The sequence below is a fragment of the Stenella coeruleoalba genome (genome assembly GCF_951394435.1).
Source record: "Stenella coeruleoalba genome assembly, chromosome: 5".
NCBI classification, from domain to species: domain Eukaryota; kingdom Metazoa; phylum Chordata; class Mammalia; order Artiodactyla; family Delphinidae; genus Stenella; species Stenella coeruleoalba.
Window position 1 is genome coordinate 58,560,638 of NC_137150.1, and position 144,179 is coordinate 58,704,816.

General features: G+C 36.2%; 2 protein-coding genes, 2 long non-coding RNA genes and 1 pseudogene across 7 annotated transcripts; 2 read left to right on the top strand and 3 right to left on the bottom strand.

The window, feature by feature from the left end:
* Positions 1–20,203: 20,203 nt before the first annotated feature.
* On the bottom strand, positions 20,204–41,535 carry LOC307186896. The gene is made up of 3 exons (XR_013828500.1): positions 41,490–41,535; positions 39,958–40,071; positions 20,204–20,922 (listed from the first exon to the last, which is right to left on the bottom strand). It is a non-coding gene; the product is annotated as an uncharacterized lncRNA (long non-coding RNA).
* A 21-nt stretch (positions 41,536–41,556) lies between these two features.
* TTC14 (tetratricopeptide repeat domain 14) lies at positions 41,557–54,834 on the top strand. Of its 2 annotated transcripts, none has more exons than XM_079922507.1 (12): positions 41,557–41,953; positions 42,431–42,555; positions 42,655–42,854; positions 44,006–44,090; positions 44,189–44,318; positions 44,638–44,793; positions 45,162–45,233; positions 45,639–45,758; positions 45,863–45,985; positions 48,354–48,471; positions 49,400–49,509; positions 50,329–54,830. In XM_079922507.1, the coding sequence occupies exons 1-12, from the start codon at positions 41,793–41,795 to the stop codon at positions 51,245–51,247; spliced, it is 2,319 nt and encodes a 772-aa protein (XP_079778633.1). In that variant the 5' UTR covers positions 41,557–41,792; the 3' UTR covers positions 51,248–54,830. The 2 variants fall into 2 exon arrangements, with proteins under 2 accessions (XP_079778633.1, XP_079778634.1); XM_079922508.1 differs by lacking the exon at positions 41,557–41,953 and adding an exon at positions 42,317–42,394 and having other exon boundaries at positions 42,502–42,555; positions 50,329–54,834.
* Positions 54,835–54,845: 11 nt separating this feature from the next.
* CCDC39 (coiled-coil domain 39 molecular ruler complex subunit) lies at positions 54,846–100,997 on the bottom strand. The gene is made up of 20 exons (XM_079922510.1): positions 100,907–100,997; positions 94,688–94,807; positions 92,872–93,018; positions 91,163–91,321; positions 90,294–90,386; positions 89,891–90,019; positions 86,905–87,096; positions 84,211–84,314; positions 83,754–83,886; positions 80,322–80,516; positions 79,069–79,233; positions 76,397–76,534; positions 74,358–74,566; positions 62,375–62,498; positions 58,009–58,168; positions 57,481–57,587; positions 56,659–56,799; positions 56,333–56,512; positions 56,110–56,195; positions 54,846–55,013 (listed from the first exon to the last, which is right to left on the bottom strand). The coding sequence occupies exons 1-20, from the start codon at positions 100,994–100,996 to the stop codon at positions 54,860–54,862; spliced, it is 2,826 nt and encodes a 941-aa protein (XP_079778636.1). The 5' UTR covers position 100,997; the 3' UTR covers positions 54,846–54,859.
* Positions 100,998–101,231: 234 nt separating this feature from the next.
* LOC307186895 lies at positions 101,232–117,096 on the top strand. Of its 2 annotated transcripts, none has more exons than XR_013828498.1 (4): positions 101,232–101,281; positions 103,771–103,945; positions 105,877–105,976; positions 116,918–117,096. It is a non-coding gene; the product is annotated as an uncharacterized lncRNA (long non-coding RNA). The 2 variants fall into 2 exon arrangements; XR_013828499.1 differs by lacking the exon at positions 101,232–101,281 and adding an exon at positions 102,084–102,203.
* A 21,257-nt stretch (positions 117,097–138,353) lies between these two features.
* Positions 138,354–139,134, bottom strand: LOC307187211 (coiled-coil domain-containing protein 90B, mitochondrial-like; annotated as a pseudogene). The gene has a single exon. The product of its transcript is annotated as a coiled-coil domain-containing protein 90B, mitochondrial-like (transcript).
* Positions 139,135–144,179: the final 5,045 nt, after the last annotated feature.

Genomic DNA, 144,179 nt, shown 5'->3' on the forward strand with positions numbered 1-144,179 from the left:
AACAAATGAAGAGGAAATAGGCAGTCTACCTGAAAAAGAATTCAGAGTGATGATAGTAAAGATGATCCAAAATCTTGGAAATAGAATGGAAAAATACAAGAAATGTTTAACAAGGACCTAGAAGAACTAAAGAGCAAACAAACAATGATGAACAACACAATAAATGAAATTAAAATCTCTAGAAGGAATCAATACCAGAATAACTGAGGCAGAAGAACTGATAAGTGACCTGGAAGATTAAATAGTGTAAATAACTACCACAGAGCAGAATAAAAAAAAAAGAATGAAAAGAATTGAGGACACTCTCAGAGACCTCTGGGACAACATTAAATGCAACAACATTCAAATTATAGGGGTTCCAGAAGAAGAAGAGAAAAAGAAAGGGACTGAGAAAATATTTGAAGAGATTATAGTTGAAAACTTCCCTAATATGGGAAAGGAAATAGTCAATCAAATCCAGGAAGCACAGAGAGTCCCAACAGGATAAATCCAAGGAAAAACACACCAAGACACATATTAATCAAACTATCAAAAATTAAATATAAAGAAAAAATTTTAAAAGCAGCACGGGAAAAGAAACAAATAACACACTAGGGAATCCCTATAAGGTTAACAAATGATCTTTCAGCATAAACTCTGCAAGCCAGAAGGGAGTGGCAGGACATATTTAAAGTGATGAAAGGGAAAAACCTACCACCAAGATTACTCTACCCAGCAAGGATCTCATTCGGATTCGACGGAGTCATTAAAACCTTTACAGACAAGCAAAAGCTAAGAGAATTCAGCACCACCAAACCAGCTTTACAACAAATGCTAAAGGAACTTTTCTAGGCAGGAAACACAAGAGAAGGAAAAGACCTATAAAAAAAACCACAAAACACTTAAGAAAATGTTAATAGGAACATACATATCGATAACTGCCTTAAATGTAAATGGATTAAATGCTCCAACCAAACGACATAGACTGCCTGAATGGAGACAAAAGCAAGACCTGTATATATGCTGTCTACAAGAGACCCACTTCAGACCTAGGGACACATACAGACTGAAAGTGAGGAGATGGAAAAAGATATTCCATGCAAATGGAAATCAAAAGAAACCTGGAGTAGCAATTCTCATATCAGACAAAATAGACTTTAAAATAAAAACTATTACAAGAGACAAAGAAGGACCTTACATAATGATCAAGGGATTAATCCAAGAATATAAAACAATTGTAAATATTTATGCACCCAACATAGGAACACCTCAATATATAAGGCAAATGTTAACAGCCATAAAAGAGGAAATCAACAGTAACACAATCATAGTAGGGGACTTTAACACCCCACTTTCACCAATGGATAGATCATCCAAAATGAAAGTAAATAAGGAAACACAAGCTTTAAATGATACATTCAACAGGATGGACTTAATTGATATTTATAGGACATTCCATCCAAAAACAACAGAATACACTTTCTTCTCAAGTGCTCATGGAACATTCTCCAGGATAGACCATACCTTGGGTCACAAATCAAACCTTGCTTGGTAAATTTAAGAAAAATGAAATTGTACCAAGTATGTGTCAATTGTATCAAGTATCAATAGTATCAAGTATCAAACAAGTGACAATGAAAACATGACAACCCAAAACCTATGGGATGCAGCAAAAGCAGTTCTAAGAGGGAAGTTTACAGCAATACAATCCTACCTCAAGAAACAAGAAACATCTCAAAGAAACAACCTAACCTTACACCAAAAGCAATTAGGGACAGAAGAACAAAAAAAAACCAAAGTTAGCAGAAGGAAAGAAATCATAAAGATCAGATCAGAAATAAATGAAAAAGAAACAAAGGAAATGATAGCAAAGATCAATAAAACTAAAAGCTAGTTCTTGGAGAAGATAAACAAAATTGATAAACCATTAGGCAGACTCATCAAGGAAAAAAGGGAGAAGACTCAAATCAATAGAATTAGACATGAAACAGGGGAAGTAACAACTGACACTGCAGAAATACAAAGGATCATGAGAGATTACCACAAGCAACTATATGCCAATAAAGTGGACAACCTGGAAGAAATGGACAAATTCTTAGAAAAGCACAACCTTCCAAGACTGAACCAGGAAGAAATAGAAAATATAAACAGACCAAGCACAAGAACTGAAATTGAGACTGTGATTAAAACTCTTCCAACAAACAAAAGCCCAGGACCAGATGGCTTCACAGGCGAATTTTATTAAACATTTAAAGAAGAGCTAACACCTGTCCTTCTCAAACTCTTCCAAAATATAGCAGAGGGAGGAACACTCCCAAACTCATTCTACAAGGCCACCATCACCCTGATACCAAAACCAAAGATGTCACAAAGAAAGAAAACTACAGGCCAATATCACTGATGAACATAGATGCAAAAATCCTCAACAAACTACTAGCAAACAGAATCCAACAGCATATTAAAAGGATCATACACCATGATCAAGTGGGGTTTACCCCAGGAATGCAAGGATTCTTCAATATACGCAAATCAATCAATGTGATACACCACATTAACAAATTGAAGGAGAAAAACCATATGATCATCTCAATAGATGCAGAAAAAGCTTTTGACAAAATTCAACACCTACTGATGATAAAAACCCTGCAGAAAGTAGGCATAGAGGGAACTTACCTCAACATAATAAATGCCATATATGACAAACCCACAGTCAACATTGTCCTCAATGGTGAAAAACTGAAACCATTTCCTCTAAGATCAGGAACAAGACAAGGTTGCCCACTCTCACCACTTTTATTCAACATAGTTTTGGAAGTTTTAGCCACAGTGATCAGAGAAGAAAAAGAAATAAAAGGAATCCAAATCAGAAAAGAGGAAGTAAAACTGTCACTGTTTGCAGATGACATGATATTATACATAGAGAATCCTAAAGTTGTTACCAGGAAACTACTAGGACTAATCAATGAATTTGGTAAAGTAGAAGGATACAAAATTAATGCACAGAAATCTTTTGCATTCCTATACACTAATGATGAAAAATCTGAAAGAGAAATTAAGGAAACACTCCCATGTACCACTGCAACAAGAAGAATAAAATACCTAGGAATAAACCTACCTAAGGAGACAAAAGTCTTATATGCAGATAACTATAAGACACTGATGAAAGAAATTAAAGATGATACAAACAGATGCAGAGATATACCATGTTCTTGGATTGCAAGAATCAACATTGTGAAAATGACTATACTATCCAAAGCAATCTACAAATTCAATGCAATCCCTATCAAACTACCAATGGCATTTTTCACAGAACTAGAACAAAAAAATTCACAATTTGGTTAGAAACATAAAAGACCCGAATAGCCAAAGCAATCTTGAGAAAGAAAAATGGACCTGGAGGAATCAGGCTCCCGGACTTCAGAGACACTATGATCCTGGCACAAAACCAGAAATATAGATCAATGGAACAGGATAGAAAGCCGAGAGGTAAACTCATGCACATATGGTCATCTTATCTTTGATAAAAGAGTCAAAAATATACAATGGAGAAAAGACAGCCTCTTCGGTAAGTGGTGCTGGGATACCTGGAGAGCTACATGTAAGAGAATGAAATTAGAACACTTCCTAACACCATACACAAAAATAAACTCAAAATGGATTAAAGGCGTAAGTGTAAGGCCAGACACTATAAAATTCTTAGAGGAAAAGACAGGCAGACACTCTATGACATAAATCATAGCAAGATCCTTTTTGACCCACCTCCTAGAGAAATGGAAATAAAAACAAAAGTAAACAAATGGGACCTAAAGAAACCTAAAAGCTTTTGCACAGCAAAGGAAACCATAAACAAGATGAAAAGACAACCCTCAGAATGGGAGAAAATATTTGCAAACGAAGCAACTGACAAAGGATTAATCTCCAAAATATACAAGCAGCTCATGCAGCTCCATATCAAAAAAACAAACAACCCAATCCAAAAATGGGCAGAAGACCTAAACAGACATTTCTCCAAAGAAGATATACAGCTTGCCAACAAACACATGAAAGGATGCTCAATATCACTAATCATTAGAGAAATGCAAATCAAAACTACAATGAGGTATCGCCTCACACCTGTCAGAATGGCCATCATCAAAAAATCTAGAAACAATAAATGCTGGAGAGGGTGTGGAGAAAATGGAACCCTCTTTCACTGTTGGTGGGAATGTAAATTGATACAGCCACTATAGAGAACTGTATAGAGGTTCCTTAAAAAACTGAAAATAGAACTACCATATGACCCAGCAATCCCACTACTGGGCATATACCCTGAGAAAACCATAATTCAAGAAGAGTCATGTACCACAATGTTCATTGCAGCTCTATTTACAATAGCCAGGACATGGAAGCAACCTAAGTGTCCATCAACAGGTGAATGGATAAAGAAGATGTGGCACATATACAATGGAATATTACTCAGCCATAAAAAGAAACGAAATTGAGTTATTTGTAGTGAGGTGGATGGACCTAGAGACTCATACAGTGTGAAGTAAGTCAGAAAGAGAAAAACAAATTCTATATGCTAACACATATATATGGAATCTAAAAAAAAAAAAAATGGTTCTGAAGAACCTAGCGGCAGGACAGGAATCAAGACGCAGATGTAGAGAATGGACTTGAGGACACGTGGATGGAGAAGGGTAAGCTGGGATGAAGTGAAAGAGTGGCATGGACATATATACACTACCAAATATAAAACAGCTAGTGGGAAGCAGCTGCATATCACAGGGAGATCAGCTTGGTACTTTGTGTCCACCTAGAGGGGTGGTATAGGGAGGGATGGAGAGAGATGCAAGAGCGAGGAGATATGGGAATACATGTATAAGTACAGCTGATTCACTTCGTTATAAAGAAGAAAATAACACACCATTATAAAGCAATTATACTCCAATAAAGATGTTAAAAAAAGATAATAATAATTGATAAAATAAATATTAGAGCAACAGGAAAAGAGAGATTTGGTCATAAAATGAGGTTAGCTAATATTTAATAAGGTGTGCCAGGCTCTTTATGAAAGTTATTAGATTTAATAAAGGTGTTAAAACTATGGAAAATATATATATATAGTAGCTGAAATCTAAAAAAAGAAAAATACTAGATGCATATTAAATATTTTTTAATAAACAAATGAATGGAGAAGTTAGTTTGATTTTAAAATGTTACATAACATACAAGGTCAATTACTGTCTACTCACAATAAAGGAGAAAGTTGTGCAAGTAGAAAAAGAAAACGATAAAAATAGATAATATTTACTGAGTTCTTACTATGAGATAATCACTGTGTTACAAATACTATCTTATTTAATTTTCCTAAAACCCTATGCGGTAAGCACTATTTTCACTGTCCTCATTTTGTAGATGAGGGAACAAAGGCTTAGAGTAAATTGCTAAATTTGAGAACTAGTAAGTGGTAGACCAGACTTTTAAGCCAGGCTTATCAAATACCAGAGACCAAATTAATCTCCATACATTTGGTTTCCCCATGTTTAATCCATGTGACATATGCCCCTTTCCTTTGGGGTGAATGAACCAGCAAGTATTGTACTTCTGTGCTTCTGTACTGGATTGGATTAAGTATGCGTAAGAACCAAAGTAATGCACTGTAAGAGAGACAACTTGACAAGAAAAACTGCCACAGACTTATTCTGGTATCTATTTGATGAGCAGATGGTGTACTTCTGAGAAATATCAGGATATATGAAAGAAAACATTTAGGCAACTGATGTTTATGTGGGTGCAATTTTCTGGCTACAGCAGATGCCTATTGCTTCCTGACATCTGCCCTATTCCACTCTGAGTACAAAAAAGTATAGCTGACAAAGTTGAATAGACTGTGGCTTTGTATATCAGTAAATTGTACTTACTGGTCCTATAAGGCATCATTTAACCAAGAATTCAGAAGTTGAAATTGATCTCTCAGGTACTATGGCACAGTAGAAAGAACATAGACTGTGAAAACAAACAAGCCTGAGCTCATAATTCTGCGCCTGTCATTTACATGCTGTATAACCTTGACCAATGTTTTTAACTTCACATAGCTTACGTTTCATTATCAGTAAAATAATACAGTATTGCATAACCTGCTAGTTGCTGCATGATTCAAACAGGAATAAAGTGTCTGACAAACAGTAGGCACTTAACAAATGCTAGCTATATATCCAAATTAAACCAAAGTCTGGCATAGTTAATATAAAGGTTAATTTAATGTAGCAACTTGGAGGGTGTTTTTGAATGAGATTAACTTTTAAATCAATTAATTTTGAGTAAACAGATTACTTATGTGGGTGGGTGAGCATCATCCAATCAGTTGAAGGCCTGGATAGAACAAAAAGATTGGCCTCCCCAAGCAAAAGGGAATTATCTAGCAGACTGCCTTCTGACTTCATCTGTACCACTGGCTCTCCTGGGTCTCCAGCCTGCCAGCCCTTCAGATTTTGGACTCACTAGCCTAAATAATCATATGAGCCACTTTCTTGTCTCTCTGTCTCTCTGTCTCTCTGTCTCTCTGTCTCTCTCTGTCTCTCTGTCTCTGTCTCTCTCTCTCTCCCTCTCTCTCTCTCTCTCTCTCTCTCTCTCTCTCTATATATATATATATATATATATATATATATATATATATCCAGCCAAGTTGACACAAAATTAACCATCACAAACACTTTGGGTCATTATTCTGGGGATCATATTTCTAAGACCTTTTAAGAAAACTTGTAAATTTGAAGACTGGTGATGCTGCTAATAGAGGGTCATGTAAACTGTTATAGTCTAGGCCAGGAAACTTTTTCTGTAAAGGGCCAGATAGTAATATTTTAGGCTTTCCAGGTCATAAGGTCTCTGTCACAACTATTCAGATAATACATAATGAAAAAGCATGGCTGAGTCCCAATTAATCTTTATTTATGGACACTGAAATTTGAACTTCACATAATTTTCACATATCACAAAAGATTTTTCATTTTCTTTTATTTTATTTTTCAACCATTTAAAATGTAAAATCTGAGACTTCCCTCATGGTCCAATGGTTAAGAATCCGCCTTCCAATGCAGGGGACACAGGTTCAATCCCTGGTGAGGGAACTAAGATCCCACATGCCATGGGGCAACTAAGCCCACATGCTCTAGAGTCCGCACGTACCACAACTAGAGAGAAGCCTGTGTACCACAATAAAGAGCCTGCAAGCTGCAACTAAGACCCGATGCAGCCAAATAAATTAATTAATTAATATTTTTTAAAATAATTAAATAAAATGTAAAATCTACCCTTAGCTCCTGGGCCATACAGAAACAGGTTGCAATTTGCTAACCCTTGGTCTAGGCTGATAATTCTTAAACAGTTGTCTTTGGTACCTTGGGAGTTGCAAACTTCTTCCTGATGGTATGTGATTCAAAATTGTGAGTTCCTTCTTTGGTTGCTATAGGCTGAATAAATGACATGAAATGCTGCAGACTTACTGTTATGTATGTGTGAGCCTACTTACTAGTAGCCTACTAATAACTTATTAAACATTATTTATATTTAGTTATAAAAAACTAAAACGGATCCAATACTAGAATTTTCACCACCTCTTAGTCTTTTTACCTTTTACAAGGATTATATGTTATATCACCCAAATTACCTCACAGACATTGTACAACATAACCATAACACGCTGTACTTTTACTCCATATCACTTACCATAATTGTAATTAATTTAATTAAAGTATGTCACTCCCACTACACTATTAGCTCTGTAAGATCAGTGGTCATGTCTATTTTTTTCACCACTATGTACCCAGTCCATAGCATAACTGGAAAATTGTAGGTGTTCGGTATATATTTGTGGGCTGAATGAATGAAATGAATTGCTTCTGGTCGTTAACTGTTTCAATTCTTAGTTTTTAATTATAAAGAACTTTTCATTTAGCTTTAACATTATCAATCCAGTTTGTTAATGGTTGTTTACCCTACTGCTCCTAATGATGTTATGCTTATACTAACAGTATTTTGGGTCTATAATTTTGAACTGACAGGTCTTAAGACAAGAATGAAATGTGGTTCTAATATAAGTCATTCACACTTGTACTGTTAAACAGTTATATGAAATTCACTCCTGAGGGGATGGGGTGAAGGATAGAAGAGGGTAAGTTTAACAAGGACACTTTATTATTAGCTACAAGTTCTTATTCCAATGGAAAATGGTCAAAAGGTTTGAAAGCCTTTGTATTTGCAAGAAATGTGCTTTGTGGATGATCTCTTTTAGTCTACACCCTTTGGTTCAGGGACATTTAACTTCTAGATATTCTTGCTTCTTATCTACCTCAAGGCTAGACTTTCAGAATGTTTCTGCTAAGCCTCACCTCAGCTCCACTTGGGGTAATGCAACTTTTACTAGCTTGTTTCCAAGACAAGATGTGAGAAGGAAGGAGCTCTCCCAGCTCATGATAATGCTTCAAGGTCATTAGCCCTCTGTGTGCTTTGTTTTTACAAACATGCAGGTGCCAAATGGAACCCCAGGGATGATGGTGCCAACCTCCAGGTCTTAAAATACAGGCCTAATGTGAGACATAAGAAAGACTTCCTTGGAAAACAGGACCATTGATCTGTACTCAACAGCTTTAGATACAGTTTTGGTCTATTTAACCTCAATATTTCTAGCATTTAAGCAAGAAAGATCCAATTCCAACGACTCTTATTTTAAACTATTTCACTAAAGGCAGCATTAAGGCAATTTAGGTAAAAACAAAATGTAAACAAAACAAGGAAAAAGAATGTTAATTACTTTAGGGAAATGTGTAAACTTCCTCTTCATTGAATGTTCAATGGTTATTTGTTCTAATTGCTCTTTGGTGAGTATTTATTGGGCACACTGGCAAGCTGCTCATTAGAACTGCTGATTCAAAGATAAGAGGAAAACTGCAAAACTACCAAAAAGTTCACCAGATCCTGTAATCCTTTATGCCCTTAACTCCTTTGGCAACCTCTGCACAGTTGTCAAGGAATCTAAAGACTCAGTACTGCCAACCGCCAACCTGATACTCTGATATGTACTCAGAATTTAACCTGCAAGTTCTACACAGGTTGACCCAATTTGCAAAGTTGAAAAAGGTGGCTAAATTGTTTCTGACACTATAACAAGTCCTTGAAAAGAGATAATCTTGTCAAGCTGTGACGTCTAGTTATGTCAAAAAGAAAACAAAGGGCTTCCCTGGTGGCGCAGTGGTTAAGAGTCCACCTGCCGATGCAGGGTACACGGGTTCGTGCCCCAGTCCGGGAAGATCCCACATGCCATGGAGTGGCTGGGCCCGTGAGCCATGGCCGCTGAGCCTGCGCGTCCAGAGCCTGTGCTCCGCAATGGGAGAGGCCACAACAGTGAGAGGCCCGCGTACCGCAAAAAAAAAAAAAAAAAAAAAAAAAAAAACAGAAGAAAACAAAACAAAAACTTGGAAAGGAAGCTTTTTTTGTATGTGTGGAAGTGTTTGTAAAGGAGAGAGCTTTAGCTTCCAGAGAACTGCTTAGATTTAAAGTGTCTCTTTCTTTTTAATTTTTTTTGAGAAAAAACAGTCTAGTACTGGCAAAAAAAATGTTTTGCCTTCCATCTTTGGCCTAACTTACACAAGTTAACATCTCTCAGAGAGCCCCTTTCCACCTATCCAGATCCTACCTGTTCTTCCAATTCCAGCTGAAGTCCTTCCCCTTGCAAATTCTGCCTGAGTCAGTTTCCAAATGCATCAGCCCATATCGATTCCCTTTTTCTCTAAAGCATCATTGTCTCCACCACTTATTATATCTTTTGTTTCTTGGTTGCTTTACTTTTATTGAACTGTTCCTCTTCTCCATAATCAAAGAATTAACTCCAGGAAAGCTAGAAGAGTGCTTTATCTCCATTCAAACTATGAGAGGGATGTTATGAGGAGCTACTGGTAGGGTGTTGTGACAGCACTAACACAGACTGGGGGGTTTGGAAAGACTACCCAGAGGAGATACCACAAAGCAACATTCTCTCATTCCTAGGGCTCTGCTTAACCCAATGATCCAGCCAAAGCTTTGGCTCTCTTTATCTTCCTTCTGACTATATTTACCTCTCTTTTTGAAAGCACATCCACTTTATACTCAATCCTTTTGGTTCTGCTTCAACTGTAAGTCTTTCTTCATTTCTTTCTCATAAGGGCAGAAAGGGCTGAGCTAGAAACAAATCTGCTTCCAATTTAATGGGTACTCTGATGTATTTTTATTTTTCTCTTATACCTCTGTATTATGTATGCTGTGGTGCTACTGCATATGGATTGGTTCCAGGTCACTGGTTGGCAAACCTGTACTCTAGCTCCAGAGTGGTATTTCACTTTCAGACTTCACTGTCTGTTGAGCAAGTATGTTATTTGTGTCAGGACAGAAGATAAATAAATAATATTGCAGCAGACATTCACCCAGGGATTATTGTGTTCTGCAAGGTAGTGGTAGTATTATATGCACTCTATGAGTAGGTGGCTAAGGATAAAGAAACTTTATATATCTAAAAAGCATAGAAATAAACTTACAGGGTTCTTTTTCTAAATTAGAAAAGGGGCTTTCTCCTTCAAACTTTCTCCTTCAAACCAATGTTCATAGCAGCATTATTTACAAGAGTCAAAAGGTGGATGCAACCCAAGTGTCCATCAACAGATGAATAAACAAAATGTGGCATACACACACAATGAAATACTATTCAGCCTTAAAAAGAAAAGAAATTCTGGCACATGCTACAACATAGACGAATCTTCAAGATATTATGCTAAGTGAAATAAGCCATTCACTAAAGGACAAATATTGTACAATTCCACTATATGAAGGACCTAGAGTAGTCAAATTCAGAGACAGAAAGTAGAATGGTGGTTGCCAGGGGCTGGAAGGGAAGCAGGAATGGGGAGTTAGTGTTTAATGGGTATATAGTTTCAGTTGGGGAAGATGAAAAAGTTCTGGATGTGTAAGGTAGTAGTGACTGCAAAACAATGTGAATGTACCTAATGCCACAGAACTTTACATGTAAAAATGGTTAAAATGGTAAATTTTATGTTATGCATATTTTACGAAAATAAAAAGGGGGGACTTTCTCAATAATACTTCTCTCTTCCTCAAAAGTAACAAAAAGATGAAAGAGAAACTAAAGATGGATTCTGCCCATCTCTTCACTTGGCTAACCCCAGCCTAGCTGTTCCAATAATGAGTTATACAAATAAGACTTACCTGATTGTTTTCTTTTTAAGGTGTTAAAAAAAAAAAGATATCTAGAGGAAATACACATTTTAATATCATTTTAAAACTTTTCTTTAAATCACTTAACCTTCACATACCAGGTAGATTTTTACTTATTCTGCCCCTAGATGTTTCCCATACCTTTTGATATCTGAAATTCCATGTATAGGGACATAAAAATTGTATTCTACAATAGAAAATAGGAATTAATATGCACAGACAACTTAGGAAAGGGAACACATTTTCTTCAATTAACTAAGCCAGAGTTGCTGACAGTATGATCTTATAGCGTCTTGCATTACAACAACTAGAGAACCTATTAACATTCTTATCCTAAGCATACTGAATCAGCATCTTTGGGCTGATGACTTGTAACCTGCATTTTAAATTAGCTCCTCTAAATTAAATTAATGTACACTGAAGTTTGAGAACCACTAAACTAACACAAAAGTAAATAATACCAGTTATATCTCCTTAGACAAACAGGAAAAGATGACAGACAGGTGGGAATCTGATCAGAGGGCAGAAACATGAGACTGTATAAACTGAAATCAAAATTACAATGTCTTGGCCTGTACTCACTGATTCTTTAACTAAGATAGACAACATCGGGATGATGCCACAGATTTAAATACCAGAACAACAAAGACGAAAAAAGTTTCATGGGGAGGTACACTGAAAGGAACAATTTGTCTTTGTGAAGTGTTTTGTAGAACTTGAAGGAAAAGTATAGTGTGTCATGTGTGTAAAAATTAATAAAACAGAAACCTCAACTAAAATAGAGTCAGAAGGCCAGACAATAGCAGAGCACAACAGGAAGAAGAAAGACTTCCTCTTCTTGCCAGGCAAGAAGTCAGCCAATGAATGACTGTCACAACTCAGCCAATGAACAGCCACTATACTTTGAGCCCTCAATTCCTCCGATGTACTCATTGTTTACTACAGCCCTCCCAACTTCCGTTTCCCACTGTTTGAAAGCATTCTCTCCTTGCTGTGTGGAGATTTGCACCGTGGTTCCCCACGACTGTAGACCCTGAATTGCAATTCTTTGTTGATCCCAAATAAACCCGTTTTTGCTGAAGAAATATCTGGCAGTCTATTTGTTTTAGGTCAACATGTTTCAATGGTAGGAACAGGAACAGGGCACAGTCCCTTGGCATTTTCGTCTTTGACCAGCCAGTCCAAACTCAGATAGAACTTTGCATTATTATATAGTGTTTACATTTTATTTGAATTCTTATGTAACTTCTATCCAGGGCCACCCAAAGATCTTTATGCTTTGCTTCCTTGAAGTTTTCTGTCTCACATCTTTGAGAATTGTTGAGTGTCTTCCTGGGGCCAAAATATACCATATATGTAGAAAGTGTCAAAGGAATTGAAAGAATGCATGAAATGGTTTTTGTCTTTCTAGGAACAATATTTCTGTTAAACAAAAAAAAGAGAGGGGGAAGGAGGGCTTAAAATCCAAAGCAACAAAATATTAAATAGTTTAAAATACTGTCAGTAATGCAAAAGCCTTAGTATTCAGTCTTTTTCACAGTCCCAATATGTATCCTATAAAGAGGATTTCAGAACATTGAGACTGCAATATGTTTCATAGTCAATGTGGTTTGAGTGATAAGGCTCATTTCTCTCCTTTTCAACTTTTCTAATGTCTATACTATGCCTTCATTCTGTCTTTTCTGCCTGTATGTCTACATTTAACTCTTTACCTCCAAATAAAGAATGCTGCCCCTGATTGTAACCATATAAGAACAGTTCCTTTCTTTAAATTGTAATTTCATTGATGAGATAAAATGATATCTGTTAGCATTTTTTTTTAAAGTACTGTGAATAAATCACTTCGGAGCAGTTATCTAGGAAATGGTCATCATTACTCCCCACCCAATCCCTTGGTGTTTCATACCCATGCCACATTCCCAGGTACTCTGGGTTCAGAAAGAAGCAGCTGCCTGAGCATCATGTGAGGACATCCATCTGTGGCACCAGAAGGAATGGATACATGGGAATCCATTAGGAAGAAAGAGCTTTCAGTTCTTTCTGGCTGAATTGATAGGAGAGGCTAGAGAGAGGGGAAAGAGTCCAACTTAATCAGAGGTTTCAAGCTGGGCAATAAAAAGAATCATGACACCACCAGCAGAAATAGAAAAGACAAGAACTGGTTTTGAGAGCAAAATGATGCATTTTCTTTGAGGTAGAATTTTAAAACTGATGACTGGATGTTCAAATAGAAATGTCTAGCAGATAACTGCAGATACAATATTGCAGCTAAAGAGAGGGGGCAGGCCCAGAGAGGGTGATTTGATCATTTTCATTTATGCAGTGGTTATGGCATTATGATGAATGAAACACCTCAAGAGAAGGAGCGAAGAAAGACAAGCAGAGCATATGGATGGACATTTAAGATATGAAGAAGAAGAGAAGCCAGTGAAAGGGACAAGAGAACAGAGATCAAAGAAACTGGATAAGAACTATACTGACTCAGAGTTATAGAGGTCAAGGGAGAAAGAAAATTAAGAAAGCAGGGATCCCCATTGCGTGAAACACAAGAAAAAAGACCAATGAGAATGGGAACCAAGAAAAAAAATTAGGTTTAGAAATTCAGAGGCTATTAATGAGCCAGATTTTAGGGTAATGAGGAAGTGGGCAAGACGGGTGATGGCACTGACCAATAGAAAGATGATATGCATCACATATATAATTTAAAATTTTGTAGTAGCCACATTTTTAAAAAGGTAAAAAGAAATAAATGAAATTAGTTTTAATAATATATCTTGTTTAACCCAATTTCAAAAATTAAATTGGAAAATTTCAATCTGTAGTTAATATAAAAATTATTGAGAATTTTATATTCTTTTATCTTTTGCCATCTTCAAAATTTAGTGTGTATTTTACACGTTGCATCACATCTCAATTTGGTTGCTATATTTCAAGTGCTTAATAGCCACATATGAATAGTGGCTTCCTTATTGGACAGCTCAGAGTCAGAGAATGTAAATATGCCCCATGTAACACAGTGAAGACAGGAATGGGTTATGGAAGCCAGTAACCAAAATTGCAAGTGGGGATAAGGTATCCTAAATGGATTATCTGAACCTCAGATGAGAAGTGGGATGACAGTGGCCAATAAAGGTCCTAGAAATGACATTTGGGAGCTAGAAGCCCACCTCCGTCATGTTCAATACACTAGGAGGAGAATGTGAAATGAGGATGAGTTCACTGTAAGGGGGTTAAGGGGAAGGTAGTCCTATCAGCAGAGAGTCATATCTGAGTTATGTTGAAGGGAATATTTGATTATGAGGAACAGCAGTGTGGAAATAAAGATCAGCCAAATTAAGACAAGCAAAGGCTATTATTCAGAGCTTGCTATAGAAAAGGAGTTAGCCACTGCTACTTGCATTTTGGCTGAGACTCAAAGCGGGCAAAGGAGTGGGGAAAGCTTTGTAGTAGAAAAAGGGGAAGGCTTCAGGTATGCCTTGAATGGAGGCTGTTGGCATGGGGAGGTTGTAGGCTGGCTAACTAGAAGTGGGGCATCCTATGTGATTCGTTAGAGGTACATATTTGGCTTTTTCTGGTTGGTCCTAAATTGGAATTAGGGGCAAAAATTAGGGAAGCTATCAATTATTAATCAAGTTCTGGGCATTCTGGGCAGATTGTAACAGGGGTTAGTGTTTGGTTGTGGTTTTTTTGTTTTTTTGCTTTTTACTAGTTACAGCCCCTGACTTCATACCAGTCTGATTTATAGCAAACTGGCTTCCTGGGCTGCTTACTATAGATAATGAGTCAGTTTCCTGGGCAGGTTGCTGCAAATTGTGGGTCAGAGATCTATTCATATATATGGTCTGGCCATCATCCATTTGTATATTCAGTCTCTCAGTAGCCTTGCTTCTGTTACTCATTGTAAGACTGTACTTTTGAATTTAGTGTAGCTCAGGAAAGTCACATGTTAGAAGTCAAAAGACCTGAGTCATAATCTCCATTCTTTCACAATTAGTAGTGTGACCCCAAACTCATCATTAACCTTTCTGTACCTCAAATTTTCTCATCCAAAACTGAAGAGAAATCAAAAGTTTTCAGCTGCAGAAAATACAAAAGGAAGGCAGAAAGCAAAAAGGAAGGAAGACGCCAACCACAGAGCAGAGAAAACTAACGATGCTTCAATATAAATTAAATATAATTAAACAAGAAATTGTAGATATAAAAAATATTAAAACTGAGTCTAGAAATGAACAAGGAACAGAGAAATGTGAAGTCATAGTTAGCCAAACAATGGGAAAAACTGGGGAAAAAAAAGTATGTCAACAATTAAAACTAAATTACAAGATGTCTATGCACCAACACAGGCAATAGGTGAGAATCAAAGAATGGCATCTGAAACTCATAAACAAAACAGAAGCTTAAGTAAGAAAAAGTGGTACTAAGAGCATTATATAAAGAAAATTATTAGAATTAGTATAAAGGTAACCACTGGAATAAAAATACAAACCTTCCTACGTACCAAAAGCAATATAGAGAAAGAACAAAGAAAACATAATATAATGTGAATGTCAGAGACCAAAATTATCAATGACATTAACAAATTCAAACTCATATATTAAAAGAAAAAGTTACATTAGCTTACAGGGTAAAAACCAATGCTATACCATATATAAGAGAAATCCCTAAAAGTTATTCAGAAAGTTTAAATATAAAGAGATGGGCAAAGGTACACACACACACACACACAAAAAGCAAACAAAAAGAAGGAAGGAGTTGTGATCTTAATATCTGACAAGCTAGAATTCAGTACCTTAAGCATTAAAAAAAGTGACAATAAAGGACATGTCATTATGTAAAAAAATATGAATATATAATAGTTTTGAATATTTACGCACCAAATTTCATAGCAATCACTTTATAAAGCAGAAACTACAAGAGCTGTAAGGAGAAATAGCCAGATGCACACAGTAATGCACAATTTTAATATATCACTCTTAGTCCAAGAGGAGTTGACAAAAAATAAAGATATAGAAGCCCTAAACAACATAAGCAATAAAGTATGTGAATATACATCAGACTTTGCATCCCAAATATTGATGCATTTTCTTTTCAAGAGCACATAAACATTCATGGAGATAGACAATATATTATGGTCCAAAGAAAATCTCAATGAGTTTAACAAAGTAGAATGATACAAAAATAATTCTCTCATATAAAAAATATAGAACTTAATAGCAAAATTAAAACATAAATAGGCCTTTCTATCTAAAGTTAAATAACTCTCTATTAGACAACTCTCAAGGCAAAGGGGAACTGAAATTTCAGAATTATTTGTAAAAATAATGGAAATGATGACACTATTTGTCAGTATTAATGAATGAAGATCAGAGAAAAAAATCATAGCCTAGAACAAACGTATGGACACCAAGGGGGGAAAGTGGAGGGGGTGGTGGTGGTGGGATGACTTGGGAGATTGGGATTAACGTATATACACTAATATGTATAAAATAGATAAGAATAAGAACCTTCTGTATAAAAAATAAATTCAATAAAATTCAAAATTTCAAAATAAATAAAATGTCCTTTTACATTAAAAAAAAATCATGGCCTTAAATGGTTATACAGAAAAAAATAAAAGGATGACAATAAATAAATAACCACTTGAATTAACAGAACAACATTCCTTGTTCTTAAATAGGACTTATTTAATATCACAAAGATGTCAATTCTTCACAAATATATAAAAATTTTACTGGGGAGCAGTCAAAAATAAATAGAAAAAGTAGGGATATTAAAAATAATGGCAAAAAGGGACTTCCCTGGTGGTCCAGTGGTTAAGACTTCACCTTCCAAGGCAGGGAGTGCCGGTTCAATCCCTGGTCGGGGAGCTAAGATCCCACATGCCTCGTGGCCAAAAAACCAAAACATAAAACAGAAGCAATATTGTAACAAATTCAATAAAGACTTTAAAAATGGTCCACCTCAAAAAAAATCTTTAAAAAACAAGGCAAAAATAATGAGTTATAAACAGAAAAAAAGATTTAATTAAGAAGTTAAAATGTTGGTTTTTTGGAAATATTAGCAAAATACAGAATCCACTAGCTAATTAATCAAGCAAAAAAGAAACACAAATATACAAAATAAGAAATGACAAGTAAACAACCATAAAAACAGGATTTTTTTTTAAAAATCATGAGAGTTTACATGGTACAACTCTGCTAATAAATTGTAACACCTAGATGAAATATATACATTCAGAATATTAACCCTGGTGTATATAAAATGTCAAACAAACTAATTTTCATAAAAGAAATAGAGACAGTTTTTCAAAACACTAGCCCACCAAAAGCACAAGGCCAAAATGGTTTCACGAGGGAATTCTAGCAAACCTCCAAAGATCAGATTATCCCAATGCTTCTATGTTCCAAAACACAGAGGGGAAAAATATCTGCCTATCCTCCTCCTAAATACCTTTTTAACTATGATCCATGCCCACTACCATTGCCTGAGCTCATAATCTTTTGCCTGGATGCTCCATTCCTTTTCCCTCTATTTTTTTCCTGCAATCTGATGCTGGAGTGTTACTTTTTTGAAAATGAAAATATGATCACAATTTTATTTACTTTCCCAACTTAAATGTACTGGTAATTGAAGTCGTAGGTGTGAAAATTACAATGAGGAAAATTCTGCTATCATCTTAAACATGCTCTGTCTAATAAATCTGATTATTGATATAGTTTTTGGGTATGTGGGGCTTAAGGGGCCTTTGGTATATCCAGGCCGTTTCTTTGGAAGACATTATGGAATTGAAAAGATAAGACAGCTGAAGATGGAATTCTAGATAATATACCAAAGGAAACTAAAGAAAAGTTGAGGGTGTAAGACAGATCTTCCCAGTGATTTTGTGGGGTAGTCAGGTAAGTAACCATCTTCATTTTGAGAACCTTGTCTCAGGATATTTAGTCAAGGTCATATAACTAGCATATGATGTAGCCAGGACTAAAGCCCAGATTACCACCGTAGCCAGCAGTCTGCACACACTGCCTTTCTTCATCTAATAGTCCTCAGCAAGTCTGTCCTTTGAAATGTAAAGGCTTCTTATACTGCCTAGTGTCGATAGCTCACTTCTCTTAAATTTTATTCTCCTTAAAAGCAGGAACCATATTTTATTGTACCCTTTAATCAACAAGGGTGCCCAGCACAGTGAAGCACTAATTCATGCTATAGAACTCTTGGGTATTATTAACTATTATTATAACACATATATTCTTAAATCTATTAGATTTCTGTGGAGACTGGTACATACTTTTAAAGCAGTTGTGCTGTTGAAAATGTCAAACAATAATCAGTATTGAGGCTGCAAAGAACAAAGAGCTTTGGAGTCTTAAGAATTGCAATTTGGGAGACACAGATTCGGATGAAACCGAAAGACTGCTCCGAAGAAGAGAATCAGTCAGGAGTTTAAAAAGACAAAAGCCACAAGGTTGTTAACTTGCGAGAGAATTGTGATTGACTCTGATGCAAGTCAGGGGATATTTGTGCTTAAGGAGTCATGAGTTGTTTTAGGGTAAGGATTCAATAAGCAGATAGGTGGTCACAAGTTGTTTTAGGGTACATGATGGATAAGTATCTTGAGTAGGACAATAAGTGTTCAAAAGGTGAGATTCCATCTGGGCTGAGATGCATATAAGTCACACTTCCTCAATGGTCTCCCAGCTCCATTTTAGAAAGCTCTCTTAGCAATACTGACTCCATTTTGATTTTCCTTTCACAAAAGAGATTGAGAGGAAATGTGTTACACGTAAAACATTGTACACATAGCAACCTTATGGCTTAGATTTTTTTCCTTAGGTCGGGACAATTTCAAATATTTTGTTCCATTATCACCATAAACAGATGTTATAGTTTGAAAAAATATAGCAACCATATACTTATTATTAGTTTGAACTGCTGTCCAGTGTAAAAATTGTGCTGTAAGTGGAGAGCCAGGAAAACCTAGATGAGGTGGAAAGTATCTTGATTGACTTAGTAAAGTGTTCTCAACTTAAAGTATAAATAATATTTTGCTTCATCTTGACTACTGAATATACTCCATACCCTCAGGTTAATACTGAATATCTACCTGCTATAACTCTATTATGTATATTCAGTATGGTAATTCTTTTAACACTTTATCACTAAAAAAGCTCATCAGTGCTCATCATTCAGACTAACTGAAGAAAAGGCTAACGTGGTAGAAAGTTTAAAAGATAAATTACATTAAAGTAAACTTACTACTTAAAATACATGCAGTAATTATATGATACCTAGTTGAGAAATTACTTCGATGAATAATTTGAAATTGGCATATTTACAGCTATGTCCTTCTGAAGTATATAAAGACCCATGGAAGGTTTGTTCTCCTGAGTAGTTTTTAACGTAAACCTGTTAGTTTTATTAATATTGTTAATTTTCTCAGGAAACCCTTTTTACATAGATGGTACAAAAAAAATTAAAGCAAATAATCACAGGATATAAATTCAATGAATGTAAATGAATGCTTTACTTGCATATAGATTGCTGCCATTTAATTTGGTGTGCATTTCTAGATTATTTCTTTATTCATTTATTCACAGAAATTCAAGTAGCCCTCTTTTTAGACCTGCAGAAGTGAAAATGTAAGTTTGTGAGAGCATTGTGATGCTTACTTAGAGCTACTATGGATAACAAAGAAGAATCCCACCATGGTTGCACTAAAAGGTAGTTTCTGTGAGTGACAGACTGGAAGAGAATCCATAATCTTAAAGTGAGTCCTAGCTCATATAGATGCCAACAGGCCTCAGTTCCCTTTACCAAAGACTTTCTTTAACGCATTGCAAAAAGTCTAAAGCCTTGCTGTGATATTCCATTGAGCATTCACCACCAAGCAATAAATTATTTAAATGGCAAGTCTGATTATGTCTTTTAAAACTACCTCATTTTCCTCTATTTTGAAGACCAAATGGATTATGTATCCCTCAGGTTCTGGCAGAAAGAGATGGCTCTGGATTAGCCTCAAACTGGATAACTGAGGAGCATTTAATAGAGAGACTACAAAAGTATGGGAAAGGTTACAGGAAATCAATTAAGCATAATGCTTTAATCCAGGACTAGCAATTGTAGGGAGGTACTACTCCCCTACATCAGATGGTGTGAAGGGAGAAAAAAGCTACTCAAACCTGGAGAGAGAAGGACACTTGACAGGATCTACAGCCTCTGCAAGAAGGACCAGCCAACCTATTCGTATCTACCAGTGAGAGCCCCTAGGAATAAACGGGGAATAATTGCCCTGACTTCAGTCTCCAGAGAGACTTCCATTGGCTGAACACAACCAGAAACCAGAGGGCAACAGAACTCTTTGATGCAATTCAGATAGGTTAGTCCCCTGGGGCAGAGAGAGGGTGGAGAAGAGTAGAGAGTGAATTTGGAGGGCAAATGGAAAATATCCAATATAGTACTCTTTTGGAGGTAATATAAAATCTAACTCAAGGTTATCTAAGCAAACAAGAGTATTTATTGACATAAGTATCTGAAAACTATAGAGGTAGCTCTATCTTCAGGCCCAGCTTCACCCAGCATTTCAAAGGATGTCATTGGGATTCAGCATCTTTCCATCTCTCAGCTCTGTTCTCTTATGTGTAGACTTTATTCGAAGTGTCAAGATATCTGATAGCAGTTTCAGGTTGAAGTCCAGAAACTATACTAAAAGAATAATAAAATAAAATAAAAATAATAAAGTAAAAAACACAAGGTCCTTTCAACAGTTTAATCAGAGTTCCTGGGCTTAACTCTCAGTGGACTAAATCAAGTCACCTGCCCATTCCTAAACCAATCAATTTAATCAGAGGAATGAAACATGATGATTGGCCTGTACTGAATCACATGCCTATTCTTAGACTCAGTTGTTTAGGCCACACAAAGCCCAAGGTCAGAGGGTGGGGAAAAAGTGGGTACTGTTACCAAAATTAGGAAAAATGGATGTTAGGCAGCCAAAAGAAAACAAATGACCACTGAGGCCTATTTGGTAATCTAATTCACTTCTCAGCTCTAATTATCATGATGTTCAGGAATATATGAATCTAACAGTTTAGGCTGACCACGTAGCATTAGAAAAATATGGTAAAAACTTCCACCTTTCTTCCAATTTCCACATTTTATGCCAATGAAGCCATGACACACTTATTCATATATATATATTTATATGAACATATATGTAGATACTGCTATCTATGTATGTATATAAAACTTCTCATCTTGCAATAATTTGATTTGTTGTGCTATTAAACGTAAATATAAATATATTAGCTTTCTAGATCTATAAGTAGTGTGCACAACATAAACATTCTCTTTAGGTCACCAATTCTTGAAAAAAAGGGAGACATTTCTTTTTTAGTTGTTAGTGTCACTTCTTTCCAAACTATTGGCATAGAAGGATGAATTAATGAGTCAATATGGTGTTTGGGTTTTTTTAATTTATTTGTTTATTTATTTTTGGCTGCGTTGGGTCTTCATTGCTGCGTGCAGGCTTTCTCCAGTTGCACCAAGCAGGAGCTACTCTTCATTGCGGAGCAAGGGCTCCTCACTGCAGTGGCTTCTCTTGTTGTGGAGCACAGGCTCTAGGCACATGGGCTTCAGTAGTTGTGGCGCACGGGCTTAGTTGCTCCGCGGCATGTGGGATCTACCAGGACCGGGGCTCAAACCTGAGTCCCCTGCACTAGCAGGCGGATTCTTAACCACTGTGCCACCAGGGAAGTCCCAATTTGGTGTTAATAATGATAAAATTATACTTTGGAGTATTTTTCTTTGAAAAGGAAGTATTTTTATTTTCAAACATAAATCACACTATCACAGAAATTTAAAGCTGGAAAGGCCTGGTTTATTTTAGAAGCTGAGAACCAACAAAGTTCAAGTGACCTAAAAACTAGGTAACATTTTAAAATCAAATCTTGAAGAAATGAAAGTCTATGTCCCAGGGAAATTATAGTATGATGAGGTAATATTAGTAGAGCTTCTATATTTTAGCCAGGGACACTACATGAACCTGCAATCACAGTAAATTTAACCATGTGAGTGGCAAGGGACTACTAAGGCTGAGCCTAGATGTATATTCCTCTTAAATCATCCTGTTTTAAGGAAGAAAAGCTTTAACCAGGTAGACACAGGATTTAGTTCTTTCAGATCACATTTATAGGGTAAATGGAGTTTTTTTTTTATTGCAGCTGTGTATTTGCTGATAAGACAAAGCGAAGAATGCAAGTACTTAATCATCACATCTCGAAAATGATACAGAAAATCATCTATTTTTAGCTTTCTACTGTGCCCTTTTACCTTTCCTCTCAATAATGTACCTACATATTAGTTTTTAAATTGCTTATCTACACAAAGCACATTAACTTCTCATAGGTTTATAGGCTGGCTTCACATTTATTCCTCTACAGAAATGAGCACATCTCTAAAATTATCCAGTGACAAATCTAAAGCTAGATGATTAGAAAAGCAACTGGGGAGCAGGAAATCATTTTTTTAGCCTGCTTGACAAAAAACTAAGATGTACCAAAATGAAAACTCATTCCTATTTAAGATTACTTTCCCTTTGTCCTCTTCCTCTACCCTGGCTGTTGCTGAGCTGGGGAACTTAAATATGCCACTATGACATCTGGGTAGAAGGGTTATCCACTTTGTATTTTAATTGGTCTCATTTTTGGAAACTGGTATCCTTGGAGATCATGTTTCACCATTGTGTTGTTGATAATCCATTGGGATGTGGCAGCATCCTCTTCTTATCTTCTCCCATCTCCCTGGGATTCTTCTCACCCAGGCTGAAAGACTGGTAAACCTCCTGCAAGTCTGCTGAGTGTTTCTATCTCACCTATATTCTGGGCCCTTTCTTTCTTGTGGACACAGAGAAATTCACTGTTTTTTCATATACCTCTTGGACCACAAAGGTTCTATGGCTGTCAGCAGGCACTTGCTGTGCCATACCATCTCTTCAGAATTCTCTGTTCCATTGCTCTCCAGTTGTCATAGTGTGGTGAACCTCAGCAAACCTATCAAAGTCCCAGAAAGAAAGGGTGATTCATAGAGAGTAAACCCATCAGAGGAAGACAGGGAGAAGGATTTACCACCATTCTCTCCTCTCCCTATACTTGCCCCAGAATTCATTCCAAGGGAATTCATTTCATTTACATAGAAAATGACAAAGCTCCCTTTTCTTGCCTCTATCTCCATTACCATTACAAATCTTTATATATATTTATAATAACTGCTTTGAGCGTCCTTGTCTGTTAATTCCATCATCTCTGTTATTTCTTGGTCTGGTTCTATCGATGGATTTTTTCACCTGGCTACGGGTCACATTTTCATGATTTTCCACATGTCTAGCAATTTTTGATGAATGTTGAATATGATGAATTTTATTGTTGAGTGATTTTTGTGTTTCATTAAAGGGAATTGAGTTTTGTTCTGGAAGGCAATTAATTTACAGGCATACCTTGTTTTACTGCATTTCACTTTATTGTGCTTCACAGATACTATGGTTTGTTACAACTCTGCATTGTCAGATGATGGGAAGCATTTTTTCAGCAATAAAGCCTTTTTTTTTTTTTTTTTTGCGGTACGCAGACCTCTCATGGTTGTGGCCTCTCCCGTTGCGGAGCACAGGCTCCGGACGCGCAGGCTCAGCGGCCATGGCTCACGGGCCCAGCCGCTCTGTGTAATGTGGGATCTTCCCGCACCGGGGCACGAACCCGTGTCCCCTGCATCGGCAGGCGGACTCTCAACCACTGCACCACCAGGGAAGCCCAATAAAGCATTTTTTAATTAAGGTATGTACGTGGTTTTTTAAGATTTTTTTTAGATTTCACACTTAATAGACTGCCGTATAGTATAAACATAACTTTTACATGCACTGGGAAACCCCAAAATGCATGTGATTCAATTTATTGTGATATTCACTTTAGTGCAGTGGTCTAGAATGGAATCCACAATATCTCCGAGGTATGCCTGTACCTGAAGAGTAATATGATCATTTTGCAGCTTCTATTTCAACTTTATTAAGGTGGGTCTAGAACAGATTTTACTCTAGGGATAGTTTTAGCCCTTCTTCTTAGGAGTAAAACTAATGGTATAGCCCTTTGGGGATCTCTATTGAATTCCCTGAGTGTGAACAGGCCTTTCCACCCTAGTTGGTCAGAATTCAAACATCTCCCAACGCTGTGAAACTCTGATGGATTTTCAGCTTACAGCTTCCCTATAGTTGTTCCCTCCCTGGTAGGCATTTATCTGGTCTTGCGGAGTCTCACCCCATATATGTACGGCTTAATATTCAAATACTCAAAGGGACATCCATGCAAATTTCTGGAGTTCTTACCCTGCTTAGCTCCCTTCTTTTTGGTCCTCTCCGCCATAAATTAACTTTCTTAAGCCTCTCTAACTCTGATATTTGCCCCCTCAGTTTAGCAAGGCTGCCATGTTTTGTCTGTGTTCTACCTCTATGCACCACTGTCTACGAAGTGCCTCCAGCCAGAAAACTGGGCAATTGTAGGGCTTATCTAGCTTGATTTCCTTCTCTCAGACACTGTAGTCTTGCACTGCCTGCTGTACAATGTGTGAAAACAGTTGTTTCATATATGTTTTCACGTTTTCTTTTTTTTAGTTCTTTATTGCATAAGCGTTAGTCTGGTACCAATTAATCAGTCATAGCTGTAATACAAGTCAAGGCTTTTGATTTTCTCCATTTATACTATTATTGACAATCCCTAATATAATGGATATCCTTCTATGTAGGTGTCAACTGAGAAGAGGATCACCATTTAATCATTTATACCAGGAAAAAAATCAATTAATAATTCATAAATCATACTATCAAAACATCTCAAATTTCTACAGGTATGTAAACTAGATTGTATAGTCAAATTTTATTACCACTGTAATGACTATAATTCAGATACTTCACATAGGGAGATCAGCTAGAAGATTTATTCATAAAAGAGGACAAAAGAGAAGTTACTGGAAGAGAAGAAGAAGATGGGAACTAAAAATGACTTCCTGGAGAACAAAGGAAAAGCAATTTCCTAGAGAACAAAGGAGAGATTAAGTTCTCTTCTTTTCTAATAAAATTGAAAAGTTTCAGAATTTAATAATACAGGAGTCTGCAGTCAATGACAGGATAGGGAACTGGTGTTTGCTCACTGCATGGCCTTGGGAGAATAAAATATAATCCATTGGAAGAGTGCAAGTAGAGGCCCAAGTGACGAAGATCTAAGAGGATTTTCATGGTTCCCTCAAAGACTGAAGATGTGATAAGTTTAGGCTAGCCTTAGAGAAGTGTATCACATGCCAAAGGTGAGTATGGGTCTTGCATGGAACTGAAATGAACACTTACGACAGAGTTTCAGGAAAACTGGGAGGGTATACAACCTAAATGGGCAAGCATGCCAAAAAAATCTCACACATGAGCTCAAGGTTTGAAAAAAGACAAATAGGTAAACAGGCTGTAAATAATGAGATTGCCCAGAAAATTTCAGCATTGACATGCTATTAATCCATTTAGTAGCAATATTTCTTGTATAAAATGTATTTTTTTTAATAATTTTATTTATTTATCTTTGGCTGTGTTGGGTCTTTGTTGCTGAGTGCGGGCTTTCTCTAGTTGTAGCGAGCGGGGGGCTACTCTTCGTTGTGGTGCACGGGCTTCTCATTGTGGTGGCTTCTCTTGTTGCAGAGCATGAGCTCTAGGCGTGCAGACTTCAGTAGTTGTGGCACGCGGGCTCAGTAGTTGTGGCTCGCGAGCTCTAGAGTACAGGCTCAGTATTTAAGGCACACGGGCTTAGTTGCTCCGCGACATGTGGGATCTTCCCGGACCTGGGCTCGAACCCGTGTCCCCTGCATTGGCTGATGGATTCTTAAAAACTGCGCCACCAGGGAAGCCCTAAAGATGTGACTGTGTTTCTGTTTTGTAATTTAGTGCACGTGTAGCCATTTTTAGATTCCACCTATAAGTGATATCTTATGATAAGTCTCTTTTTCTGTCTGACTTATGTCACTTAGAATAATAGTACCTAAGTCCACCCAAGTTGCTGCAACTTGCCTGATTTCATTGATTTCATGGCTGAGTAATATTCCATTGTACATAAGTACCACATCTTCTTTATCCATTTTTTCCTTCCAAGGACATCTAGGTTGTATCCAAGTCAAGGCTCTTGTAAACAGAGCAGCACTAAACGTTGGGGTACCTGTGTCCTGTCGATTTTTGGTTTTCCCAACATATATGCCCATGAGTGGAAGTGCCGTATGCTCTGTAGCTCTGTTTTTTAGATTTTTGGGGAAACACAATACACTTCTCCAGAGTGGCCATTGGCAATTTACATTCCCAGCATCAGCGTAACAGGGCTCCCTTTTCTCCATGCCCTGACCTCCATTTCTGGTTTTTACTCTTTGTGAGAATGGCCATTCTGACTGGTGGGACGTGATACCTCTTTGTAGTGTTGATTTGCATTGCCTGCCTGTGCGTCATTGGCGAAGTTCAGCTGCTTTTCATGTGCTTTAATGGCGAGTCCAATCTACCTCTTGAAATCCCTTTCCTGCAATTCTGCCTTGCTTACAAGTCCTTTTCGATGACATACCTCAAGACATTTTTCGTTGATAGGTATCATTTACAACCCTGCAGGTTTGTGAATTGTAGTGTCCCGAGCTCCATTTTTCAACTTGTTTTTTTGGGAACTGGCCACAAAACAGCATGTTTGCTTCAAGCCCTATTCTGGTTACGGAGGCAAGCTGAGCCCTTGGTCAATTCCTCTTCCTGATTGGAAATTAGAGTGGCACATGCCTGTCCAAACACCTAGGGCTTGTCTCTCATTGGTTACCCCCTTCCGCTTCATGCTCCGGACAAATTCCAAACTGTACGAAAAAGGATGTTGAAGGTGCTGACTTCCCCAAGTGGGGAGATTGTAAGGGAAGAGGCTGGAGGGGGGAACCCGACCACCCGGAGATGAGGAGATGAGGTGCCTTTTCCAAATTCTTCCCGATCAGATGGTGTACCATCCTCTAGGTGTCCCATGCATGTTTTAGCTGTAGGAAGGGTCCCCTGCACCTGGAGATTTGGGACCCAAGGAATGGGGACCAGGCAGTATTACTCTTAAGGGGCTGCATTTGCTGGCCCATCCTCACCAAGCCTCTCAGCCCCATGAGTGTCCAGCCTTAGGTCCCATCCAGCTGTGGGTCTAGATGTGGTCAGTCCAGGTTGCATCACAGCCCCTGAACGAATTCTGTAAGAATTTGTCTTTTTTTTCTTTTTTTTGTATTTTATTTTTATAACGGTGTGTAGCTGATTTTCAATGCTGTGTTTCTTGCTGCTGTACATCCACTTGATTCACTTACAGAGAGACATCAATAAATTCTTTTTCAGATTCTTACTACTCTTATTTTTTAAATAATTTTATTTGTTATCTTTGGCCGTGTTGGGTCTTTGTTGCTGTGCACGAGCTTTCTCTAGTTGTGGCAAGCAGGGGCTACTCTTTGTTGTGGTGCACGGGCTTCTCATTGCAGTGGCTTCCCTTGTTGCAGAGCACGGGCTCTAGGCATGCGGGCTTCAATAGTTGTGGCTCGCAAGCTCTAGAGTGCAGACTCAGTATTTGGGGTGCATGGGCTTAGTTGCTCTGTGGCACGTGGGATCTTCCTGGACCAGGGCACAAACCCGTGTCCCCTGCATTGGCTGGTGGATTCTTAACCACTGCGTCACCAGGGAAGCCCCATAAAATGTATTTTTGTTTAGTCATTTTTAATAAAACCTATCATAAGAACACTTGCTCAAAATTCAACACTCTCTCCATGAACACTGGGAAAGGGGGCTATGTCAACTCAGACTATTCCATAAAATAAATTTCGTAGTAAATGGTATAAAAATTTCACCAATTCAGTTCTTATTCCAGTAATTCCAAGGATCCTACAGATACTCGTTTGTTATATAGTTCAGGAAATGAGCTATCCTTAATTTGGTCAGAAATAAAAGCCAACGGCAAAGGCTTGGAAACATTTTAATTATACAGAGATAATCAACATAATGATATGTGTTATTGTAAAATTATACTATACTATTGTGAATTTTATTCTTCTCTAAATTTTAACAAGAGTACTAGTGCTTTTATTCTGTATAACTGATAAAAGCTATAGAAATAATTCACTTTTCTTTCATATCCAGAATTATAGAATTAAGGAAGATTCATCAGGATGAAAGCAAAATATCGGCAATAACCATTCATGCTACCTTTTTCAATTATGATGTTTCTGTGACTTGTTCACCACTGAATTCCCAGCACCTAGAGGTGCTTGGCACAAGTAGATATTCAGTAAACATTAGGTGAATGAATGAATGAATTACAACTCTTACATTCATACTAGTCACCATGATGCCAATAATGAATACAATAAATTAATTCAATACAAAAAATGAATACAATAAAATCTGGACCAACAGCTAATGAAAGGTCTAAGTGTCACAGAAAAATAACAACAAAAACAAAAACAAAAAACTTTCCTGACAGGATGATGCTTGGTTTTGTTTATTATTGCTGGGGAAGGGGTTGAAATATGGCCACAGAAATGGGCATGAGACAGTTAACAGTAAATCCTTAGCTTGTTACAATTAGGAGAGATGTTTTATAGCTTAAAAACGGAAGTCACCTGGGGTCAATGATTCATGCAAAAGGCAGAAAATTTTTTACTCAATGCTCAACATGGAAGTTATTTTGCAGAAATCACCAGGCTGGATAAGAAATCTCCTTATGTTCTAGATATTAGAAATAGTAAAATAAAAGCATTACTAGCTTAGATGTTTTGTTGATAAAGGCCCTTAACTGAAATTAAAGCAATTTCAAGCCAAAGGATAGTGAAATGTCTACAATTCATACTGTAACTCTGATATAAGTAAGACATAATGATTCAACTCAGAAAGACACTGGGTATGGACAAGTGTGGAACCCAGTAGTTTGAAAGATGCAGAATTTCTGTGTTTATTTTAACATATTTATTGGGAGTATAATTGCTTTATAATGTTGTGTTTCTGCTGTACAACAAACTGAATCAGCTATACGTATAAATATATGCCCATATCCCCTCTCTCTTGCATCTCCCTCCCACGCTCCCTATCCCACCCCTCTAGGTGGTCACAAAGCACCGAACTGATCTCCCTGTGCTATGTAGCTGCTTCCCACTAGCTATCTATTTTACATTTGGTAGTGTATATATGTCAATGCTACTCTCTCACTTCGTCCCAGCTCACCCTTCCCCATCACCATGTCCTCAAGTCCATTCTCTACGTCTGCATCTTTATTCCTATTCTGCCGCTAGGTTCATCAGAACCTCTTTTTTTTTTTTTTTTAGATTCCATATATATGTGTTAGCATATGGTATTTGTTTTTTCTTTCTGATTTACTTCACTCTGTATGACAGACTAGGTCGGTCCACCTCACTGCAAATAACTCAGTTTTGTTCCTTTTTATGGCTGAGTAATATTCCATTGTATATATGTACCACATCTTCTTTATCCATTCATCTGTCGATGGACACATAGGTTGCTTCCATGTCCTGGCTATTGTAAATAGTGCTGCAATGAACATTGTGGTACAAGACCCGTTCTGAATTATGGTTTTCTCAGGATATATGCCCAAGAGTGGGATTGCTGGGTTGTATGGTAGTTCTATTTTTAGTTTTTTAAGGAACCTCCTTACTATTCTCCATAGTGGCTGCATCAATTTACATTCCCACCAACAGTGAAAGAGGGTTCCCTTTTATCCACACCCTCTCCATTTATTGTTTGTAGATTTTTGGATGATGGCCACTCTGACTGGTGTGTGGTGATACCTCATTGTAGTTTTGATTTGCATTTCTCTAATGATTAGTGATGCTGAGCATCCTTTCATGTGGTTGTTGGCAACCTGTATATCTTCTTTGCAGAAATGTCTATTTAGATCTTCTGCCCATTTTTGGTTTGGGTTGTTTGCTTTTCTGATATTGAGCTACATGAGCTGCCTGTATATTTTGGAGATTAATCCTTTGTCAGTTGCTTCGTTTGCAAATATTTTCTCCCATTCTGAGGGTTGTCTTTTCATCTTGTTTATGGTTTCCTTTGCTGTGCAAAAGCATTTAAGTTTCATTAGGTCCCATTTGTTTATTTTTGTTTTTATTTCCATTTGTCTAGGAGGTGGGTCAAAAAGAATCTTGCTGTGATTAATATCATAGAGTGTTCTATGTTTTCCTCCAAGAGTTTTTAAAATATCTGGCCTTACATTCAGGTCTTTAATCCATTTTGAGTTTATTTTTGGTTATGGTGTTAGGGAGTTTTCTAATTTCATTCTTAAACATGTAGCTGTCCAGTTTTCCCAGCACCACTTATTGAAGAGACTGTCTTTTCTCCACTGTATACTCTTGCTTCCTTTATCAAAAATAAGGTGACCATATCTGCATGGGTTTATCTCTGGACTTTCTATCCTGTTCCATCGATCTATATTTCTGTTTTTGTGCCAGGACCATACAGTCTTGATTAGTGAAGCTTTGTAGTATAGTCTAAAGTCAAGGAGCCTGATTCCTCCAGCTCCGTTTTTCTTTCTCAAGATTGCTTTGGCTATTTGGGTTATTTTGTGTTTCCAAACAAATTGTGCAATTTTTTGTTCTAGTTCTGTGAAAAATGCCATTGGTAGTTTGATAGGGACTGCACTGAATCGGAGATTGCTTTGGCTATTTGGGTGCTTTTGTGTTTCCAAACAAATTGTGCAATTTTTTGTTCTAGTGAAAAATGCCATTGGTAGTTTGATAGGGACTGCACTGAATTGGAGATTGCTTTGGGTAGTATAGGCATTTTCACAATCTTGATTCTTCCAAACCAAGAACATGGTATATCTCTGCATCTGTTTGTATCATCTTTAATTTCTTGCATCAGTGTCTTAGGGTTTTCTGCATGCAGGTCTTTGGTCTCCTTTGGTAGGTTTATTCCTATTTATTTTATTCTCATGTTCCAATGGTAAATGGGAGTGTTTCCTTGATTTCTCTTTCAGGTTTTTCATCATTAGTATATAGGTATGCAAGAGATTCCTGTGCATTAATTTTGTATCCTGCTACTTTACCAAATTCATTGATTAGCTGTAGTAGTTTTCTGGTAGCATCTTTAGGATTCTCTGTGTATAGTATCATGTCATCTGCAAACAGTGACAGCTTTACTTCTTCTTTTCAAATTTGGATTCCTTTTATTTCTTTTTCTTCTGTGATTGCTGTGGCTAAAACTTCCAAAACTATGTTGAATAACATTGGTGAGAGTGGGCAACCTTGTCTTGTTCCTGATCGTAGAGGAAATGGTTTGTTTTTCACCATTGAGAATGATGTAGGCTGTGGGTTTGTCATATATGGCCTTTATTATGTTCAGGTAAGTTACCTCTATGCCTACTTTCTGGAGGGCTTTTATCAATGGGTGTTGAATTTTGTCGAAAAATTTTTCTGCATCTATTGAGGTGATCATATGGTTTTTCCCCTTAAGTTTGTTAATATGCTGTAGCACATTGATTTGCGTATATTGAAGAATCCTTGCATTCCTGGAATAAACTCCACTTGTTCATGGTGTATGATCCTTTTAATGTGCTGTTAGATTCTGCTTGCTAGTATTTTGTTGCGGATTTTTGCATCTATGTTCATCAGAGATACTGGCCTGTAGTTTTCTTTCTTTGTGACATCTTTGTCTGGTTTTAGTATCAGTGTGATGCTGGCCCCATAGAATGAGTTTGGGAGTGTTCCTCCCTCTGCTATATTTTGGGAGAGTTTGAGAAGGATAGGTGTTAGCTCTTCTCTAAATGTTTGATGGAATTCGCCTGTAAAGCCATCTGGCCCTGGGCTTTTTTTTGTTGTTGGAAGAGTTTTAATCACAGTTTCAATTTCAGTGCTTGTGATTGGTCTGTTTATATTTTCTAGTTCTTCCTGGTTCAGTCTCAGAAGGTTGTGCTTTTCTAAGAATTTGTCCACTTCTTCCAGGTTGTCCATTTTATTGGCATATAGTTGCTTGTAGTAATCCCTCATGATTCTTTGTATTTCTGCAGGGTCAGTTATTACTTCTCCATTTTCATTTCTAATTCTATTGATTTGAGTCTTCTCCCTTTTTTGCTTGATGAGTCTGGGTAGTAGTTTATCAATTTTGTTTACCTTCTCAAAGAACCAGCTTTTAGTTCTATTGATCTTTGCTATTGTTTCCTTCATTTCTTTTCATTTATTTCTGATCTGCTCTTTATGATTTTTTTCCTTCTGCTAACTTTGGGTTTTTTTGTTCTTCTTTCTCTAATTGCTTTAGGTGCAAAGTTAGGTTGTTTATTTGAGATTTTTCTTGTTTTTTGAGGCAGGATTGTTTTGCTCTAAACTCCCCTCTTAGAACTGCATTTGCTGCATCCCATAGGTTTTGGGTCATAGTGTTTTCACTGTATTTGTTTCTATTTATTTTTTTGATTTTCTCTTTGATTTCTTCAGTGATCTCCTGGTTATTTAGTAGCATAAGAATTCTTTAGCCTCCTTGTGTTTGTATTTTTTACAGTTTTTTTCCTGTAATTGATATCTAGTCTCATAGCATTGTGGTCGGAAAAGATACTTGATACGATTACGATTTTCTTAAATTTACCAAGGCTTGATTTGTGACCCAAGATATGATCTATCCTAGAGAATGTGCCATGAGTACTTGAAAAGAAAGTGTATTCTATTGTTTTTGGATGCAACGTCCCATAAATATCAATTAAGTCCATCTTGTTTAATGTGTCATTTAAAGCTTGTGTTTCCTTATTTTCATTTTGGATGATCTGTCCATCCATGAATGTGGGGTGTTACAGTTCCCTACTATGATTGTGTTACTGTCGATTTCCCCTTTTATGGCTGTTAGCATTTGCCTTATGTATTGAGGTGCTCCTATTTTGGATGCATAAATATTTATAGTTGTTATATCTTCTTCTTGGAATGATCCCTTGATCATTATGTACTGTCCTTTTTTTCTCTTGTCATAGTCTTTATTTTAAAGCCTATTTTGTCTGATATGAGAATTGCTACTCCACTTTCTTTTGATTTCCATTTGCATGGGGTATCTTTTCCCATCCCCTCACTTTCAGTCTGTATGTGTCCCTAGGTCTGAAGTGGTCTCTTGTAGACAGCATATATACGAGTCTTGTTTTTGTATACATTAAGCCAGCCTGTGTTTTGGTTGGAGCATTTAATCCATTTACATTTAAAGTAATTATCAATATGTATGTTCCTATTACCATTTTCTTAATTGTTTTGTGTTTGTTATTGTAGGTCTTTTCCTTCTCTTGTGTTTCCTGCCTAGAGAAGTTCCTTTAGCATTTGTTGTAAAGCTGGTTTGGTGGTACTGAATTCTCTTAACCTTTGCTTATCTGTAAAGGTTTTAATGTCTCTGTCGAATCTGAATGAGATCCTTGCTGGGTAGAGTAATCTTGGTTGTAGGTTTTTCCCTTTCATTACTTTAAATATGTCCTGCCTCTCACTTACGGCTTGCGGAGTTTCTGCCGAAAGATCAGCTGTTAACCTTATGGGGATTCCATTGTATGTTATTTGTTTCTTTTTCCTTTCTGCTTTTAACATTTTTTCTTTGTATTTAATTTCTGATAGTTTGATTAATATGTGTCTTGGCATGTTTCTTTTGGATCTATCCTGTATGGGACTCTCTGCACTTCCTGGACTTGATTGACTATTTCCTTTCCCATGTTAGGAAAGTTTTCAACTGTAATCTCTTCAAATATTTTCTCAGACCCTCTCTTTTTCTCTTTTTCTTCTAGGACCTCTATAATTTGAATGTTGGTGTGTTTAACGTTGTCCCAGAGGTCTCTGAGACTGTCCTCAATTCTCTTCGTTCTTTTTTCTTTATTCGATGCTGAGTTTCTAACCATTTCCTATCCCTTCAGCTGTTCTTCACATAACATGGTCTCTAGCTGCTTTGCCATCATGGGGTTGTACTACTCCAATTAAGCATCGTTGTCTTAAAATGTGGCACTGAAGTACAAGACATTTGTGATAGTTATTTTATGTGTCAATTTGGCTGGGCCATGGTGCCTGGATATGTAGCCAAACATTCTGGATATTTCTGTGAGGGTGCTTTGGGATGAAATTAACATTTAAGTTGGTGGATTTTTGAGTAAAACAGAATGCCCTCCATAATGTGGGTGGGCCTCATCCAATCAGCTGAAGGCCAGACTAACACTGTAGACTGACCTCCCTCAAGCAAGAGAGAATTCTGCCAGCAGAGAATTCTGCCTTCAGACTTGAACTACAGCATCAGCTCTCCTGCCAGCCCACCCTGCATATTTTGGACTTGTCAGACGCCATAATCACATAAGCCAATTCCTTAAAATAAATCACTTTCTATATATATACACACATCCTACTGTTTCTGTTTCTCTGGAGAACCCTGACTAATATAACACGCATGCAGATATTTGTCCTATATGCACAGAATACTGCAGAGCGATTATTCCTAGTCACACCTCAGAGAGGGCAGTCCTTAATCACAGATACAATGAAATCAACAAAGATTAATACAAGATAAAAGACAATAACCAAATGTAAACCAGGGAGAAGAAAAATATAAAGGGAGGAAGAAGGAAAATTACATTTGCTTTTTTAGTTATCACACCAAGTAACTCATAATTGAGCAAAAGGAGAAAAGAACTCCTTTGAAGTTTTTTTAAAAAATGAACCCATCTGCTTCTGGAGTATCCAGTTACCATGCTCCCTTCACCCGTCCAGAAAACACTTTTATTCCATGTTGAACCAATAATATGAACCACTTTTTTGGAATACCACCTTTTGTCTTTTGCTATAATTTCCAGATGACATGTTTTGCTTGCCGTAACTACCTCCCAAGGCAAAAGGTGGTCCCATGGCCCAGAATTGGAAATTATTTCCAGGTCCCCTTCAGCAACCTGGTTAATTTAGCCTTGCTCAGCCATATATGTGACATATATGACAAACTATGTCTCATCCCTTACTCTGAGTGTGATATCTGCATGTAAATATTTGTATATTGTCATTCATTCATATGTGCCAGGCACTGAGCTAGCTATTGAGTACACAGTCATGAACAAGATAGATATGGCCCTGTCCTCATGGACTTATATTTTAGTGGGTAAGACAAATAATCGGTAAGAAAATAAACTATGATAACTGTTATGATGGAAATAAATGGAGTGCTGTGAGACAGAAGAGGTCTCCTTCAAACTAAGACCTGAATATTTAAAAAAACAAAATAAAGAAAATTTAGGGAAAAGCATTTCAAAAACAGCAAGTACAAAAGCTCTGAACTGGGAAAAACTTGGGAGTGTTTAGAAAATATCAGAAAATCCATGTGGTTGAATCCCGATGATGATAGAAAGGATTGAAAATGAGGTAGGATACGTAGGCAGAGACCAGATCATAAAGGGTTTCATAGTGAAATTTATTAGGGCAATGGAACACTCCTGAACTTGGAAACCAGATTACTTTCTCAAAAAGTGAAACCAGGAAGAATCAAAGCACAATGAACAAGAATCACCACCCAATTTCAGAGAGACTACAGTATAGACATAGAGAACAATGAGTAGAATATGATTATAACTTAAGCTGAAACATAATCAATGATACTGAACCCTGCCTGAAGGAGTAATCTGCTAACAAGTCTGAGATATTCCTTAAAGGTACCTCTCCAGCCATGGCAGGGCAGGGAGAAATGGGGGAGGTGTTAATAGATTGCTCAATATCTTCCTGTCAATTGTTCCAACAAAGATAGTTCTGTTGTTACCTGTTTTGTACATTGGGCTTCCATTTCAAAAAAGGTTAAAAAAAATCTTTGAAAACTGCTTCAAAAACAGAAACTATAATTACATATATATAATGACATATATGGAGAATATAACTAATAGATATTATATATATGGAGACTATAACTATAAATATGTATATATATATATATATATATATATATATATATATGAGGCAAGAAGAGAGAGAGAGAGAGGGAGAGAAAGACAGGGAGAGAAGGAGAGAGAAAGAGGGTGGGGGAGAGAGAAAGAGGAAGAGACAGAGGGGGTTCCTAGGTGAGCAGAGTATCAGACAGCCTTAGCAGAAATACTCATATAGAGGAAATAAATGCATAAGACTACATAGTTTGATGGGATTAGTCATTAACATCACCCAACAGCCTGCTTTTGCTCTGATTCCAGGCTCACAAACAAACTTCTACTGACAAGAGCTGGCTTCTCATGGGAGAATATATTGATACTCCATGACTTTCTGGTGCACATGACATTAAACATCATCAATGAGGTTTCTAAATAAGTGTCTAATTAATTTCTGCACTTGAAAAACAGGATCCCCCAGTGCAATGACTACCTCATGGAACTGTCACACTCAGGTTTCCTGAGAGTGACCAACCAATGTCTGTGACTTCTGTGGCTGGTCTCTTTTCTATCCACAACCAATTGGAATCAGAGAATCTCATCCATTTAAAGGGACGATCCACAGTAGGAACCCACACTTACCAGCAATGCAATACGATAGGAAAAGAACTTCCTACCTTCTTCATAGAAAAAGAAGCATAGTGGCTTAAAGACAGATATGCAGTTTTAGCACTTGGACTGTTTTTATCACAGACAGAGAATGTTAAAGGTTAGATCTGAAAGTTCATTGTGTCCAACCCCTGAGTTTTAAAGGTGACAAGAGAGGCTTGGGAGATTAGATGGTCTGCTCCCAAAATACAACCAGGACTCCTGGGCTAAACTGTTCCCCCTATGATAACTCCCTACATCGTGGTAATAGTTGCTCACACTCTTAATCTTCTTGCAGCCAAGAATTCGTATTCTCATTCTATGCAATCATGGGTAAACTTTAAAAAGAAATTATGTTTTCCAAGAAATCAAAGATAGCCTTCTATAAAACTTTTTCCTTTCCATTAAGAGCAATAGGTATTTAGTTAACTCCAGCCTATATGGCAGCCAAAACTTTTATAATGAAAGTCTTAATACCTTTCTGCTTAAAACCCTGAAACAACTCCTATTCCACAAAGAGTAAAAGCCAGTTCTTCCAATAGCCTACAAATCCTGCACCTCCATTCTCACCCTGTTCCTGCCACACTGTCTTCCTTGCTGTTCCCAATATACCAAGTACTCACCTGCCTTAGGACCTCTGTGCTGGCTGTTCCCTCTGCCTGGAACGTTTTTCTCCCAAATAAGCTGAATGACTAATTCCTTCATCTCCTTCAAGTCTTTGCTCAGATGTCATCTTCTCAATGAGACCTGCCCTGACCATTCTATTTAAAAGTACTACACCCAACCCTCTTCACTTCCAATGCCCCTAACCCTGACTTTCTTCTTTTTCTATAGGATTTAACACCGTCTAACATTTACTTATTATGTTTATTGCTCATTGTCTGTCTCTTTCCACCAGAATGTAAGCTCCATGAAGGCAGGAATCTTGGTGTATTTTTCCACTATTATATCCCTAACATTTGAAAGAGTGCCTAACTCTCAACAAATATTTGCTGGATGAATTAATTAATTCATTCAATTAATTGCATTTGGAAATTTGACCACTTTATGTCTACCAATAATAAAATGTCATATCTAAAGTGAGTAGGATCAAAGTTGAATCTTTACCCAGATAGGCTGGCTCTTCCAATGGATTCCATTAAGGAGGGAAATATACTAACGCAATAATACATTTCTAGTCTCTGAAATTCTTCTTTGTTGTTGCCATCAATAAAATGAAAAGGAGTTACTGTTCAATAATTAAAAGATGATCACAACAAGGATTTACTGTATAGCACATGGAACTATATTCAATATCTTGTAAAAACCTATAATGGAAAAGAATCTCAAGCTGTACACCTGAAACTAACACAATATTGTAAATCAACTATAGTTTAATAAATAAAATAAATTTTTTAAAAAAGATGATCAGGGAATTCCCTGGAGGTCCAGTGGTTAGGACTCTGCACTCTCCCTGCCAAGGACGCGGGTTCAGTCCCTGGTCGGGGACCTAAAATCCCACAAGCTGCTCAGTGGGGCCAAAAAGAAAAAAATTAATAAAAAGATGATCAACTACTCTTTTTCAAAGAAACACCCAAATGCATTAAAAATGAGTATCAAACCAACCCAGAATGTATTGACAAGGAATACTATTTATTTAGCATCAATTAAGCTGTCAATTTTTCTTGGTTATAACCTTGACATGTTCTCTTGCACAGTATTCTGAGAAACTGCCACAAAATGAGAATCTAAGAAGTGTGTGTGTGTGTGCACGTATCTTTATAAGCAGTCATGACAAAGTACCTGAGAGTAAGCATACTGACCTATCTATTTCATGCAAGTATTCTACACATCTTTCAACTGGTTTGTTTTTTCAACAATCAGGATGGATTTTTTCTTAAATATCCTCATTCTATTTCCAAGTCCTTTTTGTAAACAAACATGGATAAATAGCTGGCTGAGAATAGCAATGCAGGTGGCCACTGTGTATGGTCAAGCACTGCATGCACATCTCTGCAAGTGCCATGTGTATTGTACATGGATTATGATGTAAATGCATCAGTACCACCACCACCACCCTTCCCTGGAGTTGTGCAGTATTCACCCATGGGTCTGTTCAATCTAACCAGCCCAGACTGGAACTAAAACCAATGATCTTTCCTCTTGGAAAAAGTAATTCAAAATGACTGAGCTAATCAATCCTAGACAATGATATATGAGCTGATTTACATTAAAATAATATCCTCAAAACATTTACCAGTAATTAAAAAATGGAGAAGGTGTTAAGAGACACAACTATCTTAAAATGACTTTATATGATAGGTCACAGTTTCCCATCCCTGAATCTTTGTTTAATTGGCAGTTGGTTTTCTGGTAAAGGGTAGAAAATCTGATACACATAATGATCTTAGAGCACACTCAAGTGGATAAATACTAGACTAGCAATGTTTTTCTTAAAGAGATGTCTTGGTCTGTGATAGAAAAAAATGAAAAGAGAAGGTGGTGGAAACAAAGATTACTGAATGAATGAAGATGTACCAGCCCTCATCACAAGGGCTTGTAGTTTAAATTATTTCTTTAATAACGAGGATGGATTTTTGGCTGGTCTAGCCATACTTTCCATTTAGTCTTCTTCACTCTTTCTTGAGTCAATTTAGGGGGACTTTGAATAGAAGTTTGGGATCTTTTGGGGAGAGGGTGTTTAGTTTTGGGTTTTTTTTGTCTGTGCCACAAGGCATGTAGGATCTTAGTTCCCTGACCAGGGATCAAACCCGTGTCCTCTGCACTGGAAGCTCAGAGTCTTACCACTGGACTGCCAGGGAAGTCCCTCGAATAGAACTTTGAATAGAACAAAGCTACTTTATACGGTAACAAAGCTGTAATCTAAACCTCTTGCACCTCATACTTATGAATGAAACCAAGTGGCCTCATTATAGGAAAAATACCTGAAACGACACACTTAAACAACCAAAATGTCCGTAACTAAAATATCCCTACCTAACTCAATTTCAATCCTGCAGTCTCCAGAAAGCATTTTGCTTTTTCATATCTCTACTCCTCTAATCCTATTGCTCCCTCATCCTGAAGTGCACATACTTGCCTCCTCCTCTTCTCTCTTACCTTCATCAGTTCCCACTACTTCATCTCCCAGAAAAAAAAGGGGGAACTAAGCAGACACATAGCAGGTATCCACAACAGTAGTACTTACCACTGTGCCATATTTGTTTCTTCTTATGTCTACTCCTCCATTGAACTGTGTGCCAGCCAAGAACCAGGGTTTTTTTGTTTTGTTTTGTTCTGTTTATCTTTATATCTCCAGGGCCTAGAGAGCATTTGTTAAAAGATGTACATATATGTTTATTTAGAAATGGAATTTGACATCACAGTAAAAATAGGCCCAGGGTGAAGACACCAAAGATATGATTGTCTTGAATACCCTGCCCTCTCTTACCTCCCATATATTCACTTAATCACTCGTACTGCTTAATGTGGAAAAATTACTTGGAAAATATTTTTTAAATACTTTTAACAGTCAAACCAGTAACCAAAAAACTTAAATCAAGAAGTGAAAATAAAAGTGTCTTCTTTCTATGTCCACCTTGAGAAGCTCCATCTGTGGGACTGGTTTCTCCAAGATAAGAAGCAAAACTAGTTCCTCACTTTCTCTCCTCACTCCCTCCAGTCCTACCTCAAAGATCCCATACCCTGTCACCTTTAAAGTCAAAGGTACCTATCCCAGCAGAAAATGAATTCAAATACACCTGTAATTGTAAACCAAAATAGTGTGAAGGCATTCACTATACTTTGGCTGGGTGGGGAGACAACGAAAGGCAAACTAATCTCCCCAAATATGCAAAGCTGCAGAAGGTGACAGAATAACTGCTATTTATTTTTGTTCAAGAGGACTAGGCTAAACTACACAACTTAAGTAATACAGACTTTAATATATTGTAATAAAACAAAGCCACATTATTTCAATATTAAAGTTTGACCTTCTATATGATAAAAATACTTCCTCCAGCAACTCTGTCAGTGAAGATCCATTCCGTCGTAGGTTGAAATTCAAACTAGCCTTTTGCCAGCTGGTGATATTGAGCAAATATATTGAGAGTCTCTGGGCCTGTTTCCTCAATCTCCAAAGTGAGAGTACGATGAGGTACAGTGGTTAGGTTCCCAAGTCAGTAAGTAAGGTGGGGGTGGAGGGGGTAAGCCTGTCACAATTACCTCTGAAAAATCACTTTAATTACCACTAAGTATAGCATATTGACTTTAGTGTACCCACTATACAGTAAACCTTATGGGCACTAAATTTTGAGAAACCACTTAAACTGAAGAAATAAAAAAGAATGTATATATGCGTACATGTAGGCATTAAGGCCATTCTGGTTTTAACTCTAAAAGCACTAATAGTGAACAGGGTATGGCTAGAGGACACAGCTCCAGAGTTTAGTAAATGTTAGTGTCCTGCCTTTCTTCTGCCCTTAACCTATCAGGAAATCTCCCAGATCAGTCGTTTTAACGTGATTATGCCTGAGGCGCAGGTAGTGACTTATGCAGCGAATACTTCGAGGGAAGAAACTTTGTAACCCGTTTGGAGTTCTCCTCCTAACACTCGCACTTTGAAGTGCCTCGCTAAATAAGAGGATGAATTATTATCTACCACAGATTAGAGCTCGGGCCATTTCAATGTACTAATACCTCGGAAATTTTACAAAGCAAACTTGCTACACACATCACTACCTCAAATCCGCAGTCTTCCCTTAGCTCCAGAAAAGCTTGGCCCAATCCTTTCGGCTTCCGTAACCTCGCTCAATTTCGCGAGACTAAGGCTGAGCTCCGCGAGACTAAGGCTGAGCTCCGCGGCACTGCCGCTGGGGGCGGCTCCAGAACACTTCCGGGAGGCTCCTGTGGGGAAGTGTCTGGGTGTCTGCTTCCGGCGGCTTCCTGGCTGCTTCCTCAGCCTCCCGGACCATCGGGCTGAAGTAGTGGGCACGGGACGGGGGGCTGGCAACCCCCGGTCGTTGGGCCCGTCAGTCTCTAGCCATGGACCGGGACCTTATGCGTCAGTCACTGAATTTCCACGGGCCGTCATTGCTCTCCCTGCTCAGGAGCGAACAGCAGGACAATCCGCACTTCCGGAGCCTCCTGGGGTCGGTGGTCGAGCCTGCCCGGGGCCCGGCGCCCCAGCAGCAGTTACAGGGCAGGTAATGGGACGGCGGCGCCGCTGCGAGACGGGGGAGGGGAGGCAGCTGCGGGCTCCACTACCGCAGTCGGGCGGCTGAGTCCTGAAGGAGCAGAGCCGAGGCCGTGAGCCCGTGAGAACTGCGGCGCTAGTTCCGAGGGCAGGATGGAGGAGGGTGCCCACTCCTGGTGTGAGGGCAATGCAGGATGCGGGCTGAACTTTTTAAATCTGGTACTGCACTACCAGAGGCGCGGATTCTTTAGCTAAAATCCCTTGGGCTTGTGTATCTGCCGCGGCTGTCTCTTTTTAAGTTTCCGCGCCCTCCACCTACAGACCGGCGAATGAGGGAATCCTTGGTTAAAACTTTTTTTCGGAGGATGTACGGCCAAGAGCTTAGGACGGACCCGATTGGGCGATGAAAAAGCCCTGAGCAGAAGCTTGGACTTACTAAAAGGTTTTGCAGGTAAACCAGTTTTCATAAATTTTGTTTCTTTTTAAGAAAAGAGAAGAAAGTTGAAAACATTGAAATACAAAAATTCATTTCCAAAAAAGCGGATCTGCTTTTTGCAGTTTCCTGGAAATCAGATGCACCTACAACTTCTGAAGTTAATGAAGACGATGAAGGTGAGTTTAATCTTAAAGTCGTTTGATTGCGGTTTGGTTTAACAGCACTTCAGATGAACACAAAACTATTGTTAGTAATTTTGTTAATTATTTTTTCAGAGCGTTATGCAGTCATGCCACCTTTAGAGCAATTCATGGAGATACCTAGTATGGACCGGAGAGAGCTCTTTTTTCGAGATATTGAGCGTGGTGATATAGTGATTGGAAGAATTAGTTCCATTCGGGAATTTGGGTTTTTCATGGTGTTGATTTGTTTAGGCAGTGGCATTATGAGAGATATATCCCACTTAGAAATCACAGTAAGTTATTCACTTTTCAGTTATTTGATTGTTTCTGTTTTGGATAAAATGTCATCTCAATGCAAAACTTATGTCTTTGCATCCAGTTGTAATTAAGTGTACCCTACAGACCTAGTTTTGAGAATTAATTAATTAAGTAAATAAGTATTAAGTAAAAAGTATAAATATAAAGCACCTTTTCTTTTTAAAAAATAATCAGCAGTAATAGAGTTACTTACAGTTTCCGGCACCATTTCTAGTTTTGGGGGGTTTTGCTCCCTTTGGGTGGCAGGGGTGGGGTCCTTTTTTAAACACTCAAAGAGATATCAGTGGAGATGGTGAGATTGATTAGTAGACTGGGGTTATTTCTTCTAGTTGAACATGTCTTTAATTATTTAGTATTAGATACTTGTATGTGGATAATTTAGAAACAAATTCTTATTTATTCAATATGCATTTACAATAATTAAATTAAGTGGTTTGTACATTATAATAAGATGCTTTGCCCAAGGTGAATAGACCTAAATTTGAAATAGTATGTCACTTTAATTTAAAAGGTTAGATATTTACTGTGTGTTAAGGCAGGTAGAAAGGGAAGAAGGTATCACAAACTGGATAACAGACCTAAACTTTGAAGAATTCACATTTCATTTTCTTTGGAACACAGAGGCGCGGATTCTTTAGCTAAAATCCCTTGGACTTGTGTATCAGCCGCGGCTGTCCCTTTTTAAGTTTCTGCGCCCTCCACCTACAGACAGGGGAATGAGGGAATCCTTGGTTAAAACTTTTTTTTGGAGGATGTACGGCCAAGAGCTTAGGACAGACCCGATTGGGCAATGAAGCCGGTCTACTTTCTGGACAAGCTTTTAGTTTTATATTTAACAAGCACAAAATAATTTTTTGTTTCATCATCCATACTTATATGTGGTTTCTAAAACTAATTGCAAATTTCATGAGATTTTAGTTTTTGACCTGAACCAGAAAACTTGTTTTATTATGTTTAGGCACAGAAATTATTAAAGTCCTTATTTAAATTTAGACTCTAGGGTGCTAGTTGTTTTCTTAATGTTCCTGTCAGCTATTAGCTGTTTATACTGAACAGCTAGAATAAAAGAAGACACTTCTCACCAAAGAATAGAATGTCTGGTGTTTTACAATACTTCTCATTGCAGGCTCTATGTCCACTAAGAGACGTGCCTTCTCTCAGTAACCATGGGGATCCTTTATCATATTACCAAACTGGTGACATTGTTCGAGGTAATCAGTTTCATCATATTAATAAAAAAGTAACGGTTGTCATATTTATGTTAGTTTGCATTGCCTTGTTAATCAACTCAATTTTCTTATTTTTTAAGCTGGAATCAAGGATATTGACAGATATCATGAAAAGCTTGCTGTATCTCTATATAGCTCATCTCTTCCACCACACCTATCTGGTATTAAATTAGGTGTAATTAGTTCCGAAGAACTTCCTTTGTACTACAGGTAATTTATCCACATTGTCTCAACAAGTTAATTGGAAAACAATTTCTTTGCTAAAAAATAGCAAATTTTGCCCAACTTCTAACAAAGTAGAATTGTAGTTTCTCTTATTTCAAAATATGCTAATTTTATTTTTATAACTCTTAAATTTCTTCAAACTTGGCAAAAGGAACCAAGTCATTATTGCCACACCTTCATGTACAAAAATGGTTTGAGTATTTAAATCCCATGTGATAATGTTATTTCCTTAATTAAAATGGGACATGCTAATCATGTTAATCATTTTTATATTTTTATTGTGACTTTTTTTTTTTTTTTTAAGGAGAAGCGTTGAACTAAATAGCAATTCTTCAGACTCCTATGAGAATATCATGCAGAGTTCTTTGGGATTTGTTAATCCAGGAGTAGTTGAATTCCTTTTAGGAAAACTAGGAATAGATGAATCTAATCCACCATCTTTAATGCGAGGCCTGCAAAGGTATAGTAAATCAGATTATTATATTAAGTGGTGAGGTCAGTGGTGCTGAAGTCAAAAGCTGCATAACTGAAGAAAATACTCAATTATCCTAAGCTTGCTGCCAATGTTTGAATGAACTAGGTGATCCCCTCTTTTTGGAATGGAGTCTTTTATCAGTGATTGATGTGTGCCATGTGACCAGATAGATGCAGAAAAAGATGCAGAAAAAAATAATATTTAACAATAATAGTCATTCCTGAGAGTTCAAGAATTTTGCTTTGTAAATAAAATACAAATTGCTTGCTTGGGATTCAGTTTTTATCTGTCAGGTGGAGAGATATAGTTACCCTAAAAAGTATTTACAGTTTGACTTTTATTTTCTTTAATAGCAAAAATTTCTCTGAAGACGATTTTGCTTCTGCATTAAGAAAGAAGCAGTCTGCATCTTGGGCTTTAAAATGGTATGAAGACTGTCTTTCAACACTTACATTAGTCTAAAAGTTAGGTTAAGGCAAGCATGCTTATGTCATCTTTAAGACCAAATTTGTTTATAAATGAATTTAAATGATACCTTTTTGACATTAGCTTTTTTAAAGGTGTAAATGGTGTTATGTTGTAAACTTTAAAGATTTAAGTTTTAGCCAATATTTTTAATTTTTTTAAAAAGGAATTAGTATATCGATATCTGGATTTCATAAGTATTTGTTATGAAATTATCCAAAGACAATACTTCTTAGTTATATTGAGAATATCAAAGACTAAATATTAACCAAATTTGATTTGCTTTAAAATTTTATTCGTGCTGACATTTTGTTTGGATATTCTGTGAAATATTTGTTATGTATGCTTTACAAACACCTTTTTAGTGTGAAGATTGGAGTTGATTATTTTAAGGTTGGACGCCATGTGGATGCTATGAATGAATACAATAAGGCTCTGGAAATAGATAAACAAAATGTGGAAGCTTTGGTAGCTCGTGGAGCATTGTAAGTGGATAATGGGTTTTAAGGAATATTTACAAGGTAAATATGTATAAGATTTATGAATAGCTCACAAAATAAATTCCTCTAATTTTGTCTCATATCTATAGATATGCAACAAAAGGAAGTCTGAACAAAGCAATAGAAGATTTTGAGCTTGCATTGGAAAACTGTCCAACTCACAGGAATGCAAGAAAATACCTCTGCCAGACCCTTGTAGAAAGAGGAGGGCAGTAAGTGTCAGATTTTGTTAAACAGCAGAGATCTAATATTCAACCAGCTACGATAAAATCTTGAACTTAACATAAGGAAATAGCATCTCTAACTCAGTTCAGACACTCTTAGTTTCAATTTTGGTTGAAAATGTTTTTTAAATATAGTCCTCTATACATTTTCTAGTTCTTTTTTTCCTTATTACTTAGGTTCTTTAAGATTGGAGATATTTTAGTGTCTTGACTTCACTTTTCTGAATATTTTCATTACACAGAAATATAAATGTAAAGATACAAGAAATTAGGTAAATATTCTTTTCCTGGACATACACTAGAAGTTTTTGTTTAATAGACAGAAATTTCTAATTCATTTCATCATTTTAGTAATTATAATGCCAGAAATATAAGTTGAGAACTCTATAGTTAATTGTGAATTAGATTTCACTATTGTATTCAGCTTATTGCTCTACTTTGTCCAGTGAAATCCACAAAACTTAGATTAAACGAAGAGCAAAACATTAAGAACAAACCCTATAACCTATCTTACTGTCCTGAGATACTGGCATAATACTTGGCATAGTAGTTTTATCATAAATATTTAATGACTAATAGACTAGTCTAATTTATAAAATATTTTGAAGAAACATAATATAAATATAAATAATTTGCTAACAGTCTGCTTTAATAATTAAAGACCAGTTTATGATTAATAGCATTTTTTTGCTGTTAATTTTTTAAATAGAATCATCTCTTTTCTGTTTCATGAATTTGCCTGATCATTCCAGTTTGTATGATCATTCCAGAACTCCATATAAATGAAATTTTGTAATATTTGTTTTTAACTGATAACGAACTTCTAGTTGGACCCAAGTGTTTGGAGCAGCTTTTTACTTTCTCACTAGGTACATAAGCTAGTACCTACTTAAATGTGGTTGTCTCATTTTTCACATATTGGTGATTTTTAGCTCAGTGAATGACAACACCATCTATTCCATCATCCAGGCCAAAAATGTTGATCGTCTTTCGTCCCTTACTCCCCTCATCCAGTCTGACACGAGTGATTCCATTGAACCCACTGGTTTTTAAATTTGTTTTATAGTAATTACTTGTTCCTACTTTCCAAAACCTGAAAATATTTTGCAAAACCCTTTCACTGCTGTGTATCTAAACTTTCTAATTCTCATTTTTCACAACATAGACTTGTGAACATCATCTAATGATTATCCTGTCTACAGGCTGGTTGTGATATACACGTATGCCTTGGTATTTCCAACTTTAGCAGTGAATTTTCTGGGAAAATTTTTCTGTAGAAAGGAAAATTCTTCATAAATTACTAGGAAAAGCCAGCCTATATAATTCTGTACTAAAGCTCAAGATCATAATAAATTTACAGAGGATATCAGTTGATCATGTGTTTTCACGTATTATACTAAAATGCCAATGCTTGACCTACAGTATGGCTTTAGTTATCAGTAATAGATTCCTATTCGTATTTTTGTTTGTTCAATTAAGATATAATTAACACATAACTTTATATTAGTTTCAGGTTATGTGCATTAATGTGATTAGATATATGTAAGTATCGTGAAGTATTGACCACAGTAAGTCTGGTTAACTTCCATCATCATACATAAATTTTTTTTTCTTGTGATGAGAACTTTAAGATGTACTCTCTTTGCAACTTTCAAATATACAATATAGTATTAACTATAATCACCATGATGTACATTACATCCCCAGGACTTTATCTTATAACTGGAAGTTTATAAGATAAACCACTTTCACCTACTTTGCCCCCACCCCCCCCCCCACGTCTGGCAACCACCAATCTGTTCTCTGTATCTTTGAGTTCAGTTTTTCTGATTTGTTTTATGTGGTTTTATATTGTCTTTTTACCAAAAAAAAAAAACCTGTAAAAGCACAATATTTAAGTGTTGTTCAATTTGAAAATAATTTGCTGGGCTTCCCTGGTGGCTCGGTGATTAAGAATCCGCCTGCCAATGCAGGGGACATGGGTTCAAGCCCTGGTCCAGGAAGATCCCACATGCCGCGGAGCAACTAAGCCCGTGCGCCACAACTACTGAGCCTGCACTCTAGAGCCTGCGAGCCTAGAGCCCGTGCTCTGCAACAACAGAAGCCACCGCGATGAGAAGCCCGCGCACTGCAACAAAGAGTAGCCCCTGCAACTAGAGAAAGCCCGACACAGCAATGAAGACCCAACACAGTCAAAAGTAAAATAAATAAATTAATTTATTTAAAAAAAGAAAATAATTTGCTGAACGTGGGTTTTCCCCTAATAAATTCTCTCATATACGCCTCTGCCCTATATGCATATTTGAGGACTTCTAATTTTTACCCAAAAAAAGCTAAATTTTCCTTTCTGATTTAGGTTAGAAGAAGAAGAAAAGTTTTTAAATGCTGAAAGTTACTATAAGAAAGCTTTGGCTTTGGATGAAACTTTTAAAGATGCAGAGGATGCTTTGCAGAAGCTTCATAAATATATGCAGGTGATTCTTTATTTCCTCTTAGAAATATTAATGAGATTTGAAATTAATGCCAAAACTTAACTTTTTTCTAGGGAAAACTATTCTAGATCATTTAATTAAGGCATTATGAAAAGTTTTTTAGATAATAGCTTTTCTTAATTGGGTTTGACATTGCTTCATAGTTTTGTTAATACTCAAAAGTAAAAATAGCCCTGTGAGAAGATTCCCATTGCCTAAATTTGGTATGTGGATTTGAGAACTGTCCTTGTAGTGAGCTTTCCTGGTGGTTACAGAATTCAGTATTGTTACTGTAATTGAGCCAATTTTAAAAAACCTTTTTGAGAAATATTTTAAACTGTCTTTTCCTGTAATACTGATGATGATGTTTTCTCATGCATTTTCTTCTGAATTGGACCATTGCTGCTGTGTCTGTGACATCTGGTGCTGCTCATCCCCATCCTCAAACTGGAAAATGATTTCTTATATAATCATGCATCCAACTGGGCTGTGCTATTTTTTAAATGGTTTGTATTTGAACATGGTGATTTCCCCCTCAATTCATCTTAATGGAATTTCTTTATTTGAATTTTATTTATAAAATTTGTGTCCTGTTTAAATTTTTAATGTTTTTTAATAATTTTTCATGTATTTTATTTTTTCCCTTTCTTGCACTCTGGGTCATGGGTTTCGATGCAATGGCTTCCCCTTTTTTCATGGAATACCAACTGCAATTGGTCCTCAATACTGTTCTGGCTGTTCCAATGATTAATGCCAAACACCTGTGTGATTAATTTTTATATGTTAAAAATATTTGTTTAATGCTGGATATATGGTGATTTGGGTATACCACATTTGGTTTCTGGTTGGGGGGTTGGTCTTTTGAAAACTGGGTTTTATATGTTCTGCTATTTTTAACGTGTGGTTTTTTCCGATATCTGGGTTGTAAAAGAAATCTTTGGAATTAAGAGAAAAACAAGCTGAAAAGGAAGAAAAGCAGAAAACAAGGAAAATAGAAACAAGTGCAGAAAAGTTACGTAAGCTTTTAAAAGAGGAGAAAAGGTAAACTATGATATTCAGTATTCTTAAACTTAAAGCAAGTACTGAGTTGAACCAAAGTGCCATATGGGAGGTAAAGTAAGTAAAACATAAAAGTGTTTCAAGTTGTAATCAATGATTCTTAACAAGTATGTATACCATAAATTTTTCTATAAAAGAGATAAAGCAAAGTGGAATGGAAGGCTAGAATTCTGCAAAAAAAAAAGAAAAATTTAATCTTAGAATTAAAATATGTAAGTCATTTTAATTATCTGTATTTTAGGGAGAAATTTTTTAGAACCAGAGCAGTAATTTTCAACTGGGAGCGGTTTTGTCCCCCAGAGGACATTTTTGGTTGTCATAACTGGTAGAGTGCTGTTGGCATCTAGAGGGTAGAGGTCAGGGATGCTGCTAAACTTTCTACAATGATGTAGGATTCCCCCACCACCACCCTACCCTCCCAGCAAAGAATTATTTGGCCAAAAATGTTAATAGTACTGAGGTGGAAAAACTATTAACTAGAGGTAGCCAAATATAAAACCTCAATTCTCTCCTTTATGTATTCATATGGTCTTAAATTTTTAAGGTAATATGGGAAATGTCACTGTGTCTTTCAGAAATGATGGATTTGCTTACAGTGACAACTGTCTACACAAGTATTTTTTTCCAAAAGTCATGACATGGTAAAATTGGATCTTGTGGTAGCTAGGATTATTATTATAATTCCTTATCTAAGCCACAACTTTTATGAAAATCTTTAGAATAAAATAGAACTAAAATCTTTATGGATAATTAAACACTTTTATACTCAACATATCTGATGAGTTAACTACATTTTTTTAGGCTAAAGAAAAAAAGAAGAAAATCAACTTCTTCCTCTTCAAGTGTTTCTTCTGCTGATGAATCAGTTTCTTCTTCTTCATCCTCTTCCTCTTCTGGTCACAAAAGGCATAAGAAACATAAGAGGAATCGCTCAGAGTCTTCTCGAAGTTCCAAAAGGCATTCAGCTAAGGCATCCTCAAATCAGGTAGATCAGAATAAGAAAGATGAGTGCTTCCCAGTTCCAGCCAATACTTCAGCATCTTTTCTTAACCAAAAACAAGAAGTGGAAAAACTACTGGAAAAGCAGGATAGGTTACCATATCAAAAGAAACAGGTAAAAGAAAAAGATAGATGCCCTCTTTCTTCATCTTCAGTTGAAATTCCGGATGATTTTGGAGGTAGGTCTGAAGATCCAAGAGATTTTTATAATAGCTATAAAACTCAGACAGGTAGTAGCAAAACAGAAAAGCCACATAAATCAGAAAGACATTTTTCCAGTAGAAGAGATTCCTCAGATTCCTTCTATAGGAATTCAGAGGACAAGATAAAAATTTATGGTTATAGAAGATTTGAGAAAGATACAGAAGGAAGAAAAGAACATTATAGAAGGTGGGAGCCAGGTTCCATGAGATATTCCACTTCACCAGCAAGCTCAGACTACTCTTGGAAGTCAGTTGAAAAATATAAAAAATACACTTATTCTGGATCACGTGATTTCAGTAGACATGAGCAAAGATATCAATTAAATAAAAATCAAGGAGAATATGAAAGAGAGGGTAATTATGAGGAGGATATTAAAACAGAGGTTCCAGAAGAGGGACTGAGTAGCAAAGAGCATTCAGAAAGTGGAGTTAAAAAAAATTTACCTCAAAATTTACTCAATATATTTAATCAGATAGCTGCATTTGAGAAAGAAAAAGGAAATAAGCCAAAAAATTAATATGCCAAGGGGATCAGCACCATTAACACTAAAGGCTTTTAATAAAAGGTTTTGGTCTTTTAGTAATAACAGTCCAGTGCAGAAATATCTGCTCCTGCAGTTATTTTATTTGTAGAGACTACAGAAATCAAGTGCTTTTTATAGCGATCCTCAAAGTATTTGTTTCAGTTGTAGGTCCCCTTTTCATAGCTTGATTTTTTTCAGGCTTTTCTTGTGTATGTTTATGTACAGTTATTTCTTACTCTGATGATTTAAACTTCTTCACCTGAAGATAACACTCTCAAAGTATTGTTTCTTCATTGTATTATGGTGTGTGAGAATTTCTTGGGTCCACCTTATCCTGCTGTTTGAGAGAATATTAAATTTGTGCAGTGAACACTTGGATCGTTTTTATGAAAACTTATTTCATTCTCTCCTCTGTTAAATTAAAAGCTCTTGACTTTTGAAACAAATATATTTGAATGTTTCATAAGTACCATTTTATATTCATTTTTAAATATTAAGTTTTTTGCATAACTTTTATCTTAAAATGGTAGATTATCTGTCTTGTCTAATTGACCTCTAAACCCTGATTTAATTAAAATGGTTTATGTATCAGCTGTTTAACAGGTACCTTAGGAATAAAGCCATGAAAGTTGACTAGGGGCCCATTTTACTTACTTCTCGTTTTCTCCCCCCTTCTTGCTAGCAATATAGCACTAAGAAATTTCTTTAAATATTGGCAAGACCTTAAGAGACTACATTCCAGGCAAAAATAGATCAGAGTAGGAAAGAGTTCTTTTAGCAAAAACAGCAGTGGCAAGTGAAACACACTATAAATCTGGTCTTCCACTACGGGAAAGGAAGTTAGGGAACTGTCCTAGTATTGCAAATGTCCAGTTGGGAAGGCACTGGGCCTGTTTCTGAATAGCCTAGAGCTGGCCTGCATTTCTGCTTTTCTTCCTTAACACCTCTCCTCTGATACCTCCTTTCTTAGAGTCTGAATAAATGACTAGGCTGACAGAGCCTGGGCTTAGAATAAATTTCAGCAACTAGAGCTGAAGAAGGAATGGACTTGGATCGTAAGGATCCTCCTCGAATTATTGAAAACAGTATAAATAGGGATAGAGATAGATATAAATAGAAGTCATAGGTGTTTATAATGGGCTTTAGAATCTTTCCAACTCATGATGACACTGGATGGGTGGGTTGGAGGGTAGTGAGTATCCATCTACAAAGGTCTAAGTGACAGAGAATGATAGAGGAAGAAGACAGTCCTTGTTCTGTCTTGGAGTTTCTGCCAACAGTAAAATACCAAAAGTTAGTATAACTGGATGTGTACTATTTGTGACCTTCAGACTTCAGTGATGGGAGCCTAATGAAAAAGCTAAAATTTGTTTTGCAATGGAACAGAAAAAGAAACTCTGGTCAAAAACAATAGGTAATGGCAGTAGAAATCAGTCAGTCACTTGGGCATTAGTCTTTGCACCAAGAAATTTATCTGAAAAGAGTCCCTAGTTCTTTCCGTGTATTAATAGTTCTGGTATCATCCCTATGTAATCCTACATAGTGGTGTTTTTAGAGTGGAAACTCTTGACATACTACGCCTTGACCTTTAGGAATTGCTAGCACAGCTTCAGGATTTTACACACACTTTATTTAATAAAATCTCTTTGAGCATCACTATCAACCAGCATTGTCATTTTCCAAAGCGTTTTTATGGCTTAATGTTACATTCAGTTACAAAAAATTAGGTTAGTATCTTATACAACAGCCTGCCTGAATTTAGAAATTCCATCTTCCCCAAAGCTTCTTTCCTGGGATATATTAAGCAGATTATATAAGACAATTTATAAGGATATATTCAGGAAACCCATCACAGAAAAAAAATATATTATTGGAGATTTACTTGTGAAGAATCCCTAGTGGTATCTTCAGCACTTTTTTTCCCTGAACATTATATGTCTTTAGTTTGTACGTACCCAGGCAGTATCTTGGTTTGCATAAGTAGATGACTTTCTAACACAGCAGGTGAATGTTAGGATAACTCTAGATTTGGAGATAATAGGGTTGATCCCTTGTTTCACCATTTAACATTATTACACTGAACTTGGAACTATTACTTTATTTAAGAGTTAAATGTAGACTTGCATGCTGGCTTGAGAACCTAACCATTCCACAAATACTGTGCTAGGCTTTGGTTGGTGACTCAATAATAGGTAGAAGTTACTGTGCAATTCCGATGTATCAGGCCCTGTGCACTTTGTATATATTATCTGATTATTTCAATAAACTTTTGATATAGATAACTCTTACTGTCTTTATATTACAAATGAGGAAAAAAGCATAAAGTAACTTTCCCAAGGTCAGAGAACTAGTAAGATACAATTCCTGCCTTCATAGAATACAGTGTTTAATATTTCAACTTCCAAGTAATTTACAAAGTAAAAAAGGGCAGAGAATGAGAACTCTGAACATTTGAAGTGACCATAAGATCAATCAGTTTTTAGATCTTATAAATCTCACTTAGCAGAACAGTGTTTTATGAAACAATATTCAGCTTTTTACCCATCTTATTCATTGGACTTGGCTATGCCTTTTGCTGGCTATTACTAAAAATGATAATAAAATATTCTAGTGATCAGGAGAAACCACTACTGCCTTTCAGAAGGAATTGCAAGTGACAGTTCTAAACAATGACAATTGTCTGTATAACAAATATTTTTTTCCAAGGTTTGAAGGAGACAATACTCATTTAGGTTCATAGATCCTGATAAATTTATTTGAAAACCAGTTTTATAACATCATAGTCATACTTCAGGAGTTCAAACTGTTGGGCACATGTTATGATAAAGTATTGACTGAAATAACATTCTTAATCTGGTAGTCTACCTTCACTGCAAATTTATGGAATTCCTATTGCAAATCTAATTACGCTTAGCTTTCTTTAAATTGTTTATTAAATCAAGGAAATCTTGAAAACACATTCTTGGTTGTATCTTGAGAGCAAAATCTTTAATGTGTTTGACTTCTTTCAAGATTAGAATGGACTACTTCCTAGAAATTTAAGCTGCACTTTTATTGATACAGTGGTTCTCTTTCCTATCAGTTGTTTTCTTGGTGGGGGGAGGGGAGAGGTAATGCCATTTTTTGACTAAAAATTTTTTAATTATACTAAAGGAAGAAGCTAACAGTTTTCTTCCCCCAAAGTCTGGGAAGTATGTTTCTTTTAATAAAACCTAAATTCAGGATCTTCCAGGGTAAAAGAGATATAACAAACAAAATAACAGTGGAAAATATCATAACCCTATGCTTGTATAACACATATCCTTGTTAAGAATCTGTTCTTACTGCTTTCCTTCTATGTGAAAAAAAATAGTAGGCAAAAAGCTAAGAAAATTAAACATTTCTTTGGCTTATTTGGACCCAAATAGCTTGACTTTTTTTTTAACAGTTTTTATATTTTCCACTGGATAAAACTTTTGTCTGGTCATATTGTATTTCTAACACTATTTCAGCAGGCCTGTATATCAGTATAAGGCACCCAAAAGCATAGAGTGGGATATACTATTTTTAAATTATGAGATTTTTGGTTTTGTGTTTACAATTTGTTCAAAAGAGAGATTAAAATGTTTATTTGCTGCTCTTTTTGCTTTTACCATTACTGGAGCCACTGCTAGCACTAGGTGGTCTAGAAGTGCTGCCAGTTAGTGAAGAGGCTGGGAAGTTCAGCTCTAATACTTTAATTGAAGTCTGAGAAGCAGAAGTACTTGTACTCTTAGATGACCTAGAATAAAACCAGAATTACTGTAACTTAATTCAAAATTTTTATTTTAGTAGAGACCCCCTCATTAATGGCAAAAGATGCCATAATCCCACAAGTAATTAAAGAGATCAAAAAAGATATACTATTAATAGTGCTAATAATTTTAAAAGCATCACCATTAGTAATATCAAGAAATTAGTTTAGAAAGGAAAAGCTGATAAAGTTTCAAACCAGTAGAAAAATAGTTCAACAAATATATTTCTATTGATACATGAAAAATGTTTTCAACTATAACCAATTTAGAGATAAAATCATTAGGTATTAAAAGTTTGCAAAAATTATTAAACAAAAGGTAACAAAAACAGGCATGGGAAGTTGGGTGCTGGCAAGAGTAATTAATATGATAGGTTATATAATTTAAACCAAAAAGAAAGTGAAGGGCCTATTGACAGGATAAAGTGGTGGTAACTATCCATACAACTGTAAATACTAAGATTTTTAAATATATATTTTTATGAAAGTACTGGGATGTTCAAGTGGCTGCTCACCGTGTTTACATAGAAAGTGTTTTTGTTTTGTTTTACTTAAGCACTGTCTTAGGAAATCCTTTCATGACATCTCTTCGCAGAGTAATGAAAAGTAATATGGCTGCTGTGTTGACAAAATGTCTACTTGATGATAGAATTCTGTATAAAACTAAACTGCAGAAGTAAAGAATAATTTCCTTTTTAGCAAAATTAAGCAGCATAAATAAAATTCTGACTCCTGAAGATTTTACAATGGATTTTAATAATAAGTCTGTACAACCAAGTTGCCCTTTTATGGTTTAATAAATTCTCCCCATACTCAGGGATGACCATGCTAAATGTACCCTCCAAAATCTCACCCTGCTTTATCCTACTGAGATAGCTGCTAGTCACAAAGCACTTATGCCAAAATGAAAATAACACCAGAAGTCAGAAGGAAAGAGTCCTGCCCTGCTGGCTGTTTTCTGTATATGTGACACTGACACATGCCATAGCTGTAGCATGTGGAAGTAGCTGAGTTCACTTAGGATGGAAGCTGTGAGAGTTGTAGGTAAGTAAGTAAGGAGACGGTGTTTTCTCCTTCCACTTACCTTGCTGATACCAGTGAAGTCTGGGAAGGAGATCTAGAACTGTGACGACTCCCTTTAGTACTAGCCGTAGGTAGTGCTAAACCACTCTGGAAGGATAGTGAATAGCAGTCAGTACCACTGCATTTTAGAATATTTTTCATTAGACTTCACTTTATGATGAATACCATAAATTTTTTTGTGAAATGTTTAAGAAATATATTTAACTAGAAGATACTCTTATTACCTGTTGAAAGTATGTTTGAAGGATAATACCAATCTCAGCATTTTCTTCTGTGATATCAACTAACATTTCATCAATGATCTTGTGAAGCTGTTTCACTTCACGAAGTTTGATGTCTTGTTCTTCTAGTGTTTCATCTTTCGTGTCTTTCAAAAGACGGATTTCCTTGATGAGTTTTGCACACTGTTGGTCAACAGTAGTCAGTTATTATTTAAACCTGTTTTCTAGAACTTAATATTTTTTAATGGGTGAAGGAGGATTTGGGGTTACCATTTGGAACTCCAGAAAAATATAAATATGACAGGTCAGTTTTTAAAAGTTATCAATACCTGTTTAGTTACTCTCTCTAATTTTGGCTTCTGCTCCTCAGTTTCTTTCCTTAGTTGAAGTGTGTAAGCTTGCTTCTCTGATATTTTTTCTTTGACATTATTTGTTAAATGTTCTATAACTGCTAAAGTATTTTCCATGCTCTGCAGAAAATAAAGGTATTAACATACTTACTGGTTAGGATCAGAAATAACTTTTATAACTTGCCAAGTATTCATTTAATTTCGATTCATTTATTTTTGTGTACAATGTACATTCTGTTGGTAGATAATAAGTATAATGGCTTTATGGATTAAGTTTTATATATAATTACACTGGAAAGTATTTTTATGGTATTTGGGAGAAAAATAAACAATTCAAACAATGACTGTTGAAAGCATACAATTTTCAAAGATTCCTAATTATCATATCACCTGTTCCTTCAACTTTATTAGTCAAAAAAAAATCTAAATGTTTATAGAGCCTGCTTATTACCAAGCATGTTGTTTTCTTATCTTTCAGACTTTTAAGGAACAATCTTTAAGGTGATATTAAAGGATTTAAGTGAAATAAAGTTCATTAAATAAAAGGTTAGTGGATAGATCATAATTAGCTCTGATTCATCAGCTAATCAACAAGTAATTGTCAGGAGTCTAACCTACACTTTAGCACTGGGATTTTAACTAATTTAGTTAATACTTTGATCACTTATTTTTTTTCTCATTTAAATGAGACATCTCTCACTATCTAATTCTCTAAAAAATTGTCTTTGTACAAGATAACAAGAAAGAATAATGATAGTTAACTTTTACTAAGGTCTTATTACTAAAGCCTGTAGAATTTACCTGGATATCTTCCTGTAGTTCTCTGATTTGTCTTTGTTTGTATCTGTGTTTTTCATCAACAGCTCTCTTTTGTTCTTCTAGTTGAATTTTTACCTCATACTCAGCACCTAGAATTTAAAGAATTTTTGCTCTAAATTTTTAACATGCTGTGTAGAAAGCAAGCTTAAAGTCTTACATAAGTTAAACTTTTAACTTTTTTTTATGAAAGGTTAAATTCCTTATGTCTAGTTGTTGAAAAACAGGACATGAAATAACTATTTTTATTTTGTCAGCATAGAGCAGCCAATATGCTGTTCTCTTCAGATTTGAAATTAATTCCCTAGAGAAGTGATATGCCATATCACTAGAAGTAATAATGGAAATAACACCTTAGCACTTATTTTAAAGGAGGGGGATTAGTTTTTCCAGCTGAATCAAACATGATACACTTTTGTTTTCCTTGTCTCATAGTGTTCCTCTTTTTAAGGTAAATAATTCTACAGCTTTCATTGCATGTATATTTTTAAAGTTTTAATAATTCCCACATACTAGATGGAGTCACTTTCTTAAAAGATTGTTTGTACTTGTTGTTGCAGCTGTTCAGCACTTGCAAGGTGTTTCCTAGAGCATAGATTTCTTTTTCAGCTTTGTTGATCTTAGCATCCAAACTGTCACCTTCCCTTTGAAGTTCTTCTTTTTCTTGAGCAGCCTATGAAAAATGGAATAGATTGGTTAAAAGTATCATGGGGGAGAATGTCTGTTTTCAGGGCAGGAAATAGTTAACTCACAACAATACCAATTTGCCGTGGGGCCTACATGCAGCACCAAGCATTTATTTCTTGCACCTGATTTAAAGTAAAAGACCAAATCCTCAAGGCCTTCCAAATATAGCACATAGGCTACAAAAGCATGATGGCAGTGTAGTAACCAACCAAAGCTTAGATGAAAACTCTCCAACAAAAATGAACGAAAAGTTAAGCAGGTATAAACTTTACTGAGAAGAGAAATAAGGTTAGCTAGAAGCGGTTTCAAACTAGATATTAAATAAAAAGAATGTATGTTTCTCACCTGAAAGCGGCTTGGCACACTTTCTCATTTTAAGTCTTAGTGGTAAAAGAGGTGAACAAAGTATACCCATAAAGTGTCACATTTTTTTAAAGGAAAAATACTGCATGATCCTACTTATATGAGGTACCTAGAGTAGTCAGATTCACAAAAACAAAGTAGGTTGGTGGTTGCCAGGAGTTTTGGAGAGGGAGAAATGGGGAGTTATTGTTTAATGGGTACAGTTTCAGTTTTGAAAGATAAAAAAAGTTCTGGGGATGGCTCTTGTGTTGACTGCACAACAATATGAATATACTTAGTACCACTGAACTGTACACTTAAAAATTATTAAAACAGCAAATTTTATGTATAATCACATTTTTAAAAGTTTTAATTAGATAACTGTGATAAATATGGCTAGAAAAAATGAAGTCTGTAAATTGCTGAAAACCAAAAATTCCTCAGTGAGTGAACATACTCAGTGACTTTTTCCAGCTTAACTGTCACTGGGCTAAGCCTTCTAGAGTTGTACCCAAACAGTTCCAAAGAACTGCAATTAAGGGTTGAGAGGGATAGCATGCATATATATTTAAAAGTGCCCCCATGAAAAGATGCTCAGCATCGCTAATCATTAGAGAAATGCAAATCAGAACTACAGTGAGGTACCACCTCACACCAGTCAGAATGGCCATCATCAAAAAGTCTAAAAATAACAAATGCTAGAGGGGGTTTGAAGAAAAGGGAACTCTCCTACACTGTTGCTGGTAATGTAAATTGGTACAGCCACTATGGAGACCAGTATGGAGGTTCCTTAAAAAACTAAAAATAGAGCTACCATATGATCCAGCAATCCCACTCCTGGGCATATACCCAGACAAAACTATAATTCAAAAAGATACATGCACCCCTATGTTCATAGCAGCAGTATTCACAATAGCCAAGACATGGAAACAACCTAAGTGTCCATCAACAGATGAAAGGATAAAGAAGATGTGGTACATGTATACAATGGAATATTACTCAGCCATAAAAGAGAATAAAGCAATTTGCAACAACGTGGATGGACCTAGAGATTATCATACTAAGTGAAGTAAGTCAGAAAGAGAAAGCTAAATATCATATCACATATATGTGGAATCTAAAATATGACACAGATGAGCATATCTATGAAACAGAAACAGACCCACAGATACAGAGAACAGACTTGTGGTTGCCAAGGGGGAGGGGAGTGGGGGACGGAAGGAGTGGGAGTTTGGGATTAGCAGATGCAAACTATTACATATAGGATGGATAAACAAAGTCCTACTGTATAACACAGGGAACTATATTCAATATCCTGTGATAAACCATAATGGGAAAGAATATTTGAAAAAAAAAAAATATATATATATATAGCTGAATCACTTTGCTATACAGAAGAAATTAACACAACATTGTAAATCAACTATACTTCAATAAAATTTTAAAAAATAAAGTGCCAAAACCCATTTTTAGTCAAAATCAACTAATAATTTCATTGGTAAATTTATTCAATCCCAAGTATCTATATTTAAACCAGAATGTGGTCACTGGAATTTTTTTTGGTAATGTTTTAATTCTTAACATTTTCAGTTATTTTTTTTATTATGCTTCAAGATATGTTACACATTTTTATAGCAAATAGTACATAATAAAAAATTAAGCTTAGCAAAGAAAATAACGTTCTTAGGTAAATTACATCTAATTCTTTCAGGTTGAGTCTAGAATTAGCAAACATTTCATTCAAAATATAGTGTAGGGAGAAAGAGCTAGAATGAATCAAAACAGCTAGATTTTAGTTGTGGATTTCCTACTAGTAAGCTGAGTAACATTAAGTCATTTACTTCCCTACTCCAAGGTCAGTTTGTTTGTCAAATAAATGAGTTGAATTTGTTCATTTATACAAAATCCTGATCTAATTCCATAAATACCTTAGACTTCTAAACAGTGGTAAATAGAAAATCAGTCAGAGGTGTGCACTCCTGTAGAATCAGATAATCCCTGGAGGGCACACTAGAAAATGCCAGGTCTTTGGTATCACCATGCAGTGGCATCATTGTACACCCACTGATTGCTTTTGCCCATTTTCAGACCATGGATAATTTTTCTCAACATAAGCCAGATTGACTTTAGTTATAAAGAAAAGTTTCCATTTTACACATCTGGCACATGTGAAGTGTTATGAGTAAAACATTTAAATATGCTGACAACAAAAAGTGTGAATAACTGTGTGGCAAGCTATGGACCCTGGAGGAAAGTGAAGTATGACATCAGGAAATTAAGAAGGGCAACTGATAGCCTTGATTAATTTCACATATTCACTATAGTGGCACAGAAGGAATACTCTTCCTCATAAAATTTGCCTGTTTTCCTGAGAAGTGTATACTTCATCATCATCATGATAACAGCAATAACAGTAATGATAGCTAATATTCACTGAGAGCTCATTTTGTTCCAGACACTGTTTAAGGGCTTTACATATATTTACTTCTTAAAACAAAAGTAACAATATTACCCTAATTTTTTAAGTGAGTAAACTAAGACCTCAAATGGTTAAATAACTTATACAAGGTCACCTACCTAATCAGTGATAGAACCAAGGCATGGACAAAAGCACTCTAACACCAGTGCTTTTATGTAACTCATCAAAGCCCTTGTTGGTAGAGAAACTTAGCTGGAATTGCAACATCTATCTACTTCCCATCATTTAACAGACTAGAGCCTACAATTCACCCCTTGGGAACCTTCAAAACCTGAGAGGAGGAAAGTCCTGTTAATAGTGGGCAGAAGCCTCACGTACTAAAGACTGATGAGTTATAAGAAGGGTTTGAGAGCTGGGACTCATTTCTCATATAGGTTGGGTGGAATTTTCTGAGGCAAAGTGGCAGACATATCACACAGTGTAGTAGGTTAGGGGCAGCCTTAAAGAAGGGCTACAGAAGGAAACTTAGAAGATTAAGTAGAAGTCCAAATGGAGGGTGCATCCACAAGGGCCATCCTCTAAAGATGTGAATTGGAGATCTCTTTCCCACTCCTATCCATGTATGATACAGGAAAAATGACCTAAAGTTACAATCTCCATTCCTTCTTTGAACTGTTTAGAGTAACTTCCCAGACCTCTCTGCAAAGGAAATCACACCTGTTCAGGGTATTTTCTACAAGGGAAAGATGAATATAGCAGTAGTCAGGAAGGAAACTGCATCCAACTCCTGATCACTTCTAAATTTCCCTTTAGGGTTACAAGGTACAGATAATCACGAGATGGCAGACAACTCTCAAAACATCAGAAAAAAACAGTAGATTCACCTGATCTGTCTCCCACCTAAAACGAAAGCAAAGGAACAGCCCTCTTCCTCTGTAGCTATCTGCCATACCAGGACAGCAATGATAAACTGGAGTGTAAGATTCAGAGGTGGTGTAGCTCTAGGTGACAATAAAGTCTAGGCTGTGGTCACATGAGTGCATGACTACAGTGAAGTAAAGCTTTGAGCCTGAGGTTTTGAACAGGTTGTCACAACATGTTAAGGACACCCAGAGTGACAGTGGGTCTTAGAGTAAAAGAGATTATGAACCTTGAATAAATGAGGGAAAAAGACATGACACAAATGATAGCAAAAAAACAGTGTCAGAGTGGTCCAGACCTCTCTTTGACCTCGTGTATAAAACTAATAATGCTTCAGTACCTCCATCTAGCAACTCATGTTTTATGACCTAATTAAGTGTAATAGCTACTGGAGTGCTATGAAATTTGAAATTTCATGGCAAAAATAAATTTGCCATTTTGGTTTTTAACAAAGAGCTAAGAAAGAATGAATACTTCATTCTATCACAACTGTAAATCCATTCAGATTACCTTTATTACGTAATAGGCCTGCGTTTTCTCCTCTTCTCCCTCAGGAGGCAGCATAACAACAGTAAGAATTTCATATCTATTCTTCAGCTTATCAATTTTACTTAGCCGCTCATGAAACTCAGCACTAGTATGAAAAAGAAAAGAAAAATTAAACACTGAAAAACAATATACTTTTAAAGGACTACTGTTCTTACAGAAGACAGTTTTCTGTTACTACTGAACTCAAACAGTTTAAATATATTCTCACATTGCAATTTTATAATTCAGTGTGAAGGGTCTCAGATTTCACCCAATTTGAAAGCTAACAAGTTAGCCTGCCACAGTTTCATGGATGCTGGCAAAAAAACACAAGATTTCTGGGTCAGAGGAAAAGGCCTTTATCACTCATGGCACACCAAGTAGCATGAGCTTCCTATTTGCATTAGTTCCCCTCACTCCCAAAGTGCCATGCAGGTGAGGAGGAGCTCAAATGGATGCTGCACATACAGCAGGTTTATGTCACAACTGAAGAACCTCAAGCTTAGTTAATCCAAATATTTTATAATGGAAAGTAAGCAAACATACCTAACCTTTGCTGCAGAGGGAGATACTATCTCTAGCTCCCAAGGCTGCTCACTATCCAAACATCTTTTAAAAGATGGTCCAGTGCAAATCAAAACCACAATGAGATGTCACCTCACACCCATAAGAATGGCTACTATCAAAAAAAAAAAAAAAAAAAAAAAACCCCAACATAGTATTAGTGAGGAAGTGGAGAAACAGAACCTTTAAGCACTATTAGTGCGACAGTAAAATGGTGCAAATGCTATGGAAAGCATGGCAGTTCCTCAAAAACTTAGAAGAGCCATATGATCCAGCAATCCCACTTCTGGGTATATATCCTAAAGAATTTAAAGCAGGTTCTCAAAGAGATATCTGCACACCAATGTTCATATATTATTCACAAAAGCCAAGATGCGGAAGCAAGCCAAATGCCCATGGACAGACAAATGAATAAGATACATAAAATGGAATATTATTCAGCCTTAAAGAGGAAATTCTGTCACATGCTACATGGTGAACCTTGAGGACATTATGCTAAATGAAATAAACCAGTCACAAAAAGAAATACTACATGATTCCACTTATGTGAGGTATCTAAAGTAGTCAAATTCATACAGAAAGAATAGTGGCTACTAAGGGCTGGGGGAAGGGGGAAATGGGAAGGTAATATTTAATGGGTATAGAGTTTCAGTTTTACAAGATGAAAAAGTTCTGGAGATCTGTTGCTCAACAATGTGAAAATATATAACACTACTAACTGTACATTGTAAAATTGTTAAGATGGTAAATTTTATGTGTTTTTTACCAAAAAGTTTTAAAAGATAGTTTCAGTTTTATAAGATGAAAAAGTTCTGGAGATCTATTGCTCAAAAATGTGAAAATACTAACACTACTAACTGTACATTTTTAAATGGTTAAGATGATAAATTTTCTTTTTTACCAAAAAAAATTTTTTAACATCTTTATTGGAATATAATTGCTTTACAATGTTGTGTTAGTTTCTGCTGTATAACAAAGTGAATCATCTATATGCATACATATATCCCCATCTCCCCTCCCTCTTGCGTCTCCCTCTCATCCTCCTTATCCCACCCCTCTAGGTGGTCGCAAAGCACCGAGCTGATCTCCCTGTGCTATGCAGCTGCTTCCCACTAGCTCTCTATTTTACATTTGGTAGTGTATATATCTCAACGCTACTGTCTCACTTTATCCCAGCTTACCCTTCACCAGCCCCCGTGTCCTCAAGTCCATTCTCTATGTCTGTGTCTTTATTCCTTTCCTGCCCCTAGGTTCATCAGAACCATTTTTTTTTTAGATTCCATATATATGTGTTAGCACATGGTATTTGTTCTTCTCTTTCTGACTTACTTCACTGCATGACAGACTCTAGGTCCATCCACCTCACTAAAAATAACTCAATTTCATTGCTCTTTATGGCTGAGTAATATTCCATTGTATATATGTTCCACATCGTCTATATCCATTCACCTGTCGATGGACACTTAAGTTGCTTCCATGTCCTGGCTATTGTAAATAGTGCTGCAAAGAACATTGTGGTACCTGACTCTTTTTGAATTATTGTTTTCTCAGGGTATATGCCCAGTAGTGGGATTGCTAGGTCATATGGTAGTTCTGTTTTTAGTTTTTTAAGGAACCTCCATACTGTTCTCCATAGTGGCTGTACCAATTTACATTCCCACCAACAGTGCAAGAGGGTTCCCTTTTCTCCACACCCTCTTCAGCATTTATTGTTTGTAAATTTTTGATTATGGCCATTCTGACTGGTGTGAGGTGATACCTCATTGTAGTTTTGTTTGATTTGCTCAACATCACTAATCATTTCCCTAATGATTAGTGATGTTGAGCATCTTTTCCTGTGTTTGTTGGCAATCTGTATATCTTCTTTGGAGAAATGTCTATTTAGGTCTTCTGCCCATTTTTGGATTGGGTTGTTTGTTTTTTTGATATGGAGCTGCATGAGCTGCTTGTATATTTTGGAGATTAATCCTTTGTCAGTTGCTTCATTTGCAAATACTTTCTCCCATTCTGAGGGTTGTCTTTTCATCTTTTTTATGGTTTCCTTTGCTGTGCAAAAGATTTTAAGTTTCATTAGGTCCCATTTGTTTATTTTTGTTTTTATTTCCATTTCTCTAGGAGGTGGGTCACAAAGGATCTTGCTGTGATTTATTCATAGAGTGTTCAGCCTATGTTTTCCTCTCATAGTTTTATAGTATCTGGCTTCACATTTAGGACTTGAATCCATTTTGAGTTTATTTCTTTGTATGGTGTTAGGAAGTGTTCTAATTTCATTCTTTTACCTGTAGCTGTCCAGTTTTCCCAGGACCACTTATTGAAAAGGCTGTCTTTCTCCATTGTATACTCTTGCCTCTTTTATCAAAGAAAAGGTGACCATATGTGCCTGGTTTTATCTCTGGGCTTTCTATCCTGTTCCATTGATCTATATTTCTGTTTTTGTACCAGTACCATACTGTCTTGATTACTGTAGCTTTGTAGTATAGTCTGAAGTCAGGGAGCCTGATTCCTCCAGCTCCGTTTTTCTTTCTCAAGATTGCTTTGGCTATTCAGGATCTTTTCTGCAATTTTTTTGTTCTAGTTCTGTGAAAAATGCCATTGGTAGTTTGATAGGGACTGCACTGAATCTGTAGATTGCTTTGGGTAGTATAGTCATTTTCACAATGTTGATTCTTCCAATCCAAGAACATGGTACATCTGTCCATGTGTTTGATCATCTCTAATTTCTTTCATCATTGTCTTACAGTTTTCTGCATGCAGGTCTTTTGTCTCCTTAGGTAGCTTTATTCCTAGGTATTTTATTCTTATTGTTGCAGTGATAAATGGGAGTGTTTCCTTAATTTCTCTTTCAGATTTTTCATCATTAGTGTATAGGAATGCAAGAGATTTCTGTGTGTTAATTTTGTATCCTGGTACTCTACCAAATTCATTGATTAGCTCTAGTAGTTTTCTGGTAGCATCTTTAGGATTCTCTATGTATAGTATCATTTCATCTGCAAACAGTGACAGCTTTACTTGTTTTCTGATTTGGATTCCTTTTATTTCTTTTTCTTCTCTGATTGCTGTGGCTAAAACTTCCAAAACCATGTTGAATAATAGTGGTGAGAGTGGGCAACCTTGTCTTGTTCCTGATCTTAGACGAAATGGTTTCAGTTTTTCACCATTGAGAACAATGTTGGCTGTGGGTTTGTCATATATGGCCTTTATTATGTTGAGGTAGGTTCCCTCTATGCCTACTTTCTGGAGAATTTTTTATCATAAATGGGTGTTGAATTTTGTCGAAAGCTTTTTCTGCATCTATTGAGATTATCATAATGGTTTTTATCCTTCAGTTTGTTAATATGGTGTATCACATTAATTGATTTGCATATATTGAAGAATCCTTGCATTCCTGGGATAAACCCCACTTGATCATGGTGTATGATGCTTTTAGTGTGCTGTTGGATTCCGTTTGCTAGTATTTTGTTGAGGATTTTTGCATCTATGTTCATCAGAGACACTGGCCTGTAGTTTTTTTTTTTTTTTTTTTTTTGCAGTACGCGGGCCTCTCACTGCTGTGGCCCCTCCCGTTGCAGAGCACAGGCTCCTGACACGCAGGCTTAGCGGCCATGGCTCATGGGCCTAGCCACTCCGTGGCATATGGGATCCCCCCCGGACCAGGGCACGAACCCGTGACCCTGCATCGGCAGGCGGACTCTCAACCACTGCGCCACCAGGGAAGCCCTGTAGTTTTCTTTCTTTGTGACATCTTTGGTTTTGGTATCAGGGTGATGGTGGCCTTGTAGAATGAGTTTGGGAGAGTTCCTCCCTCTGCTATATTTTGGAAGAGTTTGAGAAGGATAGGTGTTAGCTCTTCTTTAAATGTTTGATAGAATTTGCCTGTGAAGCCATCTGGTCCTGGGCTTTTGTTTGTTGGAAGAGTTTTAATCACAGTTTCAATTTCAGTGCTTGTGATTGGTCTGTTTATATTTTCTATTTCTTCCTGGTTCAGTCTCAGAAGGTTGTGCTTTTCTAAGAATTTGTCCATTTCTTCCAGCTTGTCCATTTTATTGGCATATAGTTGCTTGTAGTAATCTCTCATGATCCCTTGTATTTCTGCAGTGTCAGTTGTTACTTCACCTTTTTCATATCTAATTCTATTGATTTCAGTCTTCTCCCTTTTTTGCTTGATGAGTCTGCCTAATGGTTTATCAATTTAATCTTCTCAAAGAACTAGCTTTTAGTTTTATTGATCTTTGCTATCGTTTTCTTTATTTCCTTTTCATTTACTTCTGATGTGATCTTTATGATTTCTTTCCTTCTGCTAACTTTGGGTTTTTTTGTTCTTCTTTCTCTAATTGCTTTAGATGTAAGGTTAGATTGTTTATTCAAGATGTTTCTTGTTTCTTGAGGTAGGATTGTGTTGCTATAAAGTTCCCTCTTAGAACTGCTTTTGCTGCATCCCATAGGTTTTGGGTCATTGTGTTTTCATTGTCATTTGTTTCTAGGTATTTTTTGATTTCTTGTTTGATTTCTTCAGTGATCTCTTGGTTATTTAGTAGTGTATTGTTTAGCCTCCATGTGTCTGTGTTTTTTACAGATTTTTTTCCTGTAATTGATATCTAGACTCATAGTGTTGTGGTCAGAAAAGATACTTGATTGAATTTCAATCTTCTTAAATTTACCAACGCTTGATTTTGTGACCCAAGATATGGTCTATCCTGGAGAATGTTCCATGAGCACTTGAGAAGAAAGTGTATTCTTTTGTTTTTGGATGGAATGTCCGATCAATACCAATTAAGTCCATCTTGTTTAATGTGTCATTTAAAGCTTGGGTTTCTTTCTTTATTTTCTTTTGGATGATCTGTCCATCGGTGAAAGTGAGGTGTTAAAGTCCCCTACTGTTTTTATGTTACTGTCGATTTCCCCTTTTATGGCTGTTAGCATTTGCCTTATGTATTGAGGTGCTCCTATGTTGGGTGCATAAATATTTACAATTGTTATATCTTCTTCTTGGATTGATCCCTTAATCATTATGTAGTGTCCTTCCTTGTCTCTTCTAGTAGTCTTTATTTTAAAGTCTATTTTGTCTGATATGAGAATTGCTACTCCAGCTTTCTTTTGATTTCCATTTGCATGGAATAACTTTTTCCATCCCCTTTCACTCTGTATGTGTCCCTAGGTCTGAAGTGGGTCTCTTGTAGACAGCATATGTATGAGTCTTGTTTCTGTATCCATTCAGTCATTCTGTGTCTTTTGGTTGGAGCATTTAATCCATTTACCTTTAAGGTAATTATTGATATGTATGTTCCTATTACCATTTTCTTAATTGTTTGGGATTTGTTTTTGTAGATCTTTTCCTTCTCTTGTGTTTCCTGCCTAGAGAAGTTCCTGTAACATTTGTTGTAAAGCTGGTTTGGTGCTGCTTAATTCTGTTAAACTTTGCTTATCTGTAAAGGTTTTAATTTCTCCTTCGAATCTGAATGAGATCCTTGCTGGGTAGAGTAATCTTGGTTGTAGGTTTTTCCCTTTCATCACTTTAAATATGTCCTCCCACTCCTTCTGGCTTGTGGAGCTTCTGCTGAAAGAACAGCTGTTAACCTTATGGGGACTCCCTTGTATGTTATTTGTTGCTTTTCCCTTGCTGCTTTTTTTTTTTTTTTTTTTTTTTTTTTTTTGGCGGTATGTGGGCCTCTCACTGTTGTGGCCTCTCCTGTTGCAGAGCACAGGCTCCAGACGTGCAGGCTCAACGGCCATGGCTCACGGTCCTCGTCACTCCGCGGCATGTGGGATCTCCCTGGACCGGGGCACGAACCCGTGTCCCCTGCATTGGCAGGCGGACTCTCAACCACTGCACCACCAGGGAAGCCCTCACTTGCTGCTTTTAATAGTTTGTACTTAATTTTTGATAGTTTGAGTAACATGTGTCTTGGTGTGTTTCTCTTTGGGTTTATCCTGTATGGTACTCTCTGTGCCTCCTGGACTTGATTGACTATTTTCTTTCCCATGTTAGGGAAGTTTTCAACTATAATCTCTTCAAATTTTTTCTCAGACCCTTTCTTTTCCTCTTCTTCTTGTGGGACCCCTATAATTCGAATGTTGGTGCATTTAATGATGTCCCAGAGGTCTCTGAGACTGTCCTCAATTCTTTTCATTCTTTTTTTTTTATTCTGCTCCCTGGCAATTATTTCCACCATTTTATCTTCCAGGTCACTTATTCATTCTTCTGCCTCAGTTATTCTGCTATTGTTTCCTTCTAGAGTATTTTTAATTTCAGTAATTGTGTTGTTTGCCACTGTTTGCTCTTTAGTTCTTCTAGATCCTTGTTAAATGCTTCTCGTATTTTCTCCATTCTGTTTCCGAGATTTTGGATAATCTTTACTATCATTACTCTGAATTCTTTTTCAGGTAGGTTGCCTATTTCATCTTCATTTATTTGGTCTTGTAGGTTTTTACCTTGCTCCTTTGTCTTTCCAGAACAGGAAAGCCAGTGCCTCTCCTTGCAAGGCATGCAGAAATATGAGAAACCTTTGGAGAATTGTCTCCTAAGATTTTGATTTTTAAATCTGCTTGTTACTTTTTTCCTTCTATTCCAGTAAATTTATATTTTTAAACTATTTTTTAACTTATATAATAATAATACTAAGAATGTTAATATATGCACAGCAACATGGACAGTGACTTGTTTGCCTGCTACAACTTCATGAAAATAAGCCTTCCAATCATGGTGAAAAGAAATCTTCAACATACCAGGTGCCTACTCCTAAAGAAAGTTTATGGTAAAATATATTAAGTATCAGAAGTTACAGCTTTGCTTATTTTTAAGTATTATTATTGTTTCATCAGAAAATATTTACTCGTCCTTTATGTGATTTTAAAAGACAAGTCTTGTTGGCCTTCTAGCTTAAGATGGTAGACTGAGCACAAGAATCTCTCTCCTCCTTCCTAAAATGGAAAAGATTAAAAGAAAAATAAACCAAAAAACCCACCACAGCTCTGGGAAAAGAAAGAAAATTTTTTCATGAATTCATGAAAAATGGAAAACAAATGGGATATGATTGACAGGATGAAACAAAATGGAGATTCAGAAGATTATATAGTAATAAGAGCCATTTTTCACCAAAGAAGTCTGGAGAAAATCCAAACTCAGTAATAAGAAATAAAAAGAGCAAGAGTGATCTCTGAGGCTACTGTCAAGGTAATTAATAAAAGGATTGCCTATAGAACATCTGGGCCACTCTCCTCAACCCCTCAAAGTACATAGAAATGTTGGCAGGAATTATTTATGCTCCAGTGATAACCCTCAAAATTACCAGAGTTCCTAACATTGTATGTTGAAGCTGGAGAGAAAAGCAAAAAAGAGCATGAAGTAATTCCAGGCTTCCACAACAATGGAGGTTAATAAAAGAGAAAGGCAGTGCCAGCCAGAAATGAAACCTTTCATTGCCCAAAATAAACCCCTTATGCTCCTTACAGGACAGACTAGCCCAGAGCTTACAGTCAGCCCTCCCAGTTAGGGGAGAGACCTGTTAGAAAAAGCAATCTACCTAATTGCAGAAGAAACCCATACCAGCCAGCTATACCAATCACCATGATTATTAATTAAGCATTTGTTAATAAATATAAGAGAGCCAAAGATTATCAGCATTTATGAAAAGCTAATGGTATGAATGAAAAGAACAAAATGAGCAAAGACAGAATAGACCCTAGGAGAAACAAAGATAATGTATGGGATAGAAAAAACCTTCAAAGTATTCTAATTAGTATCTTCTAAAACATGAAAGGATATTACATCCAAAAATGCCCGTAAAACAAGAATGGGCTGCTATGAAAAGAAAGAACCAATGAAAGAATAAGAGTTCTCTCAAATAATCTCCACTTTTTAATTTAAAAGTAGTAAATAATACTGGGCATGGTGGGCACACGCCTGTAGTGACAGCCACTCAGGAGGCTAAGGCAGGAGGATCTCTTGAGCCCACGAGCTCTGTACTGTAGTGTGCTATGCCAATTGGGTGTCCGCACTAAGTTGGGCCTCAACATGGTGACCTCCCGGGAGAGGGGGACCACCAGGTTGCCTAAGGAAGGGTGAACTGGCCCAGGTCGGAAACGAAGCAGGTCGAAAGACTGAATCAATGATATAGAGAGAGGAGAAAGACAGAGGGGCAGGGGATGGGGAGAAGACAGAAAGGATTGTAATGGGGCGAGAGGGAATATCTTAAAAAGTGGAATAAAAAGAATAAAAAATTAAAATGAGAGAAAAGTTAAGAAATCTGGAAGACTAAGCATCCACTAAAAATAAGCAACAGATGTAGAGAGTGTTGTGAGAAAAAAAATTGAAAAACTAACAGAAAAATATTTTCCTGATATGAAGAAAGACTTGAATGAAATAATTGAAGGAGCTCACTAAGGGTCAAACAAGAAAAATGAAAAAGGATAAAACACCCAGACGCACCCATGAAAGTTCTGAAATCCCCCAAATAAAAACATTGTCCCAAAGCTTCCAGAAAGAACACAAAAACCAGGTTCCCTATCTGGAACCAGACCTCCCATAAACAACACTTTAATCTGGAAGAATATGAAACACTTTCAAACTTCGACTGTAATTCAAACATGGGGAAGAATAAATATGTTTTAAGCATACAAGGACTCGAAAATTTCAGAAAACATCAGTTCTTGAGAAAAAGTTTCAAAACATATTCCAGAGAAATGAAATAAGAATCCAAGGAAATAGAATAACAAAAGATACATGAAAGAATATTAAACCAAGAAACAAGTAAAACATGAAGCTAGGTTGAAATTATTGCTGGCAATTGGCTATACAGTTTAATGCAAGTTATAAGAAAGAGTTCTTTTCAAACTAGAGACATAATATTAAAAACAAATAACAACCCGAAACTATAATCTGTGATTTCAATAATAAATGAAAGATGGAGAAAGGAAATACAGCAGTAAAACACACTAAAAGTTGTAACTATTTTAGGAAGGAAAAAATAATAGTAACTAATCTTCAGTATTCAGAGAGATAGGAAGATTAGAATTTCTTTTGAATTTAAAAATAAACAAAATAATTTAAATTAGAATATACATACTACAAACAAAGAGGAAAAAAGGGAAATTCAGTAAAACCAATGAAAGAACAGAAAGACAAAGAGAATACCTACCATATGATCCAGCTATTCCACTTCTAGGTATCTACTCAAGAGAAAAGAAAGCATATGTCCATACCAAGAACACATATGTTCATAGCAGCTTTATCTGTAATAGCCCCAAACTGGAAACAACTGAAATATTCATCAACAGGTAAATATATATATAAATTAGGGTAGACACATACAGTGGAATGGTACCACTTAGAGATAAAAAGCCAAGGTCAGCAAACCATCCTATACCTGCTACTTGTTTTTGTACAGCCCATGAGCAAAGAATGGCTTTTACATTTTTTAATGTACAATGGTTGAAAAATCAAGAGAAAGTTTCTATTTCATGAAATATGAAAATTCTATGAAATTCAAATTTCGGTGTCCATAAAGTGGAACACAGCCACACTCATTTATTTGCATATTGTCTAGGGCTGCTTACACTCCATAGTGGCAGAGTCAAGTTGTTGCAACAGAGACTGTATGGCCAGCAAAACCTATAATATTTACTATCTGGCCGTTACAGAGAATTGTGTGGGATACAGCTAGGTAATACTTCAGGGAATTGCTTTAGCCTTCAAAGTTGAAAACTAATTAGCTAAGCATCTTATCTCAAGAAGTTAGGAAAAGAACATAAAAATAAATCCACAAAAATAGAAGAAAGAAATAGTAAATGTGAGAGCAACAATTAATAAAATAGAAAATGAATTCACAATAGAAAAAAATCAGCAAGAGTTTATTCTTTTCAAAGAGTAATAAAATTCATTAACTACTGGCAGGACTTATCCCACCCAAAAAAGAGAAGTCACAATAACCAATATCAGGAATGAAAAGCTACAAGCACTGCAGCTATTAAACATATAATAAAATGATATTGTGAACAACTTTATGGTAATAACTTTGAAAATTTAGAAGAAATGGAAATTTTTTCCTAGGAAAAATATATAACTTACTAAAATAGATTCAAGAAAAAAATACAAGATCTTCATTGTCCTATAACCAATAAATTGATTAAACCAACAGTTGAAAATCCCCCTCAAAAAACTCCAGATGTCCAATGGCTTTACTGGTGAGGTATTTGAAAATTCAAGAAAGATATAATTCTGCTCTTTTACAAGCTTATGCAGAGTGTAGAAAAATAAGAAGCACAAAGATCATTTTATAAAAGTAGATGTAACCTTAATAACCTGATAATTTGACAAGGGCAGGAGAGAAAAAGAATTATAAGCATAGATGCAAAAATTGTATTAAAATATTAGCAAACCAAATCTAGATACATACAAAATGTAATATGTAACAAATAGCTGTATTTATTACAGGAATGTAAGTTTGTTTTAACTTTGAAAAAGCATCAATATATTCAATTATATTAACAGACTGAAGAAGCTACATCATATCAGTGAGTACAAAAAAAGCATATAATAGTCAACATTCATTCCTGATTAAACAAATTAAAACAACCTCTTAGCAAAGGATGAAAATAGATGGGAACTCACTTAATATTATAAAGAGAATCTCAAAAAAACACTATAGTAAACTTGATACTTAAAGATAAAACAGTTAAAACTTTCCCTTTAAGATCAACCACCTGCAAGACAAGGGTACCTGCAATCACCACTGCTATTCAGCATTGAACTGGAGGTTAGATAACAAGGACAATAAAGTAAGAACAAGAAAAGTTATAAAGATTGAAAAGGAAGACACAAAACTGTTATTTGCAAATGATGTCAGTGAAATACCTAGAAAGTAGAATCTACAGATCAATTGTTAGAATTAATAAAAATTTAAGCAAGGCTGCTGAATACTTAATATACAGAAATCAACTGCATTTCTATATACCAGCAACAAACCAAAAATGAAATGCTTTAAAAGGAGATAACACTGATAGTAACATTAAGAAAAAATAGCATGTATCCAGGAATAAATCTTATAAAAGAAATGCGAAATCTCTAGGGGAAAATTGCTTCAATAAATGCAGCTGTCGGGTATCCATAAGGGAAAGCATGTTATTGGACCCTTACCACAAACCATACACAAAAATCAGTTCCAAGGAGATTAATGATCTTAAGGTAAAAGGATAACTCTAAAGAATGAGGAGTTAGCCTAAGGAAAGAGAGGGAAAAGCATAGCTTTGTAGCTAAAATATGGCCTATGTATTATATTAAAAACTTTTTCAAACAAATAAGAAAAAGATGGACATCCAGGGTGGTGGAGGGAGCAGTCAGTTCTTCTGACATTACTCTTAACGTTTTCAAAATTCGTGAGCAGGATTTTAAAACTCTAATTGTTACCTTATATTTTGCCGTTCTTGATCAACACATCTTATTTGTGATGCAAGCATTTTTTTGTGAACCTTAATTTCTTCATTCCGTTCTTCCATAGCAGTGTGTAATTGCTGTTTTCTTTCTTCCAGAGAAAGAACTTCTTCTGCCTTACTGTGAAGCATATCTCGAATACGTTTAACCTCAAGTTTTAAAAGATTGTCTTCTATCATCAAATCCTATCAACATAACAAAATCGTCAAATATTGAAATAATAATTTGCATATCCAAACCAAAATATATTTCCTTTTTATTGCTACAAAAGTCAAACTTGAAAATATAACATTTTCTAATTTGACCATTGACCAAGATATTAATTAGGGTTAAATTTAGATTGCTCTGAGTCATGACTGATTTTCCTTTTATTTTTATTTTAAGGAAAGGGTTTATGGTTATTCCAAGTCTTTTATTATAATTCAATTTTAAATTCAAGTTTACTAAAATAACAAAAAGAAGAACTTATAAAATTGAAAGTTACAATGTCCAGCAAATATATGAAACCCAATGGATGAGCATTTTTATATTCTAAACTAAATCTTACAAAATAATGTGTAAATACCTTTTTATTTTAAAACAGTTCAGTCATGAGTAGAGTGCTGACACAAGATCACACTAATAGATCAATTTTCAGAATAGAAAGCCCAGAAAAAACACTCTAGAATATAATATTTTACAAATTCAAAACAAAGCTTGTTAGCTGGAGAAAAGATTAGATCCCCATCTCTCATACGTACCAAAAATAAATGCCAGATGAATGAAAGAACTTAATGTAAGAGATTAAACCAGTGCAGCCACTAGAAATGTAAATATCTGTTTGATTTTTAGTGTGATGAAAAAGTTTCTAAGCATAAAAATTATACAGGGAAAAACACTTAAACATATAATGTTAAAAAAAGTTTTTATGTCAAAAAAAACTGAATAGAAATTTAAAGACAATGGGACAAATATTTATGAGTTAATATTTATGAGTTAATATTTTAACATATGAAGATCTTTTGCCAAGCATTTAAAAAATATAAACCACCTGGGGACTTCCCTGGTGGCGCAGTGGATAAGACTCTGCACTCCCAATGCAGGGGGCCCGGGTTCAATCCCTTGTCAGGGAACTAGATCCCACACGTGTGCCACAACTAAGAGTTTGCATACCACAACTAAGGAGCCCACGAGCCACAACTAAGGAGCCCACCTGCCACCACTAAGACCCAGCACAACCAAATAAATAAACATATAAACCTCCTAATGGAAATATGGGCAAGAAAATGAACTAGAAATCCAAAAGAAAAATTATGGAATATAATATAATAGAAAAAAATGTTTATACATTTTAACTGAAACATAAGTATTTTAAATTTTATGTTTAAACATAAAATGTTTTAAAATGTCACCAATTTCTAAAGTGCAGACTAAAAACAATGAGATACCATGTTTGCCCATCAAATTAACAATAATTTTATAAATTATATTATCCAGCCCTGGTGGTGGTGAGTAAAATAGAATGCTTACACACTGCTGGTAGGAGTATTAACTGAACCCTCTAGAAGGCAATTTGGCTTGAAAATAGTTTCAAGACACCGAAAATATTCACTTTTTGAACCATAATTATACAACTAGAAATTTATCCTAAGGAGATACATGAACTGTACAACGAAATATGTGCACAGTACATGATAGCACCATTTAGAATAGCCAAACACTAGAAACACATATCCAAAAATAGGAGATGGTTAAATAAATTACGGTAACTTCATGCAATGGACTGTAGGAAGCCTTTAAAGATAATTAATGTTTAGAAGACATGTGCAATATACTTTTAAATTTTTGAATATAATATATAAAGCCAATTTTCTTTAAAAGACTGAAAGAAAATAATATACTATAACACTTTATCTTCTGTACAGTGATTATAGTGACTTATTTTCTTCTTTATAATTTGGTATTTTAAATTTTTCTACAATTAGCATGAAAATATGTGTTTTTTAATATTATATATACATATGATTTTATTGCACCTGTTTCAAAGCTTTGGCTTTATTAAGTTCTTTCTCTGATCTGTCATTGAAGAGGTTTAGTTCATTTATTTTGGTCATGAGGGACTGTTTTTCATCACGATTTTTACTATTTGACTTCTTGATAAAGTAAAGATCATTCTGTAAAGAGGAAAAAACGGTACATAAATACATATTTTAAATAACAATATTAAATACATACTACTAAACATGACTTACATTAAACTATATGCTCCATTAAATATTTATAATAATATAATATTATAAATCTCACCCTTCATGGTCTTATGTCTCTAATAGAATATACATGGATGTTCACATAGAAGCATTTTCATTTTTATTATCTATTGATGTTTGGGTTCAGTTTGAGTTCAATAATTCTAGGAAATATTATGTATGATTACAGTTCAAACTGAACTATTAAGTCGTTGCCATTTACAGGGAGAAATGGGAGGGTGGAGTTCAAGCTTTGGTTAAATACATGGTTCACCTTCTGGAGTTCATTATTTGATTCAACCCAAGTCTCAGAAGGTAAAAACATTAACAGTCTGAGAAAGCATAGGGTCTTGGTTAACTACAAGCTCTGGAATCAGACAGCCTTAATTATATATTAGCCATCCAACCCCAGTGGGCAACATACTCTTCCTCAGTTTCCTCATTTCCAAAATGGAGATGATAACTATACCTACCTACCTGGGTTGTTGTGAGGGTTAAAGAATTTACTGTCAAAGAATATGTGCAACAATGTTTGACACATGGAAGTGTCTATTATTATTATTATTATTACATATATAATCACATACTGCTGGAGAGAAAAATGCTAGATAAGATCTAATTCCACTGAATGAATAAATGGGTCATACATACTCAGATATTAGTTTTCTAGCTTTATACCAGTTTGTATCCTCCCTCCCACTCAGAACCAGAACAAGGTTTGTTCCCTTTGTCCCCCTTAGCCCCTCTTAGGGGACATAAAGCAAAAAGTTTCTATTGCCAAGATCTGTCTCCCTTCTCTCTCTCTCTTTCTCTCTCTCTCTTCCTCTGTCCCTTCCTTCTTCCCTCCCCTGCCCTTCTCACTGCCTGTATTTCTCTGAACTATCAGGACTTAAGATTGAAGCAAGACATTAAGAATTTTTTTTCACATAAAGATGTGATTTCATAAAATTAACTTTTAGAATGAAATTTTTAATTTAAGGTAATTTTCAACCAGAAGAAATTTGTCTCTACTATTCAAAATAATAGATGGAGTGGCATGGGAAAGAGATGCAGAATGACTTTACAATCTAATGCTACTATTGAGAAGAGAAAACCTTCATTAGAAGCTTAACTAGCTTTAATATCTTTAAAAATTCACTTGCATTTCTATTAATTTATTTACCTCTCTGTCAAAACCAGCTGGGATAGGCATAAGTACTAGCCAACTGCATAATGGACAGAGCCCCAGGGTAGCTAAAAGGAGGAACACTAGAACCATCCTCACACAGGAAAACAGACACAATTCAGGCTAGGGTCAAAAAACATGTCCAGATACAAATGTCACCCTCCTATTATTCTGTAGCACTAATATTCTCATATTCTATGTAATTAAAAAAATACCATTTATTGAGTACCTACTAAAAGCACTGTGTTAAGACATACATTGCTTCTAATTCTCCCAAATGCCCTAAAATAATATTAAATATAGTTTTCCATTTTAAAATGAGTAAACTAGGACTCAGAAAAGTTAAAATATCAGTTAGTGGTGTAACCTTGACATTCAAAACCGGTTCTGCTCTTTTCCACTAAACCAAGGAAACAGTCTTCTAAAAATTTAATCAGGCTACAAACCACTCCAAACCAATATTTTGTCATGTTAATTTTTTTTTTCCCTAATTTAAAAAAGTAGTAGCTCCCTTTCACCTTTGTAGCCCTGAAGGAATTCAGGGCAATTCTTCTTAGAACCACTAGAGGACACTCATCACTAGCCTTTCCAGCTGTTTAACATTTTTAAACCTTTGTAGTTCTCCCCCTATTCAGGTCCATGTTTTCACTCCTTCACTCTTACTTCCCAGTTACACTTTAACATAGGTTTTATATTACATAGATTCCCCTAACACAGGTTTTATATTGCCATAAACATTAAAGTACCTAAAGATGAAGAACATTTTTACCGTATTAACAAAACTGAGTCATCTGAAATATGTAACTAAGTAAATATTTGAATAACAATAGATGACCCATAAAAGAGCAGCTTCTTTTAGATGCCACTTCAGACATAAAAAGCAATCAAGTTATTATGGCAGATACATAATAGAAAACTGGAATTTATCAATTTTTTTAAATCATGTACTATTTAAGACTATTTTTAAGTCACATGGACCACGGATCAAATCCTAGCTGTAATCATGGACAAGTTACTTAATCTGTAAAACAAGTATTATCTTCATCACAAGACATTTATAAGGATTAAATGAAATAAGATACTAAAGGCATATACTTAGCATACAGTAAATGCATAATCAATGGTAATGTTACATTCTCATAGTCAGTATAGAAATATAAGCATTAGCTCATACACTTGTTATATATATGGGTAGCTTGGCAATTATCCTATCCAAAGTCAAGTCTTAGGAACATGTTGACTTAAAATGATGACTAGGATATTTGAAGCATAAAAAGTATTTTAACTAAGTTACATGAAGCTTCTTGATCTGTGTTTCCAAAAGGTTAAATGTAGATTTTTTCTCTTCCAATGTCTTTTGAAGTTCAACAGTTTTTGCTTCAAGGGCTTGTTTTTCTTCTGAGTTAATATCTCCCTTTAACCGTGACATTCGGCGTTCCACTTGTTGAATGTAAAAATCCTGTTACAGGTTTTAAAGATAAGTTAGTAAGAAGAAACGGTTAAAACCATTTCTATAAATGCAAAAACACTGTAAATACTTTCTTATGAATTTGGCCTGATGTCACCATTTACTAAAGTCACTTTCACCCTTCAGTGATTTATAGAATGAAATCCTTCTTACTGTAAGGGGAGAAAGAGCAAACTATTCTTCAACAACCAGAGTACGTGATAGTAACACAGAACTAATCTGAAAATATAATAAAGCAGCTAGGTGGTCATTTATCATACTCCCATGATGGAACATCAGTAAATCCACTGGATTTACATGGATATGGATTTTTTGAGGGTACATTTTCTAAGGAGTACAAAAAAAGAATCACAAATTGTTAGCCATGAAGGTTTCAAATATGATGAACTTCTAAAGAATTATTCTGAAAATTATACTTTAGAGTCTAATTTTGAGAAACTAAGAACACATTAGATGGGGAAATTAAGACGTAGAGAGGGAGAACATTAAGAAATTAACATGAGACAATATATAAATAGAACAAAAAAGGAAAAAAATTTAAAACATTTTTTGGTCTGGGGGTGGGGGTGGGGATGGGGATGGGGATGCCGATGTTTGCACAACATACAGTCATAGGGGTTTGGGGTTTTGTTTGTTTGTTTGTTTGGTCACGCTGTGTGGCATGTGGGATCTTAGTGCCCTGACCAGGGATTGAACCCGCACCCCCTGCAGTGGAAGCGTGGAGTCTTAACCACTAGACTGACAGGGAATTCCCAACATACAGTTTTTCTAGGTTTCAGACATCCCATTCCTTGTTTTGTTTTACTCCAGGTCCAATTGCTCCAGGTTCCTTTAAAGCATGGTCTCCCTCACTAGAGCTGTCGATCCTCTTCTCTATTTATTTCAGATCAAGAAAAAAAAATAGCTTTTAAGGTCCCCTCACCCTTCGCTGACCTAACATGATATCCCATCTTCAGCATCTGTCTATCCCCCCACCCCAAGAGTTCTTAGAAATCTTTGTTTTCTTAGGACACTGCAGTATCTTGACCATCACAATTATAACAAATCAATATGAAGACATTCATAAGAGTAACATCTACCTGATTGTACATAATTTCTTGCTGCTGTAAGGTTTCAAAGTCCAGTTTATGTAACTGATGGTTGAGGTGCTTTAGAGAAGAACGGGTTCCTTCAATTTCAGATACAACAGCTTTTTCTTTCACTGTCTCAGTCTGTAATACCTGAACTTTCTTAAATAGCACATCCTTCACTATGTTCAACTGAACTTCTAATTCCTGATAATAAGAATAACAATGATTAATGAAATATAATACCTTGTAATGTTTTATTGCATGAATATTATAATTTGGGGGTCATAAATGAACCCTCATTTTAGCCCTTAAGAATATAAAGCCCTTCCCACAGTTTCAACAAATCCCCAACATTGCTTGTAGTCTACTCCAGTCTAGTAGACTAGAATAGTAGTTTTCTATTCCTGTGTCATGCACCTTGATCTGTCATCTTAATTCTATCCTATGTCACCTTAGCCTTAGAACTTGACCATTCCACTGGTTTCCTTAGAACATAAAATATACTGAAGACACACAGCTTCTAAGCTCACAAAGTTTACTAAAGTCTTGAGAGTGTTAAGGGAAGAAATCTCCCACCTTCTTTTTGGTACTATCCAGTGGTGAGCACATAAATTTTAACCATCAGCTTTCTAGTAGATGGGAGGTTACGGGGAAGAGGCTGATTTCTATGATTATTTTATTCCCACTATGGCCAGTTTCAAGCTACTAACATGATTCCTCTAAATGCAGAGCTAGGAAGAGATATGCCATAGCAGACCATTATGCAGTGTATCTACTAGACAGATATAACAGATGTTAATAGTCTTAAGTAACCTTAAAAGCATAGATAACAGTAAAATGCAGTAAAATAATTTAGAAGTGATATGTGCTGAGTACATATTTTATTTTTAATATAATTTATTTAATTGTAAGGCTATATAATTTGATTTTTAATAGTAGCTATGTTTAGCAGCTGACTTAAAAAATTCCAGAAAATTTAACTATCAGCTGTTGTGAGCTGGTGAGAGCTGGCCCCAACACACTACTGGCACTATCACTATCTCTTACTCACACCTTGCCTGCAGCTGACTTCCCTACATGTGCAGCCCTCTAGCAAATAGAAACCGGTACCCTATTCCCACTTCTCCTTTCTCAGGAGGCAGGTCCGTCTTGATCTCACAGTGTCACATCAATGTATTCTAGGTTTCGAACAGATCTCCCACGCCAAGATCTATTGAAAGCTCTCATTTTAAAATGTTGAAATAATTTCCCTCTGTGTTCTTATACCCAGATAAGCATATTTCCCTTTGGCATTCAATGAACCTCAATATGAAACAAAAGAAGTCTGTGACTGGCACATTTAAATTTTCACAAATCAAGAAATATAATCTGATATAACCTTATAAAATGCATTCTTTTTCATATAATAGACAATTTTCACTGGGTTTAAGACCTTCTGAGACTGCTTGGCAGAGTTTTAAAGTCAGTGCTTGGTGGTGAATAACACAGAAAAATATACAGAGTTGAGATTTTTTTCAAACAAACAAAAAACCCCAATAACTACAAAAAACGAGATTATGAACCCAGCCCTGCTACAGCACAATCAGTACACATGCTGCCAATCTTATTGTTTCCTAATTCAGCTAATTATGTCTTCAGAAGGTGTATTTCATACAAACTTCACAGTATTTACAGACTTCTAATAAGTTCTAATACTATCCCGTTCCATGTACTACAGAAAATCATGCTCTTAGGGGCAAAAAAAATCCACAACTTTCTTTTTTTAATAATGTTGTATGATTTGGACTCAAATACCACTCAAGTCAAGACTGTTGCATGACTTCACTACTCAGGAATTTTAAACATACAACAGCACACTGAGGAAGCTGGATTCTATCCAAATATAAATGCAACCATACTTGATATAAGCCTCAGCAAATGGGGGATTTTACCACCACCTTCAGCTACCCGTCCTCTTCCCCCATCAAAAAAAAGAGTAAGGGCTTCCCTGGTCGCGCAGTGGTTGAGAGTCTGCCTGCCGATGCAGGGGACACGTATTCGTGCCCCGGTCTGGGAAGATCCCACATGCCGCATAGCGGCTGGGCCCGTGAGCCATGGCCGCTGAGCCTGCGCGTCCAGAGCCTGTGCTCCTCAACGGGAGAGGCCACAACAGTGAGAGGCCCGCATACCGCAAAAAAAAAAAAAAAAAAAAAAAAAAAAAAAGAGTAAAAGCAGAAAGTAGTGCCTACAGTGATAGGTCACACAAATAATTTTGAAGTTTTCAAAGAGGGAACGGTGAACCAGCCTTTTCCAGTTCCTTAAAAATCGGCTTTAATTCTACCAGAATGCCAAAGAGGTTAAGGTAGAAGGGGTATGCCAGTGAAGTTAGTAAAAGTGTTAGCATTTAAAAGTCTGTTTACCAATAAATGGTGCCAGCCTGGAAGAGGTTAAAGAGATAGCAGATGATGAAGAAATACATGCAATGAACGTAGACCACTGGGGGGGAACTTGATCACAAACAAAAAAGATGATAATCAGGTGGAAATAAGTTGTAAAACACGGGCATTTTTCAAGATGCATTTGCAATGTAAGAACATATATACAAGGACTTCCCTGGTGGCACAGTGGTTAAGAATCCACCTGCCAGTTCAGGGACACATGGGGTTTGATCCCTGGTCCGGGAAGATCCCACATGCTGCGGAGCAACTAAGCCTGTGTGCCACAACTACTGAGCCTGTGCTCTAGAGCCCATGAGCCACAACTACTGAAGCCCGTGTGCCTAGAGCCCGTGCTCCACAGCAAGAGAAGCCACTGCAATGAGAAACCCGAGCACCGCAACGAAGAGTAGCCCCTGCTCGCAGCAACTAGAGAAAGCCTGCACGCAGCAACAAAGACCCAATGCAGCCAAAAAAAAAGTATAGGAATGGCAAACAGGGACAGAGACACAGTAGGCATTGAGAAGACATGGAATTTAAGATAGAAGGGCTATACCTCTAAAAGAAGACAAAGTTAAATGCTGAAAGTGAAGCAAATGGAGAATTAGGAGCTGAAGATAAAAAGAGGTCCAACAACTTAACAATCTAATTACAAATGCAATCACCCCAGAAATCAGAGCCTCGTAAAAGACCTCCTTCTCCTCTGATCTCAAGAGTCTAATTTATTCACTATTGCTAAATTTGCTGTGATTTTTTTCTTTAATTTATTTATTTTTGGCTGCGTTGGGTCTTTGTTGCAGTGTGCAGGCTTCTCATTGCGGTGGCTTCTCTTGCTGCGGAGCACCAGCTCTAGGCACGCAGGCTTCAGTAGTTGTGGCACACGGGCTTAGCTGCCCCACGGCACGTGGGATCTTCCCGGACCAGGGCTCGAACCCATGTCCCCTGAATTGGTAGGCGGATTCTTAACCACTATGCTACCAGGGAAGCCCTGCTGTGATTTTTTTTAAAAAAACGAAACTAAACTTACTTTCACACCTCTTTCTTCCTCCTTTAGCATGTCTTCCAAGTTGGTAGCTTTCTCCTCTACAGACGTAGTTTTCTCAGTTATCTGCTTTAATTTTTTTCTTACAATCTGATTATGATTTTTAATTTTGTGTAACCTATAGAGAATTTATAAGGAAAAAATAGAAAACATGTCTAAAAGATATTTAATGCAAACAAATAAGGAATAGTTTATCCTAAGATTTCTTCATATAACTTGAAAATTTCTTTTGCCATAAATCTTTTTATTATCAATGCATATATAATAAGCCATAAAAATATTGCTCCTAAGCCTTTGTACTGAAAAACCCAGGAAAATTTTTTTAAGTTTAATAATTTAGTAGCTATAATTTTACAGTTATTTAACCAAAAAATCAAATATTCAATAATTTTTCTAGAAATAGTCAAAAACTATAAACATATTTAAATACCTTTTTTCTTACCTTGTTGTCTCTTCATTAATGTCCTTCTTTATTTTGGAAATATTTTTCCTCAGAGCTTCTAAATCACTAGAACTTCTATTCACAGTGGCTTTTAAAGTATCCAGCTATTTATTAGTTAACAGAGAGAAATTATATATTTACTCTACATCTTATAAATTAATATCATTTCTGAGAAGTTCTATTATGAACACATTAATTTCTAACTTACATCACAACCATAAACATAATAACCATGTTGCTGTAATACATATTTAACAATTTTTCTTTTTGATCTGATATTAAATTTTGAGTAACTTGTAAATCCTGGCATATTATAGAGAACTACATATATGAGTTAAAAGTGCATAGAACAAAAGCTTCACAACATTGTATGTGGCAATGATTTCTTCAATATGACACCAGAGGCACAGGCAACAAAAGAAAAAGTAGACAAATTGGACTTCGTTAAATTAAAAACTTTTGTACAACAAAAACAATAACAGAGCAAAACGGCAACCCAAAGAATGGGAGAAAATATTTGCGAATTATATATCTGATAAGGGATTAATATCCAGAATATATAGAGAACTTCTAAAACTCAACAACAACAACAAAAACCCAGCCTGACTCAAAAATGGGCAAAGACCTTGAATAGATATTTCTCTAAAGAAGAGATGCAAAAGGCAAATAAGCACATGAAAAGACATGCAACATCATTAATCATTAGGGAAATGCTAATCAAAACTACAGTGAAATACTACCTCACACCAATTAATACAGCTACTATCAAAAAAACCCAAAATAACAAGTATGGACAAGGATGTGGAGAAATTGGAACACTTGTGCACTGTTAGTGGGAATGTAAAATGGTACAGCCACTGTGGAAAACAGTATGGCAGTTCCTCAAGAAATTAAAAATATAATTACCATGTGATCAGCAATTCTGAAATAATTGTTCACCCATGTTCACAGCAGCATTATTCATAATAGCTAAAACATGGAAGCAACCCAAGGCCATTGACAGATGAATGGATAAGCAAAATGTGGTATATACACACAATAGAATAGTATTCAGCCTTAAAAAGGAACAAAATTTTGACATATACTGTAACAGGGATGACCCTTGAGGACATTATGCTGAGTAAAATAAGTGAAATAGGCCAGTCACAAAAAGACAAATACTTTATGATTCCATTTATATGAGGCACTTAGAGTACTCAAACTCACAGAGACAGAATGTAGAATGGTGGTTTCCAGGGGCTGGGAGGAGGGGGAAATGGGAAATTATTGTTTAATGGGTACAGAGTTTCAGCTTTACAAGAAAAGAGTTATGAAGATGGGTGATGGTGATGGTTGTAAAACATTAGGAATGTATTTAATACCACTGTATACCTGAAAACAGTCAAGATGGTAAATGTGTGTTATATTACATGTATTTCACCACAATAAAAAAATTTTGAGGAAAAAGAAGTACTCTTATATGCTACAGCTTGTATGAACCTTGAAAGCATTGTGTAAGTAAAAGAATCATGACACAAAATGCACCATATTGTATGATGTCCAAAATAGGCAAATCATAGAGACAGAAAGTAGATCAGGAGTTGCCAGGGCCTGGTAGGAGGGGAGAAAGTAAGGTGATTGCTAATGGGTATGGGATTTCTTTTTGAAAGACAAAAATATTCTAAAATTAGTTAGTGGTAATGGTTTCACAACTCTGTGAATTACTAAAAACCATTGAATTGTACACTTCAAAAGGGTGTATTTGATATGTGAATTCTATCTCAATAAGCAAATTATAAATGAATGAATACCTGCATTCTTTTCTGTAATTGGTTTAAACTTAAAAATTGTTGAGAATGAGCTATTAGCAGTGACATTTAATTTATGCAAGAAATTCACTTATTTTACTTTTTCAAGATCTTAATAATTCTCTTCAGACAGAAAAAAAAATCTTTCCTTCTTTATCAGGAATATAAAGTATAACAACTTATAGAATAAAAAGCTCTGCAATATTCCAATTTCCCACCCAAATAGCAGTAACTTCAGATAACATGGCCTCAAGGCACAAATTTCATAAAGATCCCTTTATTCCTAACTAAGGGGATTGCTAACTCTCCCTATGGAATAATCTAGTTGGCATGTATGCTCAAAAAAAGAAAAGAACAAAGCAGGAGAATTTTATTCTCTCTTAGTCTGTTTAAAGACATTATACCACTACATTGTCCCACTACCACATTGAAATATTTTCCCTTAACAAGGTAAGAAACTGAACTTCAGCAGGTAGTTCCACCTAGAATTTGAGAGTTAAAACCACCATACACATGTAGCACTGGAAGGACACTTCAAGTTACCACCGATGTCAATAATTCATCTTCACATTTGCTCATTTGCCGGTTATCTTATAATTATGATTTCCAGCCTAGACCCTTCAGGAGCCTTTTGCCTTGGGTCACTTACAGAACACTATGTGTGACAGTCAAGTTGGTCACTGCACAACTCCAGAGGGAGCCCTTCACACCACCTGTGATGTGAATGACAGCCCCCTGTTGCCTTCATCCAAGCAAGGTCTCATTAGAGTATCCTAAAAGTGCCACAACATGAAGGGATGTAACAAAAAGAACTAGAAGACAGTTTCTTAATCAAAGGAAAGGCTTTATGCTTATTTGTATAGTAATTTGTTATAAACACACAAACCAGTCTTTTTAGTTGACATACCTCATCCTTCAGCTGAATTCTCTTAGTTTCATGACATTGATATTCCGTTCTACATTTTAAAACTTCACGATCAGCAACAGAAATTTTTTTCTCATACTCTGTGTTATTCCCAATCTCACTTTCCAAAAACTTGATCTTTTCCTTAACCAAATTTTCTTTTTCTCTTATTTCCTGTTTTATCTTTGCTAGTGCCTAGGATTTAAAATACATGTTAAATATATATTTAATATAACAAACAAAACTAAAACTAAAAGGAATTTAGTTTTTCTATAGCATTTATTTTACCAAAACTTAAGAAAATGTTTTTTAAAGACAGACTGATTTATATGAATAAAATAAAATATTAATATGCCACATACTAATATCTATAAGCTCATTTTTTAAAGATCTCTGTATTTTATTTCATCCATCTGGTACTTTGCTAAAGGGATGAGAAAAATGTCAATTTTTCATCAACAAAAGGTGACATGTAAAAAATATAACAGTATTGAATAGTTTTCACATGGAAAGTTGGATTTCAATGAAATTTTCCAAATATTTCACAAGACCAGTTTCTTTCATTTTTTGAGAATTTTATTTTTGTTATTGGTTTCTGTAGGAATGTCTTCACGCAGGCTTTTTGCTAGTCTTGGGGATACAAAATAACTAGAGTATACAACGTAGTAACTGAGGTATGGACAAAGTATTAATACTATGGGAGCAAAGAGATAATGAAATCTACCCAAGAGAAATCATTAAAAGGCTTTACCTAAGAGCCTTCATTTGAACCGGGCCTAAAAAGATAAATGGGGGGCTTCCCTGGTGGCGCAGTGGTTGAGAGTCTGCCTGCCGATGCAGGGCACACAGGTTCGTGCCCCGGTCCGGGAAGATCCCACATGCCGCGGAGCAGCTAGGCCCGTGAGCCATGGCCACTGAGCCCGCGTGTCCGGAGCCTGTGCTCCGCAACGGGAGAGGCCACAACAGTGAGAGGCCCGTGTAGCGCAGAAAAAAAGATAAATGGGGATGCATAAATACTCTAACATGGTTAAGGTGCAGGGTGGGAGGGCGGGTATGGAATGGGGACATAATAAGAAAGGTTGGAGACAGATGATAGGGATTAGGCTGGAAAGGTAGAGGTTAAGGCCAAATGGTGAAGAATTCAATTTTTCAATTGCCATGTTAAAGAGGGTCAGCTTTTAAGCAACACGGAATAAAGATTTTAGAGCTGGGGAATAAAAAGATCATATGTGGTTTTCACGGGTGATTCTGATGGCAATATGTTAACTGAATTGGAGGGAGAAGGAAAATTTACCCTAAAATATATTTCTTCCAATTCTTCTGAAATAGGGTCCCATCAAACAACTAATCCCAGGAGACTGGGTCAGGGGAGAGTATGTGTTCTAAAATCAGTAAGTTTTAGAAATGCTGCATGTAATATTGTACATATTAGCATATTAAATCAATATATATCTGAGATTTACTGCATTTTAAAAAACATTTTAAATTTGTTTAATCTAGTATTCCCATCTATATAACAATTAACATTCTATAATTGTAACATTCCATCTATCTACTATGTTCATTCAATCTTAGGAGGTCAAAACTTCCTAAGTTTATATGTGTCAAATGATTATTCTAGAATTTCTTGCCTTATATTATTTTTCTACCACTTAATCAGATGTTTTAATTCCTACTTCAGCGTTCACATTTTTTAACAGGGCAATCTATTCACAGTTAAGTTTTCATACAGGTGATGCCACAGAAATCAGAAATACCACAAATTGAGAGCCAGCTGTTAAACACTTAGAAGCATCCCACTACCTATGGAACAATTTCTTGTTTCCCTTCCTAGTCTTTTTCAATACATACAGCCAGGAAATGTCACCCCATAAATAAGGAACCACTGAGGATATGACCAGAGAGCTACAAGCTGTGGATTCCGCCAAAACAGCAGGCTGAGTCAATTTAGCTGCAGGGTTGTATGAGAATTTGATTATGGATCTGCAGTCTTAGATCTGACACATTTGATTTACACAGAGGAAGCAGTCAGGACTTGATGCTTGAAAGCAGTATGAAGCCAAGAAAGAGAAACCAACATCAGCATTAAGAAATAAGAGGAACTCATAGTTAACATTGGGTCTCCCAAGTCCCTCCTTAGGGAGGTGTAGGCCATTTTGTTGACAAAATGTTGATTACTTACAGAAGTTTAAAATAAAGAAATCACATTTTACATATAAGTTACATTTAACAAGTAAACCACATCCAGATATGGATGTGGTTCCAAACTCCCTGGGAGTTCCAAACTCCCAGTGACCTGAGCTGCTTGCCAATGCCTTTCCATGGAGTATATTCAGAATGGAAGTTCGCCCATTTTCTCATCTGCCTTCTTTCCTCCTCAATTCCTTCTCCTTCCCAGCTTTCCATCATCTTCCCATTTTCACTCACTACTATTTTACCCCTTAATGATTTCCCAAAAAAGTTCTCCTAAATTACCTCTGAAAGTAGCAAAAGATAACACTAGGTCTGTGTTTAATCAGTGTGGTGTTCCTCCCCTTCTGAGCTTTCACCCCATCATGGGTACCTCAGTTTCAAAAGGGAAAATTTATTGCAGTCCTTCTTTTTTGGCTATCCATGAGGCTCCTTTCCCTACACCTTTGATTAGCACACAAATAGCACACATGCTAAATCCAAGGCACCTTGGACAACCATGTATAAGTCAGGGCATTGGTTTTACTGCAATAACATTATCTGTTGATCTTCTCTCGTCCCACATTTCAGAGATGTCAGGATCCAGTCTTCGGCATTATATCCATAAGTAAACAATCTTCATAAAATCTCATTTCTAAATGGATACAGGGTCAGCTTTGAAAAACATTTACCAAAACTACTGAATCCTGCTACAAAAGTGACTTTCAAATAACAGTGTGATTTACATTTGAAATGAATGAGTTAAATACAAAAGAGATAAATACAGCTGAACGTTGCAAGGACCAAACAACTACTTTACCAAGGCACAGTTATCAATGTCTCGATCTCTCTTCTGCATCTGTTCTATTGTGTTCTCCCACTGTTGAATGAGTTCTTGCCTTTCATTATGAATATTACGAAAATCTTGGGCTGCTTTATCCAATTCTAACTGTCAAATGAAGACCAAATAGTATTTCTGTGAATTTAAGTGCTTTTTAAACATCACTTTGACAACTAAGAAATAAAAGTCTTTACTATAGGGAGGGTGGGAGGGAGGGAGACGCAAGAGGGAAGAGATACGGGAACATATGTATATGTATAACTGATTCACTTTGTTATAAAGCAGAAACTAACACACCATTGTAAAGCAATTATACCCCAATAAAGATGTTAAAAAATAAATAAATAAAAACAAAACAAAAAAAAATCTTTACTAAACCAACCTGTGCACTTAGAGTCTCTGTGAGTTCATTGTCAAGTACCTTTCTTCTCTGATTACATTCCACAGTCAGTCTTTCTAATTGCAGGGTCAGTGCCTATGATGTAATTACATGCAAAAATATTCATAATTATCATTTTATTAACATAAAAGCTGTTAGCATATCTCACATTAAGTATTATATTATACATATACATATTATATTATACATATTTATTTGACATCTAAAATAACTACAAAATAATATATATATTCTTTATCTTCTAGACCCATAGTGCTGCAATGATAACCCAATTGTTTCTAAAAAGACTTTTAATACTTTTTAAAGTAAGTTAGAAAAAAGATTAAACAATAATTTTCCATTTAAAATTATTTAACTAACATATGTGGTATTAATCTATTAGAAAATAGCATGTTTCATGATACTAAAATATTACCAGATTTAATTACACGTAGATTTTTAAGTAACGGCTAAAATAATATATTAAATAATCAATAGCACTATAGTCTCAAATCAGCAAAAACTATCTGTAACATTCAAACTATTACACAAAAGAAGTTAAAATACTTATACATAGTTCTAGTACAAAACTTTCTTTTCTGAAATGCTTTTGAGAAACCTTCTCAATCAGGATTCTTAACCGGGAGTCCAGAGATCCCTAAATGGACAAAGGGCTTCAGAGGATCTGTAAAACTTGCAGCAAAATTTTGTGGATATTTGAGTATAGTCATTTATCTAGAGACAGGATAATTGGCTTTATTAGACCCAAAATGTTTAAGAACTACTTTAAAATTATAAGTACAATTTAGATTAAATGGTTGATATATTACAGATTCAGAGAAAATCTAACACTACAATTTATAATATCTCACCCTAATTTTATTATCATCTTGTCGTGCATACTTCTGAAGAGTGAGGGCATCATTATCTTTATGAGCCGATTCTTCCAGCCATGCCTCCAGTGCTTGCTGGTCCCAGTTCATCTGACATTTCAAATCATCCAGTTTTTGAGTAGTTTTAAATATGTAATTCTAATTTCCAAAGAGATGGGGCATGGGGAAATTACAAAACATTATTTACTGTACAAATTAAAATAAAACATGGACTTCCCTGCTGGCGCAGTGGTTGAGAGTCCACCTGCCGATGCAGGGGACACGAATTCGTGCCCTGGTCCGGGAAGATCCCACATGCCGCGGAGCGGCTGGGCCCGTGAGCCATGGCCGCTGAGCCTGCGCGTCTGGAGCCTGTGCTCCGCAACGGGAGAGGCCACAACAGTGAGAGGCCCGCGTACCGCAAATAAATAAATAAATAACATATTACAGGACATATTTTAAAGGAAGAAAGAAATCCTGTCTCTGTCCCTGGCCAGATGTATATAAATGCCATATTTAATTGTATAACTATCATACTAATATTTTAATTATTCAGTTGTGAAATAGAGGGGAGATGATTATACAAAGTTGAGAACAGTGGTTGAGCCAAAGTTTGCTTAAAAAGGCTTCCGCGGGCTTCCCTGGTGGCGCAGTGGTTGGGGGTCCGCCTGCCGATGCAGGGGGCGCAGGTTCGTACCCAGCTCCAGGAGGATCCCGCGTGCCGCAGAGCGGCTGGGCCCGTGGGCCATGGCCGCTGGGCCTGCGCGTCGAGAGCCTGTGCTCCGCGGCGGGAGGGGCCACAGCAGTGAGAGGCCCGCTTACCGCAAAAAAAAAAAAAGGCTTCAGGGTAGCTCCCCTAGAGCAATCTCATTAGTCACTCCACCAAAACTACCCCAAGCTGATACACAACCTTAATAAAAATAATGTACTTGATATGCTAACTCAAGCCCAAGACAAGTCCCCTTCAGCCCCATTTCCAATCAGAGGTCTTTCCTCTAAAAGACCTCTTATATAGAAATTTTGGAAGCATGTCTAATTAAAATAAATATAGTAGTTAAGCAGATAAAAATATTTCTGTCAATGTATTCATTTAACAAATCTAGGTTCACAAGAAGAAAACAGATCAATATGCAAACACATACAAATTAATATGATATGTATGCATATGTATACATACATGTATACATATAGAGATACAGATATATACATTTCCATAAGTATATGCATATGTAAAGATAAGAATTGAATTTGGAAAGTGCTCCCAGCCAGGTAACTAAAAACTAAGAAAGAAAAAAATAGGTTACAGTAGTTTAATATTAGAATCACCAGCTGATAATATGAAAAGTAAAAATTTTAACTGAAAAATGAAATTCAAAATTACAAGTGACTTTTTTAATGTAGCTTTTAAAAATGTAGCACTTATAAATTATGCCTAGTGTGGTATATAACAGGCAGCCAGCATGGTACTTCGCACATAGTAAGGCTTAATGACTATTTTGGTAAATGAATATTGAGAAAATAAATGTAACATTCTATCACTGTTGATTCAAATTACAGCTCCACGTGAGTTTCATTGTCCAAGAAATGACGTAAGTGAATGTCAGGAAACTAAAGAATGCCTTTGCCGTATGGAAAAAAAAAAAAAAGTTTATTTGGTGAGGGAAGAAGGAACAATAGCACACAATTTTAAGTAACATTTCAACACATACTTCCTTATCACTTTTCTTTTCCCGTATTGAAGTTATCTCATTTTCCAGTCGTTGCATTTCTTCCTTCACTCGTCCCAGTTCTCTTTCAGCAATCATCTTAAAATGTTCTTCACTTTCAATCTCATGCTCCCTGGCTTTGCAAAGAGACTACAGAATAATATACAAGACAGAAAGACTTTTTAAATTTTAATATTATAAAATATTCATAATAATCCACTAGACAGAAAATAACAAAGTTCCCACAAAATGCTTAGATCAAGTACTATTAATTCCACTTCTCAGAAACCTACACCACATTAGACTTTGTGATTCAGTGTAGTCGGTGTTGCTTACTAGTTGTAAGAAGTCAGTTCATGGAATGTGCTAGGAAAAAATGTTGTCAGCAGTTTTCAGTTTTTATGTTGGTCTAAGGAAACTGCTGAAAACCAAAATTTATATACTAAGACTTTTAAAAGATATAATTCATTTATTTAAAAATAAAAAATGAAACTAATTAAAAATACTTAGGAAATGGTATGTTTATAAGAATTGATCACATATTCTAATTAACAGAGATAATTTTAAAGTAATTATGTAAACAGTGATGGTTATAAATATGCCCTAGAGTATATTAATATACAATGATGACTTTGTGTTAAGTTTTACTTAATAAAATCGTATTTGTTGACTACTGATCTTGTAGGGCTTCAAAGTTATCACCATATGTATTATTTTTACATTATTAAGGCTGTTAGTGTTGAAGGAAGTTTACTGTCTTTTGTCTCTATTGTCCTACTTAATTGAGGTTTGGCTATAATGAAATACACCTACAGAAAATCTCTGTTTCTCAATTCCCCAACTCAGTGGTTTAACAACTTGAAGAAAAGATGTTGTTCCAAACTGCTTATTAGTTACTAAATCACATCAGGATACAAAAATCTTGAGATTGTTTTTAAAAGTTCATTAAATTTATAACTTTCTAATAAGACTTGTAAAAACCCATAAAACAGTTACTTACCTATATTAAGTATAAATTAGTATTAAAAACATGACTTTTTTCATTTTTAAGAATTACATACTTCTTCAAAGGAAAGTTGATGCATTTTTTGAAAAATTGTTTCAGATGGAAGTTAGTAAACTCTCCAATGCTGATTTACAGAGCTTTCTGATTTCCTGGGCATCATCAGGGAAAGAGATTCTACACATGAATAGATGGTCCATAAAACAGATGTTTACTTAATTAATCACTCTAAGTTTTAATTTTTATTATTTGTGTTAATATTTCTAAAATGCGTTGTACTGTTCCCAGTTACCTTAGTTTCCTGAATATAATTTAACTTTTCTATTACCTCAGAATCGTCATTATAAAATTCAATTCTTAAACTATGCTAAAATACCGTTGTGTCCTAAGGGCTACTGAAGTGTGTGGACTATTTACCTCCACTCAAAATGGCTCCAGGGGGTTGTGCTGAAAAATTTTAAAGTAGACAGAAACTCTATTATGTGTTTTATTAGGTTTGCTTCCACTTAACGCCATAGTTTCTCACTGCCATCACTGTATCCTTCTCATATAATCAGCTGGCTGACTAATATATCAGACTGTTTGAATGAGGATTTCTGTTTTCAAATGAACTAATTATTCCTTGAATTTGGTGGCAGTAGAGTTCCTAAAAGTCTTTTTTCTACCTACTTTCAGGATCAAGGTTATGTTCATAATTATTGAGTTATATGAAGTTTCCTATAATATCTCTAAAATCAAATCATAGATGTAAATGCAATGTGAAATGTTCCATGACTACACATGATATAATCAATGTGAATTTCAACATTATTGTACCTGGGTAAATAAGAACTCTTGCTTAACATTTTTGAAGTGAGAAGTCATAGCATTAATTCGATCTTCATAGTCACGTAGCTGATCTTGAAAGCTTGACCTTTCATTCCGCAGCTTTGACAACTGTAAATAATAAATTCTATGATTAACCAAAGTCCTACTAAGTTTTTACCATATTAAAAGGATCTAAAATCAAAAGAAAATTAAATCCTCATTTACTTCACTTCTTGCAATATCCATTTAAACTTCTAAAATCTACTAATCTTTTAAATATTATAAAATAGCTCTGTGGGAAAATTAGCACTATATTAAAAGAGAATAGAAATCTCTCTCAGATTTACAGCGTTAGCAGGTCCACTGCTAAAATGCACTTTAATAAGATTCTATTCTGTAATTAAACCACAAGATAGCTAAAGTAGACAGAGCATAGCAACAAGATGTAACAAAAACACACAGCATGGAACATAAATTTGAAAAGTAGCTGTACATGCAGCATAATAGCTCATCCCTGAACTCCTATTCAAAACCAACAAACTTAGGCTAAGCTTAACAGAACAGAACAACTAACTCTCACATGCTTAAAACCTGTTTCTTAATAAATTTTGTGTGTCTTTTGAATAAGAACCCTGAGTAGAAACAAAACATTGTAAATGCAAGCAAACAAACCTTTAGGAAATTATAACACACATTCTCAGGACCACTAGAGTATGTCACCCCCTCGAAGCAGTATAAAACTCAACAACAAAAAATATGCTTCCTTAGTGTTTGGAGCTGTGGTTCCGCATGTTGGGGCTACAACCCAGGAGGTACACAACACCATCCACTAAAACGCAGAAGAAATATTTGAATTTTTAACGAAGGAAGAAAGAAAATAAATACTAATTTACTCATTTGTTATGTCCTATATTTTATTAAACTTACTAAGTACAGTTGACCCTTGAACAACCTGTGTTTGAACTGTGGTTTCACTTATATGGGGATTTTTTTTCAATAAATATAGTACCTATATTTTCATTTTACAGATCTTTAAGTGTGGGGAAAAGTTTGTGTTTGCTTAGAGATCACAATATGGGGAATCAAAAGAACTAAGGTTTGATTCCTGATTCTATCCAAACTGTTTCAGCTTCCTGACCTTGGGTGAATCATTTATCAATTCCCTGTTTTTGAGACAGAGATAACAGTACTCAAATTTTCCACTGCCGGGGGCAGGGGGGCAGGTAGCACCCCCTAACCCTCACACTGTTCAAGGTCAACTGCAATAATAAATATGTATTTTTTGCTGTTTATTTCATTAATTTAAGTTTTTATTTTAATTCCCTTTTTTTTACTTTATTGTTCTTTTTCTTTGGTTTGTTTTGTTTTTGCGGTATGCGGGCCTCTAACGTTGCAGAGCACAGGCTCTGGACGCGCAGGCTCAGCGGCCATGGCTTTCGGGCCCAGCTGCTCCGCGGCATGTGGGATCCTCCCGGACCAGGGCATGAACCCGTGCCCCCCCGCATCGGCAGGTGGACTCTCAACCACTGCGCCACCAGGGAAGCCCTACTGTTCTTTTTTAAAACTTATTAAGAGGAGTTCTTAGTTTCTTTTCTTTTTGTCTTACTGATTTTTATGACCTAAATATTTGTCACCCCCAAATTCATATATTGAAACCCTAATCCCCAATGTGATATTATCTGGAGGTGGAGCCCTTGGAAGGTAAGTAGGTTTAAACTATGACATGAGGGTAGGACCCTCATGATGGGATTAGTGTCCTTAGAAGAAGAGGAGGAGAGACCAGAGCTCACTCTCTCTCTTAGCCATGTGAGAACAGAGCCAGAAGGCAGCCATCTACAAGCCAGAAAGAGGGCTCTCATAGGTACTCAGCTGTGATGGCACCCTGATCCTGACTTCTAGCCTTCATAACTGTGAGAAATAAACGTCTGTTTTTTAAGTCACTCAGTCTATGTTACTCTGGTGTAGTAACCCAGGCTAAGACACTGATCTAAAATAAAGGCAGTTAAGGCTATAAGTTTTCTCTAAGATTTTTGCCGTTTCCCGTGGGTGTGGGTATGAAGCAGTCCCCTTTTACTGTTCTCTAAAAGGTGATTTTTTTCCTTTCAATTTCTCTTTGATATAAAGCTACCCAGAAATATATTTCTGAGAAACTCACCTAAGTATCAATATTTAAGATGGGTCTCTTAGTCAGCTCAGGCTGCCATAACAAAATATCATAGACTGGGTGGCTAAAACATGGAAATTTATTTCTCACAGTTCTGGAGGCTAGGAGGTCCAAAATCAAGGTGCCAGACAATTCCGTTCCAGTGAAATTTCTCTTCCTGACTTGCAGATGGCTGCCTTCTCAGAGTCCTCATATGACAGAAAGAGCCCTGGTCTCTCTTCCTCTTCTCATAAGGACAGTAATCCCATGCTCTCCCTTCCCCGCCATCATGACCTCATGTAAACCTAATTACCTCCCAAAGGCCCCACCTCTAAATACCATCACACGGTGGGGGGGGAGGCGTTTGCGGTGGGTGGGTAGGGCTTCAACATATGAATGGGGCAGGGGTGGGGGGGGGTGGGGAAGGCACGCAAGTATTCAGTTCCTAACAATGGCAGATAATTTTTTTAATTGTTTATTATAAATTCTATTGGCTTATGATCAGAAAATATGACCTAAAAATTTTCCATCACTCATTTTTAAATTGTTATAAAATATATATAACATAAAATTTACCATTTTAACCCTTTCTCAGTGTCCGTTAAGTACAGTGGCATTATGTATATCCACGTGTTGTGCAACCATCACCACCATCAATTTCCAGAAATCTTTTATCTTCCCAAACTGAAACTCTGTACCCATTAAATACCAACTCCCCATTCCCCTTACCCCCAGCCCCTGGAAATCACCATTCTACTTTGTGTCTCTACAAATTTGACTACTCTAGGTTATCTCATATAAGTGGAACCATACAGTATGTCCTTTTGTGTCCAGCTTATTTCACTTAGCCTACTGTATTTAAGATTGATCACTCATTTTCAGGTTTTTGTTCTGGTCTAGTACATAATGTACCTTTGTAAATGCTTTATGAACATATTCTACTTAAGGGATATATGTTCTCTATGTTCTTATTTTTGTTGTATTAGTCATATCTTTTATATCTTTATTTTTGTCTATTAGAGTTGTCTAATTCTGAGGAAGTAAATATTGAAGTATCTCACTACATATTTTTGTCAAGGCCTACTTGCATTTATAAAAGCTTTTACTTTTACATATTTAGCTCTTGTGTTGTTTGGTGCTTTATCACTTTTATTTTCTTCATCAATTATGATTTTTATCATTGCATAATGAACCCAGAGCAAAAGCATCTGCTTTTTAAATGAAAGCATAATGATTAACTCACCACAACTTGATAATTCCTTCCCCATAGAGTTCCCAAACAACATTTTATTGCCTCTTTCTTCAATATAAAAGGACATGCAAGGACCACCAGATATATATTGAAAACTTACATAATGTGAAGGACATCAAGATAAACAAACAAAAAGATCCCAAAGAAAACAGATAATTCAGGACACAAAAGACAAGAACTAAACACACACACACAGACACATACACACTCAGAGATTGTAAATGATAATGTACTCCTAAAACACGACCATGTGATACAAAAAAGCAATAAGCAAATAACCTGAAAATTAAAAATATGATTGATACAGTTGCCAAAATTAAAATTTCTATGTAAAGATGAAATAAAACCCTAAAAGCTTCCAGAGATTAAAAAAGTAAGCTACAAAGAAATGAAAATCATTTTAATATCAGATTACTCACCAACAACACTGCTGGAAGATAATAGGGCAATACTTTCCAGATTCTGTGGAAAAATTATTTTTATTCTAGGATCTTCTACCCAGCCAAATGACCATCATATGTGAAGATAATCACAGTGTTTACCTCCCATAGACCCTTCTTAGGGAGACACAAGAAAGTATTTCATTAAAATAAGAGAATAATAATCTGAGAAAAAAGAAGCTATGTGATGTAGGAAATAGAGCATCAACCCAGTAAAGGAAAGGGAATTCTCAAGTTAACAGCCGGGAAATAGGTCTGTGGGAAAATAGTCCATACTGGGAAACACAGGACTCCAGGAGGAAGGAGTAGGGGGAGAGAGAAAGTATCTTGAAGATCTGATACTACGATTTAAGGACTATAAATGTAAAGTTGGCAATGCAAGGAACCAGACTGGCAGCCAGGGATGTGAGGAATTGAAAGCACAGTACTGTGGGTCCTTCTTGAAACCCACACATGGATAGTACCCAACCAGTCAAAAGATGAATCAAAGTGAAAAATTCAAAAAAAGGTAAACATAGTAAAAGTGGCTGCATGAACAACCATTAAATCATTTTAAATATAAGACTAAACACTTGCAGTAAATTAAGGGCACTGAATAGAATGAAAATAAAATAAACCTTGATATTATAAAAATAATAAAACCACTATTTTTAATGGGGAAAAGAAGGTGGCAGGAAGGGTAAGAGAGCTAATTTCTTCATTTCAAAGATGAGAAATGAAAGATCAGGGAGTCAACCCATACTGTCTACAAATGAAGCAAAGAAGTTTTTTAAAAACAATTAATTTAACCATTTAGTTTTTCTTAATGTTAAAGAAATCTTTAGCAACCATTATCTCTTATAACCAAGTAATACTCACTGAAATTCAACAATTCCGTTCATTTTCTCCTTTTAAACACAAGTAAAATTAAATTTAAATTTCTATGTTAAAACCAGCACATGTAATAGGATCCCAGTTTTATAATACTCCTGTCTTTTCTATCTGTATACCTGTAGACCATGATGTCTGGGATATTTGTTTAAAGCCATGATAGCCACTTCTACGGTCAACAGTGAGTACTTTGGGGAGGGAATATCTTGAATTTTTTATTTTATACCCTTCTCTTCTGTTTGAATATCTTAAACTTTCAAGAGTTGCTTTTTTAATATTGGAGTTTATTCAGGTGAAGTGATTATGGCCCTCATTATTCTTTTTATTGCTCTTTAATATTTTTTTAAATAGCTAATACAAGTAATATGTATATAAAGTCCTGTGAGACAAATATTATGGCAATAATACCAAAAATGAACGTTTGAATGGAACTTAACCTATATTAAAGTCCTTAGAGCTGTGTAACAACCCTGTGAGATAATTATTTTACTTATCTCCAGTTTACAGAAGAAGAAATGGACTCAGTGCTCGTAAGCAGGATCAGAACCCAAGACTGGATACTTATTATTAGTCCTCAGTACTCAGTGCTAGATCTCTTATATTTCCTAATGCTGCCCTTCACTTAAAACAAAAAACAAAATCTGAAGCCATCTACATTAGATATAAGTAAATAAGTCAGAAGAGTTTGAAAAACATATTTTCAAAAAACAAAGTGGAGGATTTTCATTTTCATTTCTCAGAGGAACCTTCTCTTCCATTCTCTAAAGTAGTGTAAACATCATCGGTCTTCTTGGACCCTCTTCCACACAACACATGGCCATGTGATGGAACTTTAGACTGACTGCTAACTGGTTTTCAAAGTTTCCTGAGCTGGTTGCAATTTTATTTTTAACAACTACCATGCACTGTTGCAAGCTGGTGTAAAATACTCCTTACAAAAATATTTTATATATTTCTGTGACAACTTAATCCTCACTTTGAAAAGCTGTAAATTGCACATTATACGTACTTACTAGAACATCCCTCTTAAAAACATTTCTTCGAGTCACTTTAAACATCATAGGCAGTAACTCAAAAAGAAATGTCAACCGTAACATGTTTTGTTTACAAACATCCGCAAATAACTGTCGCTACGCAAACCTCAGAAGTCCCTTTGCAAACTGCGCTTAATTCTGAGGAAGGAAAAGGCGGGCGCGAGAACCAGCCTTTCCTCTACTGCTCAGGAGGCTAGAAATGAGTGCAAGGGGTGGAAGAGGAGGAGGGAGTAAAGTTTCAAGCTTTATAGTTGTGAATATCTATTATAGTTTCAGTTTGATTGATTGATTGATTTTAATGCTTTAGCAAGTACCGAAAAGGGCTAGCAGGTGAGGGAAGAAGGAGATGCTGCCGGAGAGAGGTAGACCGAGAAGAGATGGGATTAGGGAAAGAACGGAGAGAAATAAAAGGGTTGGGGTATTTCTGCCAACTAGAAAACGTCCCCCAACAGACCCCTTCTTCCCCCGCCTTCTTCACCTGATCCTTACCAGATCTTCCAGTATCTTGTTCTCCTCGTTCGCCACCGGGATGGCGAACCCTTCCTCCCAATTCAGCTCAGCCAGGAATTCACTACTCATGATGACAAACAGATAGGGGACCTCAGAAAAGGTGCAGAGGTAAGATCCACCTTCTCGTATCGCCCGTGAGCGGCACCTGAGGCAACCCAAGGAACTCGCAAAGCTCCGGGGTAGTTGCTACTGGAGCTCTAGCAACCGTTTCGCGCCCTTAGTTACCAAACAGGAAGCGCCCAGGCAAATCTTCCGGTTGAGAACTCCTTCCCAGGATCCAGTGCAACTTTTTCTTCTTGGGCACCCAGCGAAGCGAATCAACTTACTCCTCCAGAGGTTCCTTGGGATTGCCAGGTACCGGCATAACAGTCCTTCAATGTGCGGCTCCGGTTAGCCCCTTCGGCGCTCCCGGGAGGCATAGAATCGGTGGCGCCTGCAGTCTCCAGGGGACCACAGGGCACCGGACCTGCGTTGCGCTACGCAGCTGCGATCGCGGGCGGAAGATGAGCGCTAACGAAAAGAATAAACCTAGCTTTCCTTTCAAGTGGCGTTTGTTGAGTTTCATTAGTAGATGAAATCTTGTAGGCTGAAGTAGACAGGTATTTTGAAGCACAATTCACTCCCTAGAATCATTGCTGGATGTTTTGATCTTCGTCTGTTTTAACTTCTGGTCTCCCACCCAATGGTCTTCTGCCCGGTTGCAGAGTCCTAGTTGACCGCAGTCGTGAACTGCCTCGAGATGGCAAACCTGCAGCGCAGAGTTCCCACACCTTTATTTCCTTTTTTTTTTTTTTTTTTTGGCTAGGCAGTATGTGGGATCTTAGTTCCCCCACCGGGGATCAAACTCGTGCCCCCTGCAATGGAAGCGCAGTGTCTTAACCACTGGACCGCCAGGGAAGTCCCTATTTTCTTTACATTTTCATTTGTTAGCATTTACACATCTTTAATTCCACACAGAAACCTATATTTCTTCCTAAACTCGAAAAAGTCTAACCGCTTTAGACTGGCAAGCACTTTACCAATTCACTCATTTGAATTAACTGCTTGGCACCGGTAGGAGTTTGAGTTTATGACCCGTGTTTTATGTACCCGCTTCTCAGAACTGGAAAGCACAAAACAGTGAACTAAGCTAATTCTTTCATTTCCTAGATAAATGAAGTGAAGCTCCCTGAGGTGAAGCGGGTAAAGTAAGCAGGACCTAAACTAGGAAACAGGTCTCAAACTATGCTGTCTGCAATGAGGGGTGTTGTTGGCTGGAATACTCTACCACTTCATTGTGAGGAGCAATTAATTTTGCTTATCCAATAGTCAAATATATGTAGCTTTTTTTGCCCTTTTGAATTTTATTTTACCTGTTCATTGTTAACCTTTTTTATTATAAAAAGTTTAAATATATGTAAGAATAGAGAGCAGGGTATAATGAACCCCTATATACTCATCACCATGACTTAACATTCTTTCTTTTTTTTTTTTTTTGCCATATTAGTTTCATCTGGATCTTTTGCTGAAGCATTTTAAAGTAAATCACAAACATAACATGTCACCCATAACTACTGGAGCATGCATCACTAATGTTTTACGTTTTATAACATAAACACTATCATTATCACATCTGACAAAATTAACAGTATCAAAATAACTCTTCATGATCAGTATCTTTTCATATTCATATTTCCTCAAATGTCTTGAAAATGTCTTTTTTTACCCTTGGTTTGTCGCTATACTTTTGAAATCTTTTGTAGCTTTGTCTCTTTGTGCTTACATGGTTTTCCATATATTTAGCATTATGGACTTAGAGATAGTGTCTTCAAAGTCTAGAGTTAGCAAGGCATTTTATTCTCCAGTTCTACAATGCCTAAATTTCCAAGGTGGTTAAGAGAAAGAGAGCTTGTAGAGGGAATGTTGACCTATATGGAATAATGGACTTTTACAGCTTAAATAACCTTAATAGAGATCATCTTTTATTTTATAATAGTTTAGTCAACACTACTAATGAAAATGTTAATATCCAGCATATATTAAGATGACATATTGTTATTTATATTTAAAAATTGTTATGGCAATGTCCCTTGTTTAATGATTATTTTAAAATGTGAATATTGAGGCAGCTGCCTTCGCCTGTGCCAATCTGTTGATCCACCCCTCTCAGTGTCAGCTATAGCTGCCAAATGTATGACTGCAGCTGTCTTTGCTGGGTACTTCTGTAGGCACCAAGGACATAAGAACTTTGGCAGCCAAATCCCTGCAAAGAATCCCATTTCCCATATCTCAAGGCTTCTATTTCCTGAATTTCAGGATAATGATTATACAATGTTGAATTTTGGACAAAATGTCCATGCATCCTCTAAATTCTACCTTTCTGCCTTTAAACAATATCCCTGCTTCTCCCCCTCATCACCACAGTATTCCTATCATCCATTTCCTCCCACTTTTATAATTCTACAGCTTCCAGATTCTAACCCTATCATTATTCATTCAGATTTAGAAATAAAGCCCAAAGTTTTACAAGCCTTGTCACTAACCATGAAATAATCAATTTAATCCCCAAATGCTAAGGTAGATGTTACCCTTTTACTATCTCATTCTCAAATAGATAACTTCATCCAGATCAGGTTGTTAAGGCTAAAATATGAAGAGATTTGGGGTTTTGCAAAAATAACATGATCTTTGTTTTATAAGAAAGAAAAATACATATATGTATGAAGTAAAAGGAAAAGGTATCCTCAGCTCCATGCCAATCTCATTCTCAAAAGTTTGCCCCATTTTGGTGTTTATCCTACCGGCATTTTTTTTTTTTTTTGTGGTACGCGGGCCTCTCACTGTTGTGGCCTCTCCCGTTGCAGAGCACAGGCTCCGGACGTGCAGGCTCAGCGGCCATGGCTCACGGGCCCAGCCGCTCCGCGGCATGTGGGATCTTCCCGAACCGGGGCACGAACCCGTGTCCCCTGCAACGGCAGGCAGACTCTCAACCACTGCGCCACCAGGGAAGCCCCTACCGGCATTTTTTTAAATGAAGCTGTAAGTATATACATATATTAATTTTTTCCTATAGAAATAAAAACCTAAATATTTTGCAAATTCATTTTTTCACTTAACAATAGTGGCTATGTTTCCGTGTCAGTATATTAGATCTTTGGTCTTTTAATAGCAGCTTAAAATTCAGTATCATCAATCAATTTTAACTTTATAAACAATGCTATAATGAACACCTTTCTAATACTGTATTTCATCAATTCTAGACTATACTTATTTTCACATTTTAATATCTCCAAAATTGGAATGCATCTTTCAGTTAGTGTTATATTTGGTGAATAAGATATAATCTTGAACACCTATGTAAGTATTTCTGCATGACATTTTCTTAGAAGTAAAATTAATGGAAAACAGGTATAAACAATTTTATTTTGATAGATACCACTAAATTATCTTTCAAAATGTCTTTGCATACCTACAAAATATGACAGTATTCTTATGAAGTATCAAATATTTTACAACCTAAAGAGTAAAATATGGTTTTTCATTGTTTATTGACAATTATATAATTATGAGTGAGACTGAACATTACATTTCTTCTGCTAAGAATTTCTTTATCATAGCCTTTGTCCATTTTTTCCCGTTAGGTTGTTTCTTCTTATTGAATTATGGCAGTGTTTTTTATGTTATAGTTTCTTTGTGCATGTTTGTGTGTGTGTATGAGTATTTTTCTCCTAATTTTGGGTTTTTTTTTTTTTAACTTTTTTTAGTGTATTTTGCTATACAACACCTCAGAAACTGCTCTCATTGCCATCAGTATGCTTCATATTCCAGTGGATACGTTCATCATCAACTTACCTGATCTATGGGCTACATTCAGCTCAACTATTCTTTCCCTATTAAAACATTTTCTTCTCTTGGCTTTTATGACTCCCTTCCAAGTCCACTACCACCACTCCAAACAATCATCATCTCTCACTGCACTACTGCAATGGCATCCTCAACAATCTGCTTCTACTCTTGTTCCCCCGAAATCCATTCTCCCTCAACAGTTAAGGTAATCTTTTACTTACAACATCTAATTTTGAAATATTTCCCACATATAGAAAAGCTGAAATAATTTTACAGTGAGCACCATTATTCCCGTGATCTAGATGTTTCCTAGGTCCTACCGTGAGTGTTTGACTATTCTTGCTGTTACATACCCATCTATCCATCCACTCATCAATTCATGTTATTTATTGATGCATTTCAAAGTAAATTGCAGTGATCAGTACACTTCCTCCCTAAAGACTTCACTATGCATATGTTTACTTTTGTTTACATTCTTCCCTCTATAGGTAAAATTTATATACAAACAAATACACATATCTTGAGTTTGGACAAATGCATACACCAGGTTAACCTAAACTATGCTCAAGAGGTGGAACATCACCACTTCCCCAAAGATAATATCCCATATATCCCTCATGTAGTTTCAGTTTCCTCTAATATTATCATCACACATTACCATGGTACATTTGACAAAAGAAAGAAGCCAACATTGGCCCATTACTATAAACTAAACTCCAGATTTCCAGTCTTTCCATCCATGTTTTTTCTGTTTCAGGATATAATCTAGCATACCACATTGCATTTTGTTATCATGTCTCCTTAGTCTTCCTTGGTCTGTAACAAGTTCTCAGTTTTTTCTTGTTTTTTGTAACCTGAACAGTATTGAGAAGTACTGGTCAGTTATTTCATATAGAAGTTCTCTAAATGTCTCTTAATGTTTTATCTGATGGTTTTCTCATAATTAGTCTGGAGTTATGGGTTTGGGGGAAGAAAACCACAGAGGTGAAATACACTTCTCATCACATCTTATCAGACGGCTCGTGATGTCATTATGGCATTACTGGTGATTTTACCTGTGATCATTTTGTTAAGATAGCATTTGCCAGGTTTCTCCATTGTAAAGCTACTATTTCCCTTTCCAGACTCTAAATGATTCACTGAGTTCGGTCTGCCTTCGAGGAGAGAGATTACACTCTACCTCCCAAAAAGAGAGTATCTACATGTATTATTTGAGACTTTTCTGTAAGTAGGAGTCTATCCTCTCCATTTATTTATTTATTTATTCAATTATTTATTTATATTACTGTGGACTCATATATATTTTATACTTTGGATTATAATCCAAACTATGCTATTTTGTTACCCAATTTGTTCCAGCTCTGGCCATTGGCCCCTGTATCTTTGACATGCCTTCATCTTTTTGTGTTTTGAGCACCTCCTTACTTTCTGGCCTACAAAGTACTCCGGGCCATCTTGTATTTTCCCTTACACAGCCTGAGAATTAGCCATTTCTCCAAGGAGCTCTGATTCCTTTTATTGGAGAATGGCATTTAGAAATCAAGATCTGGGCTCTGGGCATGTTTGCTGTTACTGGGTTGTCAGTGCTTCTGGGCCCTCTCAGCAGACAAAACTAGATAATATATGATGTATACTAACCCAAGAATTCACAAATCTATAATCATCTTTGTGTCTATCTGTATAAGCTAAACATTAGTACATACTGATGTCTCTGACTCCAATCCAGTACCACAGAGTTTATTCTAGCCTTCCCTTCTTATTTATTTGAAACTTCCCTCCTGACAGTGAGAAACCTTGCTCCCACTATCCATCAGCCATTTACTTATTTTTTCAACCCCAAAGTACATTTAAATGTGTTTCAGAATTATTAATGTGTACTCTCAAGACAAGCCTTTTCAAGGACATATGTTTTTATTTCTCTTGGATAAATACCAAGGAGTACAATTGCTGACAGCAGGGCATGTTTATAAAACATTCCAGACCTTTTCCAAAGTAGTTGTACCATTTTAAAGGCTTTTTTAAACTTAAATCAGATTTCTTCCAAGTTAAAACTCTTCAGTGGATTCCTGGTTTAGTTGGAATTAAATCCAAAATCCTTAATCTGGTCTACAAAATCCTATGTGATCTTATCCCTGACAAATTTTTTGCAAGCTCATCTCTTGCCATCTTTCCCCTTATTCACTATGTTTCAGCCACCTTGAATTGTTTTAATTATTTCCTTAGAGCTTCAAAAAACCAAGGAGTCTCCCAGCCTTTGGGTCTTCATATATACTGATCCCTCTGCCTGGAATATTTTCTTCCATAATGTCTAGTTCTAGAGTATTCTGCAGGCCTCTATATTCTTCAGTTTATATATAACCTCCTTAGAGAGGCCTTCCTTGCCCATTCAATCAAATATAGCTTTTACTTGTTACTCTGTCTTACAGCAAAATTTTCACATTTAGTAATTACATTGAGACTAATTCACCATAATTAGTACTTATATTTTTATTTTGTTTACTTATTTTCTATATTTGCCACTAGACTATAATATGCATGACAATAGGAACCATATGCATTTTGTTCACACTATATTCAGAAACTAGAACAATATCTGCACATGGTAATGCTCAATAAAAATCTGCTGAGAGAATAAATACATAAATGAAAAGAGGAGTTTTTTTAAATAGTTAAATCTGTCAGTCTTTTCCTTGATAACTTTTGTTTTGCATCTCACTAAGGAAAGCCTTGCCCGGAAGACTATAAAAATAAACTATTTTATATATTATTTATTTATATATAAGTATTATATATAACATATTTTATTTATTTAAATTTTACTCTTATTAAAAGTTTAATATATTTAATATTAAAGTTTATATTAAGATTTAGTATTTATTCATTAAAATTTATTGTTTATTCATTAAAATATTTATATATAAGTTATATATTTTTTAGTACTTTTTTCAGCTTCCCAAGAACTTTATTTATTTATTTATTTATTTATTTATTTTTGCGATACGAGGGCCTTTCACTGTTGTGGCCTCTCCCGTTGCGGAGCACAGGCTCCGCACGCGCAGGCTCAGTGGCCATGGCTCACGGGCCAAGCTGCTCCGCGGCATATGGGATATTCCCGGACCGGGGCACGAACCCGTGTCCCCTGCATCGGCAGGCGGACTCTCACCCACTGCTCCACCCACCAGGGAAGCCCTAGAACTTTATTTTTTTAATTGAAATATAGTTGATTTGCAATGTTGTCTTAATTTCTGCTGTACAGCAAAGTGATTCAATTATACCTATATATATTCTTTTTTTATATATATTCTTTTCCATTATAGTTTATCATAGATTATTGAATATAGTTCCATGTGCTATACAGTAGGACCTTGTTGTTTATCCATTCTATATATAATAATTTGCATCTGGTAACCCCAAATTCCCAAGTACTTTTATAATTATATAAGTACTTTTATAATTATATATTCTACATTAAAATTCTAATGCACATAAAATTTATGTTTGTGTATGACAGGACATAGATTCATAGTTCTTTTCCAAAATAAATAGGAATTTTCTCAACACCATTTGTTAAATAGTCTGTCTCACTCCTGTGGTTTGAAATGTGTCCTTTTGTATACTAAATTCTCATATATATATATAATGATATGTTTCTAGATGTCTGGTATTTCATTGACTTATTTATCTATCTCTACAAAAGAACCACACTGTTTTGAGTAGCATAGCTTCTTACTATGGTAGGGCCAAGCACACCATCTATCACCACCATCACAACTACTCTTATTTATTTTCAAACACTTCCTTGCAATCAAGTTGTGAAGTTCAAAAAAGATCAAAGAACCCTAGGATTTTTCATTGAAATTTCCTTGAATATACATAATAATTTTAGAAGAAATTAAACTTTTATTGTATTGTCTTCCTACCCAGAAATATGGTAAATGTCTCCATTTTCTCAGATTTTCTTTTATGTAATTCATTCTTAATATAGTTCCATATGACTAGATTCAGAGCATTTATATAACCTCAGAATTAGAAGAAACTTCCAAGATAGCCCCTGACTACAACATGCACCTCAGCAACATGCAATGCTTTTACACTGCTATTGTATTGCTGAGGTACTCACTCCCTCCTGAGGAAATTCATTTTATTATGAAATAGTTAATGACTTGGATAATGAGATAACAGTCTCATTGAAAGGTCAGAAAGGTCTTATAATTGTTCTGTTCCACAGTTTTCCTCCCTATACAAAACATGTTTTTAGTGCTGAATATTTTGACCAGTATCTATAACATTTTGCAAACTTGTACATTTTACAAAGCTATATCGGATAATTGGCTGCTCAGTTAATGAAAGGGATGGATGTAAGTCTTTGCAAAGGAACACTTACCTCACAGACAAATATTATGCAATATTTCTGAAATCACTGTTCTGTTTTTTAATGTTCTTATCATTGTTGCTGAAACATAGTAATCCCTTGATTAATACTTGTTTAATTAATGAATTATTGAATGGATTATTTTTAAGGATTTATTTCTTCTGATAACAGGAGGCCTTAACTATATTTAAAGAAAACATTCTCTACTGCAGAGAAACAGTAAAGGAAAGACCTTAATTACGGACTTTCTAATATCCTTTTCGGGGAAATTACATTCACAAAATTTCTTTTGCCAATGGCAACAACTGCCTTGTAAAAAAATTACATGATTTAGTTGGGTACAATGGGATATGCGTGTGTGTGTGTGTGTGTGTGTACACATGATGCAAAAAAAAAAAATTTCTTAGATGCAAAGACAGAGGGGAAAAGAAGGCCCTATATAGCAAAGTACTCTCATCTACTAGTAAAACAATCATCAGAATCAAAAGAATTGGCTAAACCAATTCCTATCAAGCTATAGGAAGCTTTGATATTCATAGTTTCATACTTTTGCTAGTGGAAATACAGATTTTATTCATTTATTCTAATCCAGTAGATGGTGCTACATGTCTGTCTATGTAAAGTACCACAAATACCTCTTTTTTTCAATCTTTTCTTTCTTTTTTAGCCAGAACTATCATCAAGGTCTACTTTATAATGAAGCTCATTATTCCTGACATCTGAGTCAAATCTCTGGGTGCAGTATTAAAGATGTTCTTAAGGAGAAAACCCCCCAGAAATAATTGTGGCCCAAATACCAACCTAACAATCTATTAACAACTATTTTCCCCCAGCTCATTCTCACTGTAAAATGACAAAATCTTTGGTGTGACACAGAACTCTGTGTCATTGCATTAAAAAACATCCAGATGCAAAATCAGAGTCCCTTTTATTCTTCTAAACATTGTTAGTTGCTATTAATGTTAAGCAACCATAACAATGATAATAATTAACAATGAAAGTTTAAATGTAAGATTGTCATGGATAGATCAACATGTAAATTAACCACTTAGAAGATAACATATGCTAAAAAACTTAGGTATATGAAATTTTATAAACAAAGTTTGTTGAATCTGATTAAGTGAACCATACAAATTAATGTTTCATTGTGAATCGTGAAAGACTGAAAGTTTTAGAAAAGTAGGGACTCTAATTAGGTATCAGGAAAAATAATCCATATCACCCACCACCTTACAAATAGTTCATTTATGTTACTTATTTACTAGAAACACAATAATGAAAATTGACATATAATCTGAATCAGAAGTTATCAATTTTTTTGGCTTTTCATATTTTTGTAGATTTGTGATATGTTATTAGCTCACAAATTTATAATGCTTTCAAAGTGTCATTGTATATAAAATAAGGATAAGAAGAAGACATCTACTACTAATATTAAATTAGAACATTTTTACTATTTTATTAGTTTATTGTATTAAATTTTGATTAACTGCGATGTTATTTCACAGAGTCCTCTCACATACTTTGAAAATTCTTTTACTCTTTTCGTTGTATCAAAAGAAAAATGAGAGCTATAATTACTAATTTTAGATGAGTTCTATATATAATATAGGTATTAATAATCTGCTGACCAAAGGCTTAATAAAATGATTTTATTCAGTGAATTATATCACTTTAATGACTAGATTCTAATACAAATACAGGGAAGTCAGAAGTAACCTTTCAGATGACTATTTTATCATTTATGCTTTCCTTAATTCATATCTTCATTAACTCTTTCACCAGTCTTTGAATAAACACAAAGAGGCAGAGTTGCATGGATTATTCTTAGGTAGATTATGCAACATGGAAAAGCCATGATCTTAATCCAGGAATGACATCTTCATGAAAAAGCCAAAAAAATGGTCAGTTATAATATAGGCAAGGTAAGGGAATATAAATCAACTTATGTATCTATCACGAGCAAGGTCAGGGTGGAGGTGCCACTAAATCTCCTTTGTGTAACCAGCTTACCTGGAGGTAGTTATATTGACCCAATGACTAGATGAGCCACAGGGGATGCAACTTCTTAAAAGAAGGGGCTTTTTTATTTTTGTTTTTCTGAGGTATGATAATTGACATATGTAGAGTTTGTCATTCATTAAAGAAACATTGACCTAAGCCCTTAATTTACAAAATTGAAAAAGTGATTATCCTTCCCCTCAAGGTGTTTACTATCAAGTGGAGAAACCACCGACAAAAGCCGTCTCCTAACAGGTAACTGCCTCCGTAATCGATCTCTCTAATATCATGTCCACGCCTCAGCCAAAATGAGTTTTATAACCCACAGATCTTAGCACATCATCCCTCCCCAGCTCTCCAAGGCCTCCCTAACGTGGATTCTGAGGCCCTCATGAACTGGGCCTTCTCCCTCCCCGCTCTCATCTCTCACTCTTCTTCATCTCACACTGGGAATTCTAGCCTGAGTGAATTTGTTTCCTTTTCTTCAAGTTCTCTCTCACTTTAAGCCTTAGCACATCTGTTCCTGCTGCCTGGGCACTCTTCCCATATTTTCCCAGCTAATGTCTACCTTCCCTGACCTATATACATTTCCCCTGGCATCATATTTCGGCTATCATGACATTTCCTCTGTTTACTTCCCTGAGTCCCCCTATTACATTGTAAGCAACATAGGTCAGAGAGGTCTAGCTGATTTAACACTGGCTCCCCAGCACTAGTCACACAGTAGACATTCATCATTCCTTTATTCACTCATTCTCATTGTATAGTCTTTGAGCACCTAAGGTGTGACATGCTCTCTATAGTAAGTGATAGTGATATGTATCAGTGAGAAAAACTTGTAGGATGCTGCCCTCCAGAACCTTTGTTAAATGAGCTAAAGCATACCAAGTGCACACAGTATGGCAAAGCTATCAAGACTCATCAGGGAAGCATGTCTGTCTCCAGGTGGGAGGGGATCAAGGGCAGAGCAGTCACACCATTAGAATAAGGACTTACCTCCTAAATGTAAGACCAGATACTATAAAACTCTTAGAGGAAAACATAAGCAGAACACTCTCTGACATAAATCATAGCAAGATCTTTTTTGATCCACCTCCTAGAGTAATGAAAATAAAAACAAAACAAAAAAAAAACAAATGGGACCTAATTAAACTCAAAAGCATTTGTACAGCAAAGGAAACCATAAACAAAATGAAAAAACAACCCACAGAATAGGAGAAAATATTTGCAAACAATGCGACTGACAAGGGATTGATCTCCAAAGTTTACAAACAGCTCATGCAGCTCATGTGAAAGAAACAAACAACCCAATCAAAAAATGGGCAGAATACCTAAGTAGACACTTCTCCAAAGAAGACGTACAGATAAATGGCCAACAAACACATGAAAAGATGCTCCACATCACCAATTATTAGAGAAATGCAAATGAGGTATCACTTCACACAGTCAAAATGGCCATCATCAAAAAGTCCATAAAACAATAAATGCTGGAGAGGGTGTGGAGAAAAGGGAACCCTCCTACATTGTTGGTGGGAATATAAATTGATACAACCACACTGGAGAACAATATGGAGGTTCCTTCAAAAACTAAGAATAGAGCTACCATATGATCTAGCAATCCCACTCCTGGGTGTATATCCAGAAAAAACAATGGTTTGAAAGGATACATGCACCCCATTGTTCATTGCAGCACTGTTTACAATAGTCAAGACATGGAAGCAACCTAAATGTCCATCGATCGATGAATGAATAAAGAAAATGTGCTACATATATACAATGGATTATTACTCAGAAATTAAAAATAATGAAATAATGCCATTTGCAGCAGCATGGATCAACCAAGAGATTATCATACTAAGTGAAGTAAGTTAGGCACAGAAAGACAAATACCATATGATATTGCTTACATGCGGAATCTAAAAAAATGATACAAATTAACTTATTTACAAAACAGAAACACGCATAGACTTAGAGAACAAATTTATGGTTACCAGGGGGAAAGGGTGTGGGGGAGGGCTAGATTGGCAGTTTGAGATTGACATGTATACACTACTATATTTAAAATAGATAACCAACAAGGACCTACTGTATAGCACAGGGAACTTGGCTCAATATTCTGTAATAACCGAAATGGGAAAAGAATTTGAAAAAGAATGGACACTCATATGGGTATAACTGAATCACTTTGCTGTACGCCTATAACTAACACATCATTGTTAATCAACTACACTCCAATATAAAATTAAAATTAAAAAAAATAATGTAGCCAATGAGAAAGCAATAAAATATATGCACTCTATAAAAAAAAAAAAGAATAAGGTCTTATCTGAAACTCCAAAGATGGGGATATAAATGTTCCTGGAGAAAAGCTGAGGTGAAAGTGTATTCCAGGTAGAGAGAATAACAATAAAAAGGTAATAATATGGAAAATCTTGAGCCTGAGCGGTGAAGAGAAGTGAGAAATTACAAGTAGTTCAACACTACTGAATGGGGAATGGGGTGACTTTTGAGGGTAGCATTTGCCTGGGAGAGTAACATGAGATGAGGCAGGGAGAATTGAAAGGTACCACAACACAAAGATATTTTCTTATAGACAATAGGGACACACTGAATAATTTTAAATGGGGGAGATGAATGGAAAGCGGATCAGTAATGTGGGTCTGAAATAGGGAAAGAGAAAAAAGGCAGAAGATAAGACTTTGTGACTGTTTAAAAGTGGGACCAGGGCTTCCCTGGTGGCGCAGTGGTTGAGAGTCTGCCTGTCGATGCAGGGGACACGGGTTCGTGCCCCGGTCCGGGAAGATCCCACATGCCGCAGAGCGGCTGGGCCCGTGAGCCATGGCTGCTGAGCCCGCGCCTCCGGAGCCTGTGCTCTGCAACGGGAGAGGCCACAACAGTGAGAGGCCCGCCTACCGCAAAAAAAAAAAAAAAAAGTGGGACCAACCAAGAGGATGGTCTTCTCATTCTGTGAAAAATATTGGGGACCAGTGGGCTTGGGATGAGAAAAGCTAGCTCCAAAATCCACCAGCAATATTGTGCCACAAGTAGCAGAGTTTTCAAAATATCCTTAACATTATCTCATCAAAGTGTAAATGTGGTTTTGCTTAGCCTTTCCAACCTTATATATTCTCTCACGTGCTTGACAATCCCACTCTACGTCATCAGAATATATAGCATCGCCTACGGGTACCTGCATGTTTTTGCACATCATTAGAGTGTTATTCTCCCGGGACCATGGTAGACACAGAAAAATAAAGAAAACAGGCAGGAACTAATATCCTGTGTCTTATGCTATCCTAGCATTTAGTAAAAAAAATATTGGTATTGGCTTTCTTTGCTTTCAGTACTGCTCTTCAAAACAATACCAAGATTCTTTCATTTCCTTCTTTGTTATTCTGTGAACGTTTTTCATATTCTTTACAACAAGCTTGAATTTTTTTATAACCAGAAGAAAAATACTTTTTAACAACAATAATATCACCCCTCCAAAAAAAAAATCCTTGGGAGGTAGTGGGGAAACAGCAAACAAAAAACACACCCACCGTATAATCACTATGTAGAAAAAGGTAGGGTAAACATACAAGAAAATGTGTGTTGTCATGACACTGTAACACACCATCCATTTGAGCGCAGTATAAAAACAAGGCTGGTTCAGAGCTGCAGCATGAACCTCCCATGCTTCTGTACGGAAAAAGCACCACTCCATTGGGCTAACAAACTTGGCTTTCTTATAGTTGAGGCTTTAAGAGACACTGCAGAGAGTTGGCTTACTTTAATTCAACGAGCTATAGCTCCCCACATAATATATGGGTAAGTTTACTCAAAGCACTTTTTATCAGTTGTCAATCTGTTTCCTAGCCTGCATTTGGCTACATTTCAGGTAGCAAAGGAGAAAGCAGATATTATCCTAAGGTTTTTGTCCTAGGGGAACTAATTGTTGCCTATTACTTTAGTGAATTGTATGTGAAGTAACTGCTGTTCTTCTACTATGTTCTGTAGTATTATTCACATAAATCTTATGTAAAGCTAGGTCTGTATACAATCTACTCAGTTTAGTCAAAAGTGGGTGATGTCTATATACGTGTATCTAGATAGTTGGAAGTGGTGGTTATGTCATTCATCCCATGTTGAGACATCAAAGAAGGTGTATTGATTCCTTCCTCTTGGAATCTGTTCAGTGTGTCTGCCCACATTCTAAGAATTTTATGTCATCCATTGTTTTTCTTCTCTACACATTGAAGGCTGATCTCTTGGTATTCCTATAGCATTACCTTACTCCAAAGTCTTTTGTGAATGAGTTTCTGAAGTTTCGGTGGGTATTTCTGAAAATACAAACTATTCTACCACCTTTTTATCATCTTCTTTGAACTCTTTCACTGAGGTTCATGTAAGGGTGGCTAATAATGGTAGGACAGAGAGAGTGGAAGAGAGACAGGTGGGGGAGAGAGAGAAAGAAATGCACACATTAACAGTTTTCTCTTATGAACAAGAAAATTGGCCATTTTCCTACTAGCATATGAGGAACCTAAGACTGTCCCTTGTTGTCAAGGCAACAGCTGTTCCTTGGGTAGCCTCAATAGAAAAGAAGCCAGAGCAATCTTTATAGGATCAAGTCTTTTTTATCATCAAATCATAGAAAGGAATCTTGAGAGTCTACCCAGCCTATTCTCCTGCCTTTAGTTAACACCTACGAAAATAATTTGAAACTAATACAGAAAAGTCTAATTTTGAATAATTCTGGAAAGATTACGTAGTTTTACTTGGTAATCATTTGCAGTGTTTTACATTTCACACTAATTGTAAGTTTTTTTTCAATCATTCTAACTTAAATCTTCCATGCTTCAGTTTGAAATCCACTTCCTATTGTTCTAATCTCAGTGGAAATAAACAACTGTATACTTCCTAAGAGAGTCTTGCCTGTACTTAAAAAAATAACAAAAATGTCTGACAAATTCCTCAAAGTGAATAATGCTGTTCTTTTTTTTTTTTTTTTTAGCCATTTGTATTGTAGGTCCCCTCTGATGAAGTCCTACACTCTGCAAGACCATCCCTCATTAGGGAACCCAATCCTATCTTGTTACTTATCTGAAAGGCTGATCAGGGGTGCCCCAAAAGAGGAGCAGGACACCACCCTGTTCTCAGTCTATCTGCTCAAGGCTTTCAGGTTAACTTAATCTGTAGAATTACATTCATCATACAGTTGTTTTGCACAGATTGGCTGATAGAGCTTTTTCTTCTTGGTTTGAACATAATCATTCATTTCGCACGTGGTACTTTGGCAACCGATTTTTCTCTTCAAGTAGACTACTATCACATTTCCTGGTAGAATCATATTTTCTTGGTTCTTTCTTTCAAGGTGAAGCTCATGCCCTCGCTCCTTCACACTAGCAGGTTTAATGAGCATACTTTCTGTGCCACTGTCCATGTCACTAATGAATATATGCTGAGCGCTAACCACAGGAAGGCATCCTGGAAATATTTTTTTTTTAAAGATATCCATATTGGTCAGCAAGGCACAAAACAATTTATCACCTCGAGCCAGAAATATCCCTCTCACTGGATTTCCTGTATCATTTTGGCTTATTACTTTAGTTCTTCAGCCATGGATGACATACTTACTGGTCCTAATTTTCCTTATCTTTAATGTGGAGGGACTGCAAACATAGACTAATAGTTAGCATTTATTGATCCCTTTCTCTATGTGAGGCACTGTGCTAATCACTTATATCATCTCATTTCAGCTTCCTAACAATCCTAAAAAGCAGATATTTATTGTCATTCCCATTTTACAGAAAAAGAAAGTGACCCTTAGCATGGTCAAGCAACTTTCCCAGGATAACATGGCTACTGGACAATGGAGCAAGATTTTGGCCTGACCTCCCACACTATTAACCACTCTGCCACGGGAGCAGGAAAATGGGTACTCCACTCACATGCTGTGCTCTAAGCATATCAGTTGGTAGACTCTTTCTGGAAGGTAAGAAAAGAATACAGAAAGAATTCTTTAAAAGGTACACATACTTTTCTCCCGTATTTATTTTATAATATTATGTGCCAGGCACTGCCCTAAGCATTTTTCAAATATTAAAAATAAAGCTTTATGGCAACATTATATTGATATTATCTCTATTTTACAAAAAAGAAAATTGAGGCACTTAGAAACTAAACAATTTTCCTGAAGTTTCACAATTCATAAGATGTGAAGCTGGGTTGTGGCTGCTAAATCATATATTAATATATTGACAGGAAAAGACAGTAAATGAAATATTATTATGGTGTATCTAATTTTTATTTAAAAATAGAAATTTATGGGACTTCCCTGGTGGCACAGTGGCTAAGAATCTGCCTGCCAATGCAGGGGACATGGGTTCAAGCCCTGGTCCGGGAAGATCCCACATGCCGCGGAGCAGCTAAGCCCGCGAGCCACAGCTACTGAAGCCCGCGCGCCTAGAGCCCGTGGTCTGCTACAAGAGAAGCCACCGCAATGAGAAGCCCATGTACCACAACAAAGAGTAGCCCCTGCTCGCCGCAACTAGAGAAAGCCCATGTGCAGCAACGAAGACCCAACGCAGCCAAAACTAAATAAATAACTAAATAAATTACAAAAAACAATAGAAATTTATGTACGAACACACAGAAACTAGGAGAATATAACAACAAAATTAAACAGTGATGGAGTTATGGATGGGTGATTTTTTTTCTTGAATATATCTGTATTTTTCTTTTTTATTTACAGTGAAAGTATATTTCTTTTCTAAATAGCAGTTCTTCATTTAAAAGTAACCTAAAGAGATTGTAGTAAGGTTTCTCTGGGGTCTTTTTGACAGTGGGATGGTGGTTACCTTATATAAGTTTATAGGAACAGCCATGCTTGGAACAAACTTTAACTGGAAATTTATCTCCCTGGCCCATCCTTTATAAATATCAGCCTAGCAAGCAAGGAGGATTACTTGATTTACTTTAATGAAGTTATGTGATCTACTGAACAACCCCAATTTATGAATTTGGAAAACCTCATCCTAGATCCATCAATATGATGTCTTTTTTTTTTTTTTTTTTGCAGTACGCGGGCCTCTCACTGTTGTGGCCCCTTCTGTTGTGGAGCACAGGCTCCGGACGCGTAGGCTCAGCGGCCATGGCTCACGGGCCCAGCCGCTCCGCGGGATGTGGAATCTTCCCGGACCGGGGCACAAACCCGTGTCTCCTGCATCGGCAGGCGGACTCTCAACCACTGCGCTACCAGGGAAGCCCAATATGACTAGTCTTTTAACTCCTCTTGCTACGTCTCTGGGTTATGTTGAAGGTGTTTGTGGTTCTAGAATAGAGTAATGCTTAAGAGCCAGGTTCCAGGGATCAGGCTTTTATAGGTTCCATTCCTAAATCCACCACTTATTTTAGCTGTGTGAACTTGAACTCTCTCGGCTTCACGGGGATACTAACAGCATTAAGCATTAAGTCCTATGGCTTCTGAGAGAATTAATTAAGATAATATATGTAAAACACCACTATGTCAGGTACACAGTAGTTAGTAAAGGGTAGCTGTTTTATTATTACTGTTTATTATTGCTTAATGTTCATTTTAAAAGTACAGTTGAATTCTCTAGTAAAAGTTACTGTGCACTTTCTTCGGGTATGCTCACCTGAAGAATTTAAATTTTTCTTTCATAAGGAGATGAGGAAAAGGGCATCACTTATGATCTGATCTATTTAGACTTGTTAAACGTCAATATTTTAAATGATCCCTATGGTTTTCTAAGATCAGTTTTCTTTTTCTAAAATTTTATTTATTTATTTATTTGGCTGCATTGGGTCTTTTTGTTGCTGCACACGGGCTTTCTCTGGTCGCGGCGAGTGGGAGCTACTCTTCGTTGTGGTGCGCAGGCTTCTCATTGCGGTGGCTTCTCTTGTTGCAGAGCATGGGCGCTAGGCACGCAGGCACATGGGCTTAGTTGCCCCGCCTCATGTGGGATCTTCCCGGACCAGGGATGGAACCTGTGTCCCTTGCATTAGCAGGTGTATTCTTTTTTTTTTTTTTTTGGCAGGCGGATTCTTAACGACTGTGCCACCAGGGAAGTCCCTAAGATCAGTTTTCATAATCAATGTGATTACTATACATATATTGATTAATAATGAGTGTATGAACTGTTCAGAATTCATAGTCAATCTATACTTGTTTTGGCTATGCCACAGACTGTTTATTTTTGCATATAGAATTTTGCATATAGTCTCAAATTAAGCTGTGGACCCTCATACACCCTAATCCTCATCAGACACCCATGCTATATGGTTTGAATATTGCCAGTTTCCATGGGGAAGGAACATCAGATTAAATTCTGTGTGTTATGGACAAGAAAAATATCAGTGAAATAGCTTTATCCTATAGCACTGTATGGCCATTTCCAAGAGAGACTCCTTCCATGTTTCCATGCCAGTGTAGGGAGGAATGAATGAGTGCACACACGTGTATATACACACACACACGCACACACTTAAACTTCTTTTTAATAAAATAAATTAAGAGAGTAGTATTTACATCCTTCTAGCACTGTTTCCTCTGAATTCTGAAGAAACAGCTTGGGGAAAACCCTTGCTGTCTTTTGCCAATAGAGTTGTTACACTAAAATCTGAACCGGCTTTTCAGCTGGATTTGGTCATGTGAGTCAAAGCAGAGCTTGTGCTGTTATATGTGTCCCTGCCTCTCTCCACTCCCCCACATTAGTTGAGCCTCACTGCTCTTCCCCATAATCCTCCCAGCCCCACTCTCCAGGTTTGCTGAGCCTCACTGCTCCAACAAGTAATGCACTTCTGACACAATGGGGGACAGCAGGGGCAGTGTGGGGGAAATCAGATAATGCAGACACCAGCTTGACACTCTTGCTTCCCTTTGAGTGCCACATTATAAACTGGCCAAGTGAAACATGAAGGTATTATCCCGTCTTATCTGGTGGTTGAAAGGGGTGCAGCCTCCTTAATGGTAAGGTTTTGGGCTTGTTGCCGAAGGATTCTCACTTTCCCTGCTTCCCATGTTCACCCAGAGTGCTCTCTCCTCCCCTCTGTTAGCTGTTTTGACTTGAACATGCTCCCGGATGAGAGAGGATAACCTGTCAGGACCAGGTGTCGTCTCTGCCACACAAGTTTTATGAAGAACGGGTCAATTCCAAAGCCAATTTAGAAATGTGTACAACTGGAGGGAGAGTTTAGGGACTCCAGGATACCTTACAGATAACCTAGATTTCATAGAGTTTCCCACACTCATGCACCTCCCCTGGACTGGCTTGAGTCTTCTCCCAGGGAAACCTGTCATTCTTGGATCACTATCTTCCTATCTCAGAGAAGAGCATGTAAACACACACACACACACACACACACACACACACACACACACACACACACACACACACACACACACACACACACACACACACTCTTCAGAGTGAGAATCTACATGAAATGGCTCCAGGGTTGTTTTTTTTCAGCAAGCTTCACAAGTGAATCTGATGCCTAATCTGTACTTTGAGAAAGAATGCCCACAGCATTCCTATAGTCCCATCTAGAGACAAACTCAAGGGCTAACTTTTTAAATTTATGAGCCATTCTGATACAGCAAAACACGCTGAAGCTCAAAGTTCCTCTTATTGCTGACAGTAATCAATAATAAAATGTATAGCACTACTTTTGAAAAAATGTCCGAAACAGGCGCCTAGTTTTTATTAACTGTTATGAGTAAATGGCTTAATATGCCAGCACCAAAAGCACAGCCTTCCGACAGCATAATTAATTCTACAAAGACCAGCACACAGACCATCATCCAGTTGTTGTTTGTGTGACCCTGAAGAAAATTATTTAAGGTATCTGAAGTTTGGTCTCATTATGGGTAAAATGTGTTCTCTATTTATCTCATAAAATTTTCGAAGGATTACAGATAAGTAAAGACCCTTGCTTAACACGCAGTTCGTGGAGAGGAGCCACCAATTCAGGGTGGCTCCCTTCCCTCTCCTGTTTCTGAGCCTTTCTTACAAACACCTAGACTTTGCTTTCCACCACGCCAGAGGCCTTAATTTACCTGTTCGTCCACGATGCTACATGGCCACTCTATTTAAGAGCTCAGGAAAGTAAGGCACACCATCCTCGGAAATCAAAGGCGTGTACAGGTAATATTTCATTAAACCACGTAGAAGCCTGATGTTGAAGGAGGCAAAGATTCTCATCTTCATTTTACAGGCACTTGAATTTTTTGAGGTTGTATGCTTCTAAGAAAACAACCAATCTGTGACCAAGATGTAACTAAGACCCACAATTTCTAATTCCCAGGCTTTGACTCCAACCTCTGAAAATGCTTCAATTCAATGAAGCTAATGGCACTTTGGTCTCCGGCATTAGATCCTGTTATCAATGACTTCCACATGGAAAGATTATTCCAAAATGTGTGATTAACCAAGAAAATGCAAATAAACCAATTTGTACCTGCTATTTAGAGGTAAGACACAGAAATGGCTTAAGTTCATTATTTGAAAACTAACCTTTTCTACTTCGAATGTAGCTTATGTTCTCCACTTGTTCACGTATTTTTCAAAAATTACATTTTCAGTGAAATATTGTAGATCATTTGTGATTCTATTACCAGTGCAGAACCTGAATGGAGAGAGAAATACATGTCATCAGACACAATGGGAAGAAAACCCTTCTTTGAACAACATTTAGCAATTCAAAGTAATAAACATTTTTTAAAATTCTACTGTGTACTAGGCACTGTGCTGAGTGGGGTATAAGACAAGCTCCCAGTCTAGCCCAGTGGGAAACACAGTAACACTTGGCAAATGTTACTGAATGATTGAACCTAGTGGAATAAGTAAATACTTAACTATACCTTTGGAAAAAGCAGATGGTAATTGTATAATAAAGCAGGTCTATAAGGTTACAGTCTAGAAAGGCTGCATAGAGGAAGAAATATTTAATGTGGACCTGAAGACTATTCCTTTCAAGTGACAGAGACTCAATTCAAAGTGGTTTAAGGGGAAAAAGGAGATTATGGTTTACCACTATTAGAACAAGGGCTGGACCACCTTGACTCCCTTAGTCTCCCAGCTCTCTTATCTGATTCTTTTTGCATGTTGGCCTCATTGTCTCCTACTACATGTGAGCTTTCTCCTTGTCATAGGGAACATGGTCACTGGCAGCTTTGGGCTAAACGTCATTCCAAAGTAATGATTCAGAAGGAAAGGGTGTCCCTTACCTACCTTCAACCTTGGAAGGACTCCAACTGGCCCAGCTGGGGTTACTTGCTCACCCTTGGATCAATCATTAGGGTCACAAGCATGATGATGTATACGGCCTAGGTCGGTGATTGGCAAGGCTTTCAAAACGCATCATTGCAAAGGGAGAGAAGCAGGTTCTCCTAGAAAGAGGAGTTCTGGGTAAACCAGAAGAATTAAATCCATTGAAGTCTAGAAAAATAAATTGGCTACCGCCATGCTAAGATGGAAACTAAAGTCATTCCAAGCAGAGACCTTGAGCAAAAGCAAGAAGAGGGAAAACTCAGTGCGTGTTGAGGGACTGGATGGTATTGGTGGTACACAGTGGGAAAGAATGGAAGGTTGCTGAGGTCAAATAGTGTGCATATTTGAAGCCCTGTAAAGAAGTTGGTGCTATGTTCTCTAAGCAGAGTATAGTTTTTTAAGGTTTTGAGAGTTACATAGTACATTCTACATTTTCGAAAAATAATCTTATCTCATGGAGGATATGCTGGATAGAAATACTGGAGACAAGGAGATTGGGTAGGGAAGGTATGGTGGGCATGTTGTTTTGTCTGAAAGTGTTCATTTCCTCGTGAGAACTTCCTCTCCACTCTGGGCAGTCTTGGTGGGACTGTCAATCAGTGTCCCACAGAACCACAAGGTTGGGTCAATTTTAGTGCTGCATTTCCTGGGACGCACAATTGGTTCATGGATAAGCATGTGATTCAAGCAGAGCCAATCTGAGTTCTTTCCTGAGGTTAAGCCATGGATCCTTTCAGTAAACATAGTCTAAAGATGCAGGCTGAGAGTTCCCAACAGCCATCCTGCCATTACACAGAAAGAGTCTGTATAAAATAGAAGCCAACATATGAGAAAAAACAGAGGTGAAAGGGAAAAAAGAGCTCTACAACATTGTGTCAGCCCTGGGTGACAGTGTCCTGAAATTCCCAGTTACAGGTGTCAATATGATTCTTCTTTTGTTTGTCTCTTAATTGCATTTATTTCACACTACAACTGCATACAAAAGGTACCTGTCATTTATTAAACAGCTATTACATACTAGGCATGGTACTGGGTACTTTATGTATATTATAATATTAAATCTTTACAATAACCCTGAAAGTAAATATTATGATTCCTCATTTTACAGAGGGAAAAATCATGACCCAAATAAATTAAGTAACTTCAGAAACTTTATTTAAATATTAAGAGTTGGAAATGATATTCTAAAGGTTTGTTCAACTCCAAAGCCTATATTCTTTTTACTTTACCATATCTATGCTACATTGCTCTGTAGCATTAGAGAGCAATATTCTCAATAAGAAATAATAAAAGCGTGAACTGAGGCAATAGCAGCAAGAATAGGAGGAAAAGGCAGATTCAAGAGACATTCAAGAAAGAGAAAAAATAGTTCCTATTGATTTTTTTTTCAAAGAATTTTAAATGTTGAGGAACAGTAAGAAATCTAAGAAGATTCTGGAATCCAGTTAATCTAAGTACATATAGGAGTAAAGGCTGATTGGAAGGGAACAAATCATGTTTCATTTAAAGTGTGTGTTGACTGTTGGTGGAAACATAAACTGGTGCAGCCACTGTGGAAAACAGTATGGCAGTTTCTCAGAAAACTAAAAATAGAACTACCACATGACCGAGCAATTCCACTCCTGGGTGTATATCTGAAAAAAAACGAAAACACTAATTCGAAGAGATACATGCACCCCAATGTTCATAGCAGCACTATTCACAATAGTCAAGATACGGAAGCAACCAAAGTGACCGTCAACAGATGAATAGATAAAGATGTGGTATATATATACACAAATGGAATACTATTCTGCCATAAAAGAAGAAATTTTGCCATTTGCAGCAACATGGAAGGACTTGGAATTATTAACTGAAATAATCAGACAGAGAAAGACAAATACTATAGGATATCACTTATATGTGAAATCTAAAAATTACAACAAACTAGTGGATATAACAAAAAAGAAGCAGACTCACAGATATAGAGAAAAAACTCGTGGCTACCCATGGGGAGAGGGAAGGGGGGAGGGGCAACAGAGTGGTAGGAGATAAAGAGGTACAAACTATTATGTATAAACTAAGCTACAAGGTTATATTGCACAGCACAGGGAATATAGCCAATATTTTATAATAGCTATAAATGGAGCATGACCTTTAAATATTGTGAATCACTATATTGTACACCTGTAACATATAATATTGTACATCAACTATAATTCAATTAAACAATACTTTAAAAATAAAATAAAGTGTGTGCTGAATATCCAAGTGGAGCCATCCAGTGAGTTAAGAATATAGTTCTGGTGATCCAATAGATATATAGGCTTGAGACTAGTATATCTATACCAGTGTTTGCCTCTGGAGTGGATAAGACTATTGGCAGATAGCCCATAAAGTGAGAAATAAAAGATAGCAGAAGGTGAACCCTCTAGATTTGAAAAGATCAGCATTTAAAGAGTAGGGCTTTGTTCCTGCTACCTCCCTCTGGAGTGCTCTTCTCCTTTGTGTACCTTGTGTATGTATAGTCATCTGTAACAACATTACACAATCATAATACCTCTTCGAGGTTTGGTTGGCTCTTCCATTCTTCATCCTCTAACAGAGAGATGTTGTTATGTTCATGAGTTTGTTATATTTTTTAGATTCCACATATAAGTGATATCGTACAGTATTTGTCTTTCTCTGTCTGACTTATTTCTTGGTGGAAGTATATAGGTCAAACATTTGATCATGTATTGTCTAATTTACTCTCCACTGACCAGATAACAAAATGATAAGATCATTTCATACTAGAGCTGTCTCCACTTTTGTTAGGCTGTGGTAAATGCTCTACGTTCAGTTGGTGTGAAGAGACACTAAGTACTTGTTTTTTATGGCAGGTGTATCTACTGCTGCTTTTCAAGTGAATAACAAAACCCATTTTCCCATAACTCAAATATCTGTTATGTACTCCTGATTTAAAGACATTTTTTCTGAAATGTTTCTGCTTTCTGGGAACACTCAAACACAATGTTCCCGGAACACAGGGAACACTCAAAATATTGTTATAAAGTATAAGGTCAATTTGGCATTATCTATTAAGAGACTTCAAGATGTGAGTAACTTTTGATTAAGCAATTCCACTTCTAGGAAGATATCCTAAAAAACAATCAAAGGCTAATATTACATTTAAAAATGTTCATTGCCACAGCATTTATTATGGTGAAAAAAAAACCCTAATGTTCTTCAATAGGGAAATGGTTCAAAAATTATAGTACAGTGGATTATTGTCCTGTCAGTACAATCACATTTTTAAAGATTATATGATGACACAAGACAAATGTATACAACAAAATGTTAAATAAAAAATTGGGACACAATTACACATATAATATGAAGCCAATTTTGTGACATGTACACATAAGAAGATTGTAAGGAAATACAAATATTTCATGCTATAAAAATTCAGTTCCTGAATTCAGATAATAAGCTTTCAGACAGTCAGAAATATCCGTATATTAGAGTAGCAACTATCTCTAAGTGAGAAATGACATTATTTTCTTCATCTACTTTTGCAGATTATGCACATTTACTAAATTAGAATGCTTTCTTGGGCTTCCCTAGTGGCTCCGTGGTTGAGGGTCTGCCTGCCGATTCAGGGGACACGGGTTCATGCCCCGGTCCGGGAAGATCCCACATGCCGCGGAGCGGCTGGGCCCGTGAGCCACAGCTACTGAGTCTGTGCGTCCAGAGCCTGTGCTCCACAACGGGAGAGGCCACAACAGTGAGAAGCCCGCGTACAGAAAAAAAAAAAAAAAGATTTCTTTATAGCTAAAAAGTTATTATGATACAAACATTTCTATTTTTACAATAAGAAGAGATTAAAAGCATTTTTCTTCTAACCTCAGCTTTTAGAAGGTCACTGCATCCCTGTGACTCTATATCATTTCAAATCTAAGTTAAGGTACTTTTTCTTCTTTGCTGTCAGGTAGTTAAAGAAATAACCTAAACCAAATATAACTAAGTAAAGTAGCCTACCGATGCCCCAGCCACATGAGTCATCTACAGTCATCTCTCTTCCCAGTCCACACAAGTCTTCCATCCCTAAGAACTGTATATGTTGCCTCCTTAGTGTTCTTCAAACTGTCCACTTGATTTCATCTCCACCACTACTATGTTCAGTTCACCACCATTTTTCTCCTAGATTATTTCACAGCCTTTTAACTTGTCTGACAAAGTAAAATCCTTCAGAGGCTTCCCATACCCACTGTTCAGGGGATAAAGTCTCAACTCTTTAACACAGTTCAGGACAGCCTCATCTTCTGGTGTCTACTTAATTCTCCAGCCTTATATCTTCTAGCCTCCTTGTCACACTCTATGCCCCGGCACATGCAAACAGTAGCACCAGAATCCCTAGAACATGTCATGTCCTCATTCAACTCTTGGTCTTTGTACATTCTAGTCTCTATGCTTAGAATGTTTTTTCTTTCTCCCTTTCCCATCGTGCTTAACAATAGCTGACATCTGGTTATATCCTCCAGGTCGTAGTTGAGATAGTTCTTTCTATCAGGAGGCTTTCCTTGACCTCTTGGTCTGTGTAATATGCCCTTCCACTTGCATCCATGGCATCCTGTTATAAGCACTTTTGTGTATTATGCTATCAGAAAATATGCTACGATAATATGTGGTATGGAATATAGTATAATGTATTTTATTGTAACTATTTTTTCTTTGTATGTTTGTTAACTTGTTCATAATTGTTTATTTGTTTGTTATTTGGTTCTCCCTGACTAGACTGTAAGCTCCTTGAGGAGAAGTGCTCTACTTATTTACTTCAACAGTCTCAATGCCTAGCACAGTGCCTGATATATACTAGGGGCTCAATCATATCATTACATGATTAAATGGACAAATGAATGAGAACATCTCAAAGCCAGATAAAAATGGCTCTTGGGTTACCAACTAGACCCTGAGTTAACGCAGATGGAAAGCAGCCACTATTCCACTATCAGCATGGATGGACGAGCACACTCTTTTTAAATAAGACATAGTGAATAACATGGAAAGCAGAGGTTTGTTTAAGAAATGAAATAAATGAATGTTAACTGATCAAAAATGTCTAGCTAGCTTTAAATATATCACTTGTTTTTAATTAAACTGAATACCTTTATTTTATCTTTACCAGAATTTGATGTCATCGAGGATTTTTTCCCTTGTGATTTCTTTAAACTTGTTCAATGTCTTTTCATTGTAATGAAGGGAAAAGGAGATGTAATACTCCATTGCTGCAACCCCCCAAAGAACATTCTACACAAGTGACCCTTGTTATGTATTTTGGAAAATGGGGGTCTGGGCCAAGAGACTTTGGGAAACACTTTATTATTTCCTGCTCTTAGAAAGGTACAACAGAGATGACATATACTAAAGGCTGAGAAAAATTTGTTAGCTTAACTTTTTTAGAAGCCTGAATTATCAAACCTGTTCAAGCTTGTAGCCCAACTAAAACATTTTAGAAAATGCTGATATATGGATAGATGATGGGATTCAAGGTCAGGAGACCAGGCTCCAGTTCTATCTGTACCAGTTCTTACAACTCACTTCAGTGCCAGAGCCTCAGTTCCCTGACTTGTAAAATGAGGAAGTTGGTCTAGATAGTGTCAAAGATTCCTTTCACACCTAAAATTCTATTTCAATCATGTCAAATAACTTGTCTTTCTACTTTGCATAAGAGATACTTAAGAACAAAATATATGTCAAGGATTATTTAATGTAATCATAGAGAACTAAATTTTTATTACACTTAACATTCTGCTTTTTAATTTTACATCATCATCTAGACCTCTAGATGGACATTCAGATAACTGAAACCTATTTGATCCTCACTCATGAAAATAAAAAATAGTTAATTTGGCCCTCTCTGCAATGGTCCTCTTAAATACATAGTGCCATTTTCTTCTTTTCCCTCCTGATAAGTAACTGAAATAAAACTAATGGATATACAAGTACAAAGATCATAAGGTTGGGACCTCTGAGTCTGACAAACAAAAAGCCGATTCTACATCTGCAGCGTGCTGTAGACACATCTGGCTTACTTTAGCTCACAATGGAGTAATATGAATTGTGATAAAAACCACTATTTGTGCAAATGCAAATAATATTCCATCTGCTCAGGACTTTTTTTTTCCTTATATAGCTTTTGTTCCAGTGTGGTAAAAGCCTGTTTCTTTACCCTGAAGTGCTCCTGCTGATGAAGAGTGAAGTACATGACAATGAACTAAAATCCATTATCAAACAAATACAGTGAGCTTTTCAGCAAGTCATCACAGGGAATGTTGCCTTTTTCTCCGGCATTAAGTTGAAAGCGATTTGTGCTCATGCAAATAAGACAAAGTGGTGGGCTTTTTAAATTTATATATATATATATATATATATATATATATATATATATATATATATATATGTTCCATACACTGTAGTTTGCTTTGTAACTCTGCCATTTTTATATCTCCCTTGGTGGGGGAGGGCAGCAGAGAAGCATTTTGGCAGCCTTCTTTAGATTTCCTTTTGGTTTGAGTAGTGATAAGTTCTCAACAGAAGAATTTGAGCTCTGCCTTATGCTGTGTTGAATAACTTACTTGGGAATTGGGAGAACTGCCTTCCCAGCTCCTGAGAAGAATCTAGGGCAGGTTGGAAGGAAATTTAACCCCTGTGCTGCTGAAACCATAGTAAGTTTCAAGAGATTCAACTTCAGGATTTGCTGGTGGTGACAATCAAAGGTAAATGGTCCAGGACTTCCCTGGTGGCACAGTGGTTAAGAATCCGCCTGCCAGTGCAGGGGACATGGGTTCAATCCCTGGTCCGGGGAGATCCCACATGCGGTGAAGCAAGTAAGCCCGCACGCCACAACTACTGAAGCCCGCACGCCTAGAGCCCATGCTCCACAACAAGAGAAGCCACCGCAATGAGGAGCCTGCGCACCGCAAGGAAGAGTAGCCCCCGCTCGCCGCAACTAGAGAAAGCCCGCGTGCAGCAACAAAGACCCAATGCAGCCAAAAATAAATTTTAAAAAAAAAGGTAAATGGTCCAAGTTCAATCTTAAATTAAACATTTCCTAGTGCTCAGACATTCTTTTCACTGCCCTGGGCCTAACTCTGAGGGCTTTGTGAAAGTTATACTCTTCCTAAAATTAATAGGCTATTTCTCTATTTTCAGGAAGAATATCTATGTGAGTGACAATTATACCACTGCCACTATTATTACTACTACTACACAAGACATTGATAAGCCAACTCCAGAAAGCAGTCAGATTCGGGGAAATGTATGAAGCCTTCTTTTCAGTCCACTTCGCCCTTAGCTTTGCCCTTTGTTTCGCTTTCTTGTCCCCTTCTCCTAAGATCTATGATTTCTATTTCGATGAAACAGAGAAAAAAGCAAAAGAATTTGATCCTTTCTTCCTAAGATCAGAGAAGTGGGGCAGAAAAAGATTATAAGCTTGTATGAGCATGAAAACACACTTTTATTTTTACATAAAAACTGAAGGCTTATTTTACACCAATTCTTACTGTTTTATTTATGCCTGATGATTTTATTCAATATTAGTTGTATTTTAAATAATCCAACTAATATTTTCATCTTTGTGAAATTTGAAGAATATTATTTTGGAACAGAGCATTTTTGGAGGTTTGTCTTTTTATAATTTTTATAGTTTATAGATTTCAGGTTATGCATTTCTCTTTTAAGTTTAAATTTTATAATGCTATTTTCAATTAACATTGATTTGTGAATGAAGTACATATAGTATATTGATTTGTGAGTTTGATTTGTGAATGAAGTACATATATATAGTGATGTTAACATACAATGAAATAATAGAAGTAAAAGCACTTGAATTATTAGAGAAAAGTTGCTATGGACATCTAAGATGTTAATACTCTTAATGCATATAATTTATAATTCTGGGGGGAAAAATGATTGCCAGAAAACGAACAGTATTTCCTTTCTAGAATACATTGTAAACATCAACAGATGATTATTTTCTTATAGCTGACTTTCTAGGACATATATTAAACTACCTTTTACAGCCCAAGTAAAACCTGAAATTAAGCACTTGAATACACTATTCTGTTATATTGACAGTTTTGCAGTTAAGCTACCTGCAAATATTAACATCATTCCCCAAAGAGTTCAATTTCACAGCTAAAAACCTGATCTAAAATGAATTAGTTATTTAGAACCCAAACCTACTGAACTACAGCAGTTATGTTGGTATAGTGTTTGTAATTATATTTACAATTTTGTGGTGTATTTTAGAGCTACTAAGAATTGTAAAGAGATAAAATAATATTTGCCCTAATAAGGCCACTTTTATCAAAGGTGATTTCCTTTTATGTTAAGGCAAGATAACTTTTCACTCTTCCTGACTTCAAAGGAAAACGCATTATTCCAAATATGTTTTAAACTTTTAACATAAAATCCTTACACATTAAACCATTAATATACGGTTGGTCAGGAAAATGTCTCATTCCACTCACAATAATGTCTCAGTTTAATTAGACTCTGAAAAGTAAAGGATTTAAATTCAAATCCTGGCCAACATTAATTATAGAATTCTTAATATTGTAGCATGCCCTTTACTAAGTTCCTAGGATATGTCCTGAGCTAAATAAAAAAGGAAATGAGCTTCTGGGGACAAAGGACTGATTTTTGTAAAATACTGTATGTATTGATAATGTGGCACATCATTCTAAAGTGCTCTCCCAAGATTAAAGAAAACAAAAAAAAACCCACAAAACTTTGAAGTCCTAGAACTTTGAATTTTGAAGAACTGGAACTTTGTTCCAGTGATCTTTTTCCACATGCACAGGGAACAAAAGACCTGCTGTTTCTAACAGCTGTGACTCTTGAACATTTTATTAGCCTATTTAGTGGGGAGATCACTCTTCTATGGCCCTTCCTTAATCCTAGTTCCGTGGAGAGCTGGTCCACATATAGCAGCTGCAGACGCTGCCAGGGAAGAAGGATTCCTGGGTCATTTCATGGACAGTAGGAATAGGATCTAGCAGTGACTGAGAACAAAATGCACAGGCACGTGCCAGGCCCTCTCCAGGCCGATTCCGACATTCTTGTCAGCCTCTTCTCACTTCCATTAGACATGACTTGCTTCCATACCGATCCATCAGTCAACAGGTTTTTATTAAGCATTCATTTTCATATCAGTACTTCTATGAACCACACCCAGGCAACATCTGAAGGGCAAAAAGCACTGACTATATTCACATTCGCATCCAAGTTCTGTCAATTACAAGCTAGCTATGTGACCTCCTTGGTCAGTCCCTTAGCTGCAAACGTGGCTCAGTTTTCTCATCTGTAAAACAGTTGTAATAACTGCCCCGTTTACCTCTTGACATGGTTCATGAGAACTAAAAAATTAAGTTATGGAGAGAATGCTTTGGAAATTGTAAAATACAAAGCATACAGAAAGTAGTATTATTGGACTTCATTCTGTGTGATTTATGCATTTCTGTAACTTCTCAAAAAAGGGTCTTAAATAATTTTAAAACTGCAAAAAAAATCTATCATAAAATGCACTTCAAATATCAAGTGAACACCGTCAATTCTAATTCTGGTAAATAGTCAAATAAATTAAATTTTATTGTGGGACAAACAATAAAAACATTTTATTTTCCATTTATTTACTTCTTACTTTATTTCAGTCAAAAATTTAGACAATGACTCTGAGTTTCCAGAAGTCAAAAAGAAACAATCCAAAGTCAATTAATACATTGCAATTTGGTCTTAGATTAAAGGAATTTTTAAAATTTCAGTAGGGTGTCACTAGTGTTCAGTGCAGAATTCTTTTCTGGTATTTCTAAGGATGTTTACATGTTTTTTCATATCCTATATTCTGAGAAAACCTCATTTAAGAAGCTGAAGTAACAGGAAATGCATTATAATCATTCTTCATGAGTGAAGGCTTAACAATCAACACAGAGACATGACAGGTTTCAAGGAATCCACTGCCATCAGGTCAAAAGCAGAAAACACTGAGCACCAGAGTAACAATTTACCCATTCTGAAGCATGGGTCTGTGGCTTCCTCACCAATCTCAAAGCCAAGAAAAGAATATCAAGTAATTGAAATGTATATTATAACACACAGGCAGTAAAACTGACACACTCTGCTCATAGGAGAGAACTTATGTCAGTAATTCAAGCCAACCTAGTTGTTAATGAACATTTCTAACTTGTTTCAGGACCAAAACCGATTTGAAGGAGCAAATTAGGAAGGGAGAGAAGGGCTGTAGAAGGGTATTTCCCACAAGCAGAACTTAGTATATTAACAAGTTGTGACAGTATAGAAGAAAAAGAAAAGATAGAAACACCATAAAAAGCAAAGCACGAATTTAGAAAGGGCAGCGGTGCAGAGCTCTTTACAGATGTGGCAAATGGTCTTACACACGTCACAGGAACAGTCTATAGGAATTTACAGAAGACTCTTGGAAACGTTTGCTTAGTACATAAATGACTGAAACTCATACTAGAAAAATTAAAATATAATAAAAGGGTTGATTGTTGAGGGTTTAATCCTTAAGAAGCAGTACAGTTTGGCTATATAGTACAACTCACTTTCCAAGAGTTCAGAGTACCCAGATATAACTATATTTTAACCTTTTTCAAAACCATCTGAATCTTTATACAAATAAATGATAATATTACTGGTTCTCTTTGGATGCTGAAAGCATTTAAGGCAATACTTCATGTGGTTTTGTTACACTATGATAAACTCCTAGTTCTACCCCCCTTCACTAGCGAAGTGGTCTCATTGATTTAACACTTCTATTCCTCAATTTCCACATTAGCACCAACAACTCTAGTTTTGTGCTTCTGACTGTGATTATAAGGTTTATAATCAATACTGGGGCCACAATAAAAACAAGAGCCTCTACATTCATAGCAGTTTATCAACTAGAATATTCTATTTCTTAGGGTTGGTTTTTAATTGTTTGGACATGTAACCTCATGATGGCTCTTTCCAAAAAAAAATTAGATTTTTTTTTTTTAGCAGCTCACAGTTGATATCTAACTGATGTATTCCAGTGAAGGGCATTCATATGCCAGGAGGACATGCCAATTTATTGACATATGGGAGAAATAATGAGTTTATCTTTATCTTTAAAAAGGAATAAAAGAACCCTATAATATTTAATACACAGTTGACACTGACACCCTAAATTGGTCAACCTACCATAAAAGGTTTGTCAGTTTGGCTGAGGGAGGTATGTGGTTTTAGCAATGCCGAGGGTCAACAGAAAAGCCTTAATTCATCTACAAGCTTTCAGCATATTATGGCCTATTGCAGTTTGTGCATGAGGCCAAATATACCTACATATATTACTTTAAAGAATAGAGTTTTTACAATACCTGACATTAGATTGGGAGAGAAGCCTGGTATATTATAGATTTTGCTGGTAACTTCTTCAAAAAGTACTTAAAAGAGTGGTTGAATTTAAAGTACAGTTGTGACATTTTTTTTAAGACAACTGTTGATGATTTATTGACCTTTCTGAGATGATAAGGGTTAGGTAATAGTGTGTGATCCAGTAGATTTTTTTTTTTGCAGTACGCAGGCCTCTCACTGTTGCGGCCTCTCCAGTTGCGGAGCACAGGCTCCAGACGCGCAGGCTCAGTAGCCGTGGCTCACAGGCCCAGCCGCTCCGCGGCATGTGGGATCTTCCCGGACCGGGGCACAAACCCGTGTCCCCTGCATCGGCAGGTGGACTCTCAACCACTGCGCCACCAGGGAAGCCCAATCCAGTATATATTTTTATAAAATAAATATATTTAATAATGATGCTATTAGTGGGGAAGGGTTTTCTGTAACATTAATAAGTGAACAAAAATTATTTTAAAATTACTTATTTCATCTTTATCTCTTCCAAGTTCCTTCCTGTTTTGTGAATTTTTATAATGTATATAATATTCAATGTTACATATATTATGTCTAATATATATTTTTATTTATATATCACATAGATATTTACAGTAATGCATCTGGTAAACAAATATATTGAAGCTGCATGCTCAAACATTTCTGCTAACAGAGATGTGTGATCAACTAACTCATGCATAATGACAGCAACATTTCATACCTGACAACCACATATTGCTGCATTCCTGGTGATATTCTAAAGCACTATGGAATCATGCTTTTATTTGCTTAGCACACTAAATTGCAAGTAACAGTAACCTGCCAGAAGTAGTGTGGGCTTCAGACAAAGGGAGATACGGGCTCCAGGCTCCACCTTCTGTTATTTTCTTAACTTTTCCCTCTCTTTGAGTCAGCTGTAGTCCTCAGGCTGCTTGTCATAATCTCAAGACGACTGCCAGTAGTAGACAGGGAAATGGAACTCCTTGTTCATGTGTAAGGGAAATGTGCATGTGTGTCAGAGAGAGACACAGACAGACCAAAACCACTTTTACCCAACTGTTAAAGTGCAGGAAGCTTCTTGTCCAGAAGCCCTAAGACTTTTCTCAAGTTTTATTGGCCCAATTGGCTTAGACAAGACCTTATCTAAAGCAATCACTGTTTAGCATGAAAAGACTATCATAACTGGCCACTAAAGAGTTGGAGTGGAATGCCTATTGAAGAGTAAACCATAATGTTCACTAGATACTATTCTGCCCATTTTACAGATGCTTCCCACTTTACTTACCCCAATGGGTAAGTAAGTAGCTTACCCAAGGTTACCTTGCATATGAGTCACTGACTTGAGTAAAGTGATCATTCTTGTCCTAATCATAATTACCATTTATTGCAATTATTATTTTATTATTGCCAAAACAATGATAAAATGATGAAGATTTGTATTGCATAAAAGAGCATAATATTAGGGAAAAACTATCTACAGATAAATAGATCTAATTGATAACTGAGAAGTAAGTCAGAAACTGTCATAAATCCACAAGACTTAACCAATATAGGAGACTGGAAAAGACCAACTCTCTGATAGTAGGTTGGCCTACTGTATGGAAAAAAATAAAACTAACACCCTATCTCTTCATAAATACAGAAATAAATTTCAGATAGTTTGTATAAATGTAAAAAAAAACTATAAAAGGAGAATTAATTTTAAGCAATAATTTTACTACTCTATGAGTAAAATATTTGAAAGTAATATATATATAAGTATTGAAGTTTATAATATTATAAAGGAAAGCATTTATTTTTTAATATAAAACTATATTAATTTTAAAACATCATAATGTTAAAAGGCCAAAAATAAATGCAAAATACTAAATGGTTTTTATTTTAATATATAAATAGTTCTTATAAGTCAATAAGAATAAGTTAAACACACCAATAGATAAATGATAAAAGGATGGGAGAAGATGATTCACCAAAGAAGACAATTCAAATTCCAATAAACACAGAAAAAAAATGTCCAATCCCACTACCAATTTAAAAAGTCCTTTCATTTAAAAAATAAATTTCTCCAAAACAAATAAAATACCTTGTTTTGTTGATAATATCCAGTGCTGATTCGGTTTACCAGAAACCAGTACTCATACACTTTTGATAGAAATTGAATTTTTCATTTATTAAATTCACAAAAGTTTTAAAAAATACCATGCTCAACTTATGCAAAGGGGATTTGAGAAGTATATTCTTGCATTTTATTTGTGGAAGTAGAATTTGGAATTAAATTCTAAACAGGTCAAAAATGCCTATATTCATTGACAACTAGGTTACCAAAGAAGACAACAAAAAGTGCAGACAAAAATTTGTTAGTTAAATAAAATTATGTAATAGCCGTAAGTTAGAAACAACCTAAGCATCCAAAAATAGTAAATGGTTTGATAAATTATTGTAAGATCATTCACCTGAATATTTTGCAGTCATTAAAAATTATGCTTATAAAAATATTTGTCATGAGGAAGGACTAATATGTTATTAAATGAAATGTTTATCAAATCTTAGCAAATACAATATGATCTCAGTTTTATTAAAAAATATGGATATGTATAGAAATATTCAAATGTCTTTGGAATATGGAAAGAAAGAATATTTTCACTTTTCTATTTATATCACTGTACAATTCTCAAATATTCTACTTTGAGCAACTCAATTATTTTCTTATTTAAGAATGTTTTGAAATCTTTTGTATTTTCAAAATTCTTGTCCTTTTGTAAGAAACAAACTCTTCTCTGCTTCATTCATGGATGTACATACTGAAGAGTTTTATGGAGATCATAAGAATACACTACAAAAATATATATTATATCTAAAGTAGAACAACAACAACAAAATTTTTACATACCTACAATTGACTAAAGAGAAGTTATATATGGAAATCATACCTATAATACTACCAAAACTGTATAAGATCTGAAGCCTGTTTTAAAAAGTCTTACAGGGCTTCCCTGGTGGCGCAGTGGTTGAGAGTCCGCCTGCCGATGCGGGGGACGCGTGTTCGTGCCCCGGTCCTGGAGGATCCCACGTGCCGCGGAGCGGCTGGGCCCGTGAGCCATGGCCGCTGAGCCTGCGCGTCCGGAGCCTGTGCTCCGCAACGGGAGGGGCCGCGGCGATGAGAGGCCCGCGTACCACAAAAAAAAAAAAAAAAAAAAAAAGTCTTACATACCTGTAGCTGATTAAATGCACTAAAGAAATCCTAATGTTTACTGAGCACCTACATACTCAAAAGTCAATCTTTTTCATACACGACCTTATTCAATCCTCCTGATAAATGTGAGTAAGGTATTATTCCATTTTTACAAAAGAAGAAACTGAGGCTTAAGCGAGGTTATGTACCTACCCAGCTAGGTAATGTTATAGCCAAGTTTCAAATCTAAGTCTGTTAGACTCAAAAGTTCCTAGCTTTTCACAACTCTATTCATGCTGCTCTTCAAGCAATTTACAGGGAAACAACTGATCAATTAAATGATGAATTAATTCAAAACAGTCTATAGGAAAAGCAAGCTATAGTTTTTGAGGAATAGCATGTGACCGATTTATTCGCAAAACTTTATTTTACTTTTTTGCCTGAATTATCCTGATAATTTAATTAATCTTCTATTTTCAGTTTAAGTTTCTTCTCAGCCTACAACCCTTAGAACTGATAGGAAGCTGTGTCTACAAAATGCCAACCATGCTGTTACCTTAAACTGTCTAAAAGAATAGATGCTTCATTTTTCATGCAGGTGTTAGACTTTATGCAGATGCCTGGGGAGTAATGGCACACTAATTATTTGTCTTCCGTGGGATTTCTTGGCTTAAACCACCATTGCCAAGGTAAAAAACAAGACATCTAAGAAACTTCAGCTAGTTAAGTATTTTATAAACAGGATTAACTATCATGATTCAAGTAGCTCACTGATCTCAAACTCTATATAATTTTTTTTTTTTACCGTGGAATCCATATGGTCTTTATTAATCCAACACAAATTTATCTACAGTGTGCCAAGAATTTTCTTAGGCAAGAGGATTCTGAGATATTTTGAATCAAAATACAGAAAGTTTTGTTTTGAAAACAACCCAGCTGTTAGCTCTTTGAAAAAAATTTAGTTGGAGAGCCTCTGATTCTCACTTGCTGGACCATACAAGGTCAGTCTTTTGACTACTCTGTACTTTAGATTCCCTATTTATAACTAAACAAATTTGCAACACATACCAAAGAAATCCTGTATGATTTACAGTTGTTCAAGCAAACAAGAAAACTCTGCTTCAGTTTCTATGAGCTATCTAAAGGATAAAGACAAAAGGCCTATCTCAAATCCATCAGGTTTTGAACGGCATCTTTTCAACATAATACAATAAAGACATATATAAAAAACAAAGACAAAATACACCTTCCCATTCTAAAACATTTCCTTTAATCCATATGTACTTTAAATAATCTTGTATTAAGTTTCTACTGCAACTTTCAATGTTCAGAGTAAATCCATCCTGGCACAGTGTTTGTTCTAAGTCAACAGCAGCAGCAGTAGGAGCATAATATAGTAGTTTCACTGTTACTTCCAGAGTCTATAAAGTCCCAGTGCTATTGCCAGGCAAGTGAACACTGAGGCTGCAAGGTAACGAATAGTCTCAAGCTTGTTAGACTCCATTAGGGTTTTTAAATAAGCAATTTCAGCGTCAATTTTGTTACCGGTCTCTGAAATATAACTCTGGTTTTGGTTTCATTTTTGGTAAATTCTGTGGTTGCTTCCATAAGTTTCTTTTCTTGATCTGTAAACATATCTGTTACTCTGCTCCTTCCTAGGTTGATATCCAGTTTATTATCTGCTCTGATTCGACTGGTTTTATTTATCAGTTGTTGCTTAACTTGTTCTAATTCAATTTTCATTTTCTGGTTCTCTGCTCGCAGATTTGCAAATTCACTTTTCTCTAGGTCGACCATGTCTTTCCTGATGGAGTCCAAATGAGCCATTAACTGTTGTACTGTTATTTCCTGTTGAACTTGAGTGACCATCTCCTTATAGATAGTATGGAGGCTGACATTTGATAAAGTGGTTAAAGCTGATACAATTGTTTCTGCTTGTGCTTTGTCAAATCCATGAGTTTCCAAGTCCTGAACCAATGCGCGGGTATCAAAAGTTAATTACCTTTGTCCTAAAGGAGGTATGTCCACTCGCCTCATATATTATCCTTCTTTGGTTGTGGCGGTGAAGAAATCTCTCCGCAGGGCGGAGGAAATAGGCCCGCGGAGAGTTGAAACCCGGAGGCCCCCGCTGCCTTCATGAACGCAGGAGCCGCCAAACCCAGTGGCTCCACATGTCCTCGGCTTTGCAGCTGGTGAGGGAGGGCAAAAGCTCAAACTCTGCATTCTTTTTGATACATTTGACAAAACTCTATTGCTAGTGAATTCCACCTCACTAGTGAATTTCACCTTGCAAGTTTAAGAATAGATTTATTTTAAAGGCATCATAACACCATATAATTACACACTGAATTTTAAAATTAATAATGCTGGATACACAAATAGTATTTTTCATCCAGTTCTCTCAAGGAGAGAACAACACTTTGTCGTTAAACTTTGACAGGAGGAGAGATGACCCCATTTGAAAATCGCTGTGGACGGACCTGAAAATAATACTTTCCTCTGGTATCTTACAGCAGCAAATTTCCAAAATCATTTGTATGCCTTTTAGTTGTGATGCTAGGTTTTGTTTGCTTGGTATTCTTTTCCAACATCCATTTTGAACGTGAGCATAAGTATATTTGTTAACTTTGAAAGATTTCTCCCAAAGAGAAAGAAAAATGGCTAGTTTGGATTCAGGGCAAAGATGAGGGCAAAAAAGAGGTATGTGTCTCCTTTCCCCATTCCACCATAATTTCCTAAGACAGCTCCACTTTCACCCCACACATACACCACAAATACTTATTTGTAATTTTATTTGTGTTAATAACTTATACTATCAAGACGCTGTTTTTAAAACTCCATTTAGTTATGTACAAAACTTATATCAAAACACTATGAAGATCTTAACAACAGAAACTAAAGAGCATATTTAATTTTTCAGAACTAAGTTAAATGCTATTTGAGTATGATAACCAATCCTCCCCAACACAGGATGCAATTCTCTTTAAAAAAAAAATCTGTTTATCAATATATTTTATGAAATGGCTTGGGAGTGTTCTTTATTTTATCTTTTACAATATGAGCTGCGGTTGAAGTTGCTTTTCAAAATAGTGCTTTGATAACTCTCTTAACACCATGGCATGAAAGGGTAGAGCCTCATCAATACTTACTCAGGCTTCAAAGACATGGTAACCAGATGTTCTAAGAAACTAGTGATCTACTTTACTTGAGCAAAGTAATATTAACAGAAATTAGTCTTCAGTTATTGGGAACTTTGGACTTCAAAACCCTCTAGAAATAAAAACTTTTCACCTGTCCTTAAAACCAAGAGGTCAAGTATTCATTGGCCAATAAAGACGTCCCCTCATCAGCTAGAAAACACTCATTGAAATCCAATTAACTCTTTCACACAGACAACCTTCATTTTCTATTTTATCAGAAAGTTAAATTTAGCATTCTATACTCCAATAAAAGTTAAGTTGTTTTGATCTGATAATTGTAAGATGTACTGTATGTATCTTAATTTGTAAGTTTTTAATGCTAAAGCTCAAAGCTGTTCAGATTTAACAGGAGTGCTGGAAATGAGGTACAAAATGCTGGAATTCAAATTAACCAATAAATATATTTTAATATATATCAGCAGGACTCTAGAGGATTCCATTAATGTTGAAAAATAGAAAGGATTTAGGTTAATTTGGTAAGAAGGCAGGTCAGAACGTTTACAACAGTGGTATAGAATTGTATAGAGATGCAAAATTTTTCAAGAGAGCAGAATTTTTTCAAAAACGCTGACTCTAGCTGTCACAGTCCTGCCTTGGCTAAATCCAGTGGAGAGATAGGAGGACTTTCTAATTTGCTTTCCCTCTATTTTAATAATAGCTGTGCATAAGTAATTTATGAAAGGCCAACCAGGCAGTGGGCAACAGAAAATTAAACTCATTTTATCTGAAAGCAGGTGGATTTCTATATATCATTAGCATGCATAGAATTCTCACAATGTTATTTCTCATACTGATGGAATGTAACCAAATAATATATGAGTTTTTTGCTTATGCACGAGTGAAATTTTTAGATAAAAGTGCCAGCCCCAATGGCAATTTTCTGCAAAACGAAAACTAATTCTGTGAAGCTTCTTATTACTGGAAAGACTCATTTGGCTTGCATTAGAGACTGACATAAGTGACTTTAGGATTTTACTAACAGATTAGATGAGATGTGCCACATACTGTAATATCATTAGAGAATGTAACAGCACTGGAACGCTTTGGGGCACTTATGAAGGGTACCGGCACAAGTAAATTGTTTTCCTTTATGACACAAGCTTTTGAATTTTTTCTCTGATTAGAATGCTTTATTTTTATGGATTTTTTTTCTGACACTTAAAACAACTTTTATTTTACACTCCCCAAAATTGCACACAAATTATGTTTTGCATGATTCAGCTCAGTGTTACTAAATGCATTATCTATGCCTTATTTCATGAATATCACCTAGGCAGAGGGTAGATATGTATTAAGAAAACAGCTTACACAATACTAAAATCAGAACTCCTCTAACAGAATATTATCCTAACTTACAGCAAAGACTAATCTTCATGGCTCTGAGGAATTTTTGCTATTAGTACCTTTCACTAACTCAATGCTTGTGTGGGTTCTATTCTTAGCCTCTAACAAGATCTTAAAATGGGATCATTAAAAATGGTTATAATATGACTACACCTATTGTTCTGTTTAACTTCCATCCTAAAATTCATTCAAGTATATGAAATATTATCACCTTTTTATTCTGATGCATCTTCCCTTATCAAAAATTATGTATCAAGCAAAATATTTCTTGCTAAGGTAGGCAGAAATGTAGGGTGAAGACGGAAATGCTTGTCACTTTATAAAAGAAGCTTTGGGAAAAGCTGGGGGTATCAGGAGAATGACTTTGTGCTCAATATTTTTTCCTTTCTGAGTTATCTTTTCCTGATATAAGTTTTTACCTCTTCCTGAATATGGAGAGGGTTTTTTTCCCCTTCTTTCTAAAAGTTCTTTTACATTTCATCATCAGAGAAGGAAATTGAGAAAAATGTACTGCACACCAAGTTACCTAGAGAAGAGCAGCCATAGGAATGAGGTGGGAGTATGCGTTCAGTGTCCCGGTCTATAGAGTGGTGAGGTTAAGTGTTGTGGAGTCACACCAATGGGAGGTTGATCCCCACCTCTGCTACTTTACTACCCGTCTGACTTTAGGCAAATGCCTTCCCTTCTCTGAGTTTTTATTTCCTCACCTATTTGATGGGATCACGATAGCACTGACCTCAAAGTTTCTCTCTGAAGATCACATGCAACTGGATCACCCTCCTATTCATATTCTATCTCTACAGTGGAAGGGAGGCTCCTGCAAAGAGGATGACCCAATGGGTTGAGAATCCTATCAGACCAATTCTGGTAGATGTTCCAGATTTTTACAAGAACTCAAGATTGTATTAGTTAAAAAATAGAATGTGAAAATAATTAATGAGACAGTCCTCCATGAATGATCCTGACACTTCAATCTAGGAATGACTGAAGTCAGTCACTGTTACACTCAAAAGTCACCTCTTCTGAGAACTGGGTTGAGTTGAGTTAGTCACAGCCGTCTGTGTGTCCCTAATGCTATTTTAATTAGCGCACTTATCACCCTGCATGGCTATTATTTCCTTAAATATGTTCCTCTGAGCTCTTTGAGGGCAGGGACTGTCTTTTCAACTTCTTAACTTTCTCTGCCAGTGCATTACTCGATATATAGATGTCATTAAAATGAGTGTTTATGAAGAAACAGACTCACAGACATAGAGAACAGACTTGTGGTTGCCAAAGGGGGCAGGGGGAGGGAAGGACTGGGAATTTGGGATTAGCAGATATAAGCTGTTATATATAGGATGGATAAACAACAAGGTCCTACTGTATAGCACAGGGAACTATATTCAATATACTGTAATAAACCATAATGGAAAAGAATATATATATGTACAACTGAATCACTTTGCTGTACAGCAGAAATTAATACAACATTGTAAATCAACTATACTTCAATAAAATAAATTTTTTTAAAAATGAGCCTCAAGGACTTCCCTGGTGGTGCAGAGTTAAGAATCTGCCTGCCAGTGCAGGGGACATGGGTTCGATCCCTGGTCCGGGAAGATCCCACATGCGTCATGGCAACTGAGCCCGTGTGCCACAACTACTGAGCCTGCACTCTAGGGCCTGCGAGCCACAACTACTGAGCCTATGCACCTAGAGCCTGTGCTCTGCAACAAGAGAAGCCACCGCAATGAGAATCCCGTGCACCACAACGAAGAGAAGCCCCCACTTGCTGCAACTAGAGAAAGCCCACGCACAGCAACTGAGACCCAACACAACCATAAATAAATAAATTTATTTTTTAACAATGAGCCTTTTGAGCACTTGTAAAAATGTTTGAAACCTGAAAATAAATGTCATTACAAAAAACTTTAAAAGTAAATTAAGTGCTGAATTAAATTTCCACAAACTGTCACCATCATATCTTCTTCACTACCTGTGAAATTTAATATTCATAAAACATCATTACATTAAAAAAGAGTAAGGTATATTTTCTTATCACCAAAATTTCTGAGGATGCACAATGATTACCAAGAAACTATAGTCAATCTTAAAATAAACAAGCTATACATAGTTAAAAATTTTTGGACATAAAAGTATTACAATCCTTTTAAATTATTGTTGCAGGAAAAAAATATATAGTTGAAGTGGGATGTCAGTACAATTCCATATAATATGATGTTGGGTAGGGTCTATAAAAGTGTTAGGCCCAGGACCTTGGAGGTCTTTAACAGCCTGATAACAGTGCAAGAGTAGGCCAGAATTTAAACAGGCTGGATGAAGCATGGTGAGACTAATCAAGAAAAGCTTCTTAGTAGAGGTTTCCCTGATATGCAGTATAAGGGTGGGGAAAGAGAGATGGTTTGGAGAAGGGACGCTATGCCTCACCAGAACTAATCTCATAAGTAAGCAAAGTAAAAGACTGGGAGTATTTTCTGAGGTGCTGGATGAGACCCTTTGACTCACCTGCACCCCCGGCACCCCCCAAGAAACCTTTTCCAATATGTCTTCTGAGACCTAAAATTCTACCAATAAAGAATAATTTTATTATCTAAAACTCATGTCAGCTAGTAAATGTAGATGTGCCTGACAGATCTAACCCTTTAAACAATATCATTAATTTAGAATGAAT

Excerpts from the sequence above, each read along its gene's own strand:
- TTC14 (XM_079922507.1), top strand. The coding sequence starts at position 41,793 with ATGGACCGGGACCTTATGCGTCAGTCACTGAATTTCCACGGGCCGTCA. Across the intron at positions 44,319-44,637 it reads GAACTTCCTTTGTACTACAG|GAGAAGCGTTGAACTAAATA; the intron begins GTAATTTATCCA and ends TTTTTTTTTAAG. Across the intron at positions 49,510-50,328 it reads CTTTTAAAAGAGGAGAAAAG|GCTAAAGAAAAAAAGAAGAA; the intron begins GTAAACTATGAT and ends ACATTTTTTTAG.
- CCDC39 (XM_079922510.1), bottom strand. The coding sequence starts at position 100,996 with ATGAGTAGTGAATTCCTGGCTGAGCTGAATTGGGAGGAAGGGTTCGCC. Across the intron at positions 62,499-74,357 it reads CAAGAACGGCAAAATATAAG|TGCTGAGTTTCATGAGCGGC; the intron begins GTAACAATTAGA and ends TTTTCATACTAG. Across the intron at positions 57,588-58,008 it reads TAAGAAAGTGACTCCATCTA|GTGCTGAGTATGAGGTAAAA; the intron begins GTATGTGGGAAT and ends TTTAAATTCTAG.